The 141,089-nt window shown below is 49.4% G+C and overlaps 9 protein-coding genes across 14 annotated transcripts; 5 read left to right on the plus strand and 4 right to left on the minus strand.

The window, feature by feature from the left end:
• Positions 1–12,099: 12,099 nt before the first annotated feature.
• LOC146259974 (uncharacterized) lies at positions 12,100–13,459 on the minus strand. 2 transcript variants are annotated; one of them, XM_084670520.1, is made up of 4 exons: positions 13,398–13,459; positions 12,938–13,359; positions 12,579–12,695; positions 12,100–12,499 (listed from the first exon to the last, which is right to left on the minus strand). In XM_084670520.1, exons 2-4 carry the CDS (start codon positions 13,308–13,310, stop codon positions 12,222–12,224), a joined length of 768 nt encoding a protein of 255 aa, XP_084526646.1. In that variant the 5' UTR covers positions 13,311–13,359; positions 13,398–13,459; the 3' UTR covers positions 12,100–12,221. The 2 variants fall into 2 exon arrangements, with proteins under 2 accessions (XP_084526646.1, XP_084526645.1); XM_084670519.1 differs by having other exon boundaries at positions 12,938–13,445.
• Positions 13,460–15,566: 2,107 nt separating this feature from the next.
• On the minus strand, positions 15,567–61,846 carry slc39a11 (solute carrier family 39, member 11). 2 transcript variants are annotated; one of them, XM_084670455.1, is made up of 10 exons: positions 61,779–61,846; positions 60,864–60,985; positions 60,305–60,343; positions 48,746–48,904; positions 34,094–34,208; positions 22,562–22,738; positions 18,611–18,680; positions 17,608–17,706; positions 16,879–17,037; positions 15,567–16,762 (listed from the first exon to the last, which is right to left on the minus strand). In XM_084670455.1, the coding sequence occupies exons 2-10, from the start codon at positions 60,969–60,971 to the stop codon at positions 16,684–16,686; spliced, it is 1,005 nt and encodes a 334-aa protein (XP_084526581.1). In that variant the 5' UTR covers positions 60,972–60,985; positions 61,779–61,846; the 3' UTR covers positions 15,567–16,683. The 2 variants fall into 2 exon arrangements, with proteins under 2 accessions (XP_084526581.1, XP_084526580.1); XM_084670454.1 differs by having other exon boundaries at positions 34,073–34,208.
• A 2,727-nt stretch (positions 61,847–64,573) lies between these two features.
• On the plus strand, positions 64,574–67,515 carry LOC146259976 (somatostatin receptor type 2). Its single transcript, XM_084670789.1, has 2 exons — positions 64,574–66,411; positions 66,549–67,515. The coding sequence occupies exon 1, from the start codon at positions 65,085–65,087 to the stop codon at positions 66,135–66,137; it is 1,053 nt and encodes a 350-aa protein (XP_084526915.1). The 5' UTR covers positions 64,574–65,084; the 3' UTR covers positions 66,138–66,411; positions 66,549–67,515.
• Positions 67,516–71,022: 3,507 nt separating this feature from the next.
• On the plus strand, positions 71,023–75,664 carry sstr2a (somatostatin receptor 2a). Its single transcript, XM_084670069.1, has 4 exons — positions 71,023–71,859; positions 73,143–73,691; positions 74,038–74,375; positions 75,160–75,664. The coding sequence occupies exons 2-4, from the start codon at positions 73,301–73,303 to the stop codon at positions 75,622–75,624; spliced, it is 1,194 nt and encodes a 397-aa protein (XP_084526195.1). The 5' UTR covers positions 71,023–71,859; positions 73,143–73,300; the 3' UTR covers positions 75,625–75,664.
• A 9,097-nt stretch (positions 75,665–84,761) lies between these two features.
• Positions 84,762–91,236, plus strand: acta2 (actin alpha 2, smooth muscle). Its single transcript, XM_084669365.1, has 9 exons — positions 84,762–84,868; positions 86,523–86,698; positions 86,930–87,058; positions 88,249–88,359; positions 88,569–88,653; positions 88,865–89,026; positions 89,716–89,907; positions 90,121–90,302; positions 90,517–91,236. The coding sequence occupies exons 2-9, from the start codon at positions 86,570–86,572 to the stop codon at positions 90,658–90,660; spliced, it is 1,134 nt and encodes a 377-aa protein (XP_084525491.1). The 5' UTR covers positions 84,762–84,868; positions 86,523–86,569; the 3' UTR covers positions 90,661–91,236.
• A 679-nt stretch (positions 91,237–91,915) lies between these two features.
• stambpl1 (STAM binding protein-like 1) lies at positions 91,916–102,925 on the minus strand. Its single transcript, XM_084669470.1, has 12 exons — positions 102,501–102,925; positions 102,315–102,392; positions 99,903–100,017; positions 98,602–98,819; positions 97,223–97,298; positions 96,658–96,753; positions 95,945–96,263; positions 95,511–95,635; positions 95,204–95,341; positions 94,066–94,178; positions 93,677–93,776; positions 91,916–93,494 (listed from the first exon to the last, which is right to left on the minus strand). The coding sequence occupies exons 3-12, from the start codon at positions 99,930–99,932 to the stop codon at positions 93,438–93,440; spliced, it is 1,272 nt and encodes a 423-aa protein (XP_084525596.1). The 5' UTR covers positions 99,933–100,017; positions 102,315–102,392; positions 102,501–102,925; the 3' UTR covers positions 91,916–93,437.
• On the plus strand, positions 101,947–106,917 carry ankrd22 (ankyrin repeat domain 22). 3 transcript variants are annotated; one of them, XM_084669477.1, is made up of 7 exons: positions 101,947–101,997; positions 103,943–103,990; positions 105,128–105,319; positions 105,719–105,826; positions 106,029–106,106; positions 106,339–106,437; positions 106,680–106,917. In XM_084669477.1, the coding sequence occupies exons 2-7, from the start codon at positions 103,970–103,972 to the stop codon at positions 106,755–106,757; spliced, it is 576 nt and encodes a 191-aa protein (XP_084525603.1). In that variant the 5' UTR covers positions 101,947–101,997; positions 103,943–103,969; the 3' UTR covers positions 106,758–106,917. The 3 variants fall into 3 exon arrangements, with proteins under 3 accessions (XP_084525603.1, XP_084525604.1, XP_084525600.1); XM_084669478.1 differs by lacking the exon at positions 101,947–101,997 and adding an exon at positions 103,046–103,088; XM_084669474.1 differs by lacking the exon at positions 101,947–101,997 and having other exon boundaries at positions 103,403–103,990.
• Positions 106,918–106,928: 11 nt separating this feature from the next.
• lipf (lipase F, gastric type) lies at positions 106,929–115,173 on the minus strand. The gene is made up of 10 exons (XM_084669471.1): positions 115,041–115,173; positions 113,355–113,474; positions 111,542–111,653; positions 109,392–109,599; positions 108,998–109,107; positions 108,598–108,734; positions 108,246–108,392; positions 108,013–108,084; positions 107,830–107,898; positions 106,929–107,679 (listed from the first exon to the last, which is right to left on the minus strand). The coding sequence occupies exons 2-10, from the start codon at positions 113,460–113,462 to the stop codon at positions 107,446–107,448; spliced, it is 1,197 nt and encodes a 398-aa protein (XP_084525597.1). The 5' UTR covers positions 113,463–113,474; positions 115,041–115,173; the 3' UTR covers positions 106,929–107,445.
• Positions 115,174–115,322: 149 nt separating this feature from the next.
• Positions 115,323–129,763, plus strand: rnls (renalase, FAD-dependent amine oxidase). Of its 2 annotated transcripts, none has more exons than XM_084669472.1 (7): positions 115,323–115,747; positions 116,135–116,240; positions 116,772–116,917; positions 117,534–117,695; positions 126,095–126,268; positions 127,012–127,187; positions 129,021–129,763. In XM_084669472.1, exons 1-7 carry the CDS (start codon positions 115,630–115,632, stop codon positions 129,171–129,173), a joined length of 1,035 nt encoding a protein of 344 aa, XP_084525598.1. In that variant the 5' UTR covers positions 115,323–115,629; the 3' UTR covers positions 129,174–129,763. The 2 variants fall into 2 exon arrangements, with proteins under 2 accessions (XP_084525598.1, XP_084525599.1); XM_084669473.1 differs by having other exon boundaries at positions 117,537–117,695.
• The last annotated feature ends 11,326 nt before the right edge of the window (positions 129,764–141,089 follow it).

Raw genomic sequence — 141,089 nt, forward strand, 5'->3', positions numbered from 1 at the left:
TGATGGTGACAAACTATAACATCTTGGCGTTCTGAATCAACAGGATGAAGAATTGTGTGTGCACTTCAATTTCTGTTTGATCACTGGTCAATGTTCATGTGAGGGTGGTATTGTATGACCAATCACAGATTAGGAACGATGAAGAGAGAGTAAGATTATTGTGCCAGAAACTTTGACGTGAGAAACGTTACGTAAAACCAAGAGCAATGGGATGCTTTGTTTAATCGGTCACAATCACAGGCACACACACACACACACGTACTGCACACACAAACACTGCCCATTCTGGCAGTTTGACACTCACCTGCAACACTGCTCCCTTCCTGCCCCCTTCCTGAATGGATGACTAGAGGAGAGTGCAACGGAGGGGGGGGGGGGCCCTCCGTCGCACTCTCCTCTAGTCATCCATTCAAAGATAATTATGTTCTGTTTTCACCTCGTCTAATCTCTCATCTACGCCCCAAACCTAATGCCTAACCACAAATACAGTCTCTCACACAAACAGCTCTTTCAGTCCCCCTTAAACCCTGATCACCACACACCAGTTCCCCTTTCATAGCAACTGATGGCCACAGAACCAGACCTGTCATATTACCTGACATAGTCTAGGATGAATTTAAACAAATATCAAACAAATGTCAAACCGCCAAATTATCCAATATAGGGCTTTGTTGCTATGAGTGATGAGTTACTGTTGGTCAAATGACATCTTAACTTCAGCACAGTGTCTTAACCTTGAGACATTTCACCTGGGTCATTTGCATGTCGTAAAACCAGATACGTCATGGAATCTGACAGGTCATAGCACCACCCGCGTGTTTTCTCTACCAGTGGAACATGATCTATGCTAGGATCAGAGATGCTTGGATCAGAGAACAGCAAAGCACCAAGCTCCACTCCAAACTACTCCCAGCAAAACATGAAAGTCTAATAAAAAATTGATGAAATGGACAACAAAGAAACATGTCTAGAGACTGTAAATACACCACAGTTCATCTGCTACAGTTTCTACCTGTCTATCAAACCACCCATTGGCTACAGTGTTATCAGGGGAAGGATGTGGTTGGCTGCCATCTCACCAATGGCATTACACCACACCAGTGGAACGCTGCCTTGTCACAGATACAACATCACTACACAGAACAACCGACCCGACCCAGCACTGCACAACACAAAAGTAATATACTGTAAGTAAGACTTCACTGCGTTTATCGAAAAATAAGTGCCTTTTTATCACCATCCGTGTGATAATTGCATTTCAAGAGCATGACAACGAGTGGGCCAGTAAAAAGGGAGATAAAAAAGGAAGAGAGAGGCAGAAGAAAACAGAGAAGAAACACTTCTCTGAAGGGGCTTCCCTCCTCCACTCATGCTTTACTCCTGCTCTAACCCTAACCTCCTCCTCCCCCTTCTCTCATGTTCCCAATTAGTCCTGGCCAGGCCGTCATTAAGACATCCCACAAGTAATTACTGCAGAAGAGAACCGCTAAGAAACACTGTTTTACGAGCTGTGACTCTCCATCCATCCACACATCCCTTCATCTCTCCCCCCCTCCCCCCAGCCCTGTGTCACACTTTTCCATTTGGATCAATGAACATTGTGAGTGAAGTCATTACGACGATGACACGACCAAACAAGCGTCCGTTACCAGAAACACTTGAGAAAGAATAAGAACAATAACAATAAAAAAGACTACGGCCTTTTTAACTAAGATGGCGAGAGAGTTGTGGAAAAACTCTGTAGCGAGACACATCAGGCCTAATCTGTTGCTGCTCTGAAGCGACTCCACGGCAGTGGAGCAAAGTGGAGCGTGCTCTGGAGGGACCAAAAAAACAAGCCGCAATGCATGCTGGGACAGACCGCCGAAAGAGGACAGCTACCTTCCTTTCTACTGAAGAGGCTTCAGACACTAACTCTGGGAAGGAGATGATGTCATTCTGATCTAACAGACATTGAGGGGGATTACTGGAGGGGGATGAGGTGTGGATGATGACTACTCACTCATCCACTGGAGTTGTGTTGACAGGTCTCCCAGTAGTCAAAGCTTGAGGCACATGTGGACGTGTTCTGCAAAGGGAAGCTTGACCTCCTAGCTGAAACCTACACACACAAACTGTCAAACATCTGTCTTTTATTTATTTTTTTACAAGGTCATCAAAGGAACAAATTGACAGAAAACGGTGAACAAGAAAAAGCGTTTTCCTCAGTCACAGAACGGCAGGTGGACGCAGCGATGACAGAGGGATCTGGGAGAGAGGCAGGATGGGTAACAGGAACACTGCAGAGGAAACACCTGTCAGAGGCTGGTTCACTAAGACACCCCCTTGTGCCAGGGACTAGAGACTGCGGGTCATAACACTGTACATCACACCAAGTTTGGTAGACGGCAACAGGAGTCTCTTTGTGAGGCTGTGAGAGAGACGTATCATATTGTGAGGCGGCGTGAGACTTGATGAGGAAGTGAGACTATGAAGCAGAGAGAGACTATGACGCAGAGAGAGACTGTGAGGTAGAGAGAGAGAGAGAGAGAGAGAGAGAGAGAGAGAGAGAGAGAGAGAGAGAGAGAGAGAGAGAGAGAGATTGTGAGGTAGAAAGAGAGAGAGACTATGAGGTAGAGAGAGACCGCGAGGTAGAGAGAGAGACTCCAGAGCAGATGCGGGGTGCAGCCCTGCCCAGTCCCGGGGCCAGCTGGAGCTCTCCCCACTCTGCCCAGCAGGACATCACAGAACACCAGCGCTCATCCAAACCACAGGCCGCCAGCGCTGTGATGAGTCCACCATGTACCGCCTAGTAACACACAGAGACACAAACACGTACTCGTGCTCAGCCGTCACGGGGACCTCCGCAGCCATAGTGGTCCCAGTCGGACCGGACGAGTGTTTAAGATGTGTGCTGACAAACCACTCCTCACTGCATCGTACGCAAGACCAGATGGAAACTCCACAGGACAGGATCAGGACCGGGAAACATCAGCCACACAGCTGGTGATTTGCCTCCTTCTTAGTTGCCTCCTCCTCCTCCTCCTCCTCCCCCTCCCCCTCCTCCTCTACCTCCTCCTCCTCCTATACATCCTCCTGCCGCTCCACCACCTCCTCCTCCTCCTGCCTTTCCTCTTCCTCCACCTCCACTTCCCCCTTCTGCTCCCACTCTTCCACTTGCTCCACCTCCGCTTTTTCCTCCGCCGTTTCATCCTCCTCTACTTCCTCCTCCTCCTAGATCTGATCATTTCTTCGGCATTTCCAAAGTCTCCTGACATTTGAGGGTCAAATGTCCTCAGTATAAGAATACAAGTCTCTCTCTCTCTTTCTGACTCACTCTAGCATGTTCAGGGGTGAAATGGTTCACTGCTCTGTGGGTATTTACAAAGTCGTTTCACATAGCCAGTAAAGTTATCTGAAGACCAGCGGGGTTGACGTTCACAAACCTGGCAACGCACTCCAGACACGCACGCACACACACAGAAACACACACATTACGATACATACATCGAGGCCATAACCAGAGCCCCTCTCCAGTGAATTTGAAGAGCGAGTGAGAGAGAGGGTAAGAAAAGGAAAGAGAGAGAGGACATTCTGTTTTATCTCTCTGTGTTTTCTTCGCTCTCTCTTATCCATTTTCCTTCGTCCCTCTCTCCCATAATCCCCCTCTCCTCCTCTTTCAGCAGTGTGGCCCAGTAAAACGTCAGGTGTCTCGGTTCTGGGACTCTGGATCCAAGGTGTTCTGTGGGCCAGCGGTTTAAGGAGAACCTCAGATATATTTTTGTGGTTTTGGTTGGGGGGGAGTGTTTAGCCTTGTTGCCACGGTTGCAGGCCCTCTGAGGCTGTTACGGGTCTTCTATGTGAACATTAGAGCTGTTTGTGGTGGCACAGCCTCTCTCTCACTCTCTCTTTCTCTCTCACTCACTCTTTCTCTTTCTGTCTCTTTCCCTCTCCCCTCTCTTATTATCTCTGTCTTTTTCTTAGTCTTCTTAGTCTTTTACTCTCTTGATTTTTCTCGTCCTCCTTTCTTTCCTTTAATCTCTCACCCCATCTCGCTCTCTCTCTCTAACTGTCGTACGTGCAGACAGCTCTTCCAAATGACTGATCGCTAGAGCCAAACCCTTGTGCTTAAGTAGAGTATGCAAACACTCATGCCTACACACACACACACACACACACACACACAGACACACACACAGACAGACACAGACCGAGGCCAGGTGGGTGAGTGAGTGACACATCTGTCATTGTTCTCGTCGATGGAGCATTGAGGAAGTGAGTTCCTGCGGCGAGCACCAGACCGCTACTCCTCGTCGCCACGCGAGTCTCAGCCCAGAACCGGCTCGGCTGCTTCGTCTTCATCCGTCCAATGACAGAGCGTCTGTCAGCGCCCTGGCACACAGACAGGCCAAGCAACTGTCAATCACTCAACAACACCCGCCCACTTGTCTTATTACGGCAGAGACAGGAAGAGAGAGTGAAGGATGGGTGGGAGGTGAGTGTATGCGTATGCATAAGCATGCTGGGGTTCAATGCTAGGATAGTCACTGTTGTTTGTGAATCTGTCTGTGTGTTTGTGTGTGTGGGAGAGAGAGAGAGAGAGACTACACTACTGCACAAATATACTACTGCACGATACTACTGCATTACCACACTACTGTCCTATTATCCTACTGTATCTGTGACAGGGGGAGGGTGTTGTGGGGGGTTACCATGGTAACTTTGGGGCGGACGAGATTTCAGAGAGGTTCCAGGATGTAGGAATGTGGTGGGAACAGCTGTCTGACAAGAAGGGGTCTTTATGCAAACCCCACGTAAACACACACACACACACGCACATGTAAATACACACATGCATAAACATGCACACACACACATGAAAACACACACAAACACACACCGTCGCACATTCAAACACACACACTCAGACACACATAAACTCTCTCCACATGATCCTCTACCCTCATATCTGCTACACTGACCACACTGTTTACACACGCCCACTCCGTTTACCTGTTGCCCCGGCAACTCGGGCATCCACATGATTCTTTATCCGCAGTAAAACGACCATCAATCACCTCTCTGGCTTCTTAATAGAGCAGTAATATAATGTTAGTATTCCAGCACCCTCACAGCCCCGCGGGCCACTCACTATCACTCATAAAAATGGCCGACAGGCGGGCAAGGTCAGAAATATGACGAGTCACCCTGCCAGCTCCTCATTCCAGAGCTGCTCTCCCAGCTCAAATAAACAGCCTTTAGCATGTCCAACACAGCACACCACATTCCCTGCCTTCACCGCACTGGTGTGTTTGTTTAGCTAGCGCGCAAGGCCGAGGCTAACACAAACACGAGGGCCCAGAATGCTTCGTGTGATGTTGGAGATTAATGCAGCGTAAATATGACAGATAAATATGTCAAGCCGAGGCCCGGGTCTCCTGCCATCCACCGCTCACAATGTCAACGTATATGTGTGAGAGAGAGGGAGAGCGTGTGTGCGTGTGTGTGTGTGCGCGCGTGCTGCTATGAAGGAGTGAGTGTGTGTCTATGTGTGTGTTTGTGTAGGTCCAAAGAGTGTGTGCATGTGTATGTGTGTTTATGTGCACGCTGGACTCGAGGTGGGGCCTGCCATTGGACCAGCTTGAGGCGGACGCCACAACGCAAAGCTTTACGGGGACGCGGCCCGTTTCCACGGCAACATCCCCAGCGTCGTTCCCAGGGTGCTAGACAGACGGACGACAGGAAGCATGTCGCCAAAACCTCAGCAAGCCGCCATCTTTCAATAGGCCTTCTTCATCCAGCACAGACACACTGAGGGGCTTACAGTAGCAGAAAAAACACAACACACTCACACACCCAATTGTCACACACACACACGCACAGACAAAAACACATCTGCACTTCTTACCGAACACACACACACATTCAGTCTGTAATGTGCTCTCACAGAGATTATGAGTGTCATGGGGACAGCTGAGATGAAAGCCAGATCCCAGCGGAGAGCCTCCGCTCTGGCTGCCTGACCTCCAGAGCACAGAGCCCCCAGAGCATTGTGGGTAGGGTACAATGGAAGGGTGAGTCTGTCTGAGAGGGGTCAAGGTGGCAGCAACACTGGTGTCACACACATGCAGAAAGACACATGCAGAGAGACACATGCAGACAGACACATGCAGACAGACTGATGCAGACAGACACAGACAGACAGACACATGCAGACAGATTGATGCAGACAGACTCATGCAGACAGACACATGCAGACAGATTGATGCAGACAGACTCATGCAGACAGACACATGCAGACAGACTGATGCAGACAGACACATGCAGACAGACACATGCAGACAGACACATGCAGACAGACACATGCAGACAGATTGATGCAGACAGACTCATGCAGACAGACTCATGCAGACAGACACATGCAGACAGACACATGCAGACAGACACATGCAGACAGATTGATGCAGACAGACTCATGCAGACAGACTCATGCAGACAGACACATGCAGACAGACACATGCAGACAGACACATGCAGACAGACACATGCAGACAGATTGATGCAGACAGACACATGCAGACACATTCACACGCACAGACGCATGCACGCTCACACAGACACACCTCTCATGCCCCCTGAGACCCCCTGTGGCCTGATCGTCTGTCTGAAGTGGGCAGCAACAATAGAGTACTGGAGGAGCAGACTGATCTGGGAGCAGCCTGCAGGGAGGGGCTGGGTAATACCCCATCACAGGTTAGTCTGCAGCCTGTCAGTTCTGTCTGTTCTGAGTGTGTGTGTGTGTATGTGCGTATGTTTGGGAGTCAGCAAGCGTGTGTGTCAGTGTGTGTTTGTGTGTGATTGTACGGAGTGTGCGAGTGCATCTCCCCGTTTACACACACATACTGTACACACACCTTTACATGCCCTAACCTGTAGCAACCAATGGGAGTGCTTGTCACGTAGGCCTGTCTGTAGAGACAGCTCAAGTCCCGACTGGCCTGGGAAGATGGTTGGAGCCTGAGAAAGTCACACCAAGGGAGGTCTGCCACCCTGCCCTCCACACCCACCCTGCCCTCCACACCCACCCTGCCCTCCACACCCAGCCACCCTGCCCTCCACACCCAGCCACCCTGCCCTCCACACCCAGCCACCCTGCCCTCCACACCCACCCTGCCCTCCACACCCACCCTGCCCTCCACACCCACCCTGCCCTCCACACCCACCCTGCCCTCCACACCCACCCTGCCCTCCACACCCAGCCACCCTGCCCTCCACACCCAGCCACCCTGCCCTCCACAACCCACCAGCCTGTCCTCCACAACCTACCAGGCTCTCACAGGCCCTGGCCTGGTTTAGATCCTGCTGGAGCTTCGAGATCGAAGTCCCCACACGTCAGCGATTACAACACCAGACTGGAAGTAATAGGATTCAGGTGCCTACCATGATCTCTATATAATACAGGGCACTCAATGGAAAACAGTAGTGGGGAGAGGGGGGAAAAGAGAGACAGAATGAAAGAGAGTAAGAGAGGGAAAGACACAGGGAGAGAGAGGACAGAGAAAGAGGCAGAGAGCCAGAGCGAGACCGGAAAAGAGAAAGAGAGACTTAGAGAAAGTGACAGAGTGAGAGAGATGGATGTCTTCCCCCATCTTGTTGGCGTGCTCTGTGGGAAAGGTGTGTCACAGAGCCCCAGACCCCTTTTTCCTCCTCTCCTCCTTTTTCCTCCTCTCCTCCTTTTTCCTCCTCTCCTCCTTTTCCCTCCATCTCTTGTTCCTCCTGTAATGACGTCAAACACTAAAGCTGCTTCCAAGCTCCCAGGCTAAAAACGACAGTGTTAAAGAGCTGAGTCACTGTAGGTCAACACACACACTCTCTCTCTCACACACACAAGCAGTCACAACGCCAAAGCCCCCCTCCTTCACCTGTTGTGTAACACCAGTGGATACACAAACGGCCTATTTTTAGACCCCTTTTGGCAGGGCCGCCAGGTTACACAATATGAACGCACCCAAAGGATCAGACAAAAGGTCCACTCTAAAATTAGAACCAAACACGCAATACCCTGGACTTAGAAAAAGCTGTTTTCCCTACTGCGCGGAAATGACAACCAGCCCTGCCAGTTTGACCCTGCTCCTGACCAGTAGAACGGCCCGTCCTGTGGTCTTCCACACATGGCAGGCTGTTCTGGTACGACATGGCGATATGGAGAGGAAGCCGGGCTGTGTGTCCTCCAGGATGGACAGCTGCTCTCTGCCTCCTCTCTCCGCCTCCCAGAGAGACAGGAGATGGATGGGGGGGTCGGAAGAGGGCTTTAGGGTTCCTCCAAGGACAACAGAGGAGTGATCAGAGAGACCTATCTCTATACCCAAACAGGGATGGAGAGACTCTAGGAGGGGGGGGGGGGGGGGGCAGATCTCTCTCTCTGTCTCAGAATACGAAACATATTTCTGTCTCTCTCTCACATTATCAGTATCTCTGTCTCTCTTTTTGTCTCTCTCCCATCCGTTCTCTCCTCCCGTAATTCCTCTGCCCCAGATCTCTCCTCTTCTCTCCTCCAGTGTAAAAACTGGTTCGCATGATAGACGACTAGAGTTCTCAGCTCTATGATTTTGATAACTCGGTGCATGGAATGAGGGAGAATGAGAGTGGAGGAGGGAGAGAACTGCCTACTAAGATCATCTGAATCTCTATACCTGTATGCAGCCCAGTTGACAGTATGGAGAGTTACATGGGCTTGCAAGTACATGCATGGCCTTGACAGACCTCCAAGTTGGATAAAAAACAGCCCTTCCCCCTCCCTCTATAACTCTCTCGCCTTCTATCTTCCTCTAACCTTCTCTCACACTCCCTATCTCTCTCTCTACCCCCCTCTAGCCTTCTCTCTCTCTCTCTCTCCCTTTCTCTCAGCCCTCACGCTCTGTCTTTCTCTAACCCCCCTCTCTCCCTCTGTCCTAACATGCTCAGTGTGCTTAGTGGGGAGCCTCTGGCCCACATCATAAACCCAGGAACATTATATCTGTCAGACGGCACAGGAACATAAACATCTATTTATCTCCACTTAGGGGGCTGGAACATTCCACTATATCATTCTCCATCATCTGACACAAACACACACATACATACATACACAAACACACTCAAATAAACCGACACAAATACACACACACACACACTCATTGAAGGACATACTTTCACTGGAGGTGTTATTAGATGGTTATCTACAGACGTTATGCCAGTAGTGAATCAGGGAGCTCCTGTATCAGAGAACAAGGTTCTGCGATCCAAACTCACAACCCACATCCAGCGTGGAGGCAGGTAGTTGCACAGGCCTACGGTGTTTCTAGCTGAACCCTATACACACACATACACACACACACAAGCACCCCCACACACAGAAAATCAGACTTGTTTGGAATGCTACCCACTCGTAGTACACTCCACACTGCCTGGTTGTCCACTGTGACAGGCTGGTGCAGGAGACGTCTAAAGGTGAGGGTGATCTCCTTGCAAGGCTGGGCAGGGCGCTGGGGGGAGACGCAGACCTCGCGGTCATGACGATCTGGCTTTGATTCCAAAAATACATACACACACACACAGAGACACACACTCTGACGTAACAAGGATTTCAATATGTCTGCAGAACCTTCCACTGGTTTCAAACTTACAGCGGTTTAAGAGTGCTTAGAAATACAGCAATGTGCAAAATGCAGATTATTTTAACATTCTGCCCCTAAGCCATAAACTGCAGGAGAGTGTAAAGGAATGTTGGACTATGCTGTGCACACACACACACACTTCAGCTGATACACACTTTCACTGTTCCAAAAAAGGCTCTAACAGGGGCCAGTACCATGAAAAATGATAATACTATGCAACACACACACACACACTGCAGCAACTAGGGAATATTGTGAGTGGGATCTGAACGATGCCCTGGTGAGTATGAGTTTGCATATGTTGGCTTCTGTACTGTATGGGGCAGAAAGAAAGAGACACAGAGAGAGAGAGTGAGAGAGAGAGAGAGTCAGGGGAAGAGACAGAAAGCAGGGTTGAGAAACACAGAGGCAGACGGAGAAAGGGAGACAGAGAGAAAGAGGAAAGGAGATGAAAGAGGGGGAGGAAGAGAGAGCAGGGAAAGTGTAGCAGAGGCCAAGCAGCCCACTGGGTCCCTCTACACAGCGGAGTCAGCCTCTGTGTCTGGAAGTGGAAAGAGAGGGAGAGGGGAAGCTGAGAGGGTTCTTTTAATGTTTGTTTTTCTAGCACTTTCTGTTTTTCTTTTCCACCCCTCTGTTCTTTCTCTCTTTATGCAACGTAACGAGCTCCATCCATCCCAATTAGAAGGTGTCGCTGCCTGATGAGTGTGTGAGCAAGCGTGTGTGTGTGTGTGTGTGTGTGTGTTGCGGGTGTGGGGCTAGGATGTATGTTGGTCATCAAAGGCTGTTGTTTAGTTGTGATGTTCATGGATGTGCTGGTAACTTGGTCTCTCTCTCTCTCTCTCTATCACACACACACACACACACAGGCTGCTGGGGTGCTTGCGTTTTTGTGAGGAAGAAAGGGTTAATTATGAGGCACTCTTCAATCAGGCCCATCCTAGCTCCATCCCTCTGTTGTTTTCACTGTGGGGGATGGATGGAGGGTGAGATGGAGGAGAGTGGGGAAGGTGGGGGTTAACTCAATGGGGACCAGCTGTAGGGTGCTGGACAAAGGCCAGGGAACGTTCTGGATGGATAGAGAGAAGAGCCCAGACCCCCAGGGGAGGAGAGAGAGGAGGAGGTGAGAGAGGAAAGAGGAGTGATGAGAAGTGAGGAGGAGAGGAGGAGTGATGAGAGGACAGGTGAGAGGAAAAGAGAACAGGGTGGATGATAAGGGTTAGGGGAGGGATCAATTGAGGGATTAAATGAGAGGGGTATGAGGGGAGGGATGGACAGATGTCATAGACAGGAAAAAGAGGTTGTAAATGGAGCGATCCTCGTGAAAAGGAAGAGAGAGAGGGATGAACCATGAAAGGTAATGAAAAAGAGAGAAGAATTGTCAACAGCAACAGAGGGTAAAGTTATTTACTGAGCTAACCATCAATAAAGCCTGAGGGAAGAGACATTGTGGCAACACGTTAGGAGTGAAGGATTGTGGGAAGCCGGGGTGACACCGCAGGACAACCTTACATAAACAACCACTTCTCATCCTCCTCCCATACTTTCTGATTCTCCTCTGTCCCCTCTACAAAGGGAGGGCTCGTTCAAACATGAAGCGTTGCTTCCACCCAGTGGCCAAAGTGAGGATAACAGCTGCTCTGTCGTGTCCCCTCAGCCGTACTGGTTGATAATTCGACAAACTCTTGGTGTATTTTGCGTGAGTGAGGGGTAAGTCTAAAACTCAAATCGCCCTTAGGTCGGCATGAAGTGCCTATCCTGCCAAGTCCTTTAGGTGGACTTGAAGAACTATCCTTTTTCACCATCTGCCGTTACTTTCGAAGCTCAACCACAGTAAAATATGTCTGTAATCTCAAGGGAATCATCAACGATACTTTTTGGTGTGGATAGTTAGCGCTTGTGCTACCTTGTTATGCCCGGTAGGGGTGTAACAGGCTACAAGTTCATCACAGGGTGCACTGGTCCTTTTCAATCAAGCGATGGCAGCAAGGCCTTACTTTAAACATTGACACCTACACCCAGGAACATATTCAAAAAGTGTAAGTGCCGTGTGCGTTCTGTGCAAACCAGTACCCCACCCCACCCTGACCCCAAACTCCCACGGATGGAAAATCATACACCAGACTCCAGAGTTCTGATGACTGGTCCCACAAAGAGGATAAGCTAACCTGACAGCTAACGTTAGCATTGGCTGTGTGTCTAGGGTCACTGGCCTATGACAGTGAGGGTGAAGCTCCTGCAGCCACAGGAGAGGCACTGACACTGGGTGTAGAGAGGAGGGGCAGGGGAGCACAGAGGGGCTGATGTGCTAGTTGAACAGCTAAATGTTAATGCTGTCTTTCCTGTATTAGTGTACTAAACATATTGCAAATTGAACATAAATCTTTAGTACCATTGCTCCACGTTAATGCCCATTTACGTGGAGCCTTTAGGAAAACCTCAATGAGGAAAACACGATTAAAAAGAATGTGTAACAAGTCCGTAGAACAGTTTACTGAAAACAAATGTGCAAATATGCAAACAAACATATATACAAAAGTACAAACTATAGACCTAAGGCATAAGGGGTCAGGTCCAGGGGAAATGGGTCTAGTCCAGGGGCGGAGGAACTGGGTCACGCCGGCCACTCAATGCCTGCACTAGCTGGCCCAGTGTACTAAGGAAAGCTTGATTAAAGGCTGCAGTTTCAGCATTCTCCTCCCTCCTCAAGGCTGCTTCCAGCTCCCTTGCTTGAACTGCATCATCGAGGGCCATCTGTAAATTCCGCTCCTGCTGTGCCCGGTTCAGTTTCTGCTGCTCCACATCAGCCGCCAACATCTCCCTCAAGACAGTCAGATGTTCATCTTCCCGATGTCGTTTCCTCCTGCCTGGATAATAGTTTGGGTTTAATTGATCTTACCGGGTAATTTGTATTGTATTACAATCCCAGATATTTGCCATGTCTACCTGTGAATACACGCTGCGATGTAATGTTGGCGGTGGATGTTGCCGGTGCCGGTGACGCCGGTGATGCCGCTGCTGCCGGTGCGTCATCGGAGTTCTCTTCGCTTATCGAAACGTCTTCTACAAGATTATACAAATGAATTGTTAATTACACAAACTAATGCAAAACACCATACGATTTAGCAACACCAACTGGAAAATTGGACGTAAATATACACGTTGCACAACAAGCAGCTTATATTTCCATCTTTTGTGCTGCCATAGAGTACGCCTAGGCGTGTATATGCAAATATACTGTATATCTTATGCATGTTCGTATGCATGTATATTTTGCACAAATTAAAAGGAACAAAACAAAGTACCATCCTTCAGTGACTCCAACAAATCCGTGGACAAATCGAGACCGTCTTCCTTCCCAGTTCCATTGCTAGCAGGTTTATGGCCGTATATTGCGTCCATCTGGTCGAACCACTTCCAACTCTTTCTATGCGAACCACTTCCGCTGTTCAGGTCCTTGATAGACCTATAGTCACTTTTAAGTTTTTTTAACTTTTCCCTACACTGTTGGAATGTCCTTTGGTATCCGTGTGCGGCCAACAATTCAGACACTTCCTGGTAGACCTTCTCCTTCCGAGTTGCCCCATCCAGCTGTCGCTGAATCTTTTCATCGGCCACCAAACAGAGGAACGTCTGCACCTCCTCAATTAACCACCGCGTGGTTTTGAGGGGTGCCATCTATTCAAATGATCCACTGCATTAAAAACAATTGCGGCCACTATATTAGCTTGTTTATAAAAAATTGCGGGGTTGTGCCATTGATACCATTCGTGCAGGATGCCCCATGCCGTTCAATAATTACGTAGTGACGCAATGACGACTTTCTCTGGCCAATCAATACGCAGTATTTTTACGTCGTCCTTTGACGTTGCCTCGCTTAACCTCGATAAAAAAAAAAGTGGCAGGTTGGTTACTAGTAGGGGTGTGTGATACATCAACGTTTGGTATCGGTCCGATACCAAGTAAATACAGGGCCAGTATTGCCAATACCAATACCGATACTTTTTACTTAGATAACCAGCTTATCTACTTTCGTGTAGGCGAAAGCAATGCCTCATACTTTATGAAGTGAATGCATAATCAATGTGCTAATTTGATTTTCATGATTATTTCATGATTTTGTGATTAATAGTTGATCATGATTATGATCATAATAAAACACAGGCCAAATGATTTTGTATACTGTTAGCATAGTGTGCTGATGGGTCATGTTACTGCACGTGCATGCAAGTGTTGTACCCATACATACACATTATATCAGGCAGTTTTTTCACCTGATATAATGTGTACCCCCTCCAATAACATGCAAAGGGTCTGTCAATGAACACAGACGTTACAGAGGAGATACACATTATATCAGGTAAAAAAACGGCCAGATATAATGTGCATATCTGTAACTTCTATTCATTGACACCCCTTTGCATGTTAGGGTCAGTCAGGTTGATCAGTTCAATGTGACCAAAATAACACAGAAAATAACACACATGATGGCAGGACAGACCTTTTGCATGTTAGGGGAGGGGGTACACATTATATCAGGTGAAAAAAACAGCCTGATATAATGTGTATCCCCTGATTCCCCTCTGTAACCTTTGCTAGAAAAGAGCAGACACTCCACAAATAAACCTATTTATGCAGATAAATGAGTCCCTTGTTATTGAAAACCCTGTTAAGAGGTGAATTTGAAGTGCAGCAGTTAAACTCTGTTTCTATGAATGCACGCGCGCTCCCGCGGCCAGGGGATGCACGTCCTGGTGGGGATAAGTGCCTTGGCACGACACCGGCAACAACTCACAGCATAGCAGGGGAGGTGGGGGAGGAGCAAAGTGAGCTTGAGCAAAGTGAGAGGAGCGGTGTTGGCACAACCACTACTGAGTTATGTACTAAATGCAGAGAAGATGCATTTAAAAACGCCAGTATCGATCAATACTGATACCAACGTTGGTATCGATACTATCAATATTTAGATTTATCCGCCCACCCCTAGTTACTAGTGCCAGGTTTGCCAGATGGAAAATTAAAAAGGCAAGTGTAGTGAAATCGAGCCGCTACCATGCAATGGAATAGCGCCAATATTTATGCCCCAGCAGTCTCCGTGTGTGAGAGAGAGAGAGAGCAAGAGAGAGATAAAGTGTTGGAGTAAGCTACAGAAGTGGTCTCAAGTTGCTTTCAAAGCTCCAGATTTGAACATGGGACTCCGCCAATTCATGATAACCAGACAGATTTGTTTTTTCCCTCCCCCCCCCCCCTTTTCCCACTCTTTCTTTCAGGCAAACTTTAGATGTCCACATGAATAATGGTTGAATAAGCTTTTTCCTTCTCACATAAAACATGCCCTGACAGACGCTCACAAACAGTAGCCCTATTGTGTTTTGGAGACCATTACAGAGGGGTCTCTCCCTCCACTCTCTCTCCCCGTGTGAGCGTGCGTGTGGAGCAGCAGCACTGTCCTGATGCTCAGTCCACGCTCGCTCCAGGTACAAGCGGCTGACGTGAGCACCGCAGGCGCATGCCACTCGGTGTCTCTCTTCCGTCCTCACCGTGGAAACGAGGTGTGGGTGTGTGTGTCCAGTTCCAACATTGGGACTTAAGGGACCACAGACCATATGTCTGATCACGCAGGGCGTCACCACTCCCTAGGACAAACACATACACATTGTACAGACATACACACACTGAAATGCACACATATAACCTACAGGGGTAAAGCCATTGTACTGTGTATGCAAACGTGGTTTATTGCATATTCTTTATAATTGCCAATGGAAACCTCCCTATTAAATAGGTGCTTGGTACAGAACACCAGAATAAAGGACAGTACTATAACGTAGACACAAGTTACAGTAAACAATCAAGTTACATTGAGCAGTATTCTGACTGCAAATATCCCAAACAATTCAAAACTTCATTCGACCTTGTTTTGACCTCTTAATGTCATAACTGGAAGTTGTGCTTCAGAGAAACAAACAATAGTTGTCATGTTATCATTCTCTTCATTTAAAATATATTTATATACACACATATCAACCCCTAAACAGTCATGTATACACAGAGAAAGCCCTTTAGGAAGTTAGCCTGAAGCAGAAAGAATGCATGCATTAGCTGCATGACCCACCAGGTTGGGAAACATCACAGAATCATTTGGTCATTCAAAAGGAGGTATTACCAAAAAGGCAACCTCATATCAGCTTCAGCCAAATAAATAATTGCAATATAAGCCGAGAATGCATCTATTCAAACAATACAATTAGCTGCTGATTTTGGATCCTGTTCCTCTTCCTGCTTCAGTTAAAATCAACCAGCCTTTACAACACAGCATCTGAGGTGAAACTGAAGCAGTGGGGTTGACAGCCGAAGCCAACATGGCACCCTGAGACCCCGAGGATGGACATTGTGAGAAACATCCATTGTTAATTATTCATCAAATTAGAATCAATAGTAGATTATGCATTTGCCCAATCACAATCAAGTGACTGTGGTCCCAGTGCGAACACATTCATTCATTGAATCATCACTTCACTGTAGACATCACCCGTCAAGTATCGTCACACTGAATTATGAGGATTGCAAACAAAATTCCACATAAAAAAAAAGCCAAATAAACATCTGAGCTACCTGAAAATCTAATCATAGGATCAACAACAAGAGTGAGCTACTGATGTAGAAAGTCAAAAGACTGACAGACGAAAACAATAAAGAGATGGAGACAGATGGAGGTGCAGATTAAACCAGAGGGGGGGGACGAGAGAGAGACAGAGAGAGAGAGACAGAGAGAGAGACAGAGAGTGAGACAGAGTGAGAGAGAGAGAGAGAGAGAGAGGGAGACAGAGAGTGAGACAGAGTGAGAGAGAGAGAGAGAGAGAGAGAGACAGAGAGGGAGACAGAGAGTGAGACAGAGTGAGAGACAAGGAGAGAGACAGAGGCGGAGAGAGAAGGCAGAGTTGGTCCCTTTCTAGCGGTCGGCAGTAGCCGTTGCCGTGACATTCAGTGACACCGTGAACAGCGGGATGTCTGTTTGCAATAGCAAGGGGCTCCAGACGCCAGGCTTCTGTTAGCCCAGACCCACGTCTAGCGACATCATCACCACAAAACCCAAGATGGACGTCCAGGATGCCAGCTTTCCATTTCCACTGTTAGAAGAAGAGGAAGAGGAGGAAGAAGGGGACGTGAGAAACACAGGCACCTTCCTCAAAGTAACAATGTGTGTTTATAATCTCTCCCTCTCCCTCTCTCTCTCACCACTCACCTGACTTGTGCCTCGGGTATGATGTCATCCACCACCACGTACACCATCGCCCCGGCAGCGAACGCCAGAGCGTACGGCAACAGCGGCTCTGCTAGCACCACGGCAACCGCGCCTAGCAACCCAGCGATGGGCTCGACCATCCCGCTGAGCTGGCCGTACCTGAGGTGACCGGACACAGAGGGTGATAGGAGGAGTGTTCAGTAAGAGAGGACTTCTCTGTGTCTAAGGTCACCAGTTGAACCGCATACAGCTCTATACATGTGACTTGGGGCCTCTCACTCGTGAAAGCCTGGAGACAGCAGCTTGCAGGACCTTGCTGAGTTACGGCAATGTCCTGTATTCCCTTTGAAGGATAGACACATGATTACCCCATGCTGTACCCTAGAAGGACGGGTTCTACAGTAGCTGTATTTGGTCCTGTTTACCCCAATGTAGAGAAGTCACTCTGTAACCTACCACTTTTTTTTATTCGAATACCAATGATTCCAGGCCATCGCAGATAAAACATTCAGTCAACCCTTGTTATTGAGAGTCTTAAGTCTTTCCTCAATCGCCGACTGAACATCATCACAACAGGGTTAGTGTCCAGAATGGAAATGAGCAGGCCTGGAGGGAGGCATTGTCAGTTCCATCCCTCGTATCAGTCACACACACACACACACACACACACACACACACACACACACACACACACACACACACACACACACACAGCAGCTTTATACAGACCAGAAGGCTTTCCATGTGGACATCCCTGAACCCCTGAGAGGAAGGCTCACTGCAAGGCCTTCTGGGAAGTTCTGGATGCCAATCCCGATGGCCAGATTCCTGTGAGAGATGGAAACGTGAGCACTTAGATCACAATCCTGAACCGACGGACTGGTAGTGTCCTCGCTGTTCAAGGTGTTATTCACATAAAACCTGCTGTCGACATTATTAACAAGACACACAAACACCGCTCTATCAACATTCCTATCAAACAGTTTTCTCTGGAACCTAGTCAAGATCCTGGCCCCTATGAAAGAAGATTCATGACAGCTTGTCAAGGAGAAGCTGCAAAGAAAAAGACAGACCAAGAGAGAGAGAGAGAGACAGAGAGACAGAGAGAGAGACAGAGAGACAGAATAAACCGCACCATAATCATACATCAAACACGTGTGTATGGCACTGTGGGGCAGAAAGACATCTGGCTTCCTGTCAGAACAAAGACAGATTGGAACAGAGAGGAAGGGAAAGAGGGGGGGAGAGAGAGAGATGGAGGGCAGGAAAGGGAGCAATCCAGAGTTTCCCTGGGAGATTTCCTTGTCTTCCTTGAGGGTTTACGCTCGGCTTCCTCTCCTCACCCCTGCTGTTTCAGTGGATGGTAAGACTGAGAGATTCCTCTGTACTCACGAGCACCAAACACATGAGATGCCTACACGTCCACATCCCTCCACCTCTCCCTCTCTCTCACCCATATTCTCTCTCTCCTTACTGGGGGATAATGGGAGCTACAAAACCCCCCCCCGTTAATCCAGTCCTTCAAATGAGCATCATCTGCTTTCCACACAGTATGGCACGGTGCATCTTAGCCACTAGGGGGCAGCAGCACATAGCAGAGGGCCCTGATGTGCTGGCTTACAAAGAAATACACTCAGTACTCTATCAGGATGATGGTCTCTCTTACACACATGGAGACAGACAGACAGACAGACACACACACACACACACACACACACTCGGGTGGACTCACCTGGCACTCTCAAATGTGGCAGAAGAAGTCTTTCCAATGGCTCCAAATCCCACTCCAACAGCCAAGCCCTCTGCAAAAGGAACACACACACACACTTAGTCAAAGATGCACATTTTCCAAGGGGCATGGGAAGAGAAAGACAGAAGACAATAAGAATTGTCTTCTTGTGGATAAGATTAAGAGAATAAAGATAGAGACAAACTGCAGTGGAGAGATAAGCGACAGAGACAGCAGACAAAGAATCTCTCTCCCTTTCTATCCATCTCTCTCCCTCCCTCTCTCTCCTTCCATCTCTCTCCCTCCCTCTCCCCCCTTCCATCTCTCTCCCTCCCTCTCCCCCTTCCATCTCTCTCCTTCCATCTCTCTCCTTCCATCTCTCTCCTTCCATCTCTCTCCTTCCATCTCTCTCCTTCCATCTCTCTCCCTCCCTCTCCCCCTTTCCATCTCTCTCCCTCCCTCTCCCCCCTTCCATCCTCTCTTTCTCTCTCTCCCTTTTCTCATCATAACATCATCAGGTCCCATAACTAGTTCTGTAATCAGCACTAAGTGGCATGTTTAAGGCCAAGGTCAACACCATTATAAACAAGCATTAGATTGCATGAAAGAGGCCCTCAAATATCCATCTCTCTCTGACCATTTCTTTTTCTCTCCCCCTTCCTCAGGGGAAGCATCACCCAGTGACTACGAGGTTATGATGAAACTGTCTCTCTGTGTTTGGGTGACTGGTTAATGTTGCAGCACAGAGTAAAACTCATTTCCCCACCTTGGACCGTAAAGACAATCCAATCGAAGCTCATCTAATGCGACCCCTTTCTCACACAGACACACACAAACACACTTACAGACACACTAACACCTGGGCAATCTCTTCCTGTGACTGCAGGGAAGATAGAACATCATGAAATGGAACACAAAACAATAGAAGAAGAAATAACAGAAAAGGGAGAGAGTAAAACCCTACGCAGACAGACAGACAGACAGACAGACCGGCAGGCAGACCGGCAGGCAGACAGGCAGACTCTCTCTTTGTCTGTCAGTCACTCGGGCGGCTCCATCTCTATACATTTACAATTGATGCCAGTTTGACCTGACTGCTGACACGTCGTGTGCGTGTGTACGGGTGAGAGAGAATGATGCCAGCATGCCCTGGATGTTATATGCTCTTTTAAAGAAATCATGCCCCGGTTCTGTTAGTCGATGCAGACCCACACTTCCACACTTCAACTCCACCTCCTTTCCTTTCTGTCCACATCAAATAAAAACCATCGTCTCCTGAAGGTCTGGAACAGACTGTTTTTCTATAAAAAGGGGAAGCGCTCCCTCTCATTCATATTCACCTCGCACGCCCATCCTCATTTTCCTGTACACTTCGACGACTCCAAAAACTTTGAAAACTCTTCCTTGTCCTTTGTTACTCCCCTTCCTTCCCCTCTTCCCCTCCCCCTGTCCTCTTCACCTCCTTCCTCCACCTCCTCCTCCCTCCATCCCCCCCCCTCCACTGTGCCGTCTTCCTTCAGCCACCAACCAACCACCCCTCGGAGCCCTCTGCCGCCTTCCTCCTCCTCCTCCTCCTCCTCCTCTCCCCCACACACTCATGTCTAAGTTGGAATTCCACGTCCCGTGATACTTTGCAAACGGATGAGTCACCGCCGGACGAGGACAAACGCGACGTGCGGCCGCTCGACTCCTGGCGCGCCGTTACCATGCCGACCGGCGGAGACGAAACTCCAGACGAACGCTCTGATCGTCGACTGAAGGGCCTCGAGTGCGCCAAGACAACACAAAGACGGAGATGTCTGCCATCGCCGCGGATGGACGACCGGGCTGGGATGGGCTTGTGGTTCCTCCGTCTCCAGCCCCACCGCGGAAAGAACACTCGTCTGGAGAGCCGGCTGCGCTGAAGCCTAGCCTCTAACCCCCACTTCAAAGCCCCGAAGGTCTTCTTCTGAAGAAGGTCTTTTTTCATTTATTTGAGTCATTGGAGAGGTTCAGACTGATTATGGACCCTCCTTATGTGCCGTGTCCTTACTGGTAAATGCCGAAATGAAAGCCAGATTGGATGAGATGAGGACAGTGGAGGGGGGTAGGAGGGGAGGGGGTGGGGGGTACTAGCTGTCAATCTACACACTGCCACTCAGATTGTGCGGATTCCCATATCAGGTGCGACATACTGAAGTCACCCCAGACATCGCTGTCACCTCCCTCCCTGCAGGCTGTCATTAGGTTGTCACACAGACGTTCAAATGCCCTCCATATGTACGAACCCAGAATGCACCAGGCAGGCTGGGGGTTGTGTTGACAACTCACTTTTGACAAGCAGACAAGATCTGGACTCCATCTTTCACTTTATTCAAAGAGATCAATCAATCCCACACAACAAACGCACAAGCGCGCACACGCGCACACACTCACACATCAGTAAGTCCCCTAGATCTATCCAAACAGATACAGCACAAACGTAACATATGATACAAAATATAAGCAAATATTCAAATATATACCCACTATCTACAAAGTGGCTCATTTAAGGGAGGGAGCGGAGAAAGAGAGATGGGAGACGAGAGGATAGAGAAGCACTTGAATCAACTCAGCATTTGTAAACACAATCTCTGATAAAAGCCACCGCCAGCGCTTCAAAGAGCAGACGCCATGCCTGAGGGCGGGCACGCTGCCCAGCCAGGGATTTTAATTGGCCCACAGGGCCCAGGGCACAGCCTGGGGCTGGGCAGTTATTGGTTAGTCTGTGTGGATGCTGTCATCTCCATTGATGCAGCTGATGCAAAACAACTTCCTAAACTTGGGGGCTCTGTCACTGTACTTTGATGCTAAGGCTAAACTGCTGAATGCCAATGGCCATGTCCGTGTGTGTGAGTGTGTACATTGTGTGTGTCTGTGCGTGTGTACTTTGTGTGTGTCTGTGTGCGTGCGTGTGTGCTCATTGACCACCCGCCGTCTCCTCTCAACAAATACAATGTTGACAGCTTCAGACATTTGATTCTCATTCCAGCAGGGTTCCAAAAACAATCACAAAACTCTGATTACATACACACGCACACACACACACAAGCATCTGAGTACAAATGCGCACACACTCTGACCATTGGTATTCAATCCATCCTTACACTTTGCTGCTGTGGACTGGACCAGCATCGGACCAGGAGTCTGACAGCAAACACATCTTATTAGGCCCAGAGATCAGCGCTGCCCAGGTGGTTACATCAGGGGCACCCAAGAGATCAGATAAGCCCCTGAGAGAAAAGCTGCCCTCTGTTCAAGCACATGTCACAGTGGCTTATTGAAAAGCACCTTACTGCCACTTCTAAGCTGCACATCTGGCTAGCTGGTTGACTGATTGACTGGCTGGCGTACGCGTGAGTGCATGAGAGAGAAGGTGCATTAGCGACCGTGTGATACGAGGAGTGACAGAGGGCAGGCTCTAACGGTGTCAAGGTGAGCTGCGCGTCACCCCTAGCATGATCCTGCCGCCACGGCCCCTGGGGGGCTCCTGCAGCCCGGGGCTGCTGCGTCACACCAATCAAGCGCTCATCGAGCGCTCACACACACTTCCCCCCTCAGCCCGCATCACCCCGCACGAGAACGGAAGCAGCGTCCCTTGAGATCAGTCTGACGTCCAGGATGTTGTTGACCAAATATGGTAAACAATAACATTGAATATGGGAATCGATCCAAACTCTTCAGGCGCTATTTCCGCTAATTAAAAAGACCACATGTCACAATCTGATGATTGATTAGGAGTCTTTGTTTCCAGGGTCGATCCCCGCAGCAGGTTTCCAATCCATATTGAATTAGAAGGTGTGGGGAGGTCATTGATGTAGACACAGGGGTAGCAGCTTGAGAGCTTACCTAGCAACAATACGATATTCAGTTCCGGAGATGGAACTGAAGTGTGTGTGTGAAGTGTGTGGTGTGTGTGTGTAGTGTCATCTTCACCTGGGATATTGTGGATGGTGATGGCCAGGATGAGGAGGACAATCCGTCGCCAGCTGTTCCTCTCTTTCTCTCTTTGTCCTGCCTCTTCCTGTTGCCTGATGCCAACTTCCTGTCCCTCTGAGTGTCCTGAGTGGGCTCCTTTCCGCCGCTGGTACACCTCGCCGTTATCTATCTTATCTGTATGAGACAGAGAGAGAGAGAGAGAGAGAGAGAGAGAGAGACAGAGACAGAGAGAGAGAGAGAGAGAGAGAGAGAGAGAGAGAGAGAGAGGGAGTAACGTTCACATAACATTCATACAACCTATACACCTTCAAATAACGTGTACCATCCACACGACCTTCACGTACTCTCTACCACAACATCCCTGCCGTATCGAAGACTCCACATTTTGACAATGACACTGTTGGCTGAGATGTGGTTCCTTTGATGTGGCTTGCAAACAGACAGTTCCCAGACTGCACAGACGTACAGTAGAGCTATGCACTTCTGACCCTGGATGTTCTCCTGTACTTTCTATGCACTGTTTGTACATCGTTCGGGATGAATTTGTCTGCTAACTGAAAAAAGAGGGCAGAATTTCATTTATTTAACTTGATCAGATGAACAGAGAGTAGAGAGAATAAACACCATGTCAGAAGTGTTTCTAAGGGTTTGGTCTAGATAACTCAGACATACTGTACATCAGATTATTTACTCTCCATGTGGAGAACTCCAGTGAACGAGAGACATCTAATGAAGCGTGAGTTATCAAACGACTGAACTAAGATTGTTCAACTTGGTGAAGCCAGAATAATGAGTGTGTCAGAGTTATTACCAAAAGCAACCGAGTTTGTGAGACATCTCTTCTAAAACGATGTAAACAACATCACTGGGATTCAATACAGAATATTGGCTCTGGGGTTCCGGAAGGTTCCAGAAGATGCAGATTAACTATTGACCTTCATTACGCAGAGTGCTGGCCACGTCTACATAGCCCCGCCTCCACGAACAGAGCTAATTATCTGGACTGCAAAGGTCAAACGCGCCTCCACTTCCCTAGAGTCAATCTAATATCCCCACCCCCGAATAACATACAGTAAGATGTAAAAAGGTCAATACGCTTCCTTCCATCCCTCCCTCCCTCCCTCTCAAGTCATCTTTGACACAACACTTGGAGACACAGTCAAAGGCAGTAAAGTGGGCAGTGAAGGATGGAGTAATCCATCCTTTGTTGGGTTCTTCCCACCTGACCTTTGCGAGGGCTTTGGGGGGGGTTTATTGATCAGCCGGTTGATCCATAGATTAATGGATTTAAGAGAGCCCTAATCTGTAATCAAAACAGTTTGGCCGAATCCTAGAGACCAGGTAAGGGTCATGGCTGGAGTCTGCATTTTTCAAAGCAAGGGGTCAGATGGCTGAGCGGTTAGGGAGTCTGGCTATTAATCTGAAGATTGCCGGTTCGATTCCCAACCGTGAAAATTAAGTTGTGTCCTTGGGCAAGGCACTCCACCCTACTTGCCTCGGGGAGAATGTCCCTGTACTTACTGTAAGTCGCTCTGGAAAGGAGCGTCTGCTAAGTAATACTATGTAAATGTGAGTTACATTACAGGGAACCTTTTGAAAATCCATGTTTTAAAGCGGTTCTATTGTCATTTAAATCTGCCAGTGAAAAGTAGCTTTGACGTCGTTCTTTCTGAAATTGATGGATGACAAATATTCCGCGGTCATTTTTTTTCAGAAACAATTTCACTTTGCAAAAATAGCCTAATTGATTTAACCTATGTGTCACTCTTCCAAAGCAGAACATTTACATAATTTTCGAAAAAATTGAAACCACCTGTTGCATTTAAACTGAATTCCCTACAGTCCCTGTGCTACTGACTTGGTGATGGGGGGAGGAATGGAGGAATGGATGAAGGAATGCAGAAACCAGGTCAGAAGTAAACCTCAAAACTAAAGTCATGTTCAGATAAAGCAATGCAGATAAGTCCAATCCTACTGTCCTACGTTGGAAAAAGGTGTATGAAATACTTCGGTTGATATTCTTTACCCTCTTTATACAATGGTTATATCTTTGTTATACCATATTTAAACTGGCTGTACACTACACACACTTTTGTCACCTTGGTCACTGAAATCCTGTGACGAATCAGAATTCCAAACACACTGCAAAAGAGCGTGTGCAGAGAGGCTCATTACAGACAGCTTAAGAGTTCGAAAACTGTGTTGATTTGGAAGGGGGGGGGGGCAGATGTAAGTGTCAAACCATTTCAACAACAACAACTGCCACTTAGACGAGGAGCGGAGCAATCAAGGTGTCTCCATGGTCGTGTGGATGTTGTTGTTTGAGATGTTTCTCCTCTCTAGTCATCTTTATTGTGTCTCTCTAATGGCCACTCTGGATCAACAGTCCCAGTTAGCGAGGAGAAGGCAGGAGAGTGGATGGAGGAGTGGAGGAGAGTGGAGGAGGAGTGGAGGAGAGTGGAGGACAGTGGGTGGAGGAGTGGAGGAGAGTGGAGGAGAGGGTGGAGGAGTGGAGGAGAGTGGAGGAGGAGTGGAGGACAGTGGAGGACAGTGGGTGGAGGAGTGGAGGAGAGTGGAGGACAGTGGGTGGAGGAATGGAGGAGAGTGGAGGAGAGTGGAGGAGAGTGGAGGACAGTGGGTGGAGGAATGGAGGAGAGTGGAGGAGAGTGGAGGAGAGTGGAGGACAGTGGGTGGAGGAATGGAGGAGAGTGGAGGAGAGTGGAGGAGAGTGGAGGACAGTGGGTGGAGGAATGGAGGAGAGTGGAGGAGAGTGGGTGGAGGAATGGAGGAGAGTGGAGGAGAGTGGAGGAGAGTGGAGGACAGTGGGTGGAGGAGTGGAGGAGAGTGGAGGAGAGGGTGGAGGAGTGGAGGAGAGTGGAGGAGGAGTGGAGGAGAGTGGAGGACAGTGGGTGGAGGAATGGAGGAGAGTGGAGGACAGTGGGTGGAGGAATGGAGGAGAGTGGAGGAGAGTGGAGGAGAGTGGAGGACAGTGGGTGGAGGAATGGAGGAGAGTGGAGGAGAGTGGAGGAGAGTGGAGGACAGTGGGTGGAGGAATGGAGGAGAGTGGAGGAGAGTGGAGGAGAGTGGAGGACAGTGGGTGGAGGAATGGAGGAGAGTGGAGGAGAGTGGAGGAGAGTGGAGGACAGTGGGTGGAGGAATGGAGGAGAGTGGAGGAGAGTGGGTGGAGGAATGGAGGAGAGTGGAGGAGAGGGTGGAGGACAGTGGGTGGAGGAATGGAGGAGAGTGGAGGAGAGTGGAGGAGAGCGGAGGACAGTGGGTGGAGGAATGGAGGAGAGTGGAGGAGAGTGGGTGGAGGAATGAAGGAGAGGACAACACAAATGGAAAACTTATTACTGATTATGGACGGACGCACAGGTGGATGTGTGTTAGAGCAGAGGAAGAGAGAGAGACAGAGAGAGAGAGAGAGAGAGAGAGAGAGAGAGAGAGAGAGAGAGAGAGAGCAGAGGAAATGGAGGGACAGGATGAGAGATGGCAAGAGACATGCAGCAACGAGGGCTAGAGAAGAAAGAGGAGAGAGGTAATAAGAGGGGAGAGCAGAGGAGAGAAAAGGGAGAGCAAGGAGGGAGGAAAGGCCCAAGTGGAAGAGAGGAGGAAAGACACGGATAGCATGAAAGAGAGAGAGAGAGGAAGAGAGAGAGAACAGTAGGAGAGCGTGAAGGAGAGAATGCTAAACAAGGAAGATGAAGTGTACCGCTGCCAGGCGGGGGGGGTGAAACATATCATACAGCTGAAATCAATCAAGCCCCACACTCCTTCTGCCTCTTACACACCAACACACACACACCAACACACACACACACACACACACACACACACACAAATACAGACGACCCTCCATCCGACACTTCGACTAATTGCAGCCTGCAGGATAGTAAGGATTTACATGTCTACTGAATGGCACACCGCACCACGCCGCCCACCATTACATTACACATACGACATCCACACGCCTCATGCACCTATCAAACACAGCACAAACATACCACACGTCACAAACATGACACGACACTTCAACCCCGCAACACACACCACCCGGGAGGGGTGGAAGAGGAGAGGGGAGGGGGAGAAGGGCGAGAAAAGGGGGGACTAGAAGGGTGGTCAAGGCAATTAGAAGGTGACGGATGGAGGTCTTCATTAACACTGTAAACCACGGCTCTCCTCAGACACAGAGTCAATGGTGCCCACGCATGTACGAGCACATGGGTGGTGTCACACGGCACATACATCCACACACACACACACACACACACACGCGCACACACATCCACACACGTCACACACGCTCGTAAAGACACAAAACATTTGCATACAGCTGACATGAGCATGCACACAAATAAATCAATCAATCTCAAACGCTCAGGAAGTCATCAGGAATGTGTTGTGACTGGATGTCGGAGGGGCCTCTTCCTACTTCCTGGTAGCCAATCTGAAGACATCCAGAAGCAGCTGTCTGTCACTGTGATTGACAGGCTGGCTGCTATTCACTCCAGGCCTATTACTATGAGAGAATCATAGTGCCCTCAGACAGGTGAGGCTTAGCACACACACACACACACACACACAGACACACATGTACACATACACACACACACACACACACACACACACACACACACACAGACACACACACAGTTACACACAGATACATTTTGACACATACGCCTTTCGTTTTCCTCGCATAGTATTCATTTCGCAGACACTCAAAGTGATGTTCAAATTGTGCATATGGAAAATACAGCAGAAAGTCAAGGATCAGAAGTGCGTCGTTCTAGCAGTATTCGGTGGTCAGTCAAGGAATGCTCAGTACTCACTGACAACAGCACAAAGTAAGCACAGCGCCAGTGTGCCTCAGTCTCTAAGGGAGGCCAGTAACTGGACATAAGGATGTATTCTTAAATAGCATGTGTCTAAAGGTGGAATAAATGACACATACAGTTTGTGTTTAGATAAGGCAACTTGTCGTATGTCGCTAGCATGGACGTGACTGGACTATGCTAAGGGACTAATGATGTGGATTCCAAAGGCAATGATGTTGTGATGTAGGCTCCATGATCCAGATCCTTATCCATCATACTCTCTCGTTTCTCTTCCGCCTCCTCCCCCTTGCTCCCTCTGTCTCTCCTCTTCCCCCTCCTCCTCCTCCCCTCACCTGACCTCCTCTTCCTCTCGCCTGACCCTCCTCGCCCCGGTCTCCTCTCCGCTCTGCTGGTCTGTAATTACTGTCATCCTCCTCCTCAGTCACACTCGACCTTCACCCTTTCTTTACTACCTCAGGAACACACACACACACACAGATTTAGACACACACATGCACTCAAGAGACACGCACAAACACACAGACCACAACACCTCAAAATGCTCAGAAACACAACTCACACACACAGCCAACCGCTCAAACACACAGACACTCAACCAAATACTCATGACTGGCACACAAACATGCCATTAGCCATAACCTCAACCCCATAGTGACCTTATGGAGCAACAATGGCGGCCAATCAGCATTCACATGTCAGAGCTCTATTGTGACCATTAGCAGTCCTCACTGATGGCTCCAAATCTCCAAATCCCCACGACAACAGCCCTTCACAATATATACACACACCCACCCATATATATGGCACTTTCTGTACAGAAGACACACTGGAACTAACACACACAAGCATGCACACACACACACACAGCAGACAGAGGGTTAAGTCATCCATCTTTATCTCCAGTGGAAATGAGGCGTTTAACTGTGGCCTGACTATTAGTAAGACCAGGATAATGGACCCGGACACACCCACCCACGCACACACCCACGTACACAGACACACACACACTCACAGATACACCCACCCACTGTCGTTATTGCCACTCTGTAAGATGCTGTGAGAAATGGGACGACAAAGAAGGCTGGAGAGACCAGGTAACCACACAATGCAGACCACTCATCACTTGGTGTGTGAGAGAGAGTGAGTGAGAGACAGAGAGAGAGAAAGAAGTGCAATAGAAAGACAGTAAGAAATAGATAAAAGGGGGGAGTAAGAGAGGGAGAGAGAGGGAGGTCAAGAGAGAGAGAGAGAGAAATGAAAGAGTGAGAAGCATTCGTATTCGCTTCAACGTCATCAGTGAATGCCAACGTACCTAGCGACACCCGACATTCAACTACTCTCCTGAGAAACAACCAACCAGGAGCGACCCCACGTTCTTCAGAAGAGGCAGCCTGACCTGAGATGGAGTCCAGGGCGAGGCAAACAGAGAGAGCTCCTGCACCAGGCTGCAGAGGGCCATACTGAGGGCTGTTCAGGGCCACACTGAGGGCTGTTCAGGGCCACACTGAGGGCTGTTCAGGGCCACACTGAGGGCTGTTCAGGGCCACACTGAGGGCTGTTCAGGGCCACACTGAGGGCTGTTCAGGGCCACACTGAGGGCTGTTCAGGACCACACTGAGGGCTGTTCAGGGCCACACTGAGGGCTGTTCAGGGCCACACTGAGGGCTGTTCAGGGCCACACTGAGGGCTGTTCAGGACCACACTGAGGGCTGTTCAGGGCCACACTGAGGGCTGCTCAGGACCACACTGAGGGCTGTTCAGGGCCACACTGAGGGCTGTTCAGGGCCACACTGAGGGCTGTTCAGGGCCACACTGAGGGCTGTTCAGGGCCACACTGAGGGCTGCTCAGGACCACACTGAGGGCTGTTCAGGGCCACACTGAGGGCTGCTCAGGGCCACACTGAGGGCTGTTCAGGGCCACACTGAGGGCTGTTCAGGGCCACACTGAGGGCTGCACAGGGCCACACTGGGGGCTGGCTCAATCACTGGGCCTCACGCCGCACCCATCCATCCTCTCAGAGCAACTCAAACAGGCTGTGTGTGTGTGTATGTGTGTGTGTGTGTGTGTGTGTGTGTGTGTGTGTGCAAGTGTGTGAGAGTGTGTGTGAGCCAGGGGGATAAAAGTGACTTAGCATAATTGAGCTGTGAGACAAAGACAAGGAAAGAGAAGAGGTAGATGAGGAAGAGACCGATCTGAGTGACTCAGAATGACCCTAACGCATGTCTGTGTTCTCTGGTAGCTTAAGATAAAGGCTGTGCATGTTACCTGTCATTCAACCACTGATAGTTGTTGCTAGGTAACAGCCGGACTCTGGTGGAAATGCAGATATGAGTGAATTTGATATGTCTGTGGAGTGCCACAAATACACACACAAACACACACACACAGTAGTATCAACGCACACACAGAAAGACTGGGCAAACAATAAAAGGGCTAAGCCAAACAATGTGTTCCTTGTCGATAAGGAAGTAAAGGGAGTGAAAGAGAAAATGTAGAAAGAGGTGGGGGGAGAGACAGAGGCAAATAAACAGAAAAAGGAACAAGAGAAAGAAATGGGGGGACAAGAGAAAGAGTGAGTGAGAGAGAGAGAGAGATAGAGAGATACAGACAGACAGACAGACAGACAGACAGACAGACAGACAGACAGAGAGAGACAGAGAGAGACAGAGAGAGAGAGAGAGACAGAGCGACAGAGAGACAGAGAGACAGAGAGAGGGAGAGAGGGGAGGTGGATCACCATGCTGAGGTGCTCTGACCAGAAAGGTCTGCATCAATCAGATCATCTCTTAATATCACTGAGCAGGCTCTGGGAAAATAGGCCTCTCCCACACACATAGGGGTGGGGAGGGAGACGGGAGGGGGTGAGGAGGAGAGAGTGAGTGAGTGAGGTGGAGGCGAGGAGGGGGTTGAAGAGGGCGAGGAGGGCGAAGAGTCAGACATACACCAGGTGAGACACAATACAAGAGGGAAACCAACAACTGGGGGACATGTGACAGAACGTCATACGAAGATGGCAAACTGTAGTCCCTAACTCGGAGGAGCTCAGTCTTCAGCTGTCTGCTGACGCCGTAGCTGGAGGGACACGACAGCCAGACATCACGGGCTCCCCTAACTCACAGAGACAGGACTGGAACAGGGTGGCTCCAGTCCACATTCTGCTGGGCCTCGGCGGCCATCTTGTCCCCCCACACACACACACACACGCACAATCACATTCATCCAGGTTCACACACACACTCACACTCACTCGCACACGTGAGGAGACGTAGCGTTGGCAAGGTTGAGAACAGACACAGAGCCAAGACTTTGGAACCAGGATAGCAGCTAACTCTGCAGACAGACCAGGCTACCCAGGATACCCCAAAGTGAATTCTTTACATGAGCGAAGCCTAGTTCAGGCACTCATTAGCTACACCTACATTTACATTTATGCATTTAGCAGACACTTTTATCCAAAACGACTTCCAAGAGAGAGCTTTACAAAAGAGCATAGGTCACTGATCATAACAACAAGGTAGTCCCAAACATTGCAAGCAGCCAAAACATGAAGCATACATTGTGAAAAACTAAACAAGTGCCAAAGGGAAGACCCATAATAGCATGCAGTTATACAAGTTACAAATTAAAACAACACAAACCCCAAAAAGTGCCAGACTGTACCTGTAAAGAACAATCAACAGTAAAATATTAGGTGGCTGAGCGGTTAGGGTCTGACTAACATCAGGTCCAATCAAGCATTCCTAAGTGCCGTTGTACTCCCGGAACAAGTGCGTCTTGAGCCATCCCTTGAAGGTGGGGAGACAATCAGTGTCTTTGATGGAGGTGGGGAGCTGGTTCCACTACCGGGGGGCCAGGCAGGAGAAGAGCTTGTGTTGGGACTGGGCGGTCTTGAGCGGTGGGACCACCAGGCGGTTGTCTGAAGAAGACCATAGGTGACGGGTGGGGGCGTAAGGCTGCAGGAGAGACCTGGAGTCGGGTGCAGTCCCGTTCACTGCTCGGAAGGTCAGTACCAGGGTCTTGAATCTGATGCGGGCGTTGCTGGGTAGCCAGTGGAGAGAGATGTGTGACACCTGTGTGACTCTAAGCCCATTGGTCCATGTCAGGAAGGGGCGGGAGTAGAAATGCAGCACAGATGCACGTACACTCACCCGCGGCTTGTCGTCGATTCAGTGCTGCTGCCATCCTCCGCCATCTCCATCTCCCTGTGTTGTCTGCATGGTACTGTCAATCAGGGGAATTGTATTCTATTTGCTCCCTCGCCTCATGTTGTTTGTATGAATGTTTAGAGGCAAGGACTGCTTCCCCCAGATAGGAACACTCTACCAGAAGTCGAACCTATGTCCATCGTCTATGGTTATCGATCAATGGTCATATCGATGTGTGAGTGTCGTGACTGACATGCATACTCACGCATAACGGATGAAGGGAACGATACTGGTTGTGTGTGTGTGTGTGTGTGTGTGCTTTGGGGATAGACAGCAACATGTGTACAGTAGCAACCGTAGCAACATTGTTAAAGATGAATTATTCCAGATGACATCATGCGTGTCCTGGTTCCCTCCAATTCACATGCTCCACAGCCGTACAATGATCTTGCCTCTTGCATCAAGTCTCAATGCTCCACGGGTACATGGTTCTATTGTATCAAGTCCCAATGCTCACCATGTACGCAGTTTCAGGCAGCAAAGTTCTGTCCACTCTTCCTCTGTTCAGCAGCCTGGCTGCCCCCTCACCCCCTCCCCAGACTGGGGAAGCTGGCCTGGGGGAGCGGGCCTGGGGGAGCGGGCCTGGGGGAGCGGGCCCCGGCCATGGAGCTTGCAGGACGGCACATGGTTCACTAGGGAAGGTACGTCTCCCCGGGTTGTTTCAGTGTAGACACTCAAAAGGTCAAGCCCTTACCCATGAAAACCGGTGTTATTCTTCTCACAAACCTCACACCTTTTACACTGCTAACGGAGGGAGAAACATGAATCATCACAGAGGTATGGAAGGTTCCCACTGATTTGGGTAACAAGGGCAGGATACACCGTCCGCATTCATATACCACACATTTGGGCTGTTTGAGAGCTTGGCTTGAAGTTGGACTTTGCTTTCTAAGATGGCTGAGGAACGAACCATTGGTTAAACAGTCACCTTTATACCCCAGCACCACATAAACCTTGGAGCCCAAACACATGATTGGATTAGATGAAAGAAAAAACAAGAAATATTCCAGAAGAGTCCAAAACATCACCGCAGAGTCACATTCAAGATCCCAACCACCAATCAGAAAGTTTGTTGCAGAGCATGAGAACCTGTATCTACCAATCACAAGACAGGATAGAGAGTAGGCAGGAAGCAGCATGGGGGAAGAGCCCAGGGGAGGGGCAGAGGTGTGGTGATGTCAGTGTCCCTCCTTAACTTCAGAAATTCCAGGATCTGACAGGATTCTAGAAGCCTACATCTGGAACATTCTCACTGAGAAGCTAACGCAGCATTCCACGTACACTACACAATTGATTGCTGAGCGCTTACAGTGTGTGTGTGTGTGTGTGTGTGTGTGTGTGTGTGTGTGTATATGTGTGTGTGTGTATGTGTGTGTGTCCGGGCACACAACAACACACCAACGCACACACACACACGTGTAAGGTTGAACAAACAAACAAGCCTCCTCAAAAACTGAACTTCCATATGCACCCATGCTGATCATTTGTTTAGTAAGCCGGCTAAGCCAATTCACAGTAATTGCCCTCCTCCAAGGAGGCCATAACACGACCGCACACCTACATGCAGCTTAATTTCTCATCCTCTCCACCAGCTGGAGACCCTTCGGAGACTTTGTCTAGAAGAACCAGCACGGGGAAACACAACAAAGAGCTAAACACTGATTTGAATGTGCTCAGAAAACAAGGGGAGGAGAGAGGAGGGGAGGAACTAGGGGAAGGATGAGAGGGAGTAGAGGAGGCAGGCAGGAAGGCGGATGAGGGGTGTAAGCTCTCAGCCCCTAGTGTCTCTAGCGTATAGGGGTCAGGGGGTGTTTTAAAGGAAGTGCTATCCTTGGCTGGGCTAATGAGCCCAGCTGTGTCCTGTATCGTTGATTGAGCCCTGACGCTTGATCCCGCCTCCCCGGTCATCTGCACTGTACCGTGCGACCCGCAACATGACCAGTGCAAAGCCTGGAACATGGACAGAACCTACTGGAAGCTGTCCTAGTAAACAAGTTCTTCAGGTCACAACCATGTTCTCTCATTTTGAAAAAAAATGACAACTCTAAAATGCACCCCAAGTTTGGTTTCTGTGTGTGCGTCACCACATAGGGATGTCCTTTGCTGCTGAATAAAGAGGTAGAAACAGTGAGACAACTGCGGATAACGGCCTTGATTCAAGAACAGCAGGAAGACAGAGAGACACACTGATTACACAGATAAAGAGAGAGAGAGAGAGAGAGAGAGAGAGAGAACGTAAAACAAATTGAGACCGACAGTGAGTAAAAGGTTGGAATGAAGAGAGGGCACACCAAATGAATCAAAGCCATCAAAGAAAGGTCTCTTGTTAAGGAGATTCAATTAATTTCCTGTTGAATCTCCATCTCGTCCAATTGGAAAATCGATTCAAACCAGCCTATCGGTGTTCCCGTTAACCTGAAGTGGGGGGCGGGACAATGGTGATGGTATATGAATGGAGGCTTGCCTGAGAGCGGTCCACCTCTACCTATCCTGATGGTCATCTCTTCAGGGTCAGGGGTCGAGAACATAGGCTCCTCCTCCTTGGCCAGCTTGGCGTCTGGGGGCAGGGCCAGTGCTGTGTGAGGGTCTGCTCCCACGCCCTGGACACACACACAAACAAGCAAAGATATCTGTCAATAATTTTGTGTGTGTGTGTGCAGGACAAATGCATGTGATCCATTTGTAAATGCATAATCAACTTTGTATGGGCTAAGCGACAGTGTGAAATGTCCTTGTATGTTAATTTCATTAGCCAGTTTTATATGAACTGCTGATTTCCAATTAAACTTTGTAAGAAGGGTGCGTTTGGGCGAGGGCCAACACATTTGACAGGCAACCTTGCTCAGAAAACAACAGAAAAAGTATTCTTAGAAAACTCTCTACTTCACTACTGGTTGATAGCTGGATCATTCACTGCTCAGAATCCAGGTTGTTTATTTGGAGTCTGAGTGTGAATGAACAAATCCTTGTCAACATGCTGTTAAAGAAAGGAACAGATTAGACGAGCAGGTCCACTGAAAGCTTTCTGAGAGCAGCACTCTTCCGTTGCAGCAATCTTCCAGGCACACACACACGAGCTCTCGCTAAGACTGGCTCCTCCATTCATCCCTATTCCTTTCCACACTCCAGGTCTAAAAGCCGGTGAATACACACACACACAGAGAGAGAGAGGAGAGATAGAGATAGAGATAGAGAGAGATAGAGATAGAGAGGAGAGAGAGAGAGAGAGAGAGAGAGAGAGAGAGAGAGAGAGAGAGAGAGAGAGAGAGAGAGAATAGGAATGATACCAGAGTGGTGTGCAGCAGGACTGAGGATGACGAGGGGGGGTTTTCAAAATGAATGTGGTCAATAAGACAGAAAGACTGTGTGTGTGTGTGTGTGCATAAGCAAGGACCTGTGTGTGTGTGTGATTTGGTATCAATGAGTGAGTGTGCGTGCCTCTGGATGCGCTTGTGTGAGTGTGTGTTTCTGGAAACAAGTGTGTGTTGAGGTTATTTCCTATCCCAGAGGACACAATTAACCCTGACTGGCTTCAGTCTGTGGCCCCTGACACTATCTCTTCTCTCCATAAGCACCTTACACAGAGGGCCGGCAGCACACACACACACACAGACACACACACACACCCATACTGTTCTCACACACACACACACACACACACCCGTACTGTTCTCACACACACACAAACACACACATATACACAACACACATCCATACTGTTCTCACACACAAACACACAACCCCGGAGAGCATTCCCCCATACTGATTCACACACATACACTCACACTCAACACACACAAGCTCAAGGACACTCCTAGGGGAGGCAGGCCTGAAGCCACACAGCACCTAATGCAATATCACACTGCCCCATGCTACACAACACCCAGTCAGTCATATCATCCCACACTGTGCTATCACCCTCACAACACCAAGCAGGGCTGGCCTTGCCAACGACCCCTGGCTATAACTGAAATCCTCCGCTACATAAAACATCTAGTTTGCGTGTGTGTGTGTGTAGGCAATTTGAATCTATGACAGTGTGCTGTTGAGCTTCAGTGGTAATGTGTCGCTGGAGCCACAGTCATCATTCAGGGTTGCTGGGGAGAGAAGTAGATGAGGGTATTCAAGCATTCACACGGCGGCGTCCTCTAAAATGACACACTGCCCTGTGCAATGCAATCCACATTTGTTTGATTTACCGGCTCCGGCCTTCCAGAAAGATCTCTCTTGATACAGCCCTCGCCAGCAGCGGAATTAGGATGTCAGTTGTGCTGCGTGTGTGTGTGTTTGCTCATCTTTTTCTGTGGTTTTATGTACAACCAGCAAGTCCGAGAGGCAGATTGAGGCAGAGCGCAGATTCAGGGAAAAGCAGGGCGAGGTAGAGAGAGACGTGGGCAGAGGCAGAGAGACACAGAAAGAGGCAGAGTTACAAAAAAAAAAGAGGTGGAAAAAAGGCAGACAGAGACAGAGACCGACAGAGAGGCAGGGAGAGGCAGGCACCGAGGCAGAGATGGAGGCAGGGGAGAGAGGCGGCGCGTTGTGTGCAGTGGGGTTAGAGGAGCAGCATGGCTGGATGTGTGGTGGACTAGCTGAGATCCCTTACTGATGACCTGGCCACACACTGGGCTCTGAGCAGGGGGACACCCCGGAACATCCCGAAACACCCCTATCTGGGAGAGGGGGGGAGACAGGGGATCAAGCCTCTGGAGGGAAGGAGGGAGGGAGGGGAGAGGGAGGGAGCTCTCCATGGTGCTATTTTACCAACCGCCACCCAACCTGGACCAAGTCTGCTGCAGAGAGACAGGACAGCACATGGCTGTGTAAGAGACACGCTGAGGGGAGAGGTCCAACCGGACCTGAGATCACCATTCTGCCACTTCGCCCACTGTTCTGTGGTGACGTCAGCTTTCAGGGAGCAGAAATGACTCTGCTCTGTTCCCTGTTGCTCTCTCTCTCTCGGCCGCTCTCTCTTTCCCTGCCTCTCCTCCCTTACCCCTCTCTCTCTCTCTGCCTCCTTCTCACGACCCCCCCCTTCTCTCTCCTCCCTTACCACTCTCCCTCTCTCTGCCCATGCCTCCCCCTCCCCCCCCCCTCCCTCTGCCTCTCCTCCCTCAGCCCTCCCTCTTCCTCCGTCCCCTACCGTCTCTCCACCTTCTCTCGTCCGCGCCCCTCCACCTCTCCTCCCTCTCCTCCGGTGTCCCGGGCTGTGCTCACCCAGCAGGCCGTGCTCCGGAGATGAGCGCCAGCCCGCGCTGCCCCGCCGGCTGCGAGACGTCCTCACACTTCCTGCTCGCTCTCCTTCTCCGTCTCTCCGTCCGTCCTCTCTTCTCCCAGCCTCCCCCGTCCTCCCAACGTTGCCACATTCCGATCCCACTCTCCCTCTCACACACTTCCTCTCTGACCTTCGTTCCTCTTTCTCTCTGTCCGACCCTCCCTCCCTCCCTCTCTCCCTCCCTGTCTCCCTCTCTCTCTCCCTCTCTCGCTTTTCCTCTCTCTCCCCTCCCTCTCTCCCTCCCTCCCTTTGTGGATTTTACTAGACACCAGGAGTCCATGTGTGTGACAGCAGCGTGATCTAACAGACACTGTCACGAGAGGCTGAGGATTCTCTGCTCCCTGACATGCTAATCACATCCAGTCCAATCCAAACTTTATTCACTTCAAACTAAATTCACAGTGAGATGCACTCCCAGGATTGTCCCTGGCTGGCTAACAGCATCTCTCACGGCCAGCCTGCATTATTCATACAGCTGGATTACATATTCAGGGTTATGTCTCAAGGTTTCTTCCATTTTTTTTTTCTCTTCTAGTTTTCCTGCCAGTTCTGCGGCCGTATGTGAAGCCCTCTTTGACACTGGGCTGTACAAATACGATTTGATTGATTGAAATCTATGACAGCTCAAAGTGGCGTCAGAAGGGTTCGACGTGCAGCAGCCGTCTTGAAACGGCGGAGATCCCAGAGAGTCACGTCAGTGTCTTGTGAGACACAGGCCAGAGATGAAGGGCTTGGGGAGCGTTCCGGAAGCAGACTGCCCCCTGGGGAGTTCAGGTACACATCCTTCAGAGGACAGTTAGCCTGACGTAGCTACAGTACTGTATCCTAGCTGCAGTACTGTGACATAGTTGCCATTCTAAAACGTAACATACCGTACTGAAAAAAAACCTGGCTTGATATGCAGTGTGTTTATTGCAGGTTAGAGTGGTTATTGATATTGAAGTCATTACGATGAATCAATCCATTTGTATGTCATTAAACTAAACTGACCACGAACGGCAGCCTTTCTTTCTGTATTTCTTCTGATGCTGCATGTGATGCGTCTCCTCTGTGTAAGGGAGCGCAACACGGTAACACAGTCTGTATACCGGGACTCCAGCGTGGTTGTCACGGCAGCACCGGCGTCCAGCCCGCCTCCGTCCGGTGAGAGGTCAGAGGTCGCACGGCCGTCGCCCTGACAACCTGTAATTAATCACAGAAGAGCAGGGGTGCTCTTCTTTCCCCCCCCCCCCATCGGCAGTCACATGGCTGGCAGAGGAACTCGTCTCTGATCAGAGAGTGATCAGTCATCCAGGTGTCTGGGGGCCACCCGGCCACCCCTGATGGCCGGAGACTGTCATTGTTCCTGACGGCTGACATTTAATAGCGATCAGGGGAGGTGGGGGGGACGTGAAACGGCTGACCCCCCCCCCGCCCCCCTCCCTTCCCCTCTCTCCTATTTCCCTCCAAGTCATCACATTGCTATTCAAATGTATGCGCGGGGGGGTGCAGCGTGGGTAATGGGAGGGGAACCAGGGTGGGAGGACGACCCGCTCGCCCGCACGGCGGGAAGACCCACTTTACAGTCCCAAAAGTCAGAGCTACAGAAAGTAGAATTGGCCTTGATGGTTTCTCCTACACATGAAGAAAAACGAAACAAGTGTGTGTGTGTGTGTGTGTGTGTGTGTGTGTGTGCGTGTATACGTGCGTGAGTATGAGCGGGCTCACATGACCCGACACCTGCTAAAGGACTTGCTGCACGCCGTTTTCCCAGTGGAAACAAGGCACTTTTCATAATTCCAGCGGACTGAAGACATTGATTGCATCCAATTCAATTGGAACACCTGTCCCTGTGTAAATTACAAGGCACAAATGTGTCAAATATAAAATGTGTATGGGAGAGCATGCCAGCTTCACACACACACACACACACACACAGTAACACATGCCTAGAGAGGGACTAATGACGGCCATCTCCCCTCAGACACACCTGTATGAAACAGAGGGCTGATACTGGAGGGCACACTGCAGCTGCTCTCCTCAACTCAATCCGAACATGGCTGGAATCCACACTCTCAAAGTGCCCAAGCATACAGGTCTACGCCTTCCTACAGCACACACACTTATTAAACCACACACAAGCATACACACACACACACACACACACGTGGCTGACATCTTCAACCTTCCTGGTGTCAGGGATCTAATTAGTGGATGCCAGTGAAGTGTGTGTGAGTGTGTGTGTGTGTCCAGGTCTGAAGCTGCCTGGCATTAGTCCCTAATGAGCCTGTCTCCAGTGGTGATAACCCTAACGGCTATTTATATCTGCAGACACATGAATGTCACACACACACACACAGAGAGGCACACCCAAAAAGACACACACACACACACACACGCAGGCACGGGTAGGTTCACACAAACACACACGCACCTGTTTGTTCATCATTCATCGTTCAGCGAGCCAACTGGGCCCAGGGGAAGGAGAGAGAAACCCCTGATTGTACTAATCAGCTCATCAATCACACGTCCATCCAGGCTGTGATTAAGGACCTGCGTTAGCCAATCAGTCAGCTCCCTGCATCTACACAGTCCCTGCTGTCACCCTGGCTCTCCCTCACACCCTCCGTCACCTCCTGTTGCTAGGCCTGGCATGACACACACACACACACACCGAAGCCACCAAACACCCTCGGGCATGGCGAGGGAGAGAATGACAGCAGTTGCGTGTGTAGGTAGGTGTGCTGGCAACTGCGGAGGAACGGAAACGTGATGGAGGAGTGAGGCGGTCAGGGAGGGAGGGAGGGAGGAGGGGGGAGGGTTGTAGGTAGGAGGGATGGGAGGAGGGGCAGGTGGGGAGGAGAAGAGGGGCAAAGGGGAGGGGGAGGAGGGACAGAGGGGAGTTGGAGGAGGGAGACCAGCATGGGAGCAGAAGGTTTAGCATCAAAATCCATAGCTCCTGCGTCAGTGTCCTCCAGCGTCTTCATTCAACTGCCGGTGAACAGTGTGTGTGTGTCCCATGTCAATGCATACCAACATGAATATCCATGTTGGCACTCTCTCACACCCAGGGCCAGGTGAAGAGGCTGTAATGAGGCATGGTTCCTGGAGCAGCGATGATGAGGTAAGAACACCCACTCGTCACCACCACCATCTCCACGGAAACCGGAGATGCAACTACGACTCCCATCTGTACCCAGATCCCTAGGAGAATGTATTTGACATTCTGCAGTCTGCAAATAACACACACACACCAACGCAGGCACGCACACACACTTCTGTGCAGATTGAATTGAAGGAGAGTTGAAGAAAGTTTCTGTCTCAAACAGACACCCATACACGCTCATCGTCCTCCCCATGATGTTATCGAGCAGCAGACCATGAGAGTGACTGCTGTCAGAGCAGAGACAAGCTGAATCCTGTCTCTGGACATGGAGCCAGAACATTCACACACAATAACACACATTCATTCTCTGTCTCTCTCTCTCTCTCTGTCTCTCTGTCTCTCTGTCGCTCTGTCGCTCTGTCTCTCTGTCTCTCTGTCTCTCTGTCTCTCTGTCTCTCTGTCTCTCTCTCTCTCTCTCTGTGTCTCTGTGTGTCTCTGTCTCGCACGCACACACACACACAGTAACAGGTAACTCTGGGAACGCTGACACAGAGAACAGACTAGTTCATGATGAGATGATGTTTCCTTGACACAGCAGTGACGTGTCTCACTAACCCCGGCCCCCGAATTTAACACCCTGCAGGGATTCATCCTCAGACACACCTCACTCCACTGCTCACACACACGTGAATATAAACGGCATTCCACTAATTAAACACCCTTTTCCTCTTCACTTAGTCTTTTGAATGAACAGCAGGTGGTTGAAGGTGTGTGTGTGGGCTGCAGCATTTTAACCCAGGATGAAACCACCGCAAGCCACTACGATGCCAAACGCACGCACAGAGACACCGTCCGAGCGTCTGTCGGTGTACAGTACCAGACACTTCTGGAAGCGGGTTCAGACCAGGACACGCGTCCGTGTGGAAGAGATGAGAAGACGGACCACAAAGACCACCGCGGCCAGGCACCAGTCTGTACTCAAACTTACACTCTACACACACACTAACAAGATGGCTGTGTGGAGAGAGAGAGAGAGAGAGAGAGAGAGAGAGAGAGAGAGAGAGAGAGAGAGAGAGAGAGAGAGAGAGAGAGAGAGAGAGAGAGAGAGAGAGAGAGAGAGAGAGAGAGAGAGAGAGAGAGAGAGAGAGAGAGAGAGAGAGAGAGAGAGAGAGAGAGAGAGAGAGAGAGAGAGAGAGAGAGAGAGAGAGAGAGAGAGAGAGAGAGAGAGAGAGAGAGAGAGAGAGAGAGAGAGAGAGAGAGAGAGAGAGAGAGAGAGAGAGAGAGAGAGAGAGAGAGAGAGAGAGAGAGAGAGAGAGAGAGAGAGAGAGAGAGAGAGAGAGAGAGAGAGAGAGAGAGAGAGAGAGAGAGAGAGAGAGAGAGAGAGAGAGAGAGAGAGAGAGAGAGAGAGAGAGAGAGAAGCAGAGTTCCCAGGTCTGGAGATGACACCCTGACGTCAGGAGGCTACGGAGAGGAGCAGGGGGGGGGGGACCCCCTGCTGTCTGTCACACCAGGGAGATAGACCAGCGCTACGGCAACCATCCACACCCTGGACTCAGCACAGCGCTGCTCATGAACCTGGACATGAATCTCACCTGGAATGTTCTCATAGTCTGAGGGGTAGACACTGGATACAGCCTGAGGTCTGAGAGGACACAAGCATGGGCGTGAACACGAGGGGTTTATCTCGGCAGTCGCTTTGGATACAAGCGTCTGCTAAATGAATACATGTAAATGTAAATCAAGGCTGGTTGTGGACAGGCTGGTAGTGGACAGGGTATGTGTGGACAGACTAGCTCATAGCTTCCTACAGGGATGCCATTACAGGGACCACGCGAGTGGGTTTAGGGCTCCAGGCCTGGAGAGGTGTGGAGGACAGGCAGGCTGGCAGGCTGGGTGCTGGATGGGGACTGAGGGAGCCTATTCCTGGCCATATGTGTACCGTGGGACCCTTGTCAGGAACAGACTCCCAGCGGTCCTAGAAATGTACACGTGCACACACGCACACTATAACACACACACACACGCATGCATACACACACAGACACACACATCTCTGAGGAGCACAGACCACCCCAGGACCCTGAAGCAGTGTTTACAGTATCCACATGAGAACTTCCACAGGGGAATGTCCGAGTTACACATAATGAAGTTCCAGATAATGGTCCCAGAGAGAGATACATGGACGGACATTTCGGAGAGGGTGTGAGTGATTGAGAGAAAGAGAGAGAGAGAGAGAGAGAGAGAGAGAGAGAGAGTCCCTGGAGTCAGAGATGGTGAAAGAGAGTTTGAGAGGGAGAGGCTATGAGTTGAAGGAGAAGGAAAAAATACAAATGGACAGAGACAGCACGAGACAGAAAGAGGGTATGCTACAATGGGAAGAGAGGGAGAGGAGAAGGAGGTAACGACAAGCAGGGAAAGACATCTGTCCCACATTGTATTACAATGATAATGTTCCAGTGTCATGGTTAAGCCACCGCCTAACTTCAAGGGATTGGGATCAGAAAGAAGGGGAGAGGGAGATTTCCATTGAAAATGGCTGGATGCTATTCCCATCACCTCCAAACGAAACAATGGGACGGTCTTCCGATACGGCAAAGAGACAAACAGGAAACAACAGAGTCAATCGGGAAACAGGAAGCACAACAGAGGGCTAAACAGGGAGCAGAGCGAGCAGGAAACAGGAAGCACGACAGAGGGCCAAACAGGGAGCAGAGCGAGCAGGAAACAGGAAGCACGACAGAGGGCCAAACAGGGAGCAGGGCGAGCAGGAAACAGGAAGCACGACAGAGGGCCAAACAGGGAGCAGAGCGAGCAGGAAACAGGAAGCACGACAGAGGGCCAAACAGGGAGCAGAGCGAGCAGGAAACAGGAAGCACGACAGAGGGCCAAACAGGGAGCAGGGCGAGCAGGAAACAGGAAGCACGACAGAGGGCCAAACAGGGAGCAGAGCGAGCAGGAAACAGGAAGCACGACAGAGGGCCAAACAGGGAGCAGAGCGAGCAGGAAACAGGAAGCACGACAGAGGGCCAAACAGGGAGCAGGGCGAGCAGGAAACAGGAGGCACGACAGAGGGCCAAACAGGGAGCAGAGCGAGCAGGAAACAGGAAGCACGACAGAGGGCCAAACAGGGAGCAGAGCGAGCAGGAAACAGGTGAAGTACAAGTCTACCTCCTCCTCCCCCCCCCATATGCCTCAGTCTCCGCAGACAGCAGACGGCCGCTCGCGGCTCACTGGCTGTCGCCATGGTCTCCGTTCATCTGGAGAAGGGAGGTCAAAGCAAACGGACACGTATGCAAGGACGCAAGAGCCAACGTCCGAGAGACCCACGTTCACGTGTCCATTAGGGGATGCTTGAAGATGGAGCTCCCGAGACAAAGGGAGAGGCCCCTCCAGACCACCGTGTCGTCAGCCTGCTGCATGAGGGGAGCGGGGCAGGGCGGGGCGGGCCGACGCGCACCGCCACCATCGCCGCCGTCGCATCAGGGAGACCTGGACACGCCGAGATGGTTGTCATGGCACCTGTTGCCATGCAGGCAGCAGCAGGTCTGGGGTCTGATTGAGCTCGGTTGGAGAGCTGCTGGAGCACAGCTGTACGATGGGAGCCCCCCACACACACACACACACGCACAAACATACACACACACATGAACATACACACACAGACATATGCGCACACACCACGCACACCATATGTTTATCAGAAGTACCTCTGTGTCAATGTTGCCGGGCAGAATTCACTCCAAACACACGCACGTAAGCAAGGGTGTTAACACACATGCACAAGTAGTCAGCCACGTGCACTTCTCAACATGCCCATGGAACATGCTGGAGCTTCCTTGGCTTGTAGCACCCAGCTGGCCACTGGATGGAGGGACAAGTGTTCTCTCATATATGCTTCTCAGGATCACCTTTCCCCAAACTCACTGCTGACCTGGCTGAGAATCCTTCACAGCCCCCAGGCATGGACCCAGCCAGGCATGGACCCAGCCTGAACAGACCCAATCTGAACACCACCAATGACGAGAGAGAGAGAGAGAGAGAGAGAGAGAGAGAGAGAGAGACAGCGAGAGAGAGAGAGAGAGAGAGAGAGAGACAGAGAGAGAGAGAGAGAGAGAGAGAGAGAGAGAGAGAGAGAGAGAGAGAGAGAGAGAGAGAGAGAGAGAGAGACAGCGAGAGAAACACAGACACAAAGAGCGAGACAGAGAAAAAAAGAAGAGAGACTTTTTACTTAAAACATATCTTTATTGGGCAGTCAAAGCTCCCAGCTACCCACCAGTCATCGTGACACAGACATCTTGGATCCTACTTACTGACACTGAAGCTCACATAAAACTATACAGACACAGCACCTTCCCACTAGATTACAATATGAAAACGGAACGCGTTAACTTGCTATGACCAGCCCCAGCAACACTACCTTGGCATCAAGTGCCTACTCTTCTGTGTCTTCCAAATTGCCAACTTTACCTGCCCAACTAAATCATTCAGGGGACATAATCTCCTGTTCTCCTGCACTGTGTACCTGGATCCCACAATAAAAGGGACGTTGAAAACTCTCACCTGAGCCTCATCCACCATGAGAGAGAGAGAGAGAGAGAGAGAGAGGGAAAGAGAGAGCGAGAGAGAGAGAGAGAGAGACAGAGAGGGAAAGAGAGAGCGAGAGAGAGAGAGAGAGAGAGAGAGAGAGAGAGAGAGAGAGAGAGAGAGAGAGAGAGAGAGAGAGAGAGAGAGAGTGGGGTGGTGTGGGGGGGGTCAAACAGGGAACAGAAAGCTATGGTAGCGAGCCCAGGGAACCGAAGTCTGACATTTCCCAGTGTCCTGGTTATTCAACAGCGTGGGTGCGAGAGCAGCGCCCGGCCAGGACAAACCCCAGGTCCAGCCTGGAAGCTGATCTTTAGAAAGCATCATTATACCCAGCCAACCTCACCGTCGCATGAATCATGGAAGTTTTCTGCCAGCATGCTGGTTTACCGGGCAGGGAATACACACACACAAAGCAAGCACACACACAACTCAATGAGAGAGACAGAGAGAGAGAGAGAGAGAGAGAGAGACAGAGACAGAGACAGAGACAGAGACAGAGACAGAGACAGAGACAGAGACAGAGACAGAGAGAGAGAGAGAGAGAGAGAGAGAGAAACCTCTCTTGTTTGCCTGGCCAATCCAATCATTCAGGAGGCACAACCTCGCCTTGGTCTGTGCGGTGTGCCAGGCCGCCGATCCCATTGACAGGCTGACCTGACAACTCCTACCCGGGCCTCGTCCACCTGCCGTGCCTGAGAAGGGCTTTGTATTCGAGGACGCTGGCTAACAAGCAGGCTAACAAGCTGCCTGGAGTTCTCGTCCTGGCTCCAGAACAGACCGTCTCTCCCCTCAGCAGGGTCGAGTCGCGCCACAGACAGGTGTGAGGCAGAGCAAGAGAGGAAGACGAGACAGACGGACAGAGGGAGATACGGGAGGGGAGAGACGAGAGGCGGAGAGAGAGAGACAAAGAAGGAGAGACAGAGAGAGACAGTGAGCGCGAGAGAGGGAGGAGATGACTCCCTGTGGTTGTTACCACTGACCACAGTGGGAAGGGAGACTAATGAAAACAATATATTTTGTTGTATTATTGGGCAGCCCCATCTCCTGATACAGCCAAGGCAGGCCACAGCTCAACTGTGTGTGTGTATGCGAAGGGTACGTGTGTGTGTGTGTGTGTGTGTGTGTGTGTGTGTGCATTGCAGTAATTATAATCAGTGCCAAAGTGCAGGAAGTGCTCATGACGCGAATAGGAGGAGATGAAAGAACTCAGGAACAATCACCCTGATACATGCTCCTGAAAAGCAGGTGGAAACACACACACACCAACACACAGAGAAAACCTCTCATCTAATGTATGAGGACACTGTGTGTGTGTGTGTGTCTGTGTGTGAGAGCCCTCTCATCATCTCAGTGTAGCTCGTACAGACCTGCAAATCAACAGAAGTGTTTCTGCCATAGAAACCTCTCGGACAGCACAGACACAGCACAGGAGAAAGGAATGATCTGTGACTGAAAGCATGAAAGCAAAGCTCCACTCTCTGAGGCCTTCCTGGAGATCAAAGTTGTCAGCTCGGCATTGTGTCTCTCACCCGTAATATAAAGATGCACTTCATATGTTTGGTTAAGAACCAATACCGGGCCAACTTCACTCTCAAACCAGCAAGCGCGTCTGTTACACGCCGGTGAACCGGTCCTTTGATGCAGTCAGTTGTGAGAGCTCAAGAAGTGCTACGGGGGGGGGGGGGGGGGGGGGGGGGGGGGAACACGGTTGTTAAAGACCCCATCCTGGGCTGCAATAGGCTGATTAGTTCAGAAAGGTCACAGGGTTGGCCCGGTCCGTAGGGTGCGCTTGTTTGAAGACACAGGACGAGGCCGACCCGCTGCTTTGTGTGGCCTGTGTGGAGTCCAGAGGGGGTGGATTTCGGGAATAGAGAGAACAGCAGGACACTTGGAGAGAGGGAGGCCCCGGGGTCTGATAGCAGAACCTGGCCAATTAGCAGTGATGCCAAAACAGATCCCGGGTGGTGAACCATCATGCATACAACACACACACGTGCGTCTTGGAGGAAAACGGACGTCCGGTGGAACAGCATGTCCCATTGGCTAACAGCAGGGTTCAACTAAGGAGGACGGGGAACAGCTCTGTGGAAGCTGAAGGTTGAGGGCTAATGAGCTGTATATGTGAGAGAGAGAGAGAGATAGAGAGAGAGAGAGAGAGAGAGAGAGAGAGAGAGAGAGAGAGAGAGAGAGAGAGAGAGAAAAAATGAGAGAAATAAAGATAGAGTCAAATAAAAAGTTAGGTTTCTCCTCCTAAAATTAATAGGAGAGAATCCACTACATCTCCTCTCCTCTCCTCGCTCTCTCCTCCTCCTCTCTCTTGTCCTTATTGTTAGGTTGTTGCTTTAATTCGTATGTTATGTCATTTTCAGTTGTTGGTTGAATTATTCAAGATAATTCAATATAGAATATTGAATAGAATAGAATAAGAAATATTTCAAAAGCATAGGCTACTTTCTTATATACACATATTGTCGATAAGTATAGTAGCTCATAAAAAGGTTAGGACTGACAGGTTTGAAATGGCCACTGGGGGCTGTCAAGAGGAGCAGGATCAAATCACTTCAATGTACCAGTCCTTGTTACAAACGGCCAAAAAAAGGTGTGCCTGCATCTGCGAGTATGCAGGCAAGTGTGTGTGCGTGTGTAAGGGGCGTGTGTAAGGTCACGAGCCAGCTCTGTTCCACCACCATGACTAAACAGTCTGTCCTCCCTGCTGGTCTTCCCAGGACTCCCAGCAAACATGCAGCATGTCCTGGCTCTCCCAGGCCCATTGCGCCCCTGCAGCCTGGGCTGGGAGCCCCCCGCACACTATAGACAGCACCTCTGATATATGGACCATGATGCAACGCTCTCCCCCTCCTAAATCCAGAGAGATCGCCACCCCCCACACACACCCCAATATCCCCCCCCCCCGCCCCTTTTGGATGATGTGGAGTTGTTGTCATGGAGACCGTGGAGCAGATGGGGGGGGGTGACTTGTACCTTATCGGACGGTATCGTCGCACGGAGGAGGGGAGGGGAGAGCTTGCTCTACTAAGCAACAGCTTTGCAGTTTGTTTCATGTTCTCCTGGAGACACACGTTATAAAAGGAATCTAGCCCTCTCCAATGGGCTCCACCCTTCCTCGCTCTCCTCCCTCTCCTCCCCCCTTTATCCTTCCTCCCTCTCATCACTCCACCCCCTCTCCTCACCTTCCCTCCCTCTCTCTCGCTTCTATCTCCCTCCCTCCCTTTCTCTCGGCCCTCCCTCGTTTCAGGGGGCCAGTGTTTGCCTGAGAGCCAGTAAAACTGACACCAGCAGCTGTCCAAACAGTTTTGACCCCCTGGAGGGTATCATCAGGGGGGGTAACCATGGGGGGTCACCAGGGGGGATCACCAGGGGGGTAACCATGGGGATGGGGGTCAGGGGGGGTCATTCCTGTGATTACACATGAACCATCCATCGCAGGACTTTCTTTCATCACCCCGGAAACCAGGGTAACAAGAGGGGAGGGGGGTGGAGGGAAGGAAGATAGAGAGAGAGAGAGGAGAAGAGGAATATGTCTGGAAGGATGTTGCATACTATGCTATGTAGTCACGTGGTAGTTAATGACACAAGAATGTCAAGTAGTGTTGGCCACTCTTAAAAATGTAATTGGCAGTAAAGTACTGTACTGCTGAACAGACCATGGTGCACACAGAACAAAACAACAAGACTGCTGTGAGGGTGATGGTGCGCTAAGGCTCTGGTTCTGGAGCTGAGCTGGCTGTCTGTCTGTCTCTACACCATCTTACCTGTGAACCCAGCACACAGGAACATAGACTCACTGAACCTTTCAACAACACATTTCATCAAGCTAAATAATGCTGTGTGTGTGTGTGTGTGTCTGTGTGTGTGTGTTAGTATTCATGACAGGTGGGTGTCACCTCTCCTCCTTCATAATGCAGCTGATTTCAGAGCTGCCATCCTGGGCAACAGATGTCCATCTGGATCATACCTCTCTTCCTATCCCTGTCTGCCTCGCTCTCTCTCCCTCTCTCTCTCTACCTCTCCCCATCTCCAGCTCTCTTTCACCCTCACTCTGTTTCTCTCCCTCTTTCCCTCTCATCCATATCCATTGTCTTTTCATCATAACCGCTCCCTGCCTGTGTGTGTGTGTGTGTGTGTGTGTGTGTGTGTGTGTGTGTGTGTGTGTGTGTGTGTGCGTGTGGACTCACCAGAGCAGGCATCACCAGGTCGGCCAAGTAGACGAAGGCAGCACCCAGGGTGAAACCCACGGCAACAGGCACACATGCAAACGAGCCGTACTTCCCAGAATCCTCGGCCATGTCTATCGCCGGGGCCAGCAACGACCAATAGGACGCAGCCAACATGACCTAAGCGAGGAAGAGGAAGCAGGCGGTTAGGACAATGGTTGCAGGTCTTAATCTGCATGCAGTCAAGCCTCCAAGCCAGTCACAAGCTTCAGACTGGTTTGGTGTGTTTGTGGTTGGGTGTTTTTGGAAGAAAACAACGACAGAAAACCTTCAGGGTCACACATTCTTTCATTGCAAGAGACTGTTGTACCAAGATAAAGTCGATTTCATTTCCTTGTGTATAATTTTGGGCTTGCGGGCACATGAATACATAAAAGTTTCAACTTCCAGCTCATGATATCAGGAGGGCTATGCAGCCTAGTACCCCAAACTGAGATAGCCCCGCAGGGTGACCTGATAAAGAAAGTTGAGACTTCTGTGTGTGTGCGTGTGTGTGTGTGTGTGTGTGTGTGTGTGGTTGGTTGGGGCAGGGCCCAGGACAGAGAACGGGAGGGCTGTGAAGGCTCAAGGGCATTTGTGGCTGCAGCTTTCTCTGCCCACGCAGGAACAATTGTCTTGCATGATGCGTGTGTCCGTGTGTGTGTGCGTCAGTTTGTAAGCAAAATAATCATCTCTGTGTTCCTGGAACAGGACCACGTGCTTCCCAGTGGGCTCTAGAACCTTTCCCCTCACACAATACAGAGGACTAAATAATGCATGCCCTCTGCCTGTACACAGATGTGTGTGTGTGTGTGTGTGTCCGCATGTTTGGGTCTTCGTGTGTGCCGGTGGGCGCGCACACGCCTTTGTGTATACGTGCCATGCGGGCGTGTGTTCGTGAACACGGCTGTGCCGCTGTGCGTCCGCGCATACAAGCATGTGTGTGCGTGTGTGTGTGTCCTGTTCAAAGAGAACATCCACAGCGGCACTCCAGCCCCTGAGCAGGATCCTACAGCCTCTCATTGATCACAGTCTCATTAATTCACACTCAGCCGAGGCCTCCGGGAGCCGCCAGCCAGCGCTCCGCCCGGGGAGAGAGAGAGAGGGGAGGGGGGGTGAATCGGCGCTGGCGCTGGCGGAGGTGTCTGTGGTCGCTGGGTGTTGACACACCCTGCGCCGGGGGGGCAAGGGCTTGCAAGAAGGGGAGGCGAAAGAGGGGGGGGGGGGGGGGGGGGGGGGAGTAGCTATTTGACGGGAGGCCCCTAAGGATCCTATGCTGAGTCAATACAGACGATTCTCACTGTCTCGCTGAGCGCTGTGGGTGACACGTCAACTGGTGGCTGTCACGACCCAGAGCTGTGTCGGCCAGGTCAGGAGAATGTGCAGCCTCTCTGATGGATGGATGGATGGATGGATGGATGTGTCAGCTCTGCTCACACCACGGCGGTCTGGTGAGGGAGGCTCTTCTGAGCGCTGCTGAGGCGATACACGGCAACCCATTGAGAGTCAGGGAATTCTGGGAGATCACAGTACATAAGAACACTAATCCATCGTCTGCGCTTGCATTAGAGAGCTCTTTTAATCCCCTGCTGTGGCTTCATTACAGTCTTTGGAATTAGTGTCTGATTACACCCTTGCTCGAAGGAAGTAAATGAATTGACAAACCAATACCCAAGAGACAACCGAGGCCCGCCTATTTCTCAGATGAGTTTGATCATTAGGAGTGACTACTTCTATGTATTTTGGAAGTCTCCCATTCTTGTATTTCATGTTGATGTGCATATGGGTGTGTGGTTTGCTTTATTGTTGTTGTGTGTGTATGAAGATCGTGTACCGGTATGTGGAACATGATGTCATCGTGGGTCCATACTGTTGGTATTGCTGTTGTTATGTTCCCAATCGAATCATTTACATCACCATTTTCTATTAATATCAAATGGACAAAAACTCAATTCACGAATTCTGGAAATATCCTTCTGATAAGTCTACTGACCAGTATAAGGTGCCGGTGCCATCAATACTGCATAAAAAGAAACTCTCATTGCTGTATCCATTCACGGTTTAATTAGGTGATAAGAGAGAAAAGCAATTACAGTTGACAGCACAAAGTCAACAACGGGGCTGATTACAGGGAGAATCAGAGACATGTGACGCTGAACGGCTGACTGATCAGGGATCCACGTACGGCTTCACAGGAGGCAATTATGAGAGAAGAGCGCAAGAATGAGAGAGAGAGAGAGAGAGAGAGAGAGACAGAGAGAGAGAGAGAGAGAGAGAGAGAGAGAGAGAGGGGGGGGGGGGGGAAGGAATAAGAGAGAGAAAGAGATCTGCCTTTATTCTCATTCTGAACATCCTTGTTCCTCTAGAACTAGCTCTGCCTCCCCTCTTCCTGTCCTCACCGTCGTTGCTCTGTCCCCCTCTTCTCCAAACCCATCCCTCTCTCTCTCCCCCTCTCTACACATCTTCCCTTCTCCCTCCTAACCGAATCCACTCACTCCTCTCTCGCCCCGGCAGTAATGCGATTAATTAGTGTTAAACTCCACAGGGCTCCGGGTTATTGGAAGTGTCACACTAACATCTGCATAATTATACCGTTTGGCAACAGCCAGTCCTGTGGACAGACACTCAAAACCTTCAAATATCCCTCCAGTAAAACATGGAGAGCTTGAGGTGAAGCAAGACGTCCCCTTGGCGTGAAGGTCTTTCAGAATCACCATTGGGTGATTCTTCTGATCGTTCTGGTTAAGCGGTATTTGGCCTTTTTTGCAAACAACATAGTGATTATGTTCAATGTGATACCATAGAGAGTCTAGACTTTCTCCCTTTCATGCCTGCTACAGACCGAGGGATTTCCAGCCATCCTATAAGCGTGATCATTACTGATCCCACTGTATGACAAGGATCGAATCAGCTTGGGTACGACCCGTGTATAGACTGTACGATGATCATACTTATTGAATCGTAGGCTAGGACGCAAGTTAGTCTAGAAGAAGAAAACGTCATCGGCATGTGCTAGTTGCCGACAAATACACCAAGATGAATGTACTTTTTCTTGCGCCATGACGCCTGGATCAATACCATCATTTCAGGTTCCATTTTCATTGGCTGGTCAGTAGGCGCAAGTCGTAGCAGTGAGTTGACCGTTTTACATTTATGACACTGTCAGAAAATGCTTGCAGGCCGTCTTTGGTCGTAATACCGTGACAGCGGCCATCTTTGAACCTCTCTCACTGGACCACCATTCAGAAGCCACGACCACAGAAATGTTCACGTTTGTTTCACAATGCTCATCCTTTGTCTTCAACCCTGGTCCTCAGGGCCAGAAATGAATGGTTGTCAGCCTGTCAAGACTATCCATCTGAACCAGGTGTGAAAGACATCCCCACATCTAAAACATAAAAGGACAAGGGGGTCCTCCTGGAAGGCTCCTGTACAGACCTCCTCAGATGTTTTTAAAGGCCAGGTCATCTATGATGACCATCTTATGCTGTTAACAGGGGTTCTGTGTGCTTTCCCTGCCTTCACTCTACCATTCAGCAGACACCTGGTTGAAACCTCTCCAGACACTCCTGAAATCACTTTGCTTGTCCTCTTTCCAGGGAGAGCTGAGAGGAAGGAAGCCTACACGCTGCAGTGTATCCTGGGACAATTACAGCTCTCAGTTAGCCACTTGCTTCCCCACTCAGCGGGTTCCTGGCCCCTTCTCCCTCTCCCTCCCTCCCTCCTCCTCCTCCTCATCCTCCCCCCTCCTCCTCCTCCTCCTCCTCCTTCCCTCCTTCCCTCCCTCCCTGACTCCCTCCTCCTCTCCCTCGTCTCCCTCCCTCCTCCTTCTCTTCTACCCCCTGTCCTCCTCTCCCTCCTCCTCCTCCTCCTCCTCCTCCTCCTCTACCCCCTGTCCTCCTCAACCCCCTCCTCCTCCACCGCCTACCCCCACATACACATACACACACACACACACACACCACCACCCCCCAACAGTCACAGAGAGAGATCACTTCCAACTCTGACACTGTGGAGCTAAGTGGTGGCACGCGTGTCGCAGCATAATCAGTCCTCAATTGACAGTCGGGCAGCGACTTGCTCTCCTGGGCTGAAGCACCACACAGATCAGATCAGTTTCATCTGAGCACTTCAACACTAATCAGGGTCCGTCTCTGAGGCGATACCGTTGGAGGCGCAGGGATGGAGGAATGGAGGTATTGATTCTTGCGGTTGATCGACAGTGCTATGATCCCCCTTACGGCTGAGCCTTAAACAGAAATGTAGTTCTGGAAGCGGAGAAGAGATTGAGAGGTAATTACACTATCGAGTACGATCGCTCTTCCTGTACTCACAACCTCTCTCTCTCTCTTTTGATCTCTCCTTCCCTCTCGCCAAACGAAATACATTACCTATACAATCCATTTTGGTCACTTGTCTCTACTGTCTTGATGGCTACAGAACAGTGATGCTTCAGGTGCCTTACGACCCGAGTCAATCTCTCTCCTCAACACTCCCCGCCTCATCTCTCTATTCCTTCATCTCTCTACCTCTCCACCCTCTGTCTACCTCTCCACCATCTCTCCACCTAAACTTCCCCTCCTCATCTCGCCTTCCAAATGAACTATCTACCTGTTCCCTCCCCAGCCACCCTCCCCTGGCCCTCACACCCCAAAATCCCCCCCACGCTGTCGGAGCCAATCAGCACGGCAGGCCAGGAAGGACCACCCCCCGAGTCACTCTGATTGGAAAAAGTGAGAGAGGGTATCATCGCACCAATTACCTTCCTCTACTCGGACGGACAAACTGGCGTTTCCAGGGGAAGGCTCCTCCAATCACACGAGGAGGCGTTCTGAGCCTAACCACCTCCTCGACAAGGAGCACCGGATCAATGCACATTCAAACGAGTCCCGGACGTGGGCCGGGCTCCATGCAATCATATCCATTCATCAGAGCTTCATTCCCAATGGCGAAGGCTGAGCCCTCACTGATACGCAGTGCCTAAGCTGACTGAGCCAACGTACTGCGACCACGCCCATGCTTGGAAAAACGGGCGGCAAAATCATCTCATTCATTTGGTTTGATTGTGACGTCAGAGGACAGGCAGTCCAAATGTCTGTGTGCAGGGCCGACCAAGCGGATAGAGGAGAGATTCATTACACCACGCTGCTGGGGAGGAGGGGTTGATGTGAGCAAGATGCAAACGGTGGATAAGACAGACTGGACTCGACCATAAAAGTGGTTTACGGCAGCTATACTAAAATGTGACGTGAGAAGCCATCTTGTTGTGTTTACATCCTGGTTTTGCCGTTCTGCTCCTTCCCTCCCTTCCTTAGCAGAGACAGCATACGAGAACAAGCCCGTCACAGAAATCTCTATATGTTTATGGTGGCTCAGTGAACAGCTGCCTTTAACGATGGCATATTTAACTATCAGGACAAGGTAAATCTTTTCGATCATTTACTGAAGGCTATGCATGTTTTAGAAGCAAGAGAAAAATGTCCCGCCCAATCTACATCTAAACCAAGGTCTTTGTCGTGGCTTACATAATTCATCAAATAAAACTGTAATACTGATTTGAATTTCATTCATACTGTAGCAGAGTCTCGACAGACAAAGCATGGTGCCATCCACACCTTCCTCCTACCCCCGACAAGGGAAGGGTCTTTCCCCCTTTGTCCTTATCTGCCAGAGCAGGAGCGTCAAAGTCCTGACAAAGTCCTGCATGGGGTCAGGAACAGAGACCACATGGTCTCACATTATCAGAACAAAGGGAATTACTTGGAGGAACTCTCTTGTGTGGACTTTCTAAAGGACTACATGGCTCATGGACACTAATTCAAGGACAGTAGTCGATGTGTTATAATGTGTTTGTCTCATTTACCTAGAACGTTGTTAATTGATGTTTGATTATAACTTCCCTTCAGGTATAGTTAAATCAGTCAATCTTGGTATCAAAATAATTGTATCATACTAACAAAACCAGTTATGAACGTTGTATTGTTGTATTCTGAAGTTTGAGCATTCCATGGACATTTGAGATAACGGAACTCAAAACTATCAGCCACTTCACACCTCTGGGTAGGTCCCAGGACAACGCCCAGGTGGAAGTAACTGACCAATGAGAGAGGTCACCTTCACAGGGATTACCCCCTGTTCTTTGGGGTATTTAACCCCCAAACGTACAATCACCCCCGCTCGTTCGTAGGATCAACTGGAGGTGCACACTCTAGTCTATTTCCTCATAACCTGCACATTCACTTTGCGCCCAGAACTTTGACGAGAGATTCCGTTTTCTATTCGTTGGACATAACGAACCATTGACTCCATTCTTCAAACCGACAAACGTAACTGCGATTTGCAATATTTTTCCTACTTGTGACATATTGGCATGTTGTGTTTGAATTGTTGATGTTTGATTGTATTTTACAAATGATTTAACTTAATCATCGTTAGGTCAGATTCCATTGATCTTCCATTGATACTATAGAAGCCTCTTCCTCTCCACCTCTTCCTCAACTTCTCCCCTCCCCCTTCACACGCGCTCTACGCAACCATTGTGTAGTGCGCTCCCATTAGAATCTAGGCCTACTGTACTGCTTTAGCCCAACTAACCCATAACTTATCTGGTATGTGTTCACTATAATTACATTCTCTTAAATAAATCATTGTGTATAATACTTGCTCATCTCTCACGTTATATGATCGGCTCTACTTTCATAGAATTCACTACTTAAGATTAGACTGATTATTACGAATGCTATTATTCAATATTATTAAACAAGGTTTCCTCTGTCCCTTCCACGAATCAGAGGTGGTGCCCCAAGAACTACTATACTTTATTATAAACTAAGTACTGGTAATCTTAACCGTGCAAACCACGCGACAATACCCAGAAGTAATGTCTAGCAGTATAGAAATATGTAAAAAATTGCCACAGTTAAAAAATAAAAATACTTTTTATTGTTTTGTTTCCAGAGGCATGGGAGGAATCTTGCCGAAAAAGTAACTGAAGAAAGGTCACAGAAGAGCAGTAAGACGCTGCCTGTGTGATTTTGGCAGTCTGATCATGTCCCTAACATAGCTCTGGGGTGCCAGCTACAATCCCCTAAAAAATCCTGTGAAACATTGTAGGAATATGTGTAAGAGCAGCTGATTTAAATCTTTCCACAGTTCATCTCAAATACAACAACTAGGCGTTTTTTTATTTTTTTATTTTGTATCCCAACTCGTGGTTTGTTTACTCCCGAGAGCAACACTTTAGCTAACGATAATGTCAAATATCAACATGAAAAGTGTAGGCATAACATCATCAGACAGACAAAATCCGCCGGCGAACCCAAGGATTAATGCCAATGGAGACAACTCAGGGAATGTCAGAGATGACGGCGTGACGTAAACAAAAAACCAAGATCTGCGATAAAGTGTCAAGTGTCCCCATGCGGGACATATCTGGGATCAGGTCCAGCACTAACCCATAACCCCAATTGATTTGCGCCTGGGAGGATCGGTGTTGTGGACACAGAAGTGACCCCACATCTACCACGTTTCTTCTGACTCACTGAGTTGAAGTCATAGCAGTCGGCCAAATGGGGAACCGTCAAAGACGTTCTATTTTCCACTCTCAAATTAACTTAATCAACATACCACGGGGCTGGAAGCAGGTCAGGTGACCCGTGGATACCATAGAAACGCGGAACGTAAAAACAACGTGACGTATCGGAGCCCGGAATGCTAATTAGATTAGAGATGTTCTGTTGCCTTTTCCCCCTGAGCAAATTGTCCTTACTTCAGTAGACGACAGTAAAAACACACGCGATCCCCCTACATATTTCCATCAAAATAAGTCTGAAAAGTAATCTCTGGAACCCATAATGGGAGAAGGTATTAAATTGTTTTAATTTATAAGTGAATATTGCGTCATTATTTAGTATCTCCATCTCAAACGGATGGCTGTTTACACTGCGGAGGCCTGATTTATCCCAGAGCGTAGGATATGATATCCTCCTGTTTAGACAAGCACTTCCACTTCCAGCACACTGAGGGATGGAAATACTTGAATTTGAGTTTTCTTCATCATTGCCTACATTTACTCCACCATATTCAAAAATATCCATTAGCATTTTGTTCACATAAATACCTTCTCATATGAACCCAAATGAACAGCATAATTGCTTCACGATTGCTCGCCAAAACAAAAAGGACTATGTACAATCTTCGACGTGTCTGCATCTGGCTCAGGAAGAGTCCAATCAAGAAAAATCAATGAAAGCAGATGCGTTTTAAATTTGAATCAATCCGCACCCACTGAAGGTTAGCGGAAGAGATGCAGCATTCAATAAGGTCACAAATGATTCAATCTAAACTAAGATGGAGAGAGAGAGAAAAAGAAAAGTTCTAAGAAAAAAGAAAAAAAAGAAAGAAAAAAAGAAATATATATATCTTTGACTCTGTCTTTAACCTTGTCTGAATCCATGGTTATCCGGTGTGTGCAAGCAGCTGGATGGATACATCCTCACCAGCAGTCAGGGTATGGACGCGACTATGAACGAGGGAGGAAGTAAAGGAGAAAATGATAGGAAAAAGAAACCGAAGCAGGGAGGAAAGTGAGCTTAAAAAAACGTAAATACAAAAATTACAAATTGGCACGTCTGTTACCTGCAGCAAATAGCCTCATTCCATCTCTCAGGGCGACGCACACAGACACTTTCCTGCAAGCCTGGTGGATAGAGAACTAGGCCCTAGCTAGATGGCAGTTTGAAATGATGCCTGTATTCAAATCAACCGAACAGTGGAACTGACATTCTCCTCATCTATGGATATGTGCTCGTGGAGAGCTGACATTTCCATCAGTCACATTTGTGAGACGGCAATGCCTGAATGCCAAAAGCATTCTGCCCTCTCTCTTCCTCCCTCTCTCTTCCTCCCTCTCTCTTCCTCCCTCTCTCTTCCTCCCTCTCTCTTCCTCCCTCTCTCTTCCTCCCTCTCTTCCTCCCTCTCTCTTCCTCCCTCTCTCTTCCTCCCTCTCTCTTCCTCCCTCTCTCTTCCTCCCTCTCTCTTCATCCCTCTCTCTTCATCCCTCTCTCTTCATCCCTCTCTCTTTCTTCCTGTCTCCAGCTTCCTCTCTCCACCTCTCTTCCTCTCTCCACCTCTCTTCCAATTCAATTCAATTGGCTTTATTGGCATTAAGAAACAAATGTTCATATTGCCAAAGCAGCGGTGGAACCACAGAACACAGGAACCATATTCATACCATTACTATGGACGTTGGTATACTATTAATGTTACCAGATAATACAATACCAAACAAACATGGCAAATTCAGTTGAAAGATTAAAGGAAACTTTAACATAACCTTAAGATTGGTTATTATATATACATACACGTACACATGTCAGTCACACACACGGTATATGTTGTGTGTGTGCTTTGTTTGTGTGCGCGTTGTGTATCTAGGTCACTCACTGTCTCTCAGGTTTTGGCATATTGATACATACTGGGCAGCAAGGTATTCCCTGTTTCCTTCTCCTAGGATGATTTTTACCTTTGAGAGGTCACTGAGACCTTTAAAATCTGAGATAACAGAGTGGAATCCCTCTCCCTCTCCCTCTCCCTCTCCCTCTCCCTCTCCCTCTCCCTCTCCCTCTCCCTCTCCCTCTCCCTCCCTCCCCCTCCCCCTCCCCCTCCCCCTCCCCCTCCCTCTCCCTCTCCCTCTCCCTCTCCCTCTCCTTAGGCCTTCCTCTCTGTCTCTTCTTCCTTCTCTCAGGCCTCAGGGACATCCTGTATCGGATCAACAGTCTGGTTTAAAATTCCTCTCGCCCTTAAGCAGTCACTACTCAGCTCACTCCCCACCCCATGCATACACCAGAGCGTCTGCAAAACAAACAAAAAGACTAAATGTATACAGGCAGACGCACACACACACACACTTTTAAAATGAGCGGCATGCACACACCTGAGAAATGAGCATCGATGGTAGCAGGCAGCACACACACACGCGCACACACTCAAACAGAGCTCCTAAATGAACAAGGGCAGGGACACACAATATCGACGCTTCTCTCCAGCCATCAACAACCAATGAGGTGTAGCCACCTGAAGTGGCTTTAATGAGGAGGAGCTCTCTGTTCTGCCAGGGACACAGGGATGGCCCAGTAAGCCCTGAACCGCTTTCCTGTTGAGCCAGGAAAGCTTCTCCTGGCTCTGGCCTCAGAGGAAGTCTAGGTCCATGGACTGCCCTCCAGCCAGGCCCCCCTCCCCAACCCATCCGCCTCCCCTTTGCTACAGCCAGACCTCAACTGCACTCATTATATGACTCTTATTTAGAAAAGGAGTGGCATTTAACAGAGTTACAATTTTAAAAAAAACACCCAATTAGGCCGAGGGCAGATGCCTCTAGACAGCGGTCTGGTGGGCAAGGTTTTATAGAGGCAGCTCAGACTGAGCTCATTACACAATGGCTGGCGGGAAGGAAGACAAACAGAAGCTGGACCGAACACAAACAGGGGGAATAAGGATTCAGAAATGAACTGGGGGAGAAAGAGATGCGAGAAGGAGAGAGAGAGAGAGAGAGAGAGAGAGAGACAGAGAGAGAGAGAGAGAGAGAGGGGGGGGCAGCAAAGTCCAGCTGATAGGTCAAGAGGTACAAGATATATATCTAAGTGTGTGTGCATGTGTGAGATATTGTATCTGCCTCATGCTAGGTGGTTCACCTCGCTCTGCGCTGAGCCAAGGTGTCGGGGTGAAGGCAGATTGGCTAAGCCTGCAACCTCCTGACCTGCAGCCAGATACTCTGCCACAGAGCTGTACCTTCCCCTCTCCATTGCACCAAGCCCTTATCAGTCAACCCATCAGACCCCAAATCCACAATAAGCATGCCCTACCGCACGGCTTCATTCCTCAGTTAATTACATGAATAACATATTCTGAGCAAGAACTTTCTTAATTTCATAGTTTTATCAAAACACCACTTCAAAAGGTTATCTTCATATTCATGATTTAGTGAACTAACATTTAAACATTCAGCAGTTCTGAAAACCACTTCCTAATTTAAAAAAACTCGTCAATTTCAGTTATAATTACAATGACAGATTACAAGGCCTCAGAGCATTAATGTGCAATGTGAACAAAAAGTTTACCAAGATAGCAATTAAAGGGTTGTCTCTCTAGTTCCATTCCCCCTGTGGAGATAAGGTTGGATGGTTTCCATTCTTCCTTGAAGAACAGTCCTACTCATTTTAAAGTCTCCTGACGTACTCACCGCAAACTTTCCCCAATAGTTCCACTTTCAAACATTCTCTCTCTCGCTTTGTCTCTCTCACAGTCAAATATTTGGACGGTGAACAAAGCTTGTATCTACAAAAACTCTGAAAACTGTCACATCTTCCGTCTCTCACTATTGATGCGATGCCTGAGAGCATAAGACAAAGGTTCAGTGAAGGAGATGGTGGACAGGTGTGAGTATGATGTGTAGGCGTGTGTTTCTGTGCGTTACGTGTGCCTGCCTGCCTGCCGATCATTATCTGTCTGACTGTGATGAAGTTCAAAGCCAGACTGTCTTACCCCGGCTGCAAAGCCCAGACTTCCATCCAAGATCCGCTTCTGTAGAGAGGAACAAGGGAGGAGGAGGAGGGAGGAATGGATGGAGGGAACGAAAGGAGAGAAAGACCAAAGAAAATAATTGATCAACAAAACACATATTTGATGTCAACCTCACAACCTTACCCAGCAGTAGCCGACAGCCTCCAACCATCGATCCAGTGAATCACACCCGGCCAACTGAGTCTGTACAGATGTTTACCAAGCACCCTGGACAACATGAACCGGCCTTACTCAACTATAGCATAAGGAGAATGTACAGTAAGCTCCTTAGACACTCCAACAGACCTTTATAGACAAAGTGTTGTTTAACAGTGGACGTCAACTATGACCAAAATAATCCTAATACAAAACAAGTTTGCGGTCATATCATGACAGAACTCTCTGTCCATATTAGGTGTTCAAATGAGAAGAGTTGGTACTTCATCACAATCACCATAACAGCCATACTTGGGGACACCAGAGCCCCTGATAACCCTGGTAACCCAGTAAACCCATGGTATCCATAGTAACCCCGGTGTACCTGTCTGCTGGAGAAGATGAAGACGAGGGCTGCTCCTGCAGCAGTCAGGCCCCAGGTGAACAGAGTCCCCAGGAGAGCCTGGGTCACAGGACTGTAGCCCGGGAGCATAGCTGGTGCCGATGCTGGAACACACACACACACAGGAATGCACAAACATTATAAAGAGACCAACCGAAAGAAAGAAAGAAAGAGAGAGAGAGAGAGAGAGAGAGAGAGAGAGAGAGAGAGAGAGAGAGAGAGAGAATTTTGATGTACTTGGTTGCTCTGCTTATTCTTATTCTTGTAATTCAACAAGGGTGGGTATGTTTGTCAAGAAGCTAGAAAGACTAGTCAAGAAGGGTGTAGCTTCTCAATATTGCATGTAGACTTAAGCCCAACCCAGTATGACAATACTGCACTAACTAGTTAGACTTGGCGCAACATAATGTTAGTCTGAAACCAGTTGCTTACAATGTATACATATATAGATTATTCAATGTTAGCTTGGTGTTTTCCGTATTTTCGTTCTGGATAGTTTTATTAGACATATTGCTAGCTTCCCATGTAGCTAGTTAGCTAACCTCTGAATAACACCGACTTGGTAAAGGTATCTAAAAAATTTACCTAGAAGCTGTCAAGGGGACACAAAAGTAATGTTGAAGCTATAGCTACAGGCTACAACGCCACCCAACATGTTAGTTCTGTCTAACTACCTGAACTAGCCTAACAGTTCTGTAAATGTAGGCTAAATACATTGCAGCTAGTTTTATGAGTCTGTTGACAAAGTAGCACGGTTTGTGTGCCGGTTTTTCAATCACGATACAGGTATTCATACACCACTATGGCAAGGCATAACCTATGTCATATTCCTAACATAGGTCAGGAACCACTTGTTGGTTAATTCATTATTTCTCATTGAAAGCTGCAGTCACTCACTGTTCCGTGGCACCCAGAGTCCGTTGTAGGCTATTTACTTCCGGCTTTCGTGTTCACGTGTCTTGTTTCTTACCTCCCCCAACAACGTGTGATTGGACTATTTTGAATGCAGTGTCATTTTGGGGCGTCTGTCAAAATGTAATTGGGTTATTATCTGTCATTCAAAATGCCCAGTATTCCTGTGCAGGTAACTTCAGCACTGCAAATATTAAATAAATTAAGCGTTTTGCCTTTACAAAAAGACAAGTTTCTGGTGATCTAAATCCTTTTATTTTCATTTGTATAAACTTCCAGCGGTGGTTTTAATTTATTATGAGTCCCATAGATTAAAATACTGATTGAGTGAAGTAGGTTGATTTTAGTATTGATTAAAATAGACTTTCTCGAAAGCTGACCTCGGCAGGCAGTTGATTAGAAATACCTCCCATTCCAGTTGCAGTTGAAGAAAATTGCCTCACTTAGGGGTACTCTGGTTTCAACCATTCTCGAAACTAAAGTGAGAACAAATAAAGGCTTTAACTGTAACACTCAGAGGACACTCTAATTGCAACGACCAATTTTCCAAACGAAATAAAGCTGTTACTGCACAGTGTTGTCGGCAACCTGCCGTTCACTAAGATAGCTAAAGTGTGCTCCGTCTTGTAATGACACAGTGATGCCTTCCAGAACCGTGTCACAGTTTACTCTTCCTCTTTTCTTGAACCAAAATTGTGCATTTGTTTTCTCAACTGAAGAGCTTCACATGTTTTGTGTGAGTGGTCTGTGTTTTAGGTTGTGTGAGTGTGTTTTGAATGAGTTTTCCATGCTGTGTGTTGTGTGAGGGGTCCGTACTGTGTTTTGAGTGAGTGTGTTTTGTGTGAGTGGTCCATGCTGTGTTTTGACAAAGAAGAGGGAGGAAAGTAAGTAATGACCCTCCGGAATGTTCCTTTCACTTTGGGGAAATTTACAGATTTCCATGCCTGTTGTTTGACCTCATTAACCCAGAGGCAGTAACTCCTGAGTATTGTGACCCTTGACCTCCGAACAGATCGTCATTCACAGACAAAACAGCACTAGTCAACACCAGAGAGAGAGAGGGCAGTCAAGGATGTGAGCTGTGAGACGTGTGTTTAATAAACAGTCATTCTGTCTCAATTTTTCCTCCCTGCTGTTGGGTGGCTATTTTGGTTTTTAGTTGATTATGATTTATCAGCTCAGCTTCTCAGTCCAGGGAGTGCAGAGAACTGTGAGTTTTAAAGAGGCACTTCAAATATAAATCATGTATCTTGTTGTCCAGGCATTAAATGCCACAGATTTGCCTGCAGCATCTCTTGTCACTCAACTAGATGCCTCTAGAGAGTGACATGGGACGAGGAGCTGAGTGTGTTGTGAAATACACACTCCCTGTACACAGACCAACTCCACTTCATCCAAATACAGCTTTTCCACACACATAAGATGATCCACAACTTCCAGCACCCCTCCAACATAACAGGAACCTGTGTGGTCTTGACAAAAACGGACAGAGACACCCCCCAAAACACCCCCCCAAAAATATCTGAGAAAGTGAATGGAAGTGATCTTCCTGGGAGCAAGTTTCTCCTGTGATGTTTAAGGGTGGTGCCAGAGGAGCAGTTCTCTCCTATATGAGGTACTGGTCCCAAGGGGGAAGTCAAGCTGCAACCCAATCAGGTTCTGGAAGACTACAAAGGCATTTTCACCAGTAAAAAGGGAGCACATGAAGACGATTGATTAGTGAAGGTTATGGAAAGTAGAAAACTGTTGAAAAGGAAAGATGAATGCAGATGATGGAACGGGTAGTTTGGTTATGTATCTTCCTCTCTCTTTCACTCTGTCCGTCTCTCTCTGTTTCTTTCACTCCCTCATACCTGGCTGAGGGGTGTGTGAGTGGTTTGCGTACGTGTGTGGGTGTGTGTCCCAGGCCGCCCCTGCTTGTAGGGTGCATGTGTTCATGGGGTGTTTCAAGGCTACTCCAGGGGTATTCCAGCAATGCGTGTCGGAGGGGGAACAGGAAGGAGGTCATCACTCATCTGTTCCTTTTATCCTGTGATCGGCACCCCCTTGTTTCTTTCTCTCTCATTCTCTCTCTGTCTTTCAATCTATCGCTTTCTTTTTCTCTGAGTGATGAATGGATATATTCATCACTATTCAGACACGAAGCCATTAAGAGAGATGGATATGAAGAGAAAGAGAAACAACAATCTCTGGAAAAACAAGTCTGTCAACACGCAACGGCTTCATCTCTCTCTCCAAACCATCACTCTGGGCTTTATCTGGGAAGGTGGGTGGCCCTGTGTGTGTGTGTGTGTGTGTGTGTGTTTGTGAGGAGACATTGCAGCGTTGCGTTGAGCTCAGACTGACCCCCTACTGAACTGTGAGAAGAGTAAAGGCGAGAAAATAACAGAATGGTGGGTGAAAGAGTGGAATGGGGGAGGGGGGGGGGGCTCAGAGAAGGAGGGAGAGTGGAGGAGAAGGAAGAGAAGAAAAAAATAAACTTGAGAAAGGACTTTGTTGAGAATGTTTAGTTATGAAAACAAAAGTATTGTAACAGATGAGGCCGGCTTCACCTTGGAAACAGCATAACAGCAGAGCACCAAGAGAGGGGAGCCAACCGGGGCTTATCAGACTCCCAGAGAGCCAGGAGAGAGAGAGACACCATGGGAGAGCGGGAGAAGAAGCAGGGAGAAAAACTGGGGGAGGAGGACAGAGGCAGGAGGGAGTGAAGGGGGGACAGGCGAGGGAGGGTAGACCTGGGGGAGGTGACTGACTGACAGGACAAGGAAAGGGAGCTTCTGTGGACACACTCCCCACACGGCAGGGGGAGATATAAAAGGAGTTGTGGTCAGGGAGAGGAGAGGCCAGGCACTTCAACACTGCAGGAGTCGTGTGTTCACTTGCTGGGATACTCAAGCTGAGAGACCCGACCCCAGATGTGGCTGTCTCACAGAGAACAAACACAGCCACTTGGAAGAAAGGGGATTGTTTTGGACAACAGGTGACTGGTCTGGAGAAGGGTTTTTTGTTTTGGTAACTTTGCAGGAGGGGGTAAAACAAGTACATTTTTCATCGTTCATGTGTTTTCCAATGTGTTTTTGATGAAATGTGAAGTCATAGAGGGACATGGTCCTGTTGTTTGTGTTCACGCTGGTCTGAGGAGAGAGTAATAACTAAAGCCGAGGAATTTTTTAACACTGAGGGTTCTGGACTGTTGATATTTTGACTGGTTCCGAGTTACTTTCATTCTTGACACAGCCTTTCCCTTTTTCTTTAAACTTTTGACACTTCTTTCCATCAACTGCAACCAAAATGGCCGTTGCGTTTAACTCTGAGATTTTCAACGGCTCCATCTCAGACCCTACCAGTGGTTACCATGACTACGGGGACATGTACCTCGATGACGATCTGGATGTGTTCAGTGTTACCCTGGCAGTTCTCTATCTGGCCGTGTGTATCTTAGGTCTGGCGGGAAACTGCTTGGTCATCGTTGCCATTTTGAAACTGGACAAGATGGCGTCCGCCACCACGGTGTACATCTTCAACCTGGCCCTAGCCGACGGGCTCTTCATGGTGGGCCTGCCCTTCATTGCCATCCAGAACTTTCAGAACAGCTGGGCCTTCGGAGACCTGGCCTGTAAGCTGGTGATGGTTCTGGACGGGATCAACCAGTTCACCAGCGTGTTCTGTCTGACAGTGATGAGTGTGGATCGCTACATGGCGCTGGTCAACCCACTCCGCTTCGCCCGCTGGCGAACCCCGCACCGCGCCAAGCTGGTCTCCGCCTTCCTGTGGCTGTTCTCCCTGATTCCCGTCCTCCCCATGGCCATCCACTTCTCTGTCCACGACAGTCTGTGCACCATGGATCTCCAGCTGGCCTCGGACTCCTGGTGGCTGACCTTCATCTGCTACACCTTCGTCTTTGGCTTCGCCCTGCCCTTCACCATCATGACCGTCTCCTACACCGCCCTGGTGGTCACTCTGAGGACCCAGCGCCGCCAGGACGCCGCCCCGGGCCACGAGAGCCACCGGCTGGAGAGGCAGGTGACCAAGATGGTGGTGGCGGTGGTTGTGGCGTTTGGCGTCTGCTGGCTGCCGTTCTATGCCTTCAACTTCTGCTCGCTGTACCAGAACGACCTGGTGCTCACCTTTGCCCAGGGGTTCGAGTTTGTGGTGCTGCTCTCTTACTCCTGGAGCTGCGCCAACCCCATCATCTACGCCTGTCTCTCCGACACCTTCGGCCGACACTTCCGCACCCTCCTCTGCCCCTCCAAGAGATCTCCCAGCGTGCACTGCGACAGCGAGACCGAGCGCTACGACCTTCACGACAGCGCGGGTGGGCGAGACGCCAGCGTGATGGCTTAGAGAAGTGAGGGAGTGAAAGGTCAAGCGGACCCCGCGTGCGTCTCCGTGTGTCCCCGTCACGACACGCCGGGTTCCATCAAGATGCATGGACACGTCTCTCTTCCTAACGACTTCACACCTTTCCAATCCTTCAAGCCGCCCGTTAATGAGTCTGGATTCTTGCCCGGCCCAGCTCCCAGGGACAGGACCTGACTAGTCCTATAGTGTCCACCGACGGGAGGAGTGTTTACGTAAACCAGATTAGGAGTTTGTGCAGCTGCGAGACTCATAGCCGGTCAGTAAATCTGAAAACATCTTTTTTTTCTCCAAATGTTTATCAGATTATCTTTGCTTTGCAGTGGACTTATTTGAGGTGGTGTTTTTTTTGTGTGTTTTTTTTGTTTTTTTACAATATGTTTGTCCTGATCCCAGACTGCCACGGTGTTCAGACTAGTTGCCCCTGCTTCCGATGATGTGCTTATTAAGACTGGAAAGGCTACCGCGGCTCCTAAACTCCTGTGTTGTCTTCACGTGCCAGAACTAATGAGACGACATGTAAAAGAGTAACGGAGATGAGGGGAGACAAGTAACCAATCAGAGGCGACCGGCTGTCTGCAGCTCTCTCTGCCTCTGCAGGCAGCCATCACAAAGACCCACTGGCCCAAACCACAAAGCACCCAGTTGACTCAGTGATGGTTAGTTTGATCTGTCTCTCTCACCCACCGGTTGAGCATGTCAGGGAGATTGAGTGAGATTGCATGTGTGTGTGGAAGAGTGGGGGTTTGGAGGTGGGGGTTCAGTGTGTGCGTGTGAAAGTGTTGGTCGTACAGTATGTGTTCGAGAAAGTGTGTGTGCGTGATCAGGAGCACAGTATTTATATGTGTTAATGGGGTATACTGTATAGGTTTGTTTGTTAAAGGGTGTGTTTATCGGGATGTAAGTGGGTGTTTGTTAGAAAAACAACAGTGTGTGTGAGGAGGGGAGCACAGCATGTGTGTGTTAGAGTAGGTGTGTGTACATGTGGTTGTGTAAAAGATCTCCCCTGTTAATGTTCTCACCTCCCATATGAGCACTTTCAGATTAACTGTAGACATGTGGGTGATGTCATTGCTGTTGCCATGGTAGTAACTGCAGAGTCGCTTTGTTCAAGGGAAGAAGAAACTTTTCTGAAAGTACAAGCGCAGGTTGTGACACAAAGTCCAGCATTGGTTTATATATGCAATATACACAGATTTGTTTTTGTTGATGAACACTTTATACCGGATTTATAATGCACAAATACACAAGTAAATTACATTTAATCATTTTTGTTGTAAAGAATTGTCTTACTGTTTGTTTGACTTTCTGTTTGTCCTGGCTTTATTTCTCAGTTCCTGACTAAATTATTCAGTAGCGACTGTATTATTCAGTTAATGAATACAGTTTTTAGCATAAGCATTAGCAACAGAAATTTCCTTTCCCAACAAAAAAGGTCAATACTGTAAATGTTCAATATTCACTACTTTCTTCTGGATTTCTTTTTTGTTTCTAACTTTTATTGTGAAACTAAATTTCATGCACTCAATATTCAAATGCCATTTATAAATACACACAGCAGTTTAAATGTAAAGTTCACTATGCTCACTGACACAACTGTAACAACTTTCTGTACTACTATACCCACAGAGAACAGTAAGTAAACAAATAACATTAAAACACATAAAGGAACAACAAAAAGAACAAAAGATTTCTACGTTTGTTTCCATGTTTCCAAGTTTCTACAGAGACACGACTCATACTCATATACCTGCTTCTTTCCTGCTAGACTGGCTCGCAGCTATCTGCACCTCCATGCCAAGCCAGGGTTTTATTATTCTGCGAAGCTGAGGCGAGCTGATCGCTGAAATGTCAGAGTTTCTTCACTAGCAGCGCTGGCTGCTCGCAGCCATGTGTGTTTCATTAGCTATCCTGTAAAGTGGGCTCTGTTCACTGAAAGATTTTAAGAGCTCTCGAATTTCCAACGACTAAAATGGGCTCCTTTTTAGGGAAGGTTTCCAGACGTCATGTTGGGCTTGACCAGGCTTCTGTTGTATCGTTTCACACCCCAATTTCAGAGATCAAAAAAAGAAAAGAAAATCTTCTTCTCCAATCTGTTTTCTTCTACAGAGGATGGAAGATATGCCTTGCCCTTCCGTTTTCATCTTTAGGCTTTTGTATAAGGACAAGAAGCTCTAGAGCGACACTCGTCTACACACATTTGTGTATGTTTGTTTGTCTATCCAACAGAGATCAGTCCACACACACTTCACGTTGAACCGTAAGGCCAAAATGACCATGTCATATTCTGGCTAATAGCAGGTCCTCCTAGCGCGGTGACTGAACCACCCCCGCACCACTGTGAGTCTGAGTCCAGGGGCCACCCTTTCCTACCCAGGGTGGTTGGGCGGGTCAACAACCCAGCGGTCCAGCACACACTCTCACTTTGGGGGGGGGGGGGGTCACAGGGGCATGTTTGCTCGACTGTCACCATTCTGGAGGTTCTCTGGAGAGAGAGGATGAGGAACGAGAGCTCAGCCCATCCGATTAGAGAAGGCTCCATACTAGGTCGACCTCTGGAGGAAAATAATAAATATGTAACAGATATGACCTCCAATGGGAAGAGGAATTGGAGACGGAGCTCTCCTATTGGCCCCTTTAATTAGGACATAGTAAACCTGGAGAGAGCTCAGAGGGGATGGCATCTCCATGTTAGGTTTTAATTAAGAACGGTGCTTTTTCACCTTGTTATTTTCTCACGTGTGGTTCAGCCTCATCCCTGGGCTGTAGTTAGAATCAGCTGCAAGAGGCCCCGGGAGAGAGAGAAGGGTGGTGTAACGATGGGCGAGTGTGTGTGTGTGTGTGTGAGTGGTGGGTGGGTTGGGCGGCGTATGCTAGATCAATGAAGATCAATTGCACAATTCTACTCCCAACAGCTGTCGGGCATGTCTTAATCATTGTCTCCCTCCCTCACTCCAACGATCCCTCTTTTTTTTCTTCTTCTCCTTTTCACACCCTTGCTCACACTATCACTTTGTCTTTTTCACCTTCTCTCTCCCACTCTAATTTTCTCATTTTTCTCGCTGGCCCTCTCCCTCTCTCTTTTACTCTCTCCCTGGCACGCCAGTGCACACGCACATCTCCCACACATGCCTCTGCACATCATTCGCAAGTATCCTCGTCTCTTAAAACTTTTGTGGTGTAATTGCCCAAAAGATTCATCCAGATTTATACATGTGCTGCAATGATAAAACCTCCAAGTCCCCCCCCCCCCACCCCCCATGAAAAACCATGGGAGATCATTAGATTCTCTCACACTGATAAAATATGTAGTCTACGTATGTGTGTTTTTCTCGTGTGTTTAGCACATTGTGTACTGTGTGTGTGTGTGTGTGTACTGTGTGTGTGTGTGTGTGTGTGTGTGTGTGTGTGTGTGTGTGTGTGTGTGTGTGTGTGTGTGGTAGAAAGTCTGACAAGTTGGAAGAGGAAGATAATAGACCAAATAAGTCTGAGCTGCTATTACAACTCTGTGTCAACATTTGAAACAGGAAGTTACAGAATAAACAAAATCAATTCTGTTCTCATGAGATCACCGTTTATAGAAAAATAATTTCTCCCAATTTAAATGGACATCACAAAGTAGCCTCACACAGATTAGGTTCAGCTCTGACTGAAAACACAATTGTCAACCTTCTTTTAAAACCTGAAATTGACTGTGGGCTGAAATGGTCTTGGTGGCTCCAGGTGATATTTGCTTTCAGTGAATACAATCATCTTAATATCCTGTTTCCAATCTAATGTCACAAGACCACGCTGTGTTCGAAATTGATAGGAAACACTTGTGACGTGTCACTCTCCATCTGCTGACTGCATTGCTGCAACTCTCTCTCTGTCACCCTGACAGTGTGGGGCCAGGGATATCAGGGAGGATCAATGTCACACACGTGACTTTTCTCTCTCTCTCTCACACACACACAAACACACACACAAACACACACGCACATAGACACACACTTGCATACATACAACTAACACACACAACCAACACACATGAACAAACAGCACCAACACAGAAATGCACTGACGGCCACATCAGTAATATCTCTTACCATTTAGGAGGCCATTAAGCAATGTGCCTATGTCCATCATTTATACACACATTGTATACACACAGCGACTGGGAGGTACTGCACAAACAACATCCAGAGATGAAGCGGTGGTAGAGGATGATGATGATAAGGTCACATTTGAGATGATAAAAGAAGATATAGATTACGTAATATCAAGGAGCATTTATTTTCAAGGATGTCAAGGTTGATTAGACAACAAGCAACAGACTGAAGAAGCAACATAGTTTTCAATGTACATTTCTCAAACCAATAAAAACGGACAAAACCCAAGTACATTCTTCAGTGTTAATGTGGCAATGACAATGATCATGTATTGATGTTTACACTTTTAGGACAACACTTGTTTGCTCAGAGATTGAGGTCAGGGGTGAAGGCTTATTGGAGTGTTTTACATTAACGTATCCAAGGCTGAATGTCTGTTGTGTTTTAGGTCCACCAAGGCTTTTCAGTCATTCCATAGATAAAGGCCAAGGGCCCGTCAAGGGATTTGACTGGAGTTGAGATTTGGCCAAACACAACAAACTTTCTTATCACAATTGTTCCATGGGATCTTTAACCTATTTCTGAAATATCAGAAGATTAATGTTTTTTTTTTATTTAGTAGAAAGTTGACCCGGCACATGGAAAAATACCCAGTGGGAAAATGTGTGCAATAGGGTACTTTCGCAAACTGGTCTGACAGACGTCACACAAGACGCCCGCCATCTGTGCGCGCTATAACTAGTCCTTCTCGCGCCTGTTTATAAAGAAGTGCATGGATATTGTAGAGCGGTAGACCTTGGGTAACCACAGAAACAAGGGTTCAACCAAGTGAACACCTGATAGCTGTTTACACCGGGGGCATGCAGTGTGACAGGAATGCGTCTGCCGTGATTGCCACAGAATGTCAGCGCGCAAGTATTGGTGACAGTTGAGTTTCCTCCACGCACCCCGAAGGACACTGACGCACGTTGGTTGGACTTTAGGTAGGTTTTCACGAAGGGCGGTAGGAGGAAGGCTCGTATAACGGTTCGGCTGCTCCGTCTGCATGCAGAGACTGTCTGCAACACGGGCGCTCGTGCACGAACGCGCACGTACGTGCACACGCATTCTACACACATCTCGATCTCCAACTGCACAGAGCACGACAACACGGGGGGCACTGCTCAGAGCGCTGAACAGGCTGCGTGCGCTCCTCTCTCCTTCGCGCGCCACAGTCCTCCTGTTGCGAAGAGATTTCGCAATCGTTCAGACCACCGGGATTCGGTGCCAAGACACTCCGGATACGTTGCAGTTATTCACTCGAAACTATCTGGAAATGATTTTCTGAATTGTAAATAAAACCCAACATGCACTAACTAAAGCGTAAAAGTAAGTTATTATTTGGTGAAGATAGCAACAAAAAACATTCGGAAGACTGTGCGCCTGCTGGGGTGCGTAATCAGCGAACAGGTGGAATATTAGCAAGGAAGAGGACAGCGGTATTGGTCAAAATGACGCCACCATTTGGATTCTCGACGCTTCCCAAACAGACAAGTTTGACTCCCTGGGCTACTCTTTCTTGAAATGACACCTTGCCGTGATGGAACGGATATGACCATCAAGTTTTCGATTTGAAGGTAATTGTTCATCTGAAACTTTTTTTGTTAAGTATAATCTGAAATCCTACATTTATTTCTCAATTGACCTCGGTTTATGTTACAGTTTGTGTGGCCTATTTTATTGTATTATTATTAGTATTATTATTATTTATATATACATCCAGTAACTTTCAGATAACATGATTTTCATTCGAGTGAAAACATTTGCTTTCAATGACAAAATACACACGGTTACTGTGAGGTAATTGACCGTTACTTTCTATTCTCACATTAGAATAGAGGGGCACACTACACGTGCCAGTGTGCATTCTGTTTTCAGTGCGCATATAAGGCGCTCTGGCGCACTGATTTATCTGTCCCATCACCTGTAGAGGTGTTGGACCACCAATGGCTCATGAAGGCTACGTATCTGCATATCGAAGGAACTGAGTGCGAACTACGAAGAGAAAATAGCTTTTTTGACGTTGAAAATGAGTAACCACCATTAAATATATTATATTGTGAGTAGGCTAAATGACATACTTAGAATTTGTATCAGGCACGTGTGTCGTAGTTTAAATGTCAAACACTTTCCTGTAAAAATGTTTCTGGTTCATTCCTATCGCACAGGCTCAACAGCCTCTCTCAGGGGTTACTGGCCTCAGCACGAGCGAACAGAAAATCTGCTTTATGCGTATCTGCTTTATGCGTCTCTCGTGACACTTCGTATCAGGCTAGATAAAATGACCTTGCTCCTCACCAGAAAATCTAATACCATGTATTGTATACCACTGTAACTGTATACCATTGTGTGGGATATAAGAACGTCATTTCCATTAGTTTAAACTTCCCTTAAAATCGTCGCATATAATGGCAGCTAGTGGCCAGATCAGATCGATTGAATCAACATTTGTCCTGTCTTCGGTGTATAACACGAACAAACACACACAAACACACACACCACACTATCGTTCTCTCTCCCTCTCTATCTCCATCTCTAAATGATTTGTCTTTTTCAGTCAGACATCTTTTTTGTTTCGCTGTCATTCCTTTTTCTGTCAGATTGAAGAAGATTGAGTGTGCTAAAGCTCTATACTACATCGACCTTGTCAGTGTTGCCATGGTACTTTTTTTGACCAAGTTGTGATGTTTTTCTTTTATTCTTTATGAATTCTTCATGAATAATTTCACATAATTTCTCCTTCTCTCCCTCTTTCTATCCCTCTTTTAAAACCTCTCTGCTTGATAACCCCCCCCCCCTCCCTGCTCTTTCTACCTCTCCCTCTCCTCCCAACATCCTCCCTCTCTCTACGTATCTTCAGGTGTGATGTGATTCTTTTCAATACCTCCTCCCTCAAACTGTTAACACACCAGCCCAGCCCAGCTTCCCACCTGTCTCCCACCAACCAACCAACCCGCCCCCCCCCATCCCCTCACTCAACCCCACCTCCCTCTCCTCCCCCTCCTCCATCAACCCACCATGGACCCCTGGTCGCTACTCCCGTCTCCCCCCAACCTCTCCCTCCCCGAGCCCCTCTTCTACGACAGCTTCCTCCCGGGGAACGAGTCGGACCTGGGCCCGGACGGCAACCGCTCGGCGGAGGACGGCGAGGCGATCTACGACAAGACCAGCTCGGTGGTCATCACCTTCATCTACTTTGCCGTGTGCGCCGTGGGCCTGTGCGGCAACGCGCTGGTGATCTACGTCATCCTGCGCTACGCCAAGATGAAGACCGTCACCAACATCTACATCCTGAACCTGGCCGTGGCCGACGTGCTGTGCATGCTCAGTCTGCCCTTCATCGCCATGCAGCTAGCCCTGGTGCACTGGCCCTTTGGGGTCGTGCTCTGCCGGGTCGTCATGACGCTGGGTAGGTGGGAAGGCAGAGTGGGACGGGGGAAGGTGGCGAGTTCCCATCCTAACCGGGTGATCCATCCTAAGGGATGGGTGGAGTTCAGAGGTGGTGTATTTGACTGCAGATCCGGAGGTTGGATGTTTGAATGATTAATGTCGTTTTGGATGAAAGGGCTTCTGAAATGAGCTCTTGATGAGCACAGATGCTGTGGAAAATGACCCTGAGGGTTTCAGTTCCTCAACATGTTTATTTAGTGTTGTGCTTTCATGCAAGGCAGTCAGTCACTCCCCTGAAATATCTTTCATCGTAAAACCAGAAAATGTGTGATGACTAAATAAATTCCTGTCCTCTCCTCGCCCAGACTCCCTGAACCAGTTCACCAGCATTTTCTGCTTGACGGTGATGAGCATTGACCGTTACCTGGCAGTGGTTCATCCCATAAGATCCACCAAGTGGCGCAAGCCCCGGGTGGCCAAGGTCATTAACCTCACCGTGTGGGGCGTGTCCCTGCTGGTCAACCTGCCAATCATGATCTTCAGCGGGCTAACGACCAATAAGAAGCAGGCTCACTCGTGCACCATCGTGTGGCCGGAGCCCCAGGCAGCGTACTACACGGCCTTCATGTTCTACACCTTCTTTGTCGGCTTCTTCCTCCCGCTCACCGTCATCTGCCTCTGCTACCTGCTCATCATCGTCAAGGTTAGCTCCTCGTCTTTAATCCTCTTCACTCCTCTTCCCTCCTCTTCCCCTTCTTCACTCCTCTTCCTCTTCTTCCTCCTCTTCCTCCTCTTCCTCTTCTTCCTTCTCTTCACTCCTCTTCCTCCTCTTCACTCCTCTTCCTCCTCTTCCTCCTTTTCCTCCTCTTCCTCCTTTTCCTCCTCTTTACTCCTCTTCCTCCTCTTCACTCCTCTTCCTCCTTTTACTTTTCTTCCTCCTCTTCCTCCTCCTCTTCCTCCTCTTCACTCCTCTTCCTCCTCATCCTCCTCTTCCTCCTCTTCACTCCTCTTCCTCCTCTTCCTCCTTTTCCTCCTCTTCCTCCTCTTTACTCCTCTTCCTCCTCTTTACTCCTCTTCCTCCTCTTCACTCCTCTTCCTCCTTTTACCCTTCTTCCTCCTCTTCCTCCTCCTCTTCCTCCTCATCCTCCTTTTCCTCCTCTTCCTCCTCTTCACTCCTCTTCCTCTTCCTCCTCGTCCTCCTTATCCTCCTCTTCACTCCTCTTCCTCCTCTTCACTTCCCTCGTAGCTGTGTGTTCACTCATTGTTTTTCAACAGGCCTCTCGTCCACTTCTCCCACCGAGCCCCAAAAATAGTTTCTTGTTCAACCCGAGATGACATCCTGGTTGTTGTTAACCAGGGTGATCTGTTTATAGGCTGTCGAATCTCCAGCCAGGGCCTTCATTATGTGACAGGTTTCAAAATCCGCTCCCCGATTGATCACAACGTTCCTGCTTCCTGACGGTGGTCCATCCTTGTCGTCCCCGCAGGTTAAGTCGTCCGGCATGCGCGTGGGCTCCTCCAAGAGGAAACGCTCCGAGAGGAAGGTGACCAGGATGGTGTCCATCGTGGTGGCCGTGTTCGTCTTCTGCTGGCTGCCCTTCTACGTCTTCAACGTGACCTCGGTGACGGGCACCATCAACACCACGGCCGCCCTCAAGAGCACCTTCGAGTTTGTGGTGGTGCTGGGCTACGCCAACTCCTGCGCCAACCCCATCCTCTACGCGTTCCTCTCCGACAACTTCAAGAAGAGTTTCCAGAACGTTCTGTGTCTGAAGAAGGTGGCCGGTCTGGACGAGATGGAACGCAGCGACAGCAGGGCCGACAGGACGCGCATGGTCAACGACGTCACCGCAGAGACACACAACGCGCTCCTGAACGAGGCCGCAGCCAGGGAGACGATGCAGCAGCTGAACAACGCCCTGCACAACGGGGAACTGCAGACCAGCATCTGAGGAGGACCAGAGTCAGGGGGCCCTGGGGACTGGGGCTCTATGGGGGCGGAGGGCCCTGGGGACTGGGGCTCTATGGGGGCGGAGGGCCCTGGGGATTGGGGCTCTATGGGGGCGGAGGGCCCTGGGGACTGGGGCTCTATGGGGGCGGAGGGCCCTGGGGACTGGGGCTCTATGGGGGCAAGGATTCTGGCAGAAGGGGACGGGAATGCGGGGGAAGGAGCTGGAGAATGCAGGTTCACTGGTGGGTGGGCAGCATTGGGGAAGGGGTAGTGGGTAGTGGGTAAGCGAGAAATGTCAGGCTCAGGGTTGAACTCGGTTCCGCCCATGAGCTGGCCCAGCTGTGAGCTGGCAGTCTGCTAGATGACCTTCTGGAGGAGGTTGGAGACCCGGGTGGGAGGGGTGGGAAGGGTCAGTGTTGGAATGATGTTAACCTGGTGTTCACCTGTGCTCGGATGTTGTTGGGCCCATGCCAGTGGACCTGATTCTCCCTGGGCTCCAGAGACACAGTCTGGCCTGGTGCCCGGAGATGCCTTCCTGCCCGGAAGGTCTAGAGGCGGCCAGCTTGATGGTTCAGGAAGAGGTGTCTGGACACCCCTGGGAGAGACAGGAGTGATGTAAGCGCTCCTACCACACCAGACGTGCCCTTAGCGATCTGCTATCAGAAGAACAGAAGAACGTTGAATGATCTGAAAGCAGGTGAACAGGCCGAGACTCATGTTTCATTCACACTTATGGATCAACCCTGTCCCGAGAGGACAGAATGGGGAAGCACATTGATGCCTCGACTTATTTATTGATAAAGTTGTGTTCTCCTCTTGTGTGACTGCGGGGCCAGGGCTGGCATTGATCCTCCAACTGAATGTTGCATCTGTGTTCAGTCAACGGGTTGTCGGTTGGAAAACTCTCAGACCGCTCCTCGGTCTTCAATCAGACTTCAAACCGGCCCTGGCTGTGGTACATCGTCGGGTTCTCTTTAACAATGGTGTGTGTGTGTGTTTTGAACCCTGCAACGCTGAACATTACAGCAGCTGCCGACCGTGCCACCACTGTTCTTTGTATCTCAATATAAACGAACACAGTATTTTGTGTTGTAATTGTTCTGTTGGTTATCGTTTCTCTGGTTTTGTGTGGACATATTGTCACAGTCTCTGCCTCTCTGATTCACAGTTGGCTCAGTGCGTGTTTGTGCTGAATCTGCTATGACGCAGAGAGAAAATGTGGAGAGAGAGAGAGAGAGAGAAAGAGAGAGAGAGAGAGAGAGAGATTAGTGTGGCAGTAATGTGACTAATTGCTTGATATTCTGTTTAATGCTTGTTTTTATGTCATTTAGTATTATAACTGTTTGGGGATGCATTTTAAAATGATTGGGCCCACTGCTAAGGGTTGCCTCTTCTGTAGCCCTAAAACAAGAGCATCACAATGCTTTTACTGAGTCAGACAGATTCTGTCCAATCAAAACGATGCAGGCGATGACTACCCCTCCCACTCCCCCATTCCCCCTTGCCAACCCCCCTTCTCAGCTCCCAAACTCTGTCCCTTGTGTAATCTGACGTGACGTCCGTCCTTCTGCTGTCAGGCCTTGCGGGGTTCGCTCACAAGGGCCAAGACTAGCCGCCCGCCCCCCCCCTCCCCCTGCCCCCCCTCCCCCCGCCTCACTAGGCCTCCCCCCCCTCTCCCCCCCGCCTCACCACACCTCACCACACACACCCCCTGCCTTTTCCTAGCCTGTCCCCCCCCCCCCACACACACACACACACACACGCCCCTCCCCCTTCACCGGACTCTGCAGTCTGATGAGTGGGAGAGGAACAGCCTCAGTCCAGTTCCCAGACTGACGCAGACCCTCTCGGAATGGGAACTGTTGCATCATGGACTCCTACCCTGCTCAGACTGACGTCGCTAGCCAGACTCAATGTTTGGTTGGGGATAGAGACACGTGCCATCAACCACTGTCCAAGGCCAACGTCCTTATCTAGCGATGAAGTGTCGATTTGCGTGTGTGCCTGCTTGTGCCTGTGTGTGCGTGTGCATGCTGATTCATGTGTGTACATGACGCATGCGTGTGCGTCACAGTGCGTGCACGCATGTACACTTGTGCTCATCGGTGTGCTCCCGCGCTTCAGCGCACTTGCACGGTGTGTGTTTGTGTGAGTGTGTGTGTGTGTGTGACAGAGGGAGTGTATGACACACTGATTTCACACCCCATTAAGGTAGTGAAGTCAGGCGTTTAATACTGTAACACTCATCGCGCCCCAGGCAGGGCAGTGTGATCTCCCTCGTGTCGCACGGACATAGGACTGACCCCAGAGGGTAGCTGGTTCGTCCCAGGGTTTGACCCCAGGGTTAGACCACAAGGTTAGACCCCAGGGTCAGACTCCAGGGTCAGACCCCGGGGTCAGACCCCAGGGTTAAACCCCAGGGTCAGACCCCAGGGTCAGACTCCAGGGTCAGACCCCAGGGTCAGACTCCAGGGTCAGACCCCAGGGTTAAACCCCAGGGTTAGACTCCAGGGTCAGACTCCAGGGTCAGACCCCAGGGTCAGACCCCAGGGTTAAACCCCAGGGTTAGACTCCAGGGTTAGACCCCAGGGTTAGACTCCAGGGTTAGGGTCAGACCAGAGCTGTACAGGGGTGGGTTCACCTATGACTGGGCAGCACTGTTCAGTGCACGTGTATGAATGGATGATGGAGCTAGGTCTCCGCCAGTCAGTTCATTTGCGAAGGGCTAGACTGTGCTCCTCTTTGGACGCAGCGTTCAGACCGAGACCTCCCTCCCCTCTCTACGACGCCTCACGTCGCCACCGTTAGGAGAGGCGTGATGATGTTGATGATGATGTCATAATGTCCTACTGTACACCACAGTGGGACATTATGACATCATCATCCGCGTCACGATGTTTGTGTGTCGAGAGATGTTGGTGCTTATTATAGCTGCTGTGTTTAGCACGGGAATTGTCAAAGAGCAGACGTTACGATCTATTGGTTGTTGCTTTAGAAGTGAGCACTTTAAAGCACTCAAGCTGATTCATGTGTGTGAGAGAGAGAGAAAGAGAGAGAGAGAGAGAGAGAGAGAGAGAGAGAGAGAGAGAGAAAGAGAGAGAGAGAGAGTGCATGTCCGCTTGTCTGTTGTAATTTTCAGCCTCCATTTATCAATCCTCATTCCTGTTGCCATGGCTCATGTAACGTACATTAAATGACGTTACGTGTTGTAGCAACTTTACAAAACATCTCAAGGAAACAAGATAATGCCTGTTGATACGACATCGCACGGACAGTTTATAACAGGTTGTCCGCTCGGAACGGAAAATGTTGCTGGCCTCCACCGGGTGATGTTGTCTGTGGTGAGAAGGAACACACGGGTGTGGGGAAATATTCAGATATCCCACAGAGTTTCCAGATCACAGTACATAGGATGTGGCTGCTGTGTGGTTAAGTCATGAGTGTAGCGGAGCGCTGGCGTCCAGTCCATAATGGATGCTCCGCAGCTCTCTCACCTTACATAGCTCATAGCGCTCTCAGGTTTAACTCACATTTCCATGCAATCATATGTACAGGTGCGCACGCACACACACAGACACACATGCGAGCGCACACACATGCACGCACGCACGCACACATTCACATACAAAGACACGCACACGGCACAGCAAAACACAATTTGTAATTATTTAAATATTACGATTATAATAAATAAGCCGTACTCTTGAATGTCAATCGAATACAAAACGAGATCTTATATCACCTAAGAATCGTATTACTTCTGTGTGTTGTGCCTGGGCGGTGTCATTCTTACTAAAGTGTTTTTGGTTATCAGTCTTACTGTAGGCTATCTTTATGGGTAAAAGGATTATGAACTAGTGTTTGACACTGCTGTCAAACATGATTCTGTTCAAGAAGAACCATTACCAGCCGTGAGATCAATGTAATTATGGCATAAATGTGGTTATTTGTTTAAAAAAGACTATTCGATTATTATTTTTTCAGTTATAGCTGCAAAATAATCTCAATGTTAGTGAGATTAAGTACAGGACAGAAGTTAAGTAAGGGCAGAAATGTATTTTTCATCTTTTGTGACATCGTTTATAATTTCTGAGTTCAAGGAAGCTGCAGTGGCAGCTGGTTAACTGGAGCTGCTTTTTCAATTATACAAATCCGTTGGGATGTCAATGGTTGGTAAAAGGCGCCCCCTAACGTCCAGTGCATACAATTGCGCACGGAGCGTCGCTCACTGTCCTGTCCTGGATATTGGATTGGTAGCGTCGGATCAGAAACTTCGTTTCAGAAATGGGGCAATTATAAACCGTGGTCCAACTAGACACGTGAAGAAACATCAAATACTTTTTCAAAACCTGATCAACAAATACAAAGTTAGCTGTGGTGTTGTGTCGAAATAAAATATGTTGACTGTAAACGTAAAATTGTATTTACTGTCAAATGAAATGTCTCATGTAAATAATGTGTCATAAAATGTTACACTTTTGGGTCAAGTTACATGTCACCATGATATTCCTTATAATAAAAAAGTTATATTTCAAAAGTGTGTGGTCTTTCTAAAAACTGTTCAGAAAACCTTAAAAGGCGTTAACATACAGTTTGTTCTTATGGTTACAAAGAGATCCTCTCTCCTGTTTTGGTGGAGTCGTATTTTTATGACAAAATATTGTAAAAATCACGTTAGAGGGTGAGACTTAACTGCTGACAGAGGAACTGTAAAAGCACATTTCAACCTGCTGATTTCTAAACCTCCGCATGCACCAGGAATTGAGTCCAGAAGACTGACATTTTGTATATAGTTTCAAATAAAAGACCAGTGTCCAGAAGGTTGACAGAGGAAAACCTACTAGTAAGAATACTAAAAAAAACGGTTTTCTACTGATGGAGGAACTCGAAAAAGTTTCCCTACTGACAACATCCACAGGGAGGTGCACTTCGACCATAAAATCCATCCCAGGTGTCTGTTGTTTGACATCCCCTCACGTTTTCATATCTGCATTTACTTTTTTTAAATAAAGTAGTGCTGTCAAATGATTAAAATATTTAATCGCGATTAATCGCATTAATGTCATAGTTAACTCGCGATTAATCACAATTAATCGCACATTTTTATCTATTCTAAATGTCCCTGATTTCTTTTTGTCCCAATCTTTTTCAAATGTTAATGCTCTTATCAACATAGAAAAGTGGTTCGGATTGCTTTGTGCAAATATTTTTTTTATTGAAAACAACATTGCAATCGCCTGGCTTTGACGAGGGGGCAGAGAATTCGCATCAGCTGTGTGCTTGGCCATCAAGTGGTATTTCAGACTGGACGTGCTGCGATGATAGCTCAGTTTACAACGACAAAACACACAGATCACTGGTCTTGTCCATAGAACCATTTGGCAACTTTTTAAAAGCAAACTTTCCATTCAGAATCTTATTGGCATCCATTTCGGCATCTCGCGCTCGTCATCCACTCAAAACGTAATGTTAGCCTACTACCAGAGAATGTCTAATATCCGTAAACGGGCTCTGCTACTACTCTTTAGCCAGCTCGCAAGCCAAACGAGTGTTTGGCGTGCCTGTTGTTTTGTTTCCGGTCTAGCTAGATCCGGTGTGGTGTTGTAGTTTTTCTAACATCCGTAGTTGTTGCAACAGCATGTGAATAAAACTACAAAGTTTGCTAGGCCAAAAAGAGCGTTAATCGCGCGATAAAATAATTGACGCCGTTAATTTGGGTTTGCGTTAACGCCGTTAATAACGCGTTAAACTGACAGCACTGAAATAAAGCAATTTTTGTATGAATTGGAAACATTATTTTTCACTCCAAAATGTTAGTTATTAAATGAAACACCTTTAGTACAAGACTATAAAGGCCACTCTCATGAACTGCTGCCGGGTACTGCTGCTCCTTCGATCCCATTAGAAGTCTACAGTTTGAAGCCAGGTTCTCTCCTTTCTCCCTGGAACCCTCTCTTATCTCGTCCTCCTTCTCTGTCTCCTTCCCCCCCCCCCCCCCCCCCCCACACACACACACACACACACACACACATTGCGAGGAGTTGTTCCAAGACATTCCAAAGCTGTTTGTGAGCAGATGCCTGTGTTGATGTTAGTCATCCAATCACAGGGTAGCCGGGAGTGTCCTTTAAGAGCACAGCTGCTTTGCCATTTTCGGTCAAAGTCTGTGCCAATAGAGCTGGGTCCTGTTCATCCTTCTACCACCAACTACCCTACCATACTGCTGTCACTCCCCTCTACTCTACTCCACTATACTCTACAGTACTGTGACAAATCTACTACTCTACAGTACCCTACCAAATCTACTTCTCTACTCTTCTGTACTCTACCAACCCTACTACTTTACTCTACTGTACTCCACTATACTCTACAGTACTATGCTTTGCTCTACTCTACTATGTTCTACTCGGTTAAATATGCTGCTCCACTGTACTCTACTGCTGCACTCTACTGAACCTACTACTGCACTCTATTGAACCTACTGCTGCACTCTACTCTTACTGCATGGCTTACTCTGCTTTACTGTGCTGAACATACATCTCCACTCTACTCCTCTGGCCTCTACTGTACTTTACTCTATTCCACTACCTCCTTCTTGTCTATACCCACCTGCCCTGCTCTTCTTTTCTGCTGTCCTCCATCTCCACACCCTGCGGCCTACATCGTCTTGACATCAACATCTACCAGTCCATACTCTCAAGGTGACCCCGTCCACTCATAGCGCTACAGAAACACACAAACACATGGATAGACACACAAACTGAAATAGAACTGAAATAGAAATTCACACACACACACACACATGTTTGTAGACCACACCTTTAGTTGGATTACTTCTTACCTTGATGGAAAAGATGGAGATGGAAAGAAGGAAGAATGTGTGTGATGAGGGTGTGTGTGTGTGTGTGTGTGTGTGTGTGAGAGAGAGAGAGAGAGAGAGAGAGAGAGAGAGAGAGAGAGAGCGTGCGAGAGAGACAGAGAGAAAGAAGAGAGCCCTGTGCCAAGTCTCTCCTTATTTACTGAACAGCTCCTTTTTTGGTGTTTCTGCGTGAAAGTCAGCTCTCACTGTTACTGTTAGGAGAGAGGGGAGGCAGGCAGGGAGGGAGGGAAGGGGGAGAGTGAGCGAAAAGGGAGGTGGACATGGAGGAAGAGTCCTGGCTTCCACTGAATTTGTAAAGCTGACCTCCAGTTTGAGGATCTCACCTACAGAAGAGATCAACAGAAAGCGTGTTCGAGAAAAGGAGCAGCTTTAGAACAGAGCCTCATCCTGGAGACTCTCTGCTACAGCAGAGGAATTGGTCTCTCGTCCAGAGGTCAAACTTGATGTATTTGTACATGACTTCTGTGAATGTTGCACATCTTTGAGGTCTGGTATCGTTGTTGTTGCTGCACTAAAAAGAGTCTTTCCTCAGAGAGGAAGCTGAAACCACATCTTTCATCAGCGTCTCACAAGACCACATCTCTTCTCTGATAGCCCAGATGCATTCCAGACATTCTTCCACGGAGCAGTTTAGCTACTGTTGTGTTTTCCTAGACATGGTAAAGACCCTTGAACTTGCACACACACACACACACACACACACATGGAGAGGGGAAGAGAGAGAATAGCAGAGAGGGAAGGAGCGAGGGAGGGAGAGAGTTAGGGGGTGAGAGGTGGGGGGAGTCTTCCAATGTCACTTAAGACACTCAGAAAACGCATTGACCTCAACAATCACTATGATTTCGAAGAACCAGAAAATGACTGATGATTATCTGAAAATGTCAGGTAAAAATAGACAGACTTGAAATAAGGAACGAAGGGAAAGAAAGAGACAGACGATTACCAGACAATGCCACCCCTAACCAATGACACTCCTCCAATTGCATGCAACCCATGTTCCAATACTCCTCCTCTCCAGTCTTTCTTCTCACCACCCCCCTCCCCTCTCTCTTCCTGGTCCCTCTCTCCTCCTGATATGGCAGTGTAGCAGCACGTCTGGTCAGGGAGGCGAGGACAGACCTCAGACACCACAGAGACTACAATCCACTCCAAGCATGAGCTCACCAGTTTACGCTACGTATCCCACAATCCTCGGAGGTCAGAGAGGCCTGTCCCAGCCCCCGTGTCAGGACCAGCTGCGGACCCGGCCAGACCCAGCCTCATCCCCGCTTCATCCACATCTTCAACCCCACATTCAACCCCAGCCTCCAATCCCAGCCTTAGTGCCAGCCCTAGCTCCAGCCTCATCTTCCAGCCCCAGCCCCAACCTCAGCCTTCCACCCCAGCATAAGTCCCTCCCTCAGCCTCTAACCCCAGCCTCAACCTCCAACCCCAGCCTTAGCCCCAGCCCCAACATCAGCTGGCTGTGCTGTGGCCGCCGGTGACCTCAGCTGGTGACAGTGGCCAGCTGTTGAAGGTCTCTGTCACCACACACATCCAAACATCAACTCAACTTTTCTACTCACTGACTTCACCACCTTCCTGAGCAAGTAAAACACACACACACACACACACACACACAAACCCACTGTCTCTCACACATACACACAGACAGACTCCTTTTAAGACAGCAGGACACAACTACACTGGGAGGTCTAGACTGGTAAACAAAGGCCTTAGACTTCAAGGTTTTTAGAAGTTACTTTCCCTACATAATGTAATAATCTGTTAACAACACGAATGAGTAATAGAATCATTTTACAGGAAATATAATATATAATATAAATATAATCATACGTACATGTAGTATGTATGAAAGGGACTCCTTTCTCACGCAGTGATGCTGCCCTGAGTGTGTGTGTGTGCCCTTGTGTGTGCACCTGTGAACCACGCAGACCTCCATGGCAGGATTGTGTGTGTGTTTGTATGTATGTGTGTGGCTTTATGTAAGTTCCCTTTGTGTGTGCACCTATGGACCACTCATGCCTCCATGGCAGGCTACTATTTCTTGTGTGTGTGTGTGTTCATGCTCCAGGATAGGGAGATCGCCAGCCTTTCAGAGAAAAACGGCCCCAGGAATGCTGTGAATGATGGAGCCTTGGGTGCGCACGGCAGCCCAGGGATTGGCCGGTTCCTGTGGGTCCAGCCCTATAAGGCTGCAGCTGAGGACAGCGGGCGGGAGGGGAGCTGAGAGGACTCCATGTTTGGGCTGGGGGAGGGGGAGGGAGGGGTAGGGGGGGCCAGGGGCCTACATAAACGCCACCGAGGCCAAAGAGGGGCCACTCTCCATCTCCACACGGCAAACCCCCCGCCTAGCACTGTCAGGGTAAGTGGTCCTCACAACCTCCTCCCTCTGCTCCTCTCCTGCAACACCCTCTCCTCCCCCTCGCCTCTCTTCTCCTCTCCTCTCTTGTCTTCCCCTCTCCCTCTCCTCCACTCCTGTCTTCTTTGTGTTTTTTGGGGGCGGCTGTCCAACCAATAGCTCCTCTCACCTGCTTTAATCTGTGGTTTACTCTCACCTGCTCATCGGTAATCTGCTCATCGGTTAATCTATTTATCTAATTCAGCGCTGCAGAGGTCATGTGTTCAGAGCTAGATTCATTAGTCCAGGTTTGACCCGGCTAATACAGCAGATTATGTGTCTGTGAGTGTGTGTGAGTGAAAGAGAGAGAAAGAGAGGTGGCAAAAGAGAGAGAGTGCTAATTCTCAGAGTGTTGCTTGGCATCAGTAGTCGAAGCTCTCGTGTACATGCTAAGCCAGTAGACTGAGTCGCTTGCTCAGCAGGATTAAGGGATGAGGTGGAGATGTGTGTGTCGTTTGTTGTTGGGGGGATGCAGTAAATGTAATGTCAAGATCCTCTGTTGGAGCTGACTCGTGTGTTTATTGGTCCTTGTGGATTTGATTCATTCAGGACTGCTGTACAAAAGCCTTGGTCAGGTTGTGGTTAACACTGATTTGTGACATTCCATGGAATCGTGACGCTTGTTCCAACTGAACTGCAAACTACCTTGGAGTTTCAGTTTGTTATTTCTTGACTTGAACGTTGTGGAGTCTTTCCCCGCTAAAGATGGAGTTTGAGGTGCAGACCAGGGGGGCAGGAGGCAGGCTGCATGCTGCTGAGTTGGGCTGTGTGAGAGGAGATAGGAGGAGATCCAAATGTTTTGCTGTCAGAATTCAGACTGACTCAGTCTCTGAGCCCCTCCGCAGAGAGAAAAAAGATGTTCCTGAAGTTCATGACTAAATATGGTCCTTCTAGATGCCGCCCTCTCCCCCAATCCAAACTTCGTCTCTCTGTTTTTCTTCCTCTCCGACAGGCAGGGTGAGGGAGAAAAGGAGAGTGGGTGCGGGAGGGTGAGGGAGAGGAACAGAGGAGGCTAGAGAGGGAGGGAGCGTTTGTACTGACCAAAGACAGACATGACTCTGCATCATTTCCTAATTAGGAAGTTTTCCCAGGGTGCAGTGCTCATTCATGAGCGAGAGTGCAGTTGTAGAAGGGGAGAGGAGGAGGGGAGGAAGAAAGGAGGGGAGAAGAAGGGGGGGGGGGTAGGGAGACGGACAGAGGATGCTACTAGAGAGTTTCTCATCCATAGGTGTTTTATTCTGAAAACAATGTGATGAAATGATATCTGCAATTTGTAGCTATTTGTGTTATGCAGAAACCCCCAGAAATCCAAAACATTTCCAAACTTTTCCCCCCCATTTAAGTTGAGTTATAGTTGCCATGTAGTTCTGAATGGTCTTAAGTTTGAAGATGTGTAACAGGACCATATTTAGATTCCAGTCAGTCTACCTGGGTGTGGTCACTACTACTACTGATAAACAAACATGCACGCACACACACACGCTCACACAGAAAGACACACACACATGCATACTTGCTTGCAAAAGCAATTTTTACACACACTTTGACCCCACACCCAGCCTCCACCCCCCCCCCCCCCCCCACGCAAACACACCAGTGACGGTCTGTCCCTCTGCAGTGACTGTTGTCCAGAGGGAGGAAGGAAGGCCCAGCTGAGAAGTGACCATGTGTGACGACGAGGAGAGCACCGCTCTGGTGTGTGACAATGGCTCCGGCCTGTGCAAGGCGGGCTTCGCCGGAGACGACGCCCCCAGGGCCGTCTTCCCCTCCATCGTTGGCCGGCCCAGACATCAGGTGAAGCCCCATTGGTCCCCCGTGGGGACACGCGTGGCATAAATAGACTTTGATTGGCTGAGTGAAAGATTCCATGTCCAATTTTGGATATTCATTATTATATTTTCTTTATATTTTTTTTACTTTCATAGATGTCAGATTGTTTTTCGTTATTTTGGTGACTCTTTATGTGTTATTGTGTGTATATATGTGTGTGTGTGTGCATGCTGACTCTGTCTCTCCGTGCCCCAGGGAGTGATGGTGGGCATGGGCCAGAAGGACAGCTATGTGGGAGACGAGGCCCAGAGCAAGAGAGGTATCCTGACCCTGAAGTACCCCATCGAGCACGGCATCATCACCAACTGGGATGACATGGAGAAGGTATGACACGTATGCCCTCGCTGACAGAGCTAACGCGCTAACTGACCCTGAGGGAGCAATCACCCACACTCCTCAGTCAAAGCCTGCTGTGAACGCACAGGTAGACCATCCGTAGGAATGGTTATGGTCTCCTGAAGTATGACAGTACTACGATAACATTTGACAAAACATGTTACATTTAAGTTGCATTCATTCAGCTTTAATTCAAAGTGAATCACATATGGTGCATGTGGAAAGTACAACGGACGATCTATTGTAACATTGAGTCTGTTAGTCCAGTCAGTCCTTGTGGAGTACTGGGACACACATTACAATAACATGGCATTCCATATACTGACCTAGATTCCATCATGTGACCAGAAATAGCTTCCATAGCCACCCCTGGTCACTGTGTCTCGGGCTGGGAGACCCTGTGGAAATTGTGGGTCTATTTCCAGAGCTAGAATATACTAACAGATCACAGCTTAGATCTACATGATACGTGGCTGTGTTTAGTGTCTGCAGACACAGGTGTTTAAGTGTCCTCCTGAGCATTGAACCCGGATCACTAAATCTGGAGGTTGGACGTAAGCATCATCACGATGCCAAGAGGACATCCGTGGTCATCCAAAATGCTGTGTTTACAGAATTCTAGACGCACAGCGTAGCTCCGCTCGCCAGTCACAAATGTTCTGGCGTGTATGAGAAGGTTCCAAACAGGCTCCACCATACAGTATCTCAGCACCACAGCTCCTCGCGACCTCCCACACGCTCGCTCTGACCCCACGTGACTCAGGTGTGACTCATGCTGTCAGAGTGCCGGATGACTGGGGCAGCCTGGTCGCCACATACTGTCAGCGGCCAGCAGGTGCACACCGCAGATGGTCTCGTTGTCCTCCCACACAGACTCCACGATGGCTCCGCCGACACCACCACTATCTCCCTCTTCATTGTCGTGACTGTCTTCTTCTGTCTTCTTCTTGTTCGTCGTCACCATTATGTACTTCATGTCCTCGTCCTTCTCATCTCTATTAATACATTATTGTTTTGTGATGTCTGACGGGTGGTTGTGTCCGACCTGATGGCTGGTTGGTGTCTCGTTGTGTGATCTGATTGGAGGTTGGCATCTCTGTGAGGGATCCGATTGGCCTTTGTGTCTCTTGGAGTGATGTGATTGGCGGTTGTGCCTCTGTGTGTGATCTGATTGGTAGATCTGGCATCATTCCTTCTACAACGAGCTCCGCGTGGCCCCCGAGGAGCACCCCACCCTGCTCACTGAGGCCCCTCTCAACCCCAAAGCCAACAGGGAGAAGATGACCCAGGTACACACACACACATTCATAGACCAGCACACACACACACCTGCACAATGTGGAAGCAGTACACATTCATTTTACCTACACACTCAAAGTCACTGAAACTCACATTGTTCACCAGAAACACAAAGAAACCTCTGGGTAACATTGTGCAAACTATTTATCAAATTGAAGTGATTCATCCGTATACTTAATCATATGTGTTTCTGTTCCAGATTATGTTTGAAACCTTCAACGTCCCTGCCATGTATGTAGCTATCCAGGCTGTGCTCTCCCTCTACGCCTCAGGACGCACAACAGGTCAGTCCACCTGTCAATCACTCAGCCTCCTCCAAACTGACCAATCGGGTTAACTCACCTCATCTTATTAAACCAGACTGACAGTATGGTTGCATTCCACTTTAAAGACGATCACACCCAAAACAGTGACTCTTCACAACAAACGACGCGTGCCTCTCAGGCACACCACAGCAACTGGAATCAAACCCACAACCCTCCTCTTCCTGTCCAGGTATCGTGCTGGACTCCGGTGACGGCGTGACCCACAACGTGCCCATCTATGAGGGCTATGCCCTGCCGCACGCCATCATGAGGTTGGACCTGGCGGGCCGCGACCTCACCGACTACCTCATGAAGATCCTGACCGAGCGAGGATACTCCTTTGTCACCACAGGTGGATGAGACAGGGCCTCACACACCCTACACATGGGATGGGATCTAATACACCATGCACACTGGGCAGGATCTAATACACCATGCACACTGGGCAGGATCTAATACACCATGAACACTGGGCAGGATCTAATACACCATGAACACTGGGCAGGATCTAATACGCCATGCACACTGGGCAGGATCTAATACACCATGCACACTGGGCAGGATCTAATACACCATGCACACTGGGCAGGATCTAATACGCCATGCACACTGGGCAGGATCTAATACACCATGCACACTGGGCAGGATCTAATACACCATGCACACTGGGCAGGATCTAATACACCATGCACACTGGACAGGGTCTTTGTCATAGAGGATTCTGATAGGACCTCATGTATCGTACACATGGGATTCCAGTCAATGTTGCTGGGATAGGACCTTATTTACAACATATATGGGATTCCAGTCAGTCTACTGTCTCATTTAATTTGACCCCAATCGACTCTGCATGGTAGGGAGATGTTGTTCTGTGTTGGAGTCTTACAAATGTTACAAATGTATGTAATCTGAAATGCAGTAGGGAGGCCTGTGAAGACACCAGTTAGTCATGCCACACACAAAATACTTTTTAGAACTCCTTTCTCTCATTCTTTCTCTCCTCTCATTCTCAAACTCTCTTTCCTTGTGTCCCCCGTCCAGCCGAGAGAGAAATTGTCCGTGACATCAAGGAGAAGCTGTGCTACGTGGCGTTGGACTTTGAGAACGAGATGGCGACCGCGGCCACCTCCTCCTCGCTGGAGAAGAGCTACGAGCTTCCTGACGGACAGGTCATCACCATCGGCAACGAGCGTTTCCGCTGCCCCGAAACCCTGTTCCAGCCCTCCTTCATCGGTGAGACATCTCTCTCTCTCTCTTTCTCCAGAACCTTCTACCCATGTTTCCCCCTCTCCCCAGGCATCTTCCTCCCTTTCTCTTCTGGCCATCCTTTCTCTTCTCCTTTCTATCTCTTTAAATTGTGTGAGTCACAACAGGCTTGTCAATCCAGATCTGTGATCTACTGTCTCTGTTACTTATCTCTGTCCACACACACACATCCCCATCCAGGTATGGAGTCTGCTGGTATCCATGAAACCACCTACAACAGCATCATGAAGTGTGACATTGACATCCGTAAGGACTTGTACGCCAACAACGTCCTGTCTGGAGGTACCACCATGTACCCCGGCATTGCCGACCGCATGCAGAAGGAGATCACCGCCTTGGCGCCCAGCACCATGAAGATCAAGGTGAGGTTACACACACACACACACTCAGATGTGTTTTTTAATCCTATTGTGGCCCGACCATTTACTCACTTTCGAATCTAACATAAAAGTTGTGAGGCCCATCAAAATGGTAGTGAAACAAGACCACACATAAACACACACAACATTCCACATCTTGATTCTGCAGTTCACCTCCAGCACTAACCCCCCCCCCCCACCACCCCATGTCACCCAGATCATCGCCCCCCCAGAGAGGAAGTACTCTGTCTGGATCGGAGGCTCCATCCTGGCCTCCCTGTCCACCTTCCAGCAGATGTGGATCAGCAAGCAGGAGTACGACGAGGCGGGCCCCAGCATCGTCCATCGCAAGTGCTTCTAGACACCCCCCTCCTCGCCCTCACCCCGCCCCACCACCCCTTCCCAGCCTGGGCCACTGTCACCCTCACCTTCCCCTCTCCCCTCCACCCCTTCCAGTCCAAGCTCTGTTCTGTTTAGCTCTGTTGCCTGTAAACTGTGAAAGTGGTGCCCCTGCCCTCGCTACCTCCTCTTCCCCCCTCTGACCCCCCCCCTCCCCTCTCCCCAGCCAGCCAACCGCCCCCCCACCCCCACCCCCTGACCTCCCCCTCCTTCCTGTCTTTGCACTGCCCACCTCCCCGAGAGAATGCTGGTTGTTGTTGTATTGTTTATTAATGGTTGTTGTTGTTTATTACGAATGAATAAAGCTTGAATGTGCAGCTGGTTACAGTACTAAATGTTCGGGGGACGTTTCCTGGGTGTGTCTGCATGTGGAGTCAGATGATAAGGGATAAGAGCCCTCTAGTGGTCAGCCTGTTTAACTACATCCTTGTCTGCTGTAATATGATAGAGGCCAGCTACCATGTATTGCTACACAACTGTTTGTGTGGATTTGAAGGTGAACACCCCAGGACAGAATAAAGCTCTCATACAAGGCTCACCATGTCTCCACTGTGTCCTCATTTTCAATCTCAGTCCAATCAGAATCAGCTCAATGCTAAGTCTGAGACAGATGTGTGGCACGTCATGGACTAAACGGGATTGGCAGGGCTCCCATTTCTGACGCGCGATGTCACCCCTCCGTGTTCTGGATTGCTGATGAACTGGATCTCAGCCTTGTCTCCGTTCTTCAACCTCATTCCGCATTCTTGGTTTCTACGAGGCCTTTTAAACATGTCAAACCGGCTTCCTCTGGGTCTATGAATGACACTGACAGGACTGGCCTTCTGAGACACTGCTCGCGCAAGGGCCAGACAACTAACATGTTATTTGATCTCTACAGCTCTGCTATCTCTAATTTGCTAGTATCTCTGGCTCCTCGAGAGCTGGCATCTGTAGAGCTGCTCTCTCTAAAGTTGGTATCTCCGGTCTGCCATTTCCCATAGCTGGTTCTGCTCCAGCTGGTATCTCTCGAGCTGCTTCCTCAATAGCTGATACTTGATCCAGACACATAGGCCCGTCCACAGATCCACATAGGAGTGTGATGAGTCAGGCAAACATGACATCCACCAGATCTCCACTAGACATGGAAGGGTGTTGTGCGTATTAGGAGGCCCATCCACATGGTACAGGGTATATCAGGTGTTGGGTGTGTACAACAGACAGTCCACAGACACAGGACGGATCAGTAGCAGTTTTATTAGTAAACCGGCAGTGTAAAAGAGGGGCGTGTCCTTCACATACAGGCTCAAGGGTCACGGCCGACAGTCCACACACACGCGCACACGCACGAAGCCACAAGAACATACGCGTTTGCTTCAAGCTCGTAGCCACGCAGTGGGACATGGGCTTTGACGGAGCAGAGACAGTGCAGTCCCTGAAGCACATGGGTACGGACGCCCCCTCGCTCTCCAGTGGACCCTGTGAAGGCTGTCAGCGGTGACGGAACCTCGGGGAAGGGCTCTTCCTGCCTCAGCTGCCGACGGAGATGAACAATGGTGGAGCTCCCCATCCCTGGACAGCTAACAGTCCACTAGGGGTTATTATTTCCTCAGACTGTAACTAATCTGACTCCCAGCAGCTGTTAGAAGGGTGTGCACTAAATGAGGGTTGGGGGAGCCCAGAAAGAGGGTTGGAGAGCTCTGGACTAGCTGGGAAGGAGCTTTGAGACACCCACAGCTCCTGAGACATGACCACCTGGGTATAGAATCAGCATGAGATAGAAAAATAAGACAGACTTTGTCTATTGCCAAAATACTTCAAATGATCCTTGTGCCTCGGAGCTTTAGAGAACTCACCCTGAAACTTGGTACCCCTCACAGAAAAAGGGTAAAGGAGAGGAGGATATAGGATAGGACAATATAGGAGAAAAGATAAGGCGTCTACGGTGTCTTTGTTTGACTGATATTCTCAGAGCACTTTGGTAGGGCTTCTCCAGACAGTAGAACAACCTCTAGGCGGAGGGATACGTTAGGTCCTGTTTGGTTGAGCTTCCCCAGACAGACCACCTCTCTAGGTGAAGGGATATGTTAGGTCCAAATCACCACTTGCGACACACATTGTTAAAAACTTTAAAGACAGTGACATCCAAGTGGCCAATGCGTTTACCAGGTAGATGTCAAACACTATCACAAAACACAAAAGCAACTTCCTAAACCAGTAGCCACAAAGTTGTCATCAGAATTCAAGCAGTGAGTTTCTCATATTACTTCAAATGTTCACCAAACCTGGCTCAGCAAGATAAGTCTTTACACACACACACACACACACACACACACGTCTGCGCAAGCACACATATACACACACACACACACGCACACGCACACCATCTCTGAGACATTTCAGGCCTTGTGCTGTAAGGCCTTTGTCAACTGGTCCTTCCTCATCGAAAGGCCATCGCATAAACAAGCAGGATGAAAAACAACAACAGCAGCAGCATTAAAACAACAATAAACGTCAACAAAGTTCACAGCTCCACTGTCCACGTTCACGACACTCCAGCGTTCAACAGGCCCTCTCCGTTTACAGTAACGTCTTCACAGAAATAAATAAAAGTACAAATGCCGTCATGTAAACAAACATTTCCACTCTGCGATGTGGCAGGGGAGGGTTGGGCTCATGTTGGCGTCAGGCTGTGAGGGGGGGGGGGTGAGGGTTCATGGTGCGGAGGTGAGGGTGGGGTGTGGTGGGGTCTCCTCTCTGTCACCTGAGGTCCAGCACTGTGGTCTTGTAGTCCTTCAACACCACGTGCTTACAATGCTGCAACACAAAGAGGCTGGATGAACAACCATGAACCCAGGAAAGAAACACACACACACACACACACTATAACAAACACATAGTTGGAAGAAGACATTGAGACAACACCAGTGTAGATGTTAACACCCTGAAATCGGTCACAGTGCTCTGAGGGGGGGGGGGGGGGGTGTAGAGTTACTCACGGTGAAGAGGGGAGGGTCCTTGGAGTGGGGGTGAAAGCCTTTCATCCTGCAGCCTCCCACCTCCCCCATGCCTGGGCCTGTGAGCCTGAACACCCCCGTACTGACACACACACACACACACACATCAGAGAGGGACAGACAGTTGTACTGAATAGTATCAGATGAGACACCCAAAATAAACCACACCCTTCCTGAAGGCTGAAGGAGACTTACAGAGAAGAGAAAGAATTTGAGAAAAGAAAGAGGGTGAGAGAGAGTAAGAGGAGACAGTGAGTAGAAGAGATGACAAAGAGTGAGATCATTTCAGAGAGAGAGACAGAGAGAGAGAGATAGAGAGAGTTAGAGAGAGAGAGAGAAAGAGAAAGAGAGTAGAAGAGGGCGAGCCGTACTCGTTGTGTTTGGGGGCGCAGACGATGGCGATGGCTTCCGGCAGCATGAGCTGGTAGGAGCAGTGTGTGTGCAGGTCCACACTGGACAGGAAGGCTGTCTGGGTGGGGTGGGTCTGGGGGAGGGGGGCACGTATAAACATGTTACATCTGTGCTCTTCATGCATCACTCATCACTCACTTTCTCCCCCTCAGTCTCTCTCTCTGGCATATTATCAGGGATCCCTTTAGCCTTTGCTTCTGATGAACTGTAGGCTGAATAACTAGAACATGCTTCTCCATCCCTGGTTTCCATGGGGATATCTGATTATGTCATTATTGGAGGAGGATTACAATAGGGTCACTTTACTGTTATTACTCAACCTTGCACTTTGTCTCCGCACACACAAACACACACAACACAGCCAGAGTAGACTATCAACTTAATTTGTTGTTGGTTGAAAGACAGAGACAGCGTATGAGAAATAGAGTGAGTGTGCGTGTGTGTATGTGAGAGTGACTGTATGTGCGTGCGTGTGAGAGTGACTGTGTGTGCGTGTGTGAGAGTGACTGTGTGTGTGTGCGTGTGAGAGTGACTGTGTGTGTGTGCGTGTGAGAGTGACTGTGTGTGCGTGTGTGTGAGAGTGACTGTGTGTGCGTGTGTGTGAGAGTGACTGTGTGTGTGTGCGTGTGTAAGAGTGACTGTGTGCGTGAGAGTGACTGTGTGTGTGTGTGTGTGTGTGACTGTGTGTGTGTGTAAGAGTTACTGTGTGCATGTGTGATAGTGACTGTGTGCATGTGTGATAGTGACTGTGTGCGTGTGTGAGAGTGACTGTGTGTGTGTGTGAGAGTGACTGTGTGTGTGTGTGTGCGTGTGTGAGAGTGACTGTGTGTGTGTGTGTGTGTGCGTGTGTGAGAGTGACTGTGTGCGTGTGTGAGAGTGACTGTGTGTGTGTGTGAGAGTGACTGTGTGTGTGTGTGTGCGTGTGTGAGAGTGACTGTGTGTGTGTGTGTGTGTGCGTGTGTGAGAGTGACTGTGTGCGTGTGTGAGAGTGACTGTGTGTGTGTGTGAGAGTGACTGTGTGTGTGTGTGAGAGTGACTGTGTGTGTGTGTGTGAGAGTGACTGTGTGTGTGTGTGAGAGTGACTGTGTATGCCCTCACGTGGATCCAGCCCAGAGTGAGCAGGTTGTGATGGTCCTGGAAGCTGAAGAGCTCCTCAACGTTCTCCATGTCACAGTAGTCCGGCCCGGCCGACTGTTTAGGGACCACCACGTGGGTCAGCACAAACTCATTATGGGTCTGGAGGGAGGGAGGTTAATGTAATGTTGATGTTGGTTGACCTAGCACGTTCATTTGACAAGCTTTTCACGCGTTCACCAGGCCATGTGTTCATAAGGTCTTCCGGTATGTTCACGTTTCTCAGAAGGTCACGTGTTCAGTCGGGCGTGTCGGTGTGATCATGCCCTACCAGTTTCCCACAGAGCACGCCGCAGGTCTCGATGCCGCGGGCCGTGTTGCTGTCGGCCAGCAGGAGGAAGCGGTAGGTCAGGTCTCTGGAGAGGACCACTCTCCTCAGCCCCTCCACACGCTGGGCTGCACACACACACACGCGCACACACACAGACGCGCACACAAACACATGCACGCACCCACACACGAGACACACACAGAAACACACGCACACACATGTTTCAAACCAGGATCCAACACGTCGCTGCCTTGTGTCGTGAGGCCCAACATTTCACTTCCCTCAGCTCCCTGCTCCAATCAGCTATCAGGATTTCACACAACACAAGATCCACTCTCTGGCCTCCAAATCTGGGCTAGCATCCCGTGTCCACCTGACCCCTCCCCCCCCCCCCCCCCGTAGCCCGCGACCCCTGGATGACCCCAACCACTCACTGTGGACGGTGGCCGGCGTGCCGGCAGCTTTGGCGCTGGGCGGCGGCGGCTTGTTCCTGTCAGGGTTGGGGAGGGCTCGGACGTGGTTCTTGGCGGCCTGCTTCGACAGGCACGACCCGTCCGTCTGCTCAGGCAGCTTGGAGGACGCCTCCTCCCTGCGATTGGCCAGCTCCTGGCGCCGCAGCTGGTCCTCGAAGTGGCGGAACTGTTCCGACTCCAGCTGCATCCGGCGGAGCTGCGCCACGCGCTGCCTCTCCTCCTCCAATAGGGAGAGGCGCTGGAGCTGCTGGCCGCACCCCTCCGCCACCACTGCCTGGCTCTGGAGACACATCGTTGGAGACGCGTGATTGGACAATTTTGAGGGGTGCTGTCGCGGGGGTTCTCCAACTGAGAAGCGTCACAACTCGTTCGGGACGACGTCCGTTTAGAAACACGTGAGCTGTTCCAACACACAGCTAATACAAGGTGGGTGTGTCCTGTCTCTCTCTTTGGTCCAGTACGAGTCTCACCATCTGTCTGTCTGTCAACCTGTCTGTCTTTCTGCATCTCTGCCTCAGGGCTTAGAGCCAGAAATAGAGCTGTCAGTCAGGCTAGCCAGACACTAAGCTGATTGGGGTGGACTGTCACAGAACGTTCTCTTGTACCAATTTCTCTACTTGTGTTGCAATGTAGTGCAAACCGAGTGCACCCCATGTAGCCAGTGGTGTGCTAACCTGGCTCCTCAGGTACTCCGTGTGTTCTCTGTTGTACTTCTCATGTAGAAGCTTCTTCAGCTGGTCCTTCCTGGGGAACGCCACTTCCTGTAATTTCTGCAATGGCGTGAAACCAGGAAGTTATGACACGTCACACTCAATTTCTGCAACTCAAATTCACAGCATTTTGTACCAGTTGTGGCCCCTCCACACACCCCCTCCACCCCCCCCCCCTCCAAACACACACGCATGCCCATTTTTGTCTGACAGAGAGCTTGAGTCTTAGATCAGCACTATGGGCGGTCTCTATAAAAAGCAGGGCGGGAGTGTGGAGGGGAAGGGCTGAGGATTAGGCAGGGTTTGGGTTAGGGAGAGGTTCTTCCTGGGTTAGGGAGAGGTTCTTCCTGGGTTAGGGAGAGGTTCTTCCTGCGTTAGGGAGGGGTTCTCCCTGGGTTAGGGGGAGGTTCTCACTGGGTTAGGGAGAGGTTCTTCCTGGGTTAGGGAGGGGTACTCCCTGGGCTAGGGAGAGGTTCTCACTGGGTTCGGGGCAGGGACGAAGGGGGAGGGGGGGTGGTTGGGGTCCTACCTTCATGATGACCTGCTTCTCTGGGACACTGCACTGCTGGTAGTCCCTGTGGGCTGGAAGCTTCTCCACAAACAGTCTGGACACACAGACAGACAGACAGCATGAGCATAGCCCGGCTTATGAGCTGGAGCGTCCTGGCGTGACTATTTGGTTGTATGTCCTAAACTTCTTTGCTCTGGTATTGTGAAGGAACGATGACTATACTGCTAATCGATGCTGCTATACCAATCACTACCTCAAGTATGTCAAATGTGTAATGCTTTATACTAAAACATATATCCAATTGTGATCAATTGATTTATTAAAGAACAGATGGGATCAGGCAACATGTGTCTGTGAAAAGTAAGGTTGTGCTGAAATGTATCAGTATAGTAAGTACATAAGATACTTATAGTAAGTATCGTGCTAGAATGTCACTTTGGTGTGTGGGCAAGAATGCCAATGTCAGGCAAACTTTCTGGGAGTGGAGTTAGTGACGCTCGGTGACTGGTGCGAGCACAATGGGGCTCCTCAGCTTTTGAGAGCAGAGTGTCAAAATGAGGGATAAGGTCATGCTGGGACTGTAACTCTTCTCTGCTTCAGGATGAATCAGACCAGCCGGTCTGGCTACCTTTGAATATGCTACCTCTGTCCTAAGGCCCCATTCCCCTGGTGACCCTGCCCCCCTCCCCCCTTCTCACTGTATGCCCCCTGTCCTCACCTGCCCTTATACATCCTCAGACCTAGGAGTGGTCTGCCCCCCCTACTCTTGGAGACACAACCCCCCCCCACCCCTTCTTTCCCTGGAGCTCCCACCATCTCGCACATCATCAGGACCTTGGGGTGATCTACTCCCTTCCCTGGAGAACCCCCCCTTGATTACATCAGACCTGTGGGTCTTGTCTGCCCCCCTCCCTCTCTGAACATCATCAGATCCTTGGACTGCCCACCAAGTGCCACCATGAACGCCCTGGACATTTAATTGGATAACCACATTACCACCCCATGGTCTTCATCACCTATCACAGACCTCCCTCCCAAGGACAGGGAGACAGAACTTGGACTGGGCAGAACTCTCTCTGATCTCTGTCACGACCCCTTTCTCAACGAAGGCCTTCGTCTGATCTATTCTGTGACTCAGAACACCAGGATGTTCTAGACTAAGAACACCCTGGTGTGTTTTTTTTCATTGTGAGTGCATAATTTCTTAAACTTCAAATAACTTGGTCCGGTATTTAACCTTGTATCATTCTCCACTACCCAGTTTGACACGCCTTAACAGTATACATGTACTGGTCTGGTACAGTCAATATTTTGGCGTTGGTCTGGTGTATCTACTGGTACAGTATACTGGTCTGGTATGTGTACTGGACCGCTATGGGTGATAGTGTGTCTCTCACGTGATGAACTTGTTGTAGAGGACGTAGGCGTTCTCCAGGCTGCCCTCCTCCAGGTACACAGCCGCCATGCGCTCCATCTCCACCCCGGAGCGGAAGTAGCGGCGGGGGGCGATCTCCTCGTTGATCTCCACGCTGCAGCCCATCTTGCTGAGAGCCCGCACGCGCTCCACCGCCGCCAGGCTCACGTCCGTGTAGTCCGGCTCGGCCGCCAGCTTCTTCTGCGGACGGGGGAAGGGTCGGGGGTCAGAGCTTGGGGACACCGCAGACCATGGCAATCTGACGTGTTTACAAGACTGGAGTGTGTGTGTGTGTCCATGTCTGTGTGTGTGGGAGAACCAAGACTAGCGGGGACTAGTTGATGAGGCACTCCACAAGTCTATTTTTCTGCATTCGACCCCATTTTATGGCTCACAGTGGGCCAGTGTGGTGCCATGGATGATGACTTACAGAGACTGAGGAAGCCTTTGGCACCAACAGCCTAACAGGCGGAAGTGACTCTCACTCTCTCTCCCTCCCTCGCTCTCTGTGCCTGAGAAGGAGCTGTGTTTGTGTGGTGAATGTGTGTGTCTGTGTGTGTGTGTGTGTGTGTGTGTGTGTAAATGAGTGTGTGTGTGTAAAGAGAGATAGCCCCTCTCTTGTCCCCCGCTCCTCTATTCATAAAGAGAAGAGGAGGAGTGGAGAGGCTGACATCCGCTCCCTGCCTCCCACGTTCCCTTGCACCCCAGGATGGGGGGATGAGGCTGAATGGAGGGATGGGTAGGAGGGAGGCAGGGAGGGAGGGACAGAGCAGCAGCTGTTGGGAAACTTTTAAAAAAAAAAGTGAGTGAGAGGAAGCTGTCTCTGTCCCCCTTCTCTTCTCATCCCCCTCCACCTCCTCTCATCCCCCACCTCCTCCTCTCATCCCCCACCTCCTCTCATCCCCCTCCTCCTCTCATCCCCCACCTCCTCTCATCCCCCACCTCCTCCTCTCATCCCCCACCTCCTCCTCTCATCCCCCACCTCCTCCTCTCATCCCCCACCTCCTCCTCTCATCCCCCACCTCCTCCTCTCATCCCCCACCTCCTCCTCTCATCCCCCCATCTCCTCGTCTCATCCCCAAGCTCCAACTCCCTCCACCCTGCCTCCTCCTCTGTCTCACTCTCTCCTCACCCCCTCTCCCAACTCCAGCTTTCCAACCCCTTTCACATCTCTGAAAGGATCACAGATCTGATCTTTCAGCAGATTGCAGAAAACAGCCATTACAGATTCTGCACGCTGAATCGGCCCAACATCACACACACACACACACACACAAGCCTCACCAGCGTGTTGAAACTGAAGCCGTAGTCCATGGTGTGTGTGGTCTTCTCTGGTCGCTCACAGGCTTTGCTCTGCCCACACAACTCTCGTCCATCTGCCACCTCCCATGATCCTTCACTGCAGGAGGGGGGGGTGGGGGGTGTGAGGGTAGACACAGAGGGTGCTGATGATGGTGACCTGGAGGTTAATAAACCCTTCAATCCTCTTGTTTTTTTGTCTTTCCATCCATCAATCCTCCTTTCTCTTGAATCTGGTTTTTATTTAGGTCTTTCTCTTTGCTTTCCCTTCCCCCCCTCCCTTTGTCAGGTTGACTGGGTATGTGTTTTTAATTGCAGATAAACAGGCTTTTCTCACAATTTCTGGGAATTCGCAAAAAAATAAAAAAAGAGTACATTTAATTCTAACATGTTTTTTTCTAATAGCCAATGCCTTGTGGCCTCCAAGAAATGTGCTACAGTTGCTATGACAGCTTGTAACCAAGCAGCAACGCCGGGTGACTCATGTGCAAGTCTGCATCTGAGAACTCATTCTTGGGTGAGCTGTGTGTGTGCACGTGAGTTAGTGTCCATTGACACATGAGCGCGTGTGTGGCAACTTAAGTGTGTGTGTGCTTGTGTGCAGGCTTGCTGCCTGCATGGTGGGTTTGGGTGTTCCTGTGGCTCCGCTCTCCACCACTGACCCAGAGTCGGTTTTCCCACACATGTCCACAACCTCTCCGCCAGGGCAGAACAGACCCTGGAACCGATTAGCCACCTTACTGTGTGAAAGTGCTCCGGTCAATGGCACGACAGTATACAGCTGCCATGGCAACGCTTGGTGTGCTGTTACTAAGGACCAGAGAATGAGGTTGTGAGGGAACACACTGGACCCAGGTGACTGGAGGTATTGAGTGCTGCTGGATGTGAAAGAGCGAGGGCTCTGCTGACCGAGCATGTTAATGTGAACACCGTTCCACACGGTTAGGAAAGGGCAGCAGTCTGAATGAGAAGACAACAGAGACAGGTTGGGTCAACAAAGAAAAAACAAAGTTTCACTTCATGTCTCGGCCAAAGTAAGCCTTTCCTACACTATCAAACCGGTGGTAAACCCTTCAAAACGTTGACAGAGCCCTGTAAATGATCTACAAAGATCCTCAGGGTGTTCTGTGGAAGTGTTTTCTCCAGTGTTTCTCTTCAGTTCTTAAGTCACTGGCTGGCACTTATTGTTGGCTGGCCAAGCTGCTGGCTCCTCCCCCAGCCCTGGACATCATGTTCAGACAGATGGACATTCAACATGTTTCTGCTGAGCACCAGGGCAACAAACTGACAGAATAGTTCTGACGCCCGGACAAGCTAGAGCCGCTGCTAAGCGGTGCTGACTCATCATCAGTGATGACTGAGGCTGGGAGAAAGTAAACCCACTCAGATGGTATTTACAATGGAAATGAAGAGAAACCAACAACAAAAAGCACCAGTCAGTCAGGGTCAATATGTTAGTCAGGCACACTGGTATAGAGGAACAGTCATTCGGTGAGGTTTAGTCAGTCAAATTGTCATACAAAAAAGAAACAGTCATTCAGCTAGACAATACCAGGGTAAAAACAGATAGTCCATCAAATAGTCAAATAAAAAAGAAAGTCATTCCATTTGACACTGTCAGAGCAAAAACAGTCAGTGAAATACAGTCATATAAAAAATAAACGGTCATTTATTTAGACTGCCAGATTAAACCAATACTGTCAGGTAAGCACTGTGATATATGGAACAGATACAATCACACAAAAAAGAGATGCTGTTATGCGTATAGAACGGTATACGAGTATGTAATCTTACGCTGCACCTTTCACAGTCATGTACGGCTCTATACCGATTTGCTATGATGACTTTGCAATTAGCCGACTATAGACTGAGCTCGCAGAATAAATCTGAATGTGAATCTCATTTTCAGCACTGGCAAGCTTGAGTGACTGATTATTAATTGGCTATACAGAACTTTATTCCTCACAACATTTTAATATTTGAGTTGTTAAAGTTATAAATATGGCAATCTGGAACTTCCTGCTTTTCGTTTCCTGTTGGAAAGTGTTGCTGCCAGGAGATCAGAGCTCGAGTTTTAAAGGTGAGAAAATCGTAACAACGTAAGGAATGCATCTCCTCCAGATTCTCTACAGGAGGCTAAATCATCACTGCGAAGTATTCCCTTATGACTGCTGGGTTAACTTGGCTAGAGAGGGAATGCTAATGAACTGGACCTGTCAGACCTATTATTGACCACTGAAGAGTGATTTACAACCAATGCATCAATTCATCAGCGAGTACCTCGTTACGTCCTGTTAGGCTATAAAACGAATGAATAAATTGTAAATTAAATAACGCACACCATTCGATTAAAACAATCAATAATGGACACTATAGACATGTACATTTGGGTCTCACCAGGTAATTCTCTCGGGTCTCCAATGGCTGATCCCCTTGCCCACTCCACATCGCCGCCACGGTCACATGTGGTGCATGCTAGAAAGTGGAGCATGAGCAGCAACCTGCTTGTTAGCTTTCTAAATCGTGCGTAACCAGTTTAACAACCTATCCACTCCCCTTCACGAAGAAAATAGAATAGCCTACCTTTAGAAATGAATGATATGAAGTTTCAAAATGTTATAAAATGGCTGAATGCCGTGGCCCAAATCTGATGCGCTAAAGCGAGTCAGATTGATATCCTGAGCTCAATGTGAAGTCAGTGTGCGCGGATCGGCTGCTGCATCGGCGGTGTACTGTACAATGTCAGCAGCAGCGGTGGACCCCATGAAGGGATGTGTCATTCGAAGGGGGCGGAGATGAGAATACACTTCAAACATCCAGCGCACTACAGGACAAAGGAACGAATGCCCCACGACATTGACACAGCGGTAGTTCTTTGTGTCACTGTATAATTCATTTGATAATTACTTATAATGACGTACAGCTGCACGTAACAGCTATAGATATGGCCTTATAAAAAGGCGGCCGCGCAGCGCCTTGTAGGCAGTGGTGTAGTGGTAAAATTAGAGGGGCTAAACTATTTATTAAATTTAAATAATTTATTTATTTACAGGGTCGTCAAGTTTGGAGTGACATTCCCGGAGACCCCCCCCCCCCTCCCCGAGACGAGCTTTCACGTGTGTTCGCGTCTATTTTGCTTACCTAGTAACGAACGTACGGTCGCCGAAAATGGTGTGTATTTGTAGTTATTTCGGATTATTCCAACGACAGAATACAAGGCGCTGGGAATTTAGATGAGCGTAAACGTGCATAACCGCTATTTAGAGGTGGATAAACACAATTTCCGCAATTTAGAGGTGGATAAACGCTATTTCGGGAGGTGCATAAACGGCGTTTACATGCGTTTAGCCTCCACTACATCCCTGGCTGCTTGTAGGCTACTAAAAACCGAGCGCTCTCGAACGATTGGCCACATGGACCATAATCTCGAGATTCAAGGCCAGTGGGGGAAAAAATCACAAACTCTACTACGCGGGGGCATGGACGAATTATTTATCTGAAAGGCAATTTTAGCCTACATCGGCTGCTAATCCCGACAAAGATGGTGATTAAAATAGAAAATACATCTATTTGTTTCCATATGCATAATGGATAAAAGTAAATTAAATGTGACCCCACCCCTCCCCGGAACACACACGGATTGGTTGGACTCGTAGGAGACTCAGGTTAATTAAACCATTTATCCCAATCCAAACAGGAAAGTCGAATGATGAATAACAACGCGCGTATTAGGTAGCCTACTGCATATAGCCAACCAGCCAGGATAGCTGTGTCACAATACACGATCCTACACCATTACATTGTTGACTCACCACTGAAAGTCGCGTACATTCCACACTCTATACTTCGGATCAAAATTGCAAAAGCAGGGATCATCTTTGAAGCCCTTAGAGGAAGTGATGACACTTCGCTATTGTTCGTCTCTCTACTGTCTTTAAAATAAATACAGTTTAATTGACTATTGAAAGCAAGGTGTCTGGAGTCCCAGATTGTTCTGAACACGCATTTGTGTCCTTTCTCTGGAGAGCCTACGTCATTGAAGAAGTGGAGACATGGGGATCGTATATTCGGAGGTAGGTACACTTATTCACTAGGAGACTTTTAAATCTCCTAACAATATTTCAGTTGTCCAGGTTAGAGTTACGGCAACAGTTGGACTATGTTATTCTCGACGTGTAGCTAAATCAAAGCGGTATTAGAGATGATAGCAGCCCGTGCTTCAACGCGGTCCACGGTAGTCTATCCAACGATCTAGTCCTAAAACAAACATTAAGACGTGAGTTGTGTCAATACAATGTATCACAGCATTGACAAGCAACATCCTGTCGTTTGTTTGACATGAAAATGCTGCTACAATAGTTTGACATCAACAGTGTTTCCAAACTGTTACATTTGGGCATTTTTGTCAACTTATTGGTATTGAGGTACTGTCCTTCTTATTGTCCTAATGTGATTTAGTTGTTCACCAATGTTAGCTAGGCGTGTGTCAGGGTCCTTATTGGTGGATTTAAGGCTTTGAGGAGTGAAAGGTAGATTGAGGTAGGATATTGATGGGTGTGACCTGGTTAGACTAGTGTGTAAACCAGCTGACTGGAACGACCTGTTCTATTATCACATGCTGTCTGGTTGGAGGGCTAGCAGACCTGTTAAACTAGACTTATAGTTACTTAAGTATCACTGACTATCCATTTGCTCCTCTCATTCGTGTAGACTGTCCATTCATGACAGCTTATAAAACAATCTTTGTTTATACAGAGGAAGAACAATAACAGGTTGATTGATCAACAAAGTATGACAGAGACTGTCATGGCAGACTGTCTAGTTAGAAGAGGTGGAGAAGGTGAGGGCTGCTCTGGACTTTCAGCCAACCCCGCATTCCTCAGCATCAAACGTTCTCTTGGCCTGTTCTAGACCTCTTCTTGGAACAAGCAGCTCTTTAATTTGACGGTTCATTGCAATGTAGGCAGTGCCCATCAGGAGCCAGCTGTGTCTTGCTCCAGTAGTGGGGGAAACAGGCCTCACGTGTGTGTTCTGGAAATAAAATGTAGAAAATGCCTGTATAAAGGTTTTTTTGCATATCTGTCTGAGATTGGCATGATTTCTCCTACATACTTGGAGGTTATGATTTAAAAAAAAAGCTCAATATCCTCTTGTTTATACCCCCCTCACACACACACACACACACACACACACACACACACACACACTAGCCCATCTGCCAGGCTGCCTACGATGATGATCTCCACAGGGTGTACCTTCTCCTCAGCGAAGACAAAAAGAACCTCAACGCTCAAGACGGTCACTATGGAGACACGCCCATCATTGCCGCCTGTCGCCGCGGCAACACCAGGGTGGTCAAGTACCTGTTGGACCACAACGCAGAAGTTTCGTTGAGGAACAAGGTAGGGTTCGGTTCGTCCTACTGAGAGGAGCTAGCCTGGACACAAGGTTGGGTTTTGGTGTTGAGTACAGCTGGGAAACAGGAAATGTCTCTGGGAATGACAGCATTGTGTAACTCCAGTTGCATGTTATTTGAGTGACAAAGACTTATCATGCTGCCACATGTCCTTGTTTGTTTATAAGAAGCCCCTGGGTTGGAGGTTTGAACGTATGGCTATGATTCATGGACTGTCTTTTGTTTGTTACCATTTCTCTCACATTCTCTCTCTTATTCCCTCTCATTTTCTTTCTACTCTTTTTTTGTCTTTCATTATCTCACATTTTCTTTCTCCATTTCTATCTAATGTCTATGATCTCTCTTTCCCTTTCTCTCTCTCTCCCCCCTCCCCCTTTCCCTCTAGAAAAACAGAACATGTCTCCATTATGCTGCCAGAAGGACCTTCTCCCTCCTGGACTACCTGATGATTGCCATCCTCATGCCCATCCTGCTGATTGGATACCTCATACTGGTATGACTCTGATTGGATACCTTCTATTTGTAAGACTTTCTGATTGAAACCTCACGCTTTGACAATTTACTGATTGATGATGTAAATGCTTCAACTTTGGTAAAAGGTATTTGTTCAGTTCGTAGCTAGCAAATGTCCTGCCCGGTATGAATGTTACTATTTGCAAATGGAGGTATGTCTGGAACTTTCTATGTGTTAACAGGTACAAAAACAGAAGAAGAATGTCAGTCTGTTGAACCTGGTGCTCAGCAGTGCAGTGGAGGTGGATGCTGTGGATAATGTGAGTACTGCATTCTGATCCTGTCCTTTCCTAAAATAGCTGCGAGTACAACACATGGATTCGTCCTCTACAATAATGATGTGAGTGCTGCTCCCATCATTATTGTAGACACAAGAGATGTTCTGTACTCGAAGGACAATTTCAGTACTTTACTTTGACCAGACGTACAAACCTGTCAGAACAATCATCCAACCATCCATTTAACCTGTGCCTGTCTGTGTGTGTGTTTCAGAAAGGCAACACAGCTCTGCACTACGCCTGCCAGAGGAAGAGTCACCGCCTCGTTCCCCTGCTCCTGGAGAAGAGGGCTGACACGTCCATCCAGAACCATGTGAGTAGGACAGCAGCCACTCGCAGGAGACGGCGGAACTAGCACTCAACACCGTTTCAGTTTTGAGATCATAATGGCGAACCTCATAGTTCCAGCTGACGAGGTCATGAACTTCCACTTTCTCCCTTTGGTGTGGAACGTCTTGCTTCTCCTTTGGTCCTTACGAGGACAGTTCTTGTGGTGAAGCCATGGTGTTTTTCTACTGTGTATGGTGGTCATGTCTGACGTTTCTATTCGGCCAGAACAAGGAAACTCCTCTTGATATTGCCAGAAGGTTGGACTTCAAGAAGATAGTCGCCATGTTGAAGAAACCCCACTGAGGGCCACCGCTGACTGAAGTCAAGGGGGTGGCACTGGCCACCATTGGAACATATCTACATGGGTGCTTTGATATTTTATTTTTGTACATACATGTAAGTAACTGTTGGAAGGAATGATATGGTGTTTCAATAAATCATGAAAAACAAATGTTCTGAAAAAGCAAGTCTCTGTAATGAGTAAACAATGGTTGTTTATTTAGTGATCAAATCCATCCCAAAGCAGCATAGATATGTAATTGTGTCACAAGTTGACAATCAACTCAAATGTTCCTACACAAAGGTAGTAGTGTGACAGAATGCGAAGCACATAACATAGAAAAACATGATTTTCTTATCTTGATCTTCACTGCAGTTTAGAAAGTGCATATAGTTAGTTTAAACCTTTTAAGGTCACCTGCTGATTCTCTGAGGCTCAGACTGTTGACTGCATCGCTGTGTTGAATGTTTAACTAGACTGGAGTTTCTCAGACTGTCACCCAACCCAGTACCATTCATCCATCCATCTATCCATGGCTCTTTCCATGAAGTTACAATCAATAAAATCTAATAACGGATCAGTGTTTTCACAAGGATAAAAGAAATTCAGCATTGTTAAACAAGTGATTTACCGAGAAAGAAGGCAGAAGTAATTGAAGTTCTCCCTCAAAGAAAGGCATTCCTGTGTGTCCTCTTTCCCCCCTCAACCCCCTCAGCGGTGCTGCTCCATGAGCTTGATCATCTGCTGGTACATCAGCTGGGGAGCGTCCAGGCCCCAGATAAAGTCCAGGTGCTCCCAGGCCTCGATGTGCTGGTGGAACACCAGGTTGGGAACTTGGGTCAGGAGCACCGCCACGTCCTTGGGGTCGGCCAGCGTGTCGTGGCCACCGGACCAGAGGGCTGTGGGGACCTGCATGTCCTGCACCCTGTAGAGTGGGGGCGTGGACTGAAGGAAGGGGAGGGGGGGGTGGAGAGAGATAGGAATGATGCAGTCTGATTGTGCCTGATGATGGTGTGTTTGATGGAGTGTGTGTGTTTGAGTGCCATGGCTTGTGTGTGTGGGTGTGTTCCATGCTAGAGGTGCAGTGGGGCTCACCTGGTTATAGTGAGCCATGTTGCCTGCTCTCCCGTAGTCGTAAGCCATCAGCTTGCCTCCATGGATCGCCTGACGGCACACAGAACATGACTCAGAACGGTGCGTGTGGTGTGTGGTGTCTTCTGTGTGTACATGCCAGGTGTGTTAGTGTGTATGCCAGGTTGTGTGTGTGTGTGTGTGTACCTGAGACCAGTGGACCATGTTCTGGACAGATGTTCCAGCAGGACAGTGGGTGGTATAGACAGGAGTCCGTGACTGCAGGAGAGAGAGAGGGAGGGTGGGAGAGAAAGGGGGAGAGACAGAGGAAGAGGGAGAGACAAGGAGAGAGAGAAACAGTGAGCGGCTGGTTAGTACACCCTCCACCCCCCTCATCCCCCTGGCAGATCTCCCACGCCCCTGAAGGGCAGAGGACCCACCATGTTGAGGTTCTTCTCGTCGAAACCGCAGAGGACAAAGAACAGGTTTCCACACAGCTCGCTGAGCGGTTCCTTACTGCAGAACTCCTTACCAAACCATTTAATCAGATCACTCTGAGGGAAGAAGTCCTTCCGACCAAACAGGTCCTGCAACACACATACACACACACACACGTGTCTTACAGTCAGCAAAACACTCATTAGCTCTGACACTTCTTCTATACTTCCCCTTCTGCAGTATGTTCTGTGTTCGATTCAGTTCTACTCCGTATTACTATTATTATTGAACGCAGTAATGCTAGCAGTTAGCCATCGCCCGGCCTACAGGATCAGACGGCTGATGTCGTCTCACCCAGATGAGGAAGTCTGGTAACACTGAGAGTTTGGTCATGGGGCTCTTGGTGAAGGCTACCGTTGCCACGGGAGCCAGTCCAAAAAACATCTTGATCTTACTGGCCAGCTCTGGCATGCTGGAGAAGGCTATGAAGGCTGCAGGAGAGAGAGAGAGAGAGAGAGGGTGAGGGTGCGCGAGACAGATAGATGGGGATGGGAGGGAGAGCGAGAAAGGGACAGGGGAGGGGAAGAGGATCCGTGTGAGGACGGAGGAAAAGAATGGGAGAGAGAGGGATGGTAGAGGACAAGAGGGTTAGAAAGGGAGTACGTGTATAGAACTGATTTATCTGAGTTTGTAAAGATGGTTAGTAGAGTGTCCCCAGTGACTCTGCATGCTCGTCAAGGCGCAGGTGTCGCACCTATAGTGGTCCCCTGGGAGTGGCCCACATAGAAGATCTGTTCCTGGCCTGTGGTCTTCAGGATGTGGTTGACCACAGCGGGAAGATCCTTCTTGGCCATCTCATCATAACTGGACAAACGAGGAATGAAAGAGGATGGAAAGAAGGGGACGGAGAGAGAGAGAGAGAGAGAGAGAGAGAGAGAGAGAGAGAGAGAGAGAGAAGAAAGAAGGGAGAAAAGAGTTCAGCACGTAGGAGAGCTTAGGTATTAACAGAGAAAATCAATCACATCAGGATGAATGGAATGTCCTGTTTGAACCAGCAACACTTTCGACCAGAAGTCTTCAGCGCTATACTGTCTATAACTGTCAGAACTGTATCTAACTGTGGTTGTGGTCCATACAGCGGCCGCTACCTGAACTCCCAGAACTCTTTCTGGGAGGGGCTGAGACTGATGTGTCTGCGGGACCAGGTGTTTCCTCGACTGTTGCCCAGCCAGACGTCATAGCCAGCGTCTGCTAATAGGTAGCCCAGGCTGGTGTTGGGCAGGTTGGTGATCCAGTTGCTGCCTGCAGCCAGGAGGCCATGCTGGAGGAACACCACAGGTTTGGGGCCTGCGCTGCCTGAGGGAGCAGAGGGGGAGGTCGGGGAAGAGGAGGGAGGTGGGAGGAGAGGTAGGAGGTGAGAGAGAAGGGGACATATACACATCATTCACTGTCCACATCAAATTGATCGCGTGAATCCGGAACCTATCCAACAGACCCCTGCACTGCTGTGGAACCTGACATGGACCCATCCTGAGGTACCGTGTTTGGACACCAGGTGGCGCCTCAAGCTCAGTCTATTGAAAAGCCTTTCGTTTCCGTTTCCATCTGTGCTCTGTTGGTACGGTCTGCGCCCCCGGGGCTCTGTGCTCTACCGGTAAGGTCTGGGTAGAGCAGCTGCTACCAGAGCAACCAGTAAGTGCCTGGGTGCGAGCTGGTCTGTTCACATTCAGCAGTGGGCTGAGATCACAGCGCCGTTCATACCATCCATTATTCTACACCCCCCCCCCCCCCCCCTCGCTTAAGCCACACCTCCAACGAGACGAGCCCCCAGCCTGCCGAGACGTCGGCCAATAGGGAGTCAGCAGCTGGAGAGCGTTTATATAACTACTGGTTGGTCCCAAGAGACAGATGTTACACAACCACAAACAGAAGGTGCTCATGGGAAGTGAAGTCCAGACAGGGTTTTTCATAGAATCTGTGATGCAGGCTGCAGTCTTTGTACAGTACAGAGTTTCTAACGATGGAAATGTATCTGCTGTTTCTATTTTCGGCTGATTCTTTTGATTTTATGTCAAACACATCTGGGAGTAAACCGTTTGAATTTTTCAGTTTGATATGTCTCTGTACTGCCAAAATGACGTATCCCTGGTGACCACAGGAAGTGGGACACCAGGAAGTGAGGGATCTCCAGCCAATCAGAGTGCTCCAGAATCAGACACAAGACAAGCTGCACTGGGGCGTCCTGGGACACTAGCGACAGTTAGATCCAGTCTTATTAATAAGGTATCAGTATGGATTACAGTGCATACAGCCGAGGATATCCTTAGAATAACAAAACATTTGAAGCTACAATTATTCCCCAGACAGGGTCTTGCTGCTTGCCACCCAGGAGTTTGTGTGTATGTGTGTGTGTGTGTGAGAGAGAGAGAGAGAGAGAGAGAGAGAGAGAGAGAGAGAGAGAGAGAGAGAGAGAGAGAGAGAGAGAGAGAGTTCAAAGTAGACCCACACACTGGCCAGATGAAGCCTTTCTAATGACAGCCCAATGCCAATATTACTGTAATTAACTGAATCTATTTGCATTCTGAATGAGCAGAAAGGGTCGTCCAGAGTCCAACAGAATACATCCAGTTACTAATTCATGCTGTGGAGACGACGGGAAGCAGAGAAACATCTGTTACTGAACACACACACACACTGTCCTTCACCTCCACTCAAATAACAAGTGTGCCAGGGAATATGGGACTCCCGTTCTTGATAACATGAAGGGCTTGACGGAGGAGTTTGTTTAGGACTGCTGATGAAAAGCCGGACCCGAGAGAAATCACTTTCAACACCGTTTTAAAAAATGTTTTCTGCTGTGTGAGTAAAGCTGTCCTACCTGGCTGGTCTGGTGAGTGAGTAGGCCTGTCCTACCTGGCTGGTCTGGTGAGTGAGTAGGCCTGTCCTACCTGGCTGGTCTGGTGAGTGAGTAGGCCTGTCCTACCTGGCTGGTCTGGTGAGTGAGTAGGCCTGTCCTACCTGGCTGGTCTGGTGAGTGAGTAGGCCTGTCCTACCTGGCTGGTCTGGTGAGTGAGTAGGCCTGTCCTACCTGGCTGGTCTGGTGAGTGAGTAGGCCTGTCCTACCTGGCTGGTCTGGTGAGTGAGTAGGCCTGTCCTACCTGGCTGGTCTGGTGAGTGAGTAGGCCTGTCCTACCTGGCTGGTCTGGTGAGTGAGTAGGCCTGTCCTACCTGGCTGGTCTGGTGAGTGAGTAGGCCTGTCCTACCTGGCTGGTCTGGTGAGTGAGTAGGCCTGTCCTACCTGGCTGGTCGACCAGGCCGTGAGGGATCCTGTTGACACTGAGGATGTATCCGTCCTCTGTCACCACGTCATGGTCCTCCGCAGGGTAGCCCCAGTAATGGATGATCTCACTCTGGGGGCAGGGGAGAGAGACAGAGACAGGAAGGGGAAGCAGGGGGGAAAGAGAGGAGCAAGAGAGTGGGGGAGACAGATGACACATCACCTTATTTATCCTACCTCACCAACAAGGAGTCACATAGAAACCCTGTATGTACAATAGATTCCTTGTCGTGTTCTACTGTGTGGATGCATGGCACACTCAACATAAGAATACAGTTATGTTTCCTTACCATGGATAAGTATAAACACCAGACAGTTTTATATGTAACATCTAATAGATATTTTATATTCAGTATACGGTATATTTCACACATGACATAGACATTGGGTATTATGATATTCTATAATTGTAATAGATCTTCTTTATTAGGTGAGAAAGAGAGAGAGAGAGATAGAGAGAGGGAGAGAGGGAGAGAAGGAAAGAGAGAGCAAAGGAGGGAGAGAAGGCTTTTAGATGAGCCCCTGCAATATAATCCAACCATGCATAATTCATCCACCTGGTTCTGTCTACCAATGGCCATTTGAGGATAACCCCTGTACCTCCTAGCTCCCAACAACGACAGATGAAATCACACCCGCCTCACTCACATTTCACCCTTTCCCTCCTAGAGAGTTGAATAAATGATGAATGAATGATTAATCCCTGCTGAATCAAATCAGGGTGGTTTCTATTTGAGTTCTCCCAGTCTAGCCCAGATAGGATACAAACAGAGCACACCATCTTATCAGCAGTGGCCAGTTGTGGTTCCTATTCTTTTGAAGCTACGATAACATCTTAACCGCAGCATGCGGTGTGAACGTGAAGTTCCAACCAAACCGACGAGAGCACAAACCACACAAGCTGTCACTGTCAAAGGCCCATCTATCAAACCCAAGGTTGTCTCATGGTGAGATTCGGTGAGAAAGCACTGCAAGTTCCGAGTTTGAGGTGTCTAATGTGGCGGCGTTGAACTCGTCTGCGTTCTACACAAACTGTCTACAAGTCTTCAACGTCGTTGGAAGCGGTCGTTCATGCACACTGGCGAAATCTGCCAATCGCCATCAACAGTCAGGACCTTTGCAGGCTTCAGTAAGTAAGATGCCACGGGACACTGCTAGTTGACTGGGAGGAGAAAAAAGGGTGTTTCTTCCCCAAGTCTGCAGGGGCACGAGGAGGGGTTGAGGGTAAAACATAACATGTCACGTGAAATGGCATATTCACCTTTCACACGAACAAGGAACAGGACGGGGGGGGGAACAGGAACATCTAGGATGGAACGTATTACGACAGAAAATCAAATCTAGGTCTGAAGTGAAGGTTGAGGCTGAAACCGAGACTTCCCTATTGTTGTTCCTCTTGCTGTATGGAGGGGTCCAACATGAGCAGAAGGCATGGACCAGGGAAAGGTCATGTGAATCATCAACCCCTTATGGCTGCTTGCTGAAGTCTGAGTGGACTGGCCCTGTGGATTCGTAATCTGCACAGTCACTTCTCTCAAGTCTTCTGTGGTTGGTTTGAGCTTGTGACTCCACTGGAACGATTGGATTGGTTCTAGAATGGGAATTTCTGGGTCAGCGACGACCAGTGGCAGTCCAGTGGAATGTTTGATTTGCTCCACTGAACTTGGTCTTACGCATGGGACAAAGACAAGAGTGTGCTCTCTAAGTAATGGTCCGACTGTGCGTGTGTGTGTGTGTGTGTGTGTCTACTGTATGGGTGTCCCTCCATACTCACAATGTTCATGTTGACCTCTGGGTCTAGGCTTTCCTTCCTCAGGATGGTTCTGTCACACTGGACCACACCAGTGGTCAGCAGCACAGCACTTAGCACAGCCCACAGCATTTTCTATCTCACCTAACAATAATCACGCACAAACACAATAGATTTATTTGATAATGTTGGAGTAATCGACATAAAATGCTATTTACTTAACTTTTGTTTTGTGTGCTTGAGATCCAAAAGATATGGACGTTTTTACAATCTTGTTTATGAACTGGGTGGTGTAAAATTACTTCTTGATTAAGTTTAGTTGAACTTGGGTAGTTTCTGTTTGTTCCAATGTAGGTAAAATGTCAAATTATGGAGGAACCATAGCATAACCAAAAAGTATATTTACATGATGATGTCTGTCTTTAGTCATCTAGTGCAGGGGTTCTCAAACTTTTTGGGGCAAGGGACCCCTTACAGGAGTGAACATTTTCCAAGGACTCCCCCATAATCGTAACACCCATACAGCATACCCTTTGTGCTCTTAAATTGACACAATATGCTTGTTTTATAGGTGCAACTGGTCAGTCACCCATCTGTAGATTATATATATATATATTTTTTCACTTTTTAATGATACAGCACAATTTAACAATGTTATAATTTATGGCAAATTATTTCGCGGACGCCCGGCTATGGTTCACGGACTCCACTTTGAGAACCACTGATAGTGCGTCAATAAATACTCTCTCATGCAACCTATGAATATGATGTGCTATCGCAGTCCCTAATACACATAGGCCTACATTTGGTAACAACAGTGCTATCACTTGATGTTTTGTTTACACTTGATAAAAGAGTTCAAAGTTAACCATTTGTAAGTTATAGTGCATTCAACAGCAGACTTTTGGACTAAAGTTTGGTGCTTGCTTTTCTACAGGTACACTTGCACTTATAGTGTTTCATGTTGTTTAATTAACTTGCTTAACTACATGCTCTTATGGTTCTTCCCTTTGGCCCTTATTTTTGGTTGTTCACAATGTGTGCTTCAAATTTTGGCTACCGGCAATGTTTTGGGGGCTATCTTCTTGTTATTATCAGTGACCTATGCACTTTGTCAAGCTCTCTCTTGGACGTCGCTTTGGATAAAAGCGTCTGCTAAATTAATAAATGTAAATGTAAAGTGCAGTAGTCGGCGGAATTCTAAAGAATCAACATAAATAGATCAGTCCACGCACTAAATAACCGCTGACGCTGACTGTATTTGACTTTGGACAATCAGCAAACTTTTGAGATACCTTTGGGTTTCCTGGGGTAGCTAAATATAACAACTGAGGACATACTGTCCTTTTGTCGATTTCAACTCAGAAGACAATCACTAAGAACTCTAGAAGCATAGATAGGCCTATCTTTAAATCATTTTAAACGGCGAACTAAACACATTTTATCTTCTGTCAATACAGACATGAGTGTAACCTCAAGCCTGGTTCACTGGCACAGTACACATTGTGACTGTGACTGAACTGGCAAAGTGCAAAAGGATGCTCCTTTCAATGTTATGACTTAATAAACGCTAACACATAACATGTGAAACATAATATATGACACAAAGTTACAAATGTGTTATGTTACATAACACAAACACAAACTTTAAAGGAGAATTTCCAAGCCTGGCAATGGTCTAGAAAAAATGTATTCACTTGAAACACTTACCCAGTTCCTCTTGAAGTTCTCCAGCAGCGACGGAAGAGGAAGACGGTCATAAAGACTCCCAGCTTAATAAAACGTCAGAGGCACCCCCTGTCCCGTTTGCTGATTGGCTCACACTTTGTTTATAACCATGTCGTTACAACGACTTTCCAAAACGTCCATTCTATACTTCCCAAAGTCGATACTTCCCAATAATCGGATGGTAATCAATGTAGTTAAGAGTCTCTCGGTCGAAAATAGATTACCATATAAATCAGACTTAATTATTTTGCACTCTGTGTGCACCATCATGCCTTATGGACCAAAATATAAGAGAACCCCTTTGAAGTATAAGTGACAATTACTTTCGATGTCAAGAGCAAGGAATCACATGTGCATCAAAGTATAATTTCATAGTCAAATACATTTTCTCTCGTATTTCTTGCTTCCTTGAGTCAATCAACCCGGGGTACATTTCAGTTGGCCTTCGTCCAGTGGTGTTGTAACATTTACAGGAGGTGACAATGGTAGCTAGCAATGCAAAATAGTTGACCAGACCTGTGAAATTTAAGTTATATTTATTTACACAAACCGATAGCCTTAATTGTCGACCATGTCGCGAGTACTAATAGTAGGAGCAGGCTTAACCGGCAGTTTATGCGCGTGCCTTTTACGAAGAGAAATACCCCACAAAGTTAAAATTGTCGTTTGGGATAAATCGCGTGGAGCAGGTAAGTTCAGAAGCAAACTGTTGACACCTGTCGATGTCAGTTTTATACTTACAGCGCATCATTTTGACTGATTCGTAACATTCAAGCTACGTGCATCATTGTTTGCTACTGGAGGTTACAGCGTTACATACGTTTTCAATCATAGAGTTTGATATATAACCTTTTCCAAAGCACAGTCACATACCGCTGCAACGAACTAGGCAGACTAACAAAACATTCTGATTAGATTTCTGAGCTAACATTAGCATTTCATAAGCATGGTCAGCATCATGTGAAAATAGGTAATCAAATCTTTTGAGTCATCGCTGTGCATGTTTGTGTGTGTATTTTGTGTGTGTGTGTGTGTGTGTGCGTGCGTGCGTGCGTGCGTGCGTACGTGCATTGCAGGAGGGCGGATGTCCACCAGTAGAAGTCCAAACGATCCTTCCTGTATAGTTGACCTCGGAGCCCAGTATATCACAGCTACACCATACTATGCACAGACTCACAACAGGTAACCAGCCACCTGTCTTCATCTTTCTGAATGACTGTTTTCACTCCGGACGAGGTCCTAGGGTGAGAAACAGCTGTACCCAGATTCACTTTTCTGGCATGTTGAATATTGAATGAAAGTTTTATGCTTTTATGTGTCTTTGTCTGCAAATGACCAACTATTTAAAATCAAAACCAATCATTGACATGTCCTAGGATCCTGTCCTGGTACAGCTTAATGGGTCTGTTAGGTATATTTAGACAGTTATACTGATACATTCAGTACATACAACCAGACCTGCTGAGAATATTGTTCATAGGAGCAGTTCTGTGTATGTTAGGGGGTCAGATGGCTGAGCGGTTAGGGAATTGGGCTTTTAATCAGAAAGTTGCAGGTTCGATTCCCGGCAGTGTCATATGACGTGTCCTTCACCCTACTTGCCTCGGGGGGAATTTCCCCGTACTTACTGTAAGTCACTCTGGGTAAGCTAAATGACTACATGTAAATGTTAAGCTCTCTGTGACATTCCTCGTCTTCATGTGTGTTTTGCAGCTTCTACGAGGAGCTCCTGGCCCACGGCGTTCTGAAGCCGCTGGAGTCCTCCGTCGAGGGCATGGTGTCGAAGGAGGAGGGGCTTAAGAACTACGTCACCCCCGAGGGCGTGTCCTCCATCGTCAAGTACTTCCTGAAACAGTCAGGTAACCCCCCCCCCACACACACACACACACGAACCTTCCTCCCCAGACTTCTCCACCCTACACCTCACAATGAACTACAAACAATGTTGAGATGGGTGTGTCAAAGCTGGTTCTGTATAGAGCATTTGGTGGACTGTGTGTGTGTGTGTGTGTTCTTCCTCATGGACTGCTGTGTACTTCCTGCACCCCCATCTTCGCTTCCTCTTACTGCTCCTCTCTGTCCACAATCATGGGACCTGAATGTGGTGAGGTCATCATTGTTCTAGATTGAATTCTAAATTCCAAATACCAACCACCTAGTAATGTTCTCCTGGGTAATGTGCTGTAGTTCTCTAGTTCTGCACCAGAGCTCAGCCTTGTCAAGTGGTATTTTTCCATGTTGCTTGTATCTATCTGCATGTGTCATTCCCTTCCTCTTCCTGAATCAAGGGTGCGCTTTGTGTGACATCAACTGCTGCTTTCTTCCACCCCCTCCTTCCCTCCTTGGATTCCCTCCTTGCTTTTCCCCCTTCCTCCACTCCTTTCCTACTACCACCTTCCCTCCCTCCTTCCCCCCTCCAACCCCCCCCCCCCCCCTCCTCTGCCACATCTCCAACCACGCGTCTCGCCGCCCAAGCAGGGGCCGAGGTGTCCTTCGACCGCCACGTCACCCACGTCCGGCGGCGGGGCGCCGTCTGGGAGGTGACCCGGAAGGGCGGCGCGGGGGAGGAGTTTGACGTGGTCGTGCTCACCATGCCCGTCCCCCAGATCCTGCAGCTGCAGGGAGACGTGGCCTCCTGTGAGTACCCTGGCCCCGGCTGTGCACACACACTCATGCACACACGTGGACACGCACACGCCTACGGTACACGCAGACACACATATACAGATATGAACACACACCTGCGATACACACGTGCACACGCACGTACATAGACACGCAGCTCCAGAACACACACATACACGCATACATGCACGCACATGCATTATACACACACACGCTCATACACAAACTCAGGCGTGACACACGCATGCATGGGTACACTCACCTTTTCTCTCTCTAGCACACACACACACACATCCTCTCTCTACGTCAGTGGGTTTTGAACTCTCTCTTGGCCACGTTGACAAACCGTCAGATTCATGGCAAGCTGAAGTGCCAGAGTTCCTCCCAGCTCTGCTCGCTGATGAGCACGCCCAGAGCCAGCTCTGTGCTCGTCAGGGCTGTGCACCTGCGAAGGGGGGGGGACAGGACACAGCCCTGTTTACGGAGGGGCTGTGCTCTGCTCTGCTGTTGCATTGGGGGGGGGGGAGCAGCCTTTCCTTACGGAGACCCTGTCACACACACACACACACCACACACACACGCACACAGACTGTTCTCATTTAACAGCATTCCTCCCTGCCCACGCTGCCCTGGGTGTTCTCCACTGTGACTGTGATCCTGAACACTCGCATGCATGTAGAGCTCTCGTCGTCATTCGCCGGCTGGGTTGGGTCCCACAACAAACTGCCCCCCCCCCCCCCAGCGAGGGTCCCTTCCCATGCTGGAGTCATTGTCAGCGGGTTAGAAGGCAGTAAGGGAAGTGATCGCAAATGACTGGAATGACAAGGGCTCCCAGCTTGGATTGATTCTGGGCCTAATGCCCCGCACGCATCCTGTTTTGAGGGTGGAGTATGCCGAATGTAGTGTGTGTGTGTGTGCGTGTGTGTGTGTGTGTGTGTGCGCGTGTGTGTACATAGCTGCCTGTGTGTGAGACACCTGCCGAAAAACAGTGATCTGTCTGCGTGTCTTATGCGGTTCATTGTTTTCAGTCGACAGCAATGATGTCATTCCCTTGTGGTGCAGTGGCAGGCTCTGGCCAGTGGGGGGCGGTGTGAGCTGTGAGCTGGGCATGTATGCCCATGAGGAAGCAATCTGGAAATCATTTACACAGAATCAGGCTTCACACATCCTCCTCAGTCCTGAGAGAGCCAGGAGTAGAAGCCGGGGGAAGCAGAAATACTGGCTGTAATGAGAAGACTGCATGCCCTTTTGCATAGCGAGACCTCTGGCTGCAGACATTCTAGACACATTTTCAAACACAAGATAGGGTTCTTCAAATACAAGTTCGTATAGGGAAGGTCAAATCTTCTCTGTAGATCTCCCCAAAGAGTATCAAAGCAGATTTATCTTGTGTCCCCTGACCGTTTTTTTTTTTTGGGGGGGGGGGGGGGGTTTCGTCTGAAGGCTTCCTCAGATGGAGGTGGTGTTGTGTCTGTGGAGACCTGTTGGCTGTTTCTGTGGGCCTCCAGCCGCCCCCCCCCCCCCCCCGGCCTCACAACCCCGCCTCGCGTCTGCTGCTTTTAAAGGTCCTTTGACATCAAAGAGGAGGATAAATGGGCCTATTGTTTGAAAGTTGTAGAAATGTGCATCGTTATGTAGGAGGGTCAGGAAGGGGCGGGGGGGGGGGGGGGGGGGGGCAGGGCGGGGCAGCCTTGGGAGGCCAGGTTCGGAGTGGCCAGGGGCTGGAGAGGCTGGGGCAGCAGAGGCTGGGGCAGGAGGGGAGAGGAGAGGTGGTCAGGCCAGGGTAGGGTAGGTGAGGGGTGTTGTCCCTGGTCCAGAACCCTGGCCGGCTGCAGCCAGAGACAACCGCCCTGCCAAGATCTCTAACCCAGTTCACATTAAGTTCTCATCCAGTTCCTGGAAACGAACCTCCCTCTGTCCGTCCCCTCCCTCCCTCCCTGAATGTGTGCAGCTTTCGTCGAACCGCTCTCCTCAGTGTGTCTCTCTCGCTCCTTCCCCTGAGCACTCCGTCACCAGCACGGCCCCAGCTGCCGGAGCAGAGCAGGAATGTTGAAGTGAGAGAGAGAGAGACAGAGAGAGACCTGGCCCTCGCCCAGGAGGAGAGGTGTGAGGGAGCAGAGGTTCGTCTGTGTGTGGTGCTCCGTACACCTGCCGGTGGCGTCGCGATGACCGCACGCCGTGGCACAGGCTGCGTACGTATCATGCTCACGCACGCTCGCACACATTCCGCACTCGCACAGAAGGGTGCGCGCTCACACTCCCTTCCCCACGCTCGTACGCGCAACACGCGTTCACGCCTACTCTTGCACAAAACACGTGGTCGTTCTCTTTCACTCTCTCGGACACACACAGACGCACACACCCTCTGCCCACGTTGGGAGGGAGCCATGAAACGAGCCACAGAGGCAACTTTAAACACGACCCAACCCCCGGTCCTGCCCGCTGCCCACACGTCCCTGGATGTGGAACCTGCTGTTCCTGCTGCACCCCCCAGCTGTGCTGCTCAGAACCAGGGAGGAGAGGGGGAGGGGGTTGGGTTGGGCGGAGGGGTGGATGGGTGTGGTCGGGCAACAGGAAGGCGTGGGGTCGGGCAGAGGTGTGGGAGTGGTTGGGGGGGTAGGGGTTGGAGAGGGGGGTTTGGGTGGATGGATGACTTGGGTGTAGGCCCGTCTTAACTCCTGTACTGGAGGCAGACCGTAGCACAGTGCGGTACAACTAAGAGAGGATCTCGAAACCTCTCAGGTATGAACCCTGACCTTTCACTGTTGAACCCTGAACCCCCTCCACCTCCTCCTCCTCCCCATCCCCCACTGCTTTCCCCAAATAGCCACTCCCCCTGTTCCGAAGACACACACTCACACATTCCTCTCTGTTCCTCTTCTCATCCTCTGTTAGGCTTCAAAGCCAGCTTCAAGTTAAGAAACAACATTCCTCCATTTTTTTTACGAAACATGTGCCTGTGTTGTGGGGCTGGGCTCCAGCGATCACACTCGAAGCCACCTCAGTCTTTCAATGACAGACTGGATCATTCCACATAAATCGGGTCTATTTTTACACAGGACGTGTCTCTTGCTGTTATGCCGTGCGTGCGCGTGTCAGCACGTGCGTGTGTGTGTGTGTGTGCGCGCCAGCGTCGAGGCACTTCAGTCAAGTGTGTCGAGGATGATGTCATCTCCCCCTCTGATCACTGGCTGAGACAGACTCACTGCCCCTCCTCCTCCCCTCCACCCCCCCCCCCCCCCACCACCACTACCCAACAATGAGGAGTGAGGAGAACGAGGTCTCGGACTGGAACACAGAGAAGAGGTCTCCCAGCCACACACACGCGCACTTTTGAGGGCTCGTTCATGGGCCACGGCGTATATACATTATTCACGAGGGCCCCGCTCGCACGCTCAGCCGGCTGCCGGCGACGCCATCCCGGGGCCCGTGTGTGGTACGCACGGCTTCCAAGAACACACGAGAGAGGGTGCGTGGGGTGGGTGCGTGTCATGTTGGCGCGTCCGTGGTATTGACATGAGCAAAAGGCATTTCACGGAGCGAGCCTTCTCCCTCTCTTCCTACTCTCCTCTCCAGCTTGCCGAGTGGATTACGTAACCAAGCGAGCGTATATCTACGGGCATCAAGACCAAGGAGAGAGACAGAGGAAGAGAGAGAGAGTGAGAGTAGAGAGAGAGAGAGGAATAGCGGGATTAGAGAGAGAGAGGAATAGAGGGAGTAGAGAGAGAGCGAGAGCGAGAGAAAGAGACAGAGGAAGAAAGGGAGTAGAGACAGAGAGTGAGAGGAATAGAGAGAGGGTACAGAACGAGAGAGAGTAGAGAGGAAGAGAGTGAGAAGAGGGTAAGCAAAAGAGGATGAGTCGGAGTCGAGCGGAAGAGAAAGTAGAGCGACAGAGAGAGAGAGAGAGAGAGAGAGGGAGAAAGATGGAAAGACGAGTGACGCACAGCCAAGCCACCGAGGGGCTCGGGCCTTTCACACCTCTGCCGGAGCATGCAAACACTTCCCTAAACGTGTGTGTGTGTGTGAGAGAGAGAGAGAAACCACTAGAAAAGAGCAGCCATGGCGTCGTCCCAGCCCGGCCCCTCTGTAGAGAGCAGCCTGCTGGCCAGTGTCTAATTTAATATGTAGCTGCGCCTCTTCGCGCATGACATCATCCCTGTCTGGGGTTGGTTTGCGAGAAGAGGGAGGTAATATCAACACATCACAGTCCCCATCTTCCCCAGCACTGAGACGAAGCCAGAGACTTTCTCACACCGGAGGGTTGTTTATGCTCGAGGTCTGACTGCAGGGCTAGGAGGGAATGACTAGTTAACCTACAGTCAAAGGATGATTCATAGATAATAAATGACCCATCTCTCGAACAAGGTTGAATTCTGCGATTGTAGCCACCAGCCAGCCCATTGCGTTGCTATAGATAAAGTGCTGGGCTCGATAAAGATAGCTTTTTCTTTTTATGTATAAGGATGGTTTATGTACAAGGGGGGTTTATGTGTGCTAGATGATGCAACAGGCAGTTCAAGTTTAGAAGGTTGGGTGTAACTGGGACAAAGACTCTATATAAAGATTGTGGAACTGGCTAATTTTTACTCTGTGCTTAAAATAACCTCTCTGGTTTTGACGTCAGTCCTGGTGCCTGTAGCTTGTTGCTCTAGATGGATCTGCTTAGTCCTGAAGTTAGCATGCACACACACACACACACAGACTGCTATCAGAGGAGTGAACTCCCCTCAGTTCCTGCCCTGAGGTGGTCCGTTTACCTAAACAAGCTACCCTGCTGAGCTTATGCAACAGCAGACTAGCGTCAATTGCATCATTAGCACAGTTTAATGTCATTAGCCCAGCTAGCATTATTAGCCCAGCTAGCATCATTAACTCAGGCAGCATCGTTGGTTCAGCCTGCATCTTTGCTCAGCTTGCATCATTAGTTTATCCAGCATCCTTAGCTCAGCAAGCATCTTTTATACAAGAAGCACACTTAGCATCAGTACTGAAATTCAAAAGCATGATCAACAAGATTGAGTTCAAAACTGTAGAATCACCGGCCTACTAGAACCTAGCCTACTGTAACAATATTATTCCAACTGCACGGGCCATACTAGAACCATCGACTCTTGAGAATCCAGTTTGTAAAAAAAGAAACTCCAAACTTAAAACTGCCTCCAGCTACATTCACATACAGCCCTGATAAGTTGTTGAGTGAAAGAATCTCCCCCCCCCCCCCCCCTCACACACACACACTTCTGACTGTCAGGTCGATATGTTTACCTGGCAGCCCCCCCTCCTCCCCCCCTCCCCCCCCTGTTCTCCGTTCTCCGACAGTCTTTCCTAGACTCCATCAGGTGGTAATGAGGTAACGCAGCCCAGCACACAGACGGGACATACATAATTCATGCCTGCCCCACACTCTAACCCGCAGTAATGATGAGGCCGGGCTGTTCCGTCCAGCACATCAGGCTGACCCCAGTCTGACCCTGCCTGTCAGGGGATGCCTGTCTGTTCTCTCCCAGAAAACTCCAAGCTACGTGTTGTCCTCTCAGCCCCGCTAGCATCGGCTGTTTCAAGGCCAGGCGAGCCGGCAAGCGGCTGGGCGAGGAGACGGACAGACGGACGGAAATGCAGGCAGGCAGAAAGACAGGTAGACATGCAGGCAGACCAACAGACAGACATGGAGTAAGACAGGCTGTCAGTTTATACTCCTCTCCCGCCATGCACAACTTTACTTTGGACTATCCTTCTATTGTTCTGTACCCCCCTTCCCCGCCCCCCCTCCTCTCTCCCTCTCGCGCTCTGTATCTCTTCACCTTTCACACCTCATTGATCCACTGTGAGTCATTATACGATTCACAATGACACACACACACATGCGCACACACCTGTCTATCTACCTCACAACATATGATTCATTTTATGGTCACGCCAGATGGGGGGAAGGAGCGATCGTTTATGATGTGTAACTGGTCCTTGTAGGTGACTGCGTGTGTGTGTGTGTGTGTGTGTGCACGCGCACACGTGTGAGAGGCAACGTGCAGATCAGCATGTTTCCTAGAGAACAGATAAACATGGTGTCTCCTCTACTCCAGAATGAGGTCAGATTTATTAGGTTTTGAGAGCGAAGAACTTCCTATAGTTAACCACACACACACTCACACACACTCTTGACTACAGGTGATTTCCACAGTCCTTCTTTCTCCTCTCTCTGTCTCTCTCTCTCTCCCCTTCACTTCCTCTCTTTTTCCATCTGAGCAGTGCTACAGTCGTAAAAATATGAAATATGGCTTTTAATTAATGCACATATACCCAGTTTAATCCGTGAACGTCAGACAACCAGCCCAAGGCTGTGAAGATGGGAGGAGCTTTATAATTGACTGCTGGTATGAATCTCGTATTAATTCCTCTCAGAGCGGGCGAGGTAGCTGTTAAACAGTTTCTTTCATGATCTATGACATCATAAAACATACCTGAGGGAGCTCCGCTCCATGAATTGTTCATTTGACCTTTGCTACCGGAGTCAGTGTATGTGTGCTCTGCCTTCACGTGAAGCCGCCTTCTAGACTGCAGGGGGAACAGGAAGGTACTCCCTGGGGTTACCAGCGCTGTGCGTTTTGACAGCCTCCTCTCAAGGTCATGTGTTGTGTTTACAAGGCACTGTTGTGTGAACAGTCTTTTTTTTTCTTCTTTTTACCTCTATGTACAGATCTTTCTTTCTCTCTCCCCTCTCTCTTTTTCTTTTCTTGTCTCACACTGTCTTTCTTTCTATCATTTCATCCCTCTTCCTGTACCTGGGCCTGGTTGTTGGACCAAGAGCTTAAGTCTGGTGCTGTAGGTTTGGTGGGATAATTTTCCCTCCGTCTCCCTCCCCTCTCTTTCACTCTCTTTAAATCTTTCTCTCCGCTCTCTGTCTTTCTCTCTTTCATTCTCTCTCTCTCTTTTGTTCTGGGCCTGGTGTGGAGCTGGATGTGTGCCGGAAGGCCAGCTGGTCAGATCTCAGTGTTATGAGGATTGATAGTTCTCTGATAGACAGCCTCCACACAGGGCCTCCTTCCCTCTTGAGGTACACGAGCACCTGTGGAGGAACAGGTAATAAGAAAAGAATATCTGTACATTCATTTACGTTTTTCCTTCGTAACAAAATACATTGAATCTGCCTTTAGTAGTTACACTGAAACAGCCTTCACAGACACACTGAAACAGCCTTCACAGACACACTGAAACAGCCTGCAGTGAAATGGAGGGAGCTGTAGAACGCCACAACACTCACAGATGGATACCGACCTTCTGGAACAACCAATCAACAGATTAGTTTCCCATCAGAGCTGTAGGATTTCATTGATGTGGGCCACCAGCCCTGAGTTTAAGACATACGTTGTAGTTTAATGCTTTGGTAAGTAGGGGACTAAATCCAGCATGCACTCTGCTCTACCCTGCTCATCTACACTCTGCTCATCTACACTCTGCTCATCTACACTCTGCTCATCTAAACTCTGCTCATCTACACTCTGCTCATCTACACTCTGCTCATCTATACTCTGCTCATCTATACTCTGCTCATCTACACTCTGCTCATCTACACTCTGCTCATCTACACTCTGCTCATCTACACTCTGCTCATCTACACTCTGCTCATCTACACTCTGCTCATCTACACTCTGCTCATCTATACTCTGCTCATCTATACTCTGCTCATCTACACTCTGCTCATCTATACTCTGCTCATCTACACTCTGCTCATCTACACTCTGCTCATCTACACTCTGCTCATCTACACTCTGCTCATCTACACTCTGCTCATCTATACTCTGCTCATCTATACTCTGCTCATCTACACTCTGCTCATCTACACTCTGCTCATCTACACTCTGCTCATCTACACTCTGCTCATCTACACTCTGCTCATCTATACTCTGCTCATCTACACTCTGCTCATCTATACTCTGCTCATCTACACTCTGCTCATCTACACTCTGCTCATCTACACTCTGCTCATCTACACTCTGCTCTACTCATCTGTACTCTGCGTGTCTATATGACCCCCCCCCCCTGCTTCTTAGTAGCAGCAGTGCTAGTGTTACAGCAGCATGACCTGGGCAGTGTTAGTGGTGTGTGTGTGTGTGTGTGTTCTTATGTATGTACTGGAGCCAGATATTATCCTCTGGCACATTGTACAGCCAGAGCACTGAAGACAGGCACTTCTGATTGTGACCCTGATCCTATATCACACACCCTCTCACACACACACACACACACACACACACACACACACACACACCCTCTCACACACAAACACACACCCACCCTCTCACACACAAACGCACACCCACCCTCTCACACACACACACACACACACAGACAGACTCTCACCCACACACACATCTATGCAGACTCTCACTCTGTCTCCCTTGCTGTGTCCTCAGTGATGGGGGAGGAGCAGCGTGGGCTGCTGGAGGGGGTGAGCTACTCGTCCAGGTACGCCCTCGGTCTGTTCTTCGCCCCCCAGGCTCACATCCACGTGCCCTGGGCGGCCCGCTACGTCTCCAACAGCCCCTGCATACGCTTCATCGCCATCGACGACAAGAAACGCAGTGCAGGTTAGTCCGCACTCTGACCCCCCACCCTCCCGGTGTAGTCCTGTGTGTGTGTGTGTGACAGAGAGAGAGAGAGAGAGAGAGAGAGAAGAGGAGAAAGCAAGAGAATGAGGGTGAGAGGAAGGGAGGAGGAGACGATCAAGGGAGAAAGATCAACCTAAAGATTGAGAGATGGAAAGAGATGAAGAGCAATTAAGATAAAGAGAGGTGAGGGACGGAGTGAGAGATTAGGAAAGAAGATGAGCGATGGAGAGAGAGAGAGAGAGGGGAGAGATTATTGCGAGAGAGAGAGATAAGAAAGCTTGGGAGAGATGGAGGGGGGAGAGGGGAGTTAGAGGAAGATCAATGTGAGCCATGTAGAGGGAGATAGAGGAAATAGGAAGGAGAGAGAGAGAGAGAGAGAGAGAGGGAGAGAGAGAGAGAGGGAGAGAGAGAGAGAGAGAGAGAAGAGGGGGCGTGAGAGGAGACGCGTCTTTGAAGGTGCTCCTCTACCTGTCAGCTCTCATGCCCAGCAGTGTTGGCATGACAACATCTTAATCACAGGGCCTGTTAAATATTACATTCTTCTCATCTCTCTTCGTTTGCTTCCTGCCTCCGACCCCTCCCTCCCGTCTTCTCTCTCTCCTCTCGCTCTCCTCCCCTCTCTCCCACTCAACCCGCCTTTCCTCCCTTCTGCTCCTTTCCACGTTGCCTTCTCTCTACCCCTCTCGTATTCTGTGTGTGTGTGTGTGTGCGCGTCTGTGTAGAGTCCCCGGACCACGGGCCCTCCATGGTGGTGCACACCAGCGTTCCGTTCGGCATGCGTCACCTGGAGCAAGACAAGGAAGAGGTGGAGCCTGTCATCCTGGAGGAACTCAACAGGCTACTTCCTGGTCTGCCTCAACCAATCAGTGTCAAGTGTCAGAAGTGGAGGTACTCCCAGGTGAGAGAGGGGGGGTTGATGGGAGTTGGAACACAGCTTCTTGAGTTCAAGGCAGAATGGGCTTGACTCATGGCATGCCTGATATAATCAGGCACGACGGAATCGTTCCAGATGTAACTTTTTTTAGGGACTAAAACTTTCCAAATGTAAAAAAACCCCTCCACATGTAAATGTTGATGAATCACAACCCCCTCAAGCACTTCAAGAGGTTTCCGAGACGCCTTCCTCCCTCCTCGGCCGTCCAGTAAACAACAGCTTTCTGCCCAGGTTCTGAATGGAGCGCTTGTGTGTGTGTGTGTGTTCGTAGACCAGTGTGTTTGACCTCATAGAACAGGCCGTTCCTTCCTGAAGTAGGTGCTGTGTCCTGTTTACAAGCATCATGACATCTACATCAACAGTATGTCTATCTTCATGTATCTAACGGTGCTATGTGCCACGACGTCCTACTGTGGCCTGCTAGGGGTTCTGGGAGGTTCTATGTGGTGGGGGTTAGGTATTACTGTGGAGTAGATGGGGGCACCATGAGGTACTAAATGGTGCTATTTGGTTCTATGGGGCGATGTTCTAGGTGGAACTACATTATGCACTACGGTATTGTGTCTTTTTTGTCGAACGAGACCACATTCTCCTCGTCTACCAGAAAAATGTCCCACACACTAACACACACTAACACTAACACACACACACACATTTGTGCACGCACACGTGCACGCCCACACCCACACTCTGAGGCTGTGCTGGGCCGGGGGTCGGAGGTGAGGGAACATCTGTGTGGGAGGCCCGGAGCCCAGGCCAGGGCCTCTGGAAGAAAACACACACACACACATGCGCGTATATACACACGTACTGTATACACATGCACAGATACACACACATGTACACACGCACATGCACATACTGTATACACACACACACACTTGCACATAAACACACATAATCACGCATACAGGCAGACACGCACACACGTGCAAACACAGCGTGCGTGCATCTCAATCGCAGACGCACAGCACACACACACACAGGCATTGGTGTCTGGACATTTTGGGTAGTTTATCTTTGACTTCCTCTCCCCTTCTCTTCTCGCTCTCTCTTTTCACTCCTTAGTAGCAGAAAGAGGAAGAGGGGTGAGGAGGAGATGATGATGATGATGATAGCTGTAAATTGGCTGTGAGGTGTGTGTGTGTGTGTGTGTGTGTGATAGCAGTGTAACGTCTCTGACGAGGGATATTACCATCCAGAGGAAATGGCCTGTGTTTCCTCCTCGGTGGACGAACATGCTCCTATGTGCACGTAGCTGTACTTGAGCCGTGCACGGCAGGCCTACGTGCGCTCCCTTAGTTCCAAACACCAGGCAGTGATGACCCCGAGGAAGGCCAGAGACCGATGAGCGGGAGGTGTGGGCTTGGAGTGAGTGTGCGCGTGTGTGTGTGTGTGTGTGTGTGTGAGAGTGACCATGTGTGTGTGTGTGTGAGAGTGTGTGTGTGTGTGTGGGATGGTCTCTTGTCTGCCAGAGAAAGATAAAGTCACACAAATGAAGTGCTAAACGGACAGGGAGGAGGAGACAGGATAAAGCCGTTATTTAGCTGCATTAGACGGATGCTAACACTCCTTCTACCCCCCTCCCCATCCTCCCTGACCTCCTGTACCTCCCACCCCCTCCACCTTTACCGTCCTCCTCCCAAACGCCTTACTCTCCCTCTCCCAACTCCTCGCCGCCTTCCGTCCCCTTCTCTCCCCCTCCTATCCCCTGCTCTCCCCCTCCTATCGCCTTCTCTCCCCCTCCTATCGCCTTCTCTCCCGCTCCTATCGTCTCCCCCCCCCCCCCCCCCCCAGGTGTCGACGGCGGCGGCAGGCTGCCCTGGTCAGGTGACCCTGCTGGCGGAGCCTCTACTGGTGTGTGGAGGAGACGGCTTCACACACTCCAACTTTGACGGCTGCATCGAGTCAGCCCTGCAGGTCTTCAGCGTGCTCAAGTCCTCCCTCTGATCTCCCCCCTGCCCAACACACACACACACACCCCAAACACACGCACACACACCTCAAACACACACACACCTCAAACACACACACTCACCTCAAACACACACACCTCAAACACATACACACATACACCTCACACACACACACACACACATACACCTTACACACATACAACCCCCCACACACATACAACAACCTCACACACACACACACACACATACACACACACACACAACGCACACACACACACACTGTTCTGCATGAGCTGTAATACCACCCAGCACACAGGGGGCACTGTGGTGGCTGTGTTCATCAAGCCAGGCCTGGGAGGGGTTGGTTTCAGAACAGAATGTTATTCCTTGAGACCTGCCTGTTAGGAGCCTTGACCGTCCACTAACCCTGGACAGTCACAGTGTGAATGGGAAGACAGAGGAGGAGTTCTGAGGCGGGTGTCTGACCTTGGATCCAGCCCCAACCCTGACCAGGGCCTGCTTAGACCGCTTCAGTCTGGCACACCTCAATGAAGAACTGTAAATATACTTGTTCACGGTTTTGTGGGGGAAAAAAAAATTTAATAAAAGTTTCCAACCATCCTGTGTGTGTGTGTGTGTGTGTATGTGTGCGTGCAATGGCAGGTGGTGGGGTAACTAATGATCCTGAGCTCAGGGCAAAGTCAAGGAGAATGGATGTAGGTAGTCAAAAAGCGATTAGGAAGCAATCAAAATGCTTTAATGAGTGTTACATGATGCATTAGAAAGAGAGGTTACACTCAGCCAGGGACTATGGGCTGACCGCGCCACCCTGCATCACCTTACCCAGCCAGAGAGCTTCTCTCCTGGGTGCAGGGGGGAGGCAAGGGGCCCTGGGGGGTGACCTGGAGGAGAGGATAGACGGATAAAGAGAGAAAGAGGGACGATGTCGGGAGGAACAAAAGTAGAGGGGGTAAAAGTGAGGTGGATGGATAGACGGTAAAGAGAGAAGGAGCCAAAGAGCGGAAAGGGCGGTGGATAGAGGAGAGGGACGTGAAGAAAGAGGGACAAAGGGTGATGGAGAGAGGATGCGTGAAACGGAGACAAGAGGCAGAGGAAAGAGAAAGAGGGAAAAAGAGAAAGCTTTTGCTCCAAGGGGATGCATAATTTATCCTCGTCATCCTGAGAGGGAGAGGGGGAGAGAGAGAGGGAGAGATGGGGGGGAGAGCTGGTTCTCAGTTGGTTGAATGCTTCAGCCTTGCCTCTGCCTTGCATCATCTGCCTGCCCCACCACCACTCCCCCTCTTCTCCCTCATTACCTCCATCCCCCCTCCTCCTCTCCCCTCCACCCCTACCTACTTTTCTCTCCCCTCCCTCTTTCCTTGTCTCCCCCTCGATCCCTCCCTCCCTGTCTCCCCCTCGATCCCTCCCTCCCTGTCTCCCTCTCAATCCCTCCCTTTTCCCCCCTCTCTCCTCAATTCCTCCCTCCCTGTCTCCCCCCGCTCTCTCCATCCCTGCCTCTTTCTTCCCTGCTGGGGGGCTTTGATCTTTTTATAGCAGCTGATAAGAAAGAATTGGTTATGGATGAGGGGAGGAAAGGAGGAGGAGGAGAAGGGAGAAAGAGAAGGATGAGGAAAGGAAGAGAGGAGGAGGCGAGGACTGAGAGAAGCAGAGGAAAAGAAACACATTTCGGGAATTTGTCTTTGGTGCAGGCTCAGTATATACCCGGAGGGCTTTTGTGTGTGTGTGTGTTTTGTGCAGGGCAGGATGGTACTGGAGCAGTGGTAGGAGCCACACAAACAGTTCCGAGGGACGTCGAGTGTGCCAGTCCTGCTGGCAGAGCGCGGCATGGTGAAGGACAAAGTCAGACCAAGCCTTTGTCTCTATGCCAGGGCTCTGTTTAAATGCTCCCTCTTTCTCTCTCTTAATTTCTCTCCTCTCTTTCATCCCTCCTACCCCCTCTAGTTTGACAGGGTTTAACATGCTCTCGTGGGGTTCTGCACATCCACTCGTTTCTCTGGACCCCCTGTGTTTGTGTGTGAGCATTGTGTCCTGCGTGCGTGTGAGAGAGAGTGTGTGTGAGAGAGTGTGTGTGAGAGAGTGTGTGAGAGAGAGAGCGTGCGTGCGTGTGTGTGTGTGCGCACCACCAACTCCCCCCCTATCATCCATCCTCCCTCCCCCCCACATACCCCTCCCTCCCCCCCCCCCCCCCCCGCCACACAAAGCCGAGCAGTCTGCCTGCTGTGGGGGATGGGGGGGGATAGGGAGGGGGTGGAGACGGGGGGTGGGCTGTGGAAGCGTCTGACCTATTTTCGGAGGCGATTCCTACCAACGGAGCGCTCTGCTCCACATCGCATCTCGCCGCTCTGCCTCGGCACTGCGCTGGCTGCTGAAACCGCCGCTGCAGTGCACTCTGGGTAGCGCATTAGCATTTTTGCTAAGTCACTGGCAGATGGCACCAGAGGTTGAGGAGACGGTGGGGATCTTGACCCCCCCGGCCCACGAGAATCCGGACCCCCTCCGATCCTCCCCCCCCCAACCCCCATATCCTCCACCTCCCGAAAAAAATCTCCCCCAATGTAAGGGCCCGGATTCAGGTCGGCAGGGAGTCCCGTGACTGAACAGCTATCCTCTCTCTTAGTAAGTGGAGTCTCTACACCGAGGTAGACACCCCCCTTCTACACACACACACACGCCTGTCCCTCTGGAGCGTGGGGGACAGCAGGGGAGCTGGAGGGGGGGGGGGGGCAGTCTCCCAGCAGGGGGGGGTGGGAGGGGGTCAGAACCACCCAGGGAAGAGGGATGCTTTCTGGGAGAAAATGACAGGATATGAACCTTTGGGTTTTAGGATCAGTAGCAAGTCTTGTTGTTTGTGTGTGTGTGTGTGTGTGTGTGTGTGTACGTACGTCTGCTGTCTGTGTGTATGTATTCTGACAGTGTGTATGTGTGTATGTATTCTGACTGTCTGTGTGTGTGTGTATTCTGTCTGTCTGTGAGTGTCCTCCTCTGCCCTCCGAGGGTTAGTGTTTGTGTTAACGAGAGGGGTGGAGCAGAGGATCATGGGAGGATGACATCACAGGCAGTTCGCTGAGGCATACTGAAGCTCTAAGAGCTCTGTATTGATCTAGGACTGACACACACACACTGTCTGCGTCGGGCACACACACATACACTTTCTCCTCACACGCACACGGCTTCTCACAAACACACAGATTTGTCACGCTCGCACATACCTTCTCACACGCACACACTCAATCATCTGTCTCAGACAGTTGGAGCTCATGTGGTTTGCCAAGCAGTCAACCCAACCTTCCAGCCTAGCCCAGCCTAGCCCAGCCCAGCCCAGCCAGCCATCCAGCCATCCAGCCAACCCAACAGTCCAACCCAGGCCAAACCAACCCAATTAGCTAGCCAGTTGGTTAATCAATGAATCAGTCAGTCAGTCCAGGCAGCCTGCCATGGCCCAACTTGTCTAACAGGTGTAGGTGCTCTCTGAGAATCAGAGAGAGACAGAGAGAGAGAGAGAGAGAGAGAGAGAGAGAGAGAGAGAGAGAGAGAGAGAGAGAGAGGGGGAAGAGAGACAGAAACAGATAGAGAGAGAGTATGTATTTATAAGCCTGTCTATCTCTCATGTCTGTGTGCTTGAGAGAGCGGCCCAAGATGGGCTTAAATTAGAATCCCTGTGGCCCTAAGGAAGTGATAAGTGGGGTGGAGGGGGGGGGCAGGGAGAAAAGGAAAGAGAGAAATTGTGAGAGATGAGAAAGGGAGGGAGATCACGGAGAGAAAGAAACATTGAGAGAGAAGAAAGAAGGGAGGGAGGAGGGAGAGTTAGCATGGAGCAGCACCACACCCGCTGTGCAGGAAGTGAGCACTGTCGAGCTCTCGGGGGAAATAAATCATCACACACAAGCACACGCACACACACACACACATGCAGTGTATGGAATAAGTCACAGCAATCAGGTCACAATTTAGCTACTCACTCAACTTCTAGCAGTTTCATGCTGTGGACATAGTCATATCTTTCCCAAACTGCTTTTTATCCCTCTATTATCCTTCTCCCACCCCCTCCCTCTCTCACTCACCCGCTCTCTCTCTCTCTCCCTTTTTTTTCATCTTCTCTTAACTTCTCAGTCTGAAAAAAAGCTCCTTTTCAGTGTTGTGAAGTCTGAGCTGGAGCCCGAGCTGTGGCTTGACCAGGACGTGGTGGTCAGAGCTGGGAGACAAGCAGCCTGGAGGGTCGGGACGGTCTGGAGGGGCCTAGCTGGGAGTCACCTTAAGGACCACGGGGCCCTGGTTCCCCCTGAGTGACTGTTGGGTTTTGAATCCACATCTGACCCATGTTTTGCACCTATGTCTTGCTACTGTATTACACAAAATCAGTTCAGGTAGTTACTGTAAGACAGGAGCAGAACTAGATAGGAAGGGTAAGAAGAAGAAAAAAGATGAAAGGAATAGAGGAGACCAAAGAGGATGTAAATAGACATAGGAGAGTGAGAAGGAAAGAGGGAGAGACAGACAGAGAGAGAGAGAGCGAGAGGAATAAAGAGAGAGAGAGACAGGGAGAGAGAGAGAGAGAGAGAGAGAGAGAGAGAGTGAGCAGCAGAGTTCCCAGGTCTGGAGATGACACCCTGACGTCAGGAGGCTACGGAGAGGAGCAGGGGGGGGGGGGGGACCCCCTGCTGTCTGTCACACCAGGGAGATAGACCAGCGCTACGGCAACCATCCACACCCCTGGACTCAGCACAGCACTCGGCACAGAGGAAGAGAGACAGAGACAGAGAGAGAGTGCTCTGCTGGGGAGGTTGGTGGGCGTTCTCTGGAGGCCTCCAGGACTGTGGGAGAGGTGAGGAGGTCAGCCCGGCATCGTCACAACAGCGTCAGAGAAAACTCTGTTCCTCCTGAACCGCACTCAGCAGCCCTCCTCGTGCCCTCTCCCCTCCTTGTTCTCCCCCCCCCCCACCTCCCCTCCTCCTCCCCCCTTCCCTCCTCTTCCTCTTTCCTGCTCGTTACCCTGCTCCTCTGGGGCTGAGACAGGCACCTTATTTGCAGTAGACGCCCTGTATACAGTCAATCTCCCACGTGCAGTAGATCCCTCACTTGCACTCGATTCCTCACGCAGTCGATCCCTCCGTCTCAGTGGATCCCTTGTGGTGCGGATCCATTGGAAGCAGATGGCCTGGTTCATCCTGGCCGTGTTGTGAGGTGCGCTGAGGGGGGGGGGGGGGTGGGGGGGGACACCGGGGGCCTGTGGACGCCTGGTCTAACGGCCGTCCACAGGAAGTGAGGAGGGAGGTGTTGGGTTTCAGACAGGACAAGAAAAACAGGGTTCTTACTCACAGGACTGGAGATGTCATTAGCAGCTCGACAGGCCTCGCGGAACACGAGTGGACACGCTCACTCGCACTCATCTCCGTGTCTCGACATTAGACATTGATTATAGAGTTCTGTAGGTTTGAAGCACCCCCCCCCCCCTCCCTGGGGACATTAATATTATAACAGACTCCACACTTTGAAAGCAGCATTAATACCCTCCCAGCTAAGGTCATTATTATCCTCCGGAGAGAGTCGAGATCCTTAACTCTCCATCCTGTTAGTGTCAGGCAGAGAGTGAGGAGCTGAGAGGCAAAGTGAGGCTGAGGCTGGGGCTGGGTGAGGCTGGGTGAGGCTGTAAGAGGCTGGGTGAGGCTGAGAGGCTTTAGTGAGGCCGAGGTTGGCTGAGGCTGAGGGGCTGTGCGAGGTTGAGGCTGGGTGAGGCTTTGAGAGGCTGAAAATCAGAGGCTCCTGAGTCAGCTGAGAGGATGAGGAGGAGGGGGATGTTATGTAGGTGGTGCTGCATGATCAGATCCATGGATCGCGCTTGGCCACAGACCTGCTCTCTTAATTCCCCTCTCTTTATTGCGCGTAGGGAGCTAGAGGAACCTCATGCACCTAAGACACACACACAAGCCAGAGGAGAGAGGGGAGATGAATCCAAGCGTGGCCTTGTTGAGGCGAGCCTCTCTAGAAAAGAGCAAAGCATCTTCTTGATCTGCTCCACAGATGTTCTCTGCCCCCACGGATAACAACCTCTCATCCCTCGATCCTCTCCATCCCCCCCCCCCCATCACACACTCTCCTCTCCCAGAGCCCCCCATCCATCCCCCCATCACAGCCTCTCAGCTGAGGCTGGCAGCCGTCCCTCCCCTCCCACACTCCCCTCCCCTCCATCCTCCCATCCCACTGATTGGATATAGGGGCTACCTTTACCCTGGGGCTAGTTTTCGGTTGGGGCATAGATGAGGGTTGTTGTAGGTCAGGGGGTCGGGTGGCTGTGTGTGTGTGTGTGTGTGTGTGTGGGGGGGGGGGGGGGGTTGGTGAGTGATACAGACATGGATTAGTGAAGCTAAGCTCTGGGGGAAGGGGGGTCAGTGATGGGGTGTCTGGAAAAGTGGGTTAACCCTTCAGAGGCTCACTCAGCTGGAGCCAGAACAGAGGAGCAGCCAGCAACACACACATACACGCACACACACGTACACTCAAACGCACGCACACACACACACACATCCCACACTCGACACAAAGCACGTTTCTTATTTTACACACACACTATATAAATCTCCCATTGTGTGCCGTGAGAGTGTCTGGGGTGATTGTGTTGGTTCTGGAACCCTCCGCGTGTTCCAGTGGAGTGGAGGTGCTGATGCAGTGGCCTGTCCTCTGAGCCAGACACACAGCAGGGTCACCCAGAGACCAGAGCACCAGATGGCTTTTAATAGGCTGCTTGTAAAGACTCTGATGATTCTGTTGTTGGTGCTGAACATACACTCTATCTCTCTCTCTCTCTCTCTCTCTCTCTCTCTCTCCCTCTCTCTCTTTCTGCGGCTCATGTGGGCTATCTGATCTCAATCCGGTTTATTGTGCTAACAGCTAACGGCTCTTTAAGCTGATGTTGGCATGACTGGTTAAAGCCTTTCACCCTCACTGTCTCTTGAGGTCCTCCGCAACCCTCATTAACCCAACGTGACTTATAATGTGATTTACACTCTGGGATTAAGTAGTGTGTGTGTGTGTGTGTGTGTGTGCGTGTGAGCTGGAGATACATTTTGGTTGATGTTTACGTCCTCATCTTCCTTAGGTATGGCTGTGGCTGGCAGAGCTTGTGCTGTGTACCATGTAGCTAACCCCGAAGACATGCTATCCAACTACATGGACATTTCATCCCTCATGTACCAGCATAAGTCCCTAATGCAGTCCCCAGCACGCCTAACTCGTCCTAGCTCCTGTCAAATCATCTTATACTGAACTGCTCTGTACGTCCTCCATACATCCTGTCTCCATGGAGACCTGAGAGAGAGAAAGCTGATGCCAAACAGAGTAGCAGGCTGGGAGGATATGAAAACTTTGAATTTGACATGGCAGGCAGACAGACAAGCTGACAGGCAAACAGAAACACACCAGCATGAGAGTGTGTGTGTGTGTGTGTGTGTGTGTGTGTGTGTGTGGCAGAGGTAGGACATATGCACTACATAGAAAACCAGTAGAGAGATTCCATGGAGTCATTATACCCTGGAGTAGGTCATTCCTGAAGTTCTCAGAACTGGGAGCAGAGATAGGGGAACATGTAAAATGCATGACATCTTGACGTGATCTCCGACAAAGTTCAGATTCTCTTTAAGTGAATCATTTAAAGGGTGTTCTGACACTTTGGTATGAGACTTGAGATCTGTCTTAGATCATCAGGGAGATATTTGCCCTGTCTGTGTGATTCACTGCCTGACTCTGTTGGTGACAGGAAAATTGAAACGTCTCAAGTGTCACTTAGAGAAGTCTCCCGATAGAAGTCTTGTTTTTTGTAAATGGTCCCTTTTGCAACACTTTCTCTTTATGTATTGCACCAGTCACACACGCAAACACACACCCACACACACACACACACACACACATTAACATTTCTTCGATCTGAGGCCTTGCAGTGAACTTTGCCCTCCACAGCTGGAGCAGGGCAGGGAGCAGGCTGGTATCCCCAGGGGGCTGATGGGTAAATGAGTTCACTGGGTTTGGAATTCAGGAGGTTCAGCCTGGCCTGGGTTAGTGCAGCGCTGGCTGGGGCTGCCCTGGGTCAGAGGTCAGGGTGGTGACACACAGCCCAAGGACCACTAGGACACATGGATCACCATCATGCTGCTAGCCTGTCCAAAACGTCCATGCTATACGGCACCCTAAACCAGGGATAAACATTCATACACTGTGGACCACTGCCAGATCTATATCTTGCCATGACTTGTTACGTAGCTCTACTCAACTCTACTTTACCGTACTCTACTGTCTGTGACTACTCTACTCCACACATTTAAGCACTCTGGTTGTAATCCTACCGGATAAAGTGGAAGATTGAAGCGTCAACAGAGCTGCCAAATGAGTTATTTCGGATTAGAGAGCAGCTCTGTCTTTGAGACGAGGACACACTGTTCCTCTCTTCTGGAATGGAGAATACAGACTCTGGCCCCAACACCCCGCTTGTTGTTGGACATAATGTGCCTTTTTATCAAGTGTCTGGAGCCCAGGCCGGGTCGGAATGAGCTTGGAGGAGCGAAAATAACAACACAGCATCTCACACAACTGATATCTCCATTTGGGAGTGACTGTTACATGTGGAAGAGGGGAAGCCTTCTGTGTGTGGACTTTTCCATTTCATTTTCGTCATTTAGCAGACGGCTCTATCCAAAGCGAGAGTAGAGCGGAATCGAATCGAATTAAAACGGGATGAAGGAGAATAGCACTATGGCTGGGGGAACGTGAAAAAGGGGTTGAAACGTCTCTTTGTTTTCCGACCTTCTCAGAAGTCCTTGGTGGTAACGCCACGTAAATATAGTAGTAGCAGCATTATTAATGTGAACACATTCTCAGATGTGAACATGTTCGCCCGGCAGAAAAGAGAAAAGACAACAACCGACCCTTTGAGAAATTCAACGAGTTCTACGTTCATTTTTTAAACATGATCCCTCCGTTTGGTTTATCTCTTCGATTCTCTCTCCCCCTCTCTCTTCTCCTCTTCTCCCTGTTCTCTCCTGCCAGGGGAGGTCAAAGGGTTTCAAGTCTGCCGAGGGCTTGTTCAGACCAGACCTCTTCAATCTACCGACTGACTGTTTGACATGCTGGCTGATTGTCTGACCGTCTACATGACCAACCCTACAGTACTAACGGACTCCTCCAATCTCACACTTCCCTTAACGTAAAGCAAATGCAATTCATAATGTATGTCCATCCTAATGAGTCTCCCCCCGCCCCCGACACACTCTCTAAGCTCCCACTGCCCTGAACAGCCTCCCCCGCCCCCAACCCCTGGCCTTCCCGGGCCTCTGCTCTCATCAAGCTGATAGATGGTCTTCGGAGACCTCCAGCCCAGTAGATCCTGGTGCAGCAGATGGTCCTGGTCTGGGGAGAGAGCCTCCCCATTTGAGCAGCTCTGAGATCATCTTTCCTCCGAGGGTCCTCGGCGCCGCGCCTGGTGCCCCCGGAGCCTGGAGGGGAGGGAGCTCCGGCCAGAAACCCAACCATCTGCCGGGCTGCCTGAGACGCTGGCCTGGAGGTCTTCTCCCAGAGGGGGGGGGGGGGATTGGAAGGGCTTGAGTTTAGTGGAGCAACATCTCCACTAGCCAGCAGATTTCCCCGAAGTGAAAGTGTTGCTGGATTGAGGTGAGGATCAGGGGGTCTCTCTTTCTCTCTCTCTCTGGATGGGTGCGTACTGAGACATGACCCCCGCGCACTCGCTGCTCGCTGGGCGGATTCCTCTCCGTGCCTCTGTGGCGGGCAGCGAGGCAGGAGAGCGGCGAGCGGCAGAATGCTGATGATGGGCACGGACGCTCCTCGTCTGTCTGTCTGTCCGGCCGTATCGAACCCAGCTCCGCTGATGCGGCAGCGATGATTGCGAGGCGAGTGGAGCTGGGCCAGTCGATAGCGCCCCAGGGATCGTCCTATTAATCATCCCAAACAAACTCCAAATATCAGGAACATCCCCACGCACTCAGAAGTAGAATCATCCCATCAAGTCCCAAACTAGCGGACATGTATCCAATAATTATATCATTGGATATATATTTTCATTGTTTTGTGGTATTTCTGAGTTGTGCATGGTTGTAATGAGCTGGGTTGTTGTGTCGTTTCAAGATTCTTTGTCGTTTCTGCACGTTTGGGGTAGTTACACTGGTCGTTTGGGGATGTTTTTCCTGCTTGTTGGTTGTTGTTTTGGACTGATTAGGACGATGGCCCTGAGGGGTGAGTCTCCCACAATCCATACAGCTGGCATGGAGAAGAGCTGGTCAACACAGCCCTGCCCTGCACGGCCCCATTGATCTGACTGACACAGGACACATACACATGCATGCACACACTCACACATACACACACAGGCCACTAGCAAGCTAACAGAGAGAGCATATTTTCCTGCGTACAAACATGAAAGGGTGGTGTTTTGTGACCAGGGTCCTAAGACTGTGTGTGTGTGTGTGTGTTTGCGTGTGTGTGTTCCTCAGATGCCAGACCCCCTCCCAGACTTCCTCCTCCATGCTGGCAGACTCTTGAGTAACAGCAGCTCCAGCCACAGCAGAACAGAGGTGATCTACGTGTGTAAGGCCTGACACACACACACACACACACACCATCAACCCTCCATACCATGACACACACCATTAGCCCTGACGCTGGTACAACAATGCTGGGCAGCCGGGCTAGTGGAAGCTGGGCTGTTGACAAAAATACAGTGGTGCAGGTAGAGTGGTTTACTGTCAACACACGGGTGAGGAATAGGGCCAGTCTGAACACACACGCACACACTACATCATTCTGATAATCCTCTTTACTCTGTCAAAATCCCCTGTTTGTTTATTTGTCCAGTAATACACACTCTAAGCAACAGTCAGAGGACCCAGCTCATCACCAGTTCTCATTCTGACAAAGAAGGCAGAACTGGAACTACAGATGTATGCAAAGTATACTGTATAAAAGTAATTGTTATGGAGTTTTTTTCTCTTTCTCCTCACACAGGGATCACTTACAAAGAGAAGGTTTTTAATTGTCATAAATATAATCGCTTTCTTGAAACAGACTTCTGGTAAGACTCCCTGTGTGTCTGCTGTCGCATTGGGGAGGTGTTAAGACGTTGACAGACCCACTGGATTCAGCCAACACAGCCACACCAGCAGGCCTGCACCTCAGTGCTCTGAGGCCAGAGGCTAAGAGGAAGTGCTGCTGAGTGAGACGGTTGAATCTGATTCTGAACCAACGGACCAGAGAGATAGCCTGGTGTCCGTTAACAAGGCTCCAAACCGCCACCGCCGCCGCCACAAACCTCCTCTCACTTCTGCTTTTCCACACCAGAGAGAGAAGCAGTCGACGAGGGGCCGTGGCCACCTCACTCGAAACAACCGACAGACCAGACAGGCGGGCTGCCTCCAATCATGGGCTTGTCACCAAGAGGAAGACGTTTGTGATGTTTGACTTGTCGAGATGACGCCACAACAGCCCGTGTTGCATGCCCTCCCAGGAGTATCCTACAGCTGATGTTCCCCTAAACATTCCACAGATAACCAAGGTCAAACCAAACTTAGTGGTCTTCAGTTACATTCTTACAATGTTGGCGATAACTCAAACGAACGGGGTCGACCCATTCATATGAATTAGTGTGTGTTGGAGCTGGGAATCTGTAACACATGCAGGGCAGGGGGGTCCATGAGGACCAGGGTGGAAAACCACTGAGTTCGACTTCACATGACTGAATAACTGAATACAGACACTCAGCCTTCTCCACTGCAAAGTTAAGTCAAAAAAGGACTTCTCACAAGCATTCTGGCATCTTAAAAGCAGGCTATTTACATGTGCGAGTAAATATCCCCGGCGTTGTTGAGAGAAGTCGACGCCACGCGGACCGTCTCGTCCGGGTCAGCTCTCTTCCCCTCCCTTGTCCATCCGTCTC

Source organism: Hypomesus nipponensis, chromosome 13, assembly GCF_054491055.1.
Source record: "Hypomesus nipponensis isolate SF chromosome 13, ASM5449105v1, whole genome shotgun sequence".
Classification (NCBI taxonomy): domain Eukaryota; kingdom Metazoa; phylum Chordata; class Actinopteri; order Osmeriformes; family Osmeridae; genus Hypomesus; species Hypomesus nipponensis.

Bases quoted from the DNA above. Each gene is read 5' to 3' on its own strand.
- stambpl1 (XM_084669470.1), bottom strand. From the start codon at position 99,932: ATGGACTACGGCTTCAGTTTCAACACGCTG. The intron at 96,754-97,222 runs GTAGGACCCCAA...ACGCCATTGCAG, and splicing joins AGAAGCAGGTCATCATGAAG to AAATTACAGGAAGTGGCGTT. The intron at 94,179-95,203 runs GTGAGGGCATAC...CCCCTCCCCCAG, and splicing joins TCACTCTGGGCTGGATCCAC to ACCCACCCCACCCAGACAGC.
- rnls (XM_084669472.1), top strand. From the start codon at position 115,630: ATGTCGCGAGTACTAATAGTAGGAGCAGGCTTAACCGGCAGTTTATGC. The intron at 116,918-117,533 runs GTAACCCCCCCC...TCGCCGCCCAAG, and splicing joins GTACTTCCTGAAACAGTCAG to CAGGGGCCGAGGTGTCCTTC. The intron at 117,696-126,094 runs GTGAGTACCCTG...CTGTGTCCTCAG, and splicing joins GCAGGGAGACGTGGCCTCCT to TGATGGGGGAGGAGCAGCGT.
- LOC146259976 (XM_084670789.1), top strand. From the start codon at position 65,085: ATGGCCGTTGCGTTTAACTCTGAGATTTTCAACGGCTCCATCTCAGAC.
- lipf (XM_084669471.1), bottom strand. From the start codon at position 113,462: ATGCTGTGGGCTGTGCTAAGTGCTGTGCTGCTGACCACTGGTGTGGTC. The intron at 111,654-113,354 runs GTGAGTATGGAG...CCCTGCCCCCAG, and splicing joins CAGAGGTCAACATGAACATT to AGTGAGATCATCCATTACTG. The intron at 107,899-108,012 runs GTACACACACAC...GTGTGCCGTCAG, and splicing joins ACATGGTCCACTGGTCTCAG to GCGATCCATGGAGGCAAGCT.
- acta2 (XM_084669365.1), top strand. From the start codon at position 86,570: ATGTGTGACGACGAGGAGAGCACCGCTCTGGTGTGTGACAATGGCTCC. The intron at 86,699-86,929 runs GTGAAGCCCCAT...TCCGTGCCCCAG, and splicing joins TTGGCCGGCCCAGACATCAG to GGAGTGATGGTGGGCATGGG. The intron at 89,908-90,120 runs GTGAGACATCTC...ATCCCCATCCAG, and splicing joins GTTCCAGCCCTCCTTCATCG to GTATGGAGTCTGCTGGTATC.
- ankrd22 (XM_084669477.1), top strand. From the start codon at position 103,970: ATGGGGATCGTATATTCGGAG. The intron at 106,107-106,338 runs GTGAGTACTGCA...TGTGTGTTTCAG, and splicing joins AGGTGGATGCTGTGGATAAT to AAAGGCAACACAGCTCTGCA. The intron at 106,438-106,679 runs GTGAGTAGGACA...CTATTCGGCCAG, and splicing joins ACACGTCCATCCAGAACCAT to AACAAGGAAACTCCTCTTGA.
- sstr2a (XM_084670069.1), top strand. From the start codon at position 73,301: ATGGACCCCTGGTCGCTACTCCCGTCTCCCCCCAACCTCTCCCTCCCC. The intron at 73,692-74,037 runs GTAGGTGGGAAG...CTCCTCGCCCAG, and splicing joins CCGGGTCGTCATGACGCTGG to ACTCCCTGAACCAGTTCACC. The intron at 74,376-75,159 runs GTTAGCTCCTCG...TCGTCCCCGCAG, and splicing joins ACCTGCTCATCATCGTCAAG to GTTAAGTCGTCCGGCATGCG.
- slc39a11 (XM_084670454.1), bottom strand. From the start codon at position 60,971: ATGCTCCCGGGCTACAGTCCTGTGACCCAGGCTCTCCTGGGGACTCTG. The intron at 18,681-22,561 runs GTGAAGATGACA...TTCCTTTTGCAG, and splicing joins CACCATCCACAATATCCCAG to AGGGCTTGGCTGTTGGAGTG. The intron at 16,763-16,878 runs GTGAGTGGTGAG...TTCTTCTAACAG, and splicing joins ATACCCGAGGCACAAGTCAG to TGGAAATGGAAAGCTGGCAT.
- LOC146259974 (XM_084670520.1), bottom strand. From the start codon at position 13,310: ATGGCACCCCTCAAAACCACGCGGTGGTTAATTGAGGAGGTGCAGACG. The intron at 12,696-12,937 runs GTACTTTGTTTT...ATAATCTTGTAG, and splicing joins GTTGGAGTCACTGAAGGATG to AAGACGTTTCGATAAGCGAA. The intron at 12,500-12,578 runs GTAGACATGGCA...ACTATTATCCAG, and splicing joins ATCGCAGCGTGTATTCACAG to GCAGGAGGAAACGACATCGG.